This window comes from Nyctibius grandis, chromosome 7 (assembly GCF_013368605.1).
Source record: "Nyctibius grandis isolate bNycGra1 chromosome 7, bNycGra1.pri, whole genome shotgun sequence".
NCBI classification, from domain to species: Eukaryota; Metazoa; Chordata; class Aves; order Nyctibiiformes; family Nyctibiidae; genus Nyctibius; species Nyctibius grandis.
In genome coordinates, this window is record NC_090664.1 from 12,511,486 (window position 1) to 12,655,664 (window position 144,179).

General features: G+C 41.0%; 1 protein-coding gene across 1 annotated transcript; it reads right to left on the reverse strand.

The window, feature by feature from the left end:
• Positions 1-347: 347 nt before the first annotated feature.
• On the reverse strand, positions 348-61,638 carry TGFBR2 (transforming growth factor beta receptor 2). Its single transcript, XM_068405474.1, has 7 exons — positions 61,275-61,638; positions 33,657-33,828; positions 31,833-32,023; positions 18,587-19,386; positions 14,168-14,309; positions 6,299-6,426; positions 348-2,766 (listed from the first exon to the last, which is right to left on the reverse strand). Exons 1-7 carry the CDS (start codon positions 61,366-61,368, stop codon positions 2,587-2,589), a joined length of 1,707 nt encoding a protein of 568 aa, XP_068261575.1. The 5' UTR covers positions 61,369-61,638; the 3' UTR covers positions 348-2,586.
• Positions 61,639-144,179: the final 82,541 nt, after the last annotated feature.

Genomic DNA, 144,179 nt, shown 5'->3' on the forward strand with positions numbered 1-144,179 from the left:
AGCAACCTAGAAGTAGGAGAGCGTCAGCTATGAACCCTCTTCTCCTGCCCCTCCTCTGAGACTTGTGGAGGTTTTACACTTCAGGGGCTAATACGCCAGCATGTTTGGAGGTCTGCTAGTGCTGTTCTGCTGAACGGCAGGATGGGACCAGGGGAAGGAGTCATTAGCAAAGCAGGACCCATGCAAAAGCCACTGGACACACTGAGCGTTACACTCAGGCCCCTGGTGGGGAGGAATGGGCCTGAATCGTTTCAGGATAGGGTTCATTTTAGGAAGAGCCCTCTCCCTATTCTGGATGCACCAAAGACAAAAGACAAACGTGAGCTGGTGTTATTTTATTTACTCCAATAAACATTTGATTTATACAAAATAAAAACAGATCAAAAAAACCCCAAAACTGTTTACAAAGCAAGTTAAGTGTTTGAAACATTTGATATACAAGAGTATATATTGTTCACATTCCTATTTCATACATGATGTACAGGTGAAATATTCCTTAAAAGAATAAAAATTTTCCTTTACATGTAGTAGTAAAAAAAAACCACAACAAAAAAACACCCCATAAAAATGTCAGTATTGTCAGGAACTACCGGACGCCATTCCTTGACCTGCAGTGTGGATGGAGGAAGAGAAATGGCCCGTGACATTCCCTCTCCCCCTGCCCTGGGCAGCCGCGGTGGTGGGGCAGGAGGGCAGTGGGCCCCCCTGCCCGGCTCTCGCCCCCAGCTCCGCGCCTCTGCTGCCTTTCCTTTTATTTTTTTTTTTACAAAAACAAATTTCCCCCCTAGAAAATTTGACATAGTGTCCTCTGAATCCCACTGCAATTGTTGAGGTTTTTGCCCAGCTCTGTTTAAATATTTCTGAGTCATTTGGTTAAAATGAAAAAAAAAAAAACCCGATACAAACCCATTTCAAATAAAATATTTCTCATCAATAAATCTTAACTCCTATTTGAATAAGCATGATTCCTATTGACTTACATAGCAATGTCTTCTAGAGAAATATTGATGTTACTCTGTCAAAGGTGTTTAATAAATGGCACCAGATACATCTGTACAGGACTGGTTTGTCCTGGCTGAACTTCTGATTTCGAAGGCCTGCTTACATGCCATGGGGAAGAAAGAAGCGGGAAAATCACTGCAAAACTCCTGAAGACAAAATTGTTAGCACTTATTAAACACATTGCTGTCATTTATATAGGCCAAACGTGACGTCAACTGTCTTAAACATTTTGGAGAACCGAAAGAATGTCAGCAATGTCTGAAGGATCCTTTGGGAATAAATCATCTTTCTTGGGTTTTGGGGTTTTTTTTCTGTTAATTGCTGAATTGCTGAGGGCAGCTTTATATGCACGCAGTGCTGAGGGCAGGATATGCCATTAACCTAATGCTACGGAGCTTTCCCTCACCTCCAAGGTCCTTTTGCAAAAATAAAGGCACTGACTGTTGTCTCTTACTTTTCTCTAGAAAGCGTGGAACAGAGTCTGACTGTGGTGTGTCAGGCAATTAGATGTGCTGTACAGGGAAAAAAATGTTTGTTCTTACAGCAACACAATCAAGGTAAAAGGAAGGAAAAAGAAATAGTACTGCCTGCACTCAGAATGCACAGCAAATATAAAACATCTGCTTGGATTATTGCTGGCCCTGTCTTGTTTTGTATGGTTTGGGGGTGGGGATGGCAGGAGGGGAAAACTCAAGCTGCTGATATTTTGCAACCTGCTTGCAAGCAGCGTGAATTCAAAGCAATAAACACACAACATTACTGACCTCTGTATGGAAACACACATGTGGGAGGGACCAAACCTCCTCGCACTCCCGTTCTGGGACATTATGAAGACACTGGGGTTAAGATGAGAGGACAAAGGCATCCCTGAACCTTCCAAAATGTGCTGCAGGCAGGAATGTGTAGGTACAACTGCAAAGCCAAATTGGCCTGTCTGCTGTGACACTGCTCCTGCAACTGTGAACTGCAGGGCCACAGCCGGGTGTTCACAGCACGTGCTTTGAAAGCCACCTTCTTACCGCGTATGACGCCTATCTTTTTGGCAGAGTGCTTAGTGCACAGTTACTGGTGTCCAGCCTCCCCAGGCTCCTTCCCTAAGGGGGAGGGATCTCTAATGCACCGGTAATTTCCTGGAAGCACTTTTTTTCTTTTTTAAACTCTTTTTTTCAGAGCATGGCTGTTATATAGATAGATATATATATACATACACACACATTTTTCATCTATATATGTATATATATATATATATATATATAAAAATAGCAATTTCATAGTTATATACAGGCATTAATAAAGTGCATAATGTTATTGGCTATTTTCAAATCTCATTTCCTGAGGAAGTGCTAACATACATAGCTCCTCCTATGCCACGATGCCGGCAGCCAACGCTAGGGTCTGACACCTACTCCCTGGCTTTTAATTCCCACGAGTACATCTCCCTGTCCAGAGCCGGAGTCTAAAGGGAGTAGTGACAGCCTCAGTCTTCCAGGAAGCAAGTCAAGGCACTGATCGAGACTTCTTCCTTTGCCAAGGTGAACGTGTCTAGGAGCAACTTCCCTCCGTTACGGAGCTCTCCGGTGCGCGCTACTTGGCGGTGGTCACAGAGCCGTCTTCGGGGATCTTCTCCTCTGAACAGCTTCTTCCCGAGAGCTTGTCGTGGTGCTTGAACTCGCTGAAGCGCTCCGCAACGCACTGCGCCGTGAGCCGGGCCTCGGGGTCATGGTCCCAGCACTCAATAAGAGTTTCACACACCATCTGGATGCCCTGCAGAGAGCACAGAGAGAGCAGCCGTGATGTGGCCAGTCACCGCCAAAGCCTGTCCGTGTGTCAGAGTTGTTTTAGTGCCCTCTCAAGTTCAGGGGGTTATTCACGTCTGTCCTGGAGGGGCTTTATAGGCTCTGCTGTTACTGTCATGGGGGCATGCTTTGCCTTTTATTTAAAAGAAACCCTACTACCATATTTTCAGCACTTTAGTTAGTACTGTCATTTCTGGACTGATACTTTTATAACAAGAAAAATGATGCTTTGGACTAGTCCTATAGTATCAAGTAGGGGTTTTTTTAAATAAATATGATCAGAATTCTTGGATAACGTGACTTCCCGCTCAACCTGTGCCTTGGCATGCCTGAATTCTGTTTGGGTTTTTGGAACAGAATTCTGATTGCCAGCAGTATCAGGCCCTGCATCAGCCCTTTATGAATTCCTTGCAGACTAACTAAATCTATGTGCAAATATGGGCCACAGTCCCACAAACACTTAAACACATGTCACTCACAGATGTAACTATTTAACCTTCATTTCAATGCTGATGCACATGTTTACAGGAGCAAAAAAACAGTTGCATCTCTGTAATGCATTTTATAAACAAGAGGTATTTGCCAGGAAATTGTGTGCTTTGCTTTATGACACTAAAAGCTCATTAAGTAGGATTTATCTTAAAGTTCTTATTTAAAAAAATAACATTTCACAACACTGCATTAATTGCATAATTTACCTAATTGGTGATGTTGACTGATGTCAATGTTAATAGCAGAATGTTATTGTCTGTATACAAATAACATTAGTTTTCTGCTGGCATTGAAATTACAAGCAGTAAATTAAATTAAATATTAAACATTAACTTGAAATCAATAGTGCAGCAAATCTCATTGGGGAGGGGAATTGTAATATGTAAATCCATTCCAGAATTTTATCATGATGAATAATGAGTTCATTACAAAAACACGACTGCAGAGGAAGGAAATGAATATGGAAGAGCCATTACAGTAAGAGCAACTTCTATGGAGTTCAAAGCAGATCCTCAGCTCCTGCAAACTGTCACAGCCCCGTGGAAGCCGATGCGTCACTGCATTTTAGATAGCGCAATGTGAAACGCTGAAGGGATTCAGATGAAGGGAATTAAATCTGCCTTCATTAAGTGTCCTGTGAGTGTGTCATCAGGCATCCATTTCCTGCCTTAGACTCTTAGCTGAACCCTGCTGGAGCCAGCTATGCCTGTTCTGGTGACACCCAAGTGCAGATGCGTGGTCCTCCCAGTCAGTGGGGTGCCCTGTACTGGGGGCAGACTGTGGTCTGGGTTTTACACAGGGAACCTCTGAAGTCAAATGCAGGACACCGAGGTCCAAATCTGCAATCAGTTTACTTGCTATGTAAACCCAGAGGTGACGAAATTCACAGTATATCTTATAGCTCTACTCCAGTACCTGGAGCTGCAGCCCTCCACACATTCAGGCTTGCTGCCATGAGAGCAGCTGCGGGCCTGCCCCGTGCCTGAGCACCATGGGGATCCCGAGCCCAGTGCTTCCCTGCCCAGGTGCCCTGGGCACGCCGGCACACCTGTGCTCGCCGCTATGCCTGGCTGTGCATGAAATGAGCTCCTGGACACTTCTCTCCAAGGCTTAACCGGTGGTACTGCCCATGTCTACTGTCACATAATACAGTGCCTTGCTGCAGTGCCCACAAGAGTAGCCCTGTCCTGAACGCAGACAAGGCTCTGGGCCACTGAACACTGCCCCAGGCTGCTTTAAATGCCAATGACACTTGCTTTATAGGGGTTTTCATTACTTTCTGTTACATGTACATCATCTGACTCTTCCCAAATGCAGAACAGAAATATTTGCTGACAGTGTCTGCCTTTGCATTAGAATAAGCAGTATCTTTCTTTCATACCCAGCAACAGACTGGTACTAAGTTAGATTTCCTTTTGCTCTTGAGAAAACTGTGATTATCCTCAAGTTTGCTGACCACAGATTTTCCTGTTGTTCTTCTGTTTCCCTAATCAGTTCTCTGTCCTGCTTTACTTTAATTTTTTTCATGAGACCATGCCTTTTGAATATCCCCAGAAATGTTCTCACACTGTTCCTAATTTTAAGCATTTTCTACTATTTAATTTTTATCTCCCAACTGATCTGGCTCAGGATTCTTTTCTCCTTTGTTAATTGGGCTCTTCTAAAGTACCACATATGTCTGTCTTACCAGTTTGGACTTCATTTTGGCTTTGTGGAAAAACAAACAACTGCAGTCAACTCATGATCCCTTTTACCAGTTCATCCACAATTTTAATAAAATTTCTGCAACCACTTCTTTTCTATAAAGATGAGCATTAGTATAATCTCTCCTTCCCAATTCAACTTGTCATTTAGAAGTTGGTTGTATCTACGGCTCCTAGAAATGCCAAGGTCTTTTTAGTACTCGTAACATCAGATATCCAGGCGTCCCTCAAAATACAGCTCTCCTCCCCAGTTAAAGCACCGCTCCTCAATAACCCTACTCATCACAGATGACTACATAAGGAGCAAGTCCCCGTGGTTCAGGAAGGAGCTGCACTCTGCCATAGTCATCAGGCGGCAGATGCATTGTTCTGGGTTGGAAAGATGATTGATTTTGGCCACTAACTTGGCCTTTCCTAAGTAGGTGTTAGTCTGTGATTTTAACATCTCAACTGGAATGAAAAAGGGAGTGTTACATTGCTCCTGATGGAAATACTAGCTGATCTTGGTTGTCTGGGCTTTTATAAATTTCACAATGCTTTCCTTTTGTTTGTAAAGACCACTCAACATATTTCATTGACAAGTGGTATGACCAAGCCTCACTTCTCCTCTGAGACAATTCTCATTTTATCTCTTCTGATAAAACTGCTCAGAGCAAAGGTGAAGAAATGCATGCCTTTCGCTTGTTTCCTTTCAGTTTCACGTACTGAAAAATTGGGCTGCAACTATCGCCTAGGAAGTGCAACCATGGTGTCCGTGAATGGGGAAAGCTGACAGAGTGCTTCAGGACATGCAAGGGAAATGGACTGCTAATGCGCAACCTGAATAAAAACAGACTGGCTTGCTGAAGACTCATTTCCCATTTTCTTAAACCTGTCAACAGCTGGGATACAACTATGACTGCTCTCCATGATAAACTACTGCCATTTGTTTTCTCTGCTGAAGGGGCCCGTGTGGGAAGTTGTTCTCTCTGACCTTTCAGAGCCTGCACACAGTGTGCTTTAAGGCCCTAATTATTCTGTGGCTGGCTGGATGATTGTCGGGTTTCAGGTTTCCAATCTTTTTGTTTTGATCACTTTTAGATTACACTGTTGGGCAGCAGAAATCCCAGGGCTTTGGGGTAGGCATGGTGCAGAGCACTGTGGTATCTGAACCATGGCAGCACTGGTGTCACTGTGTGATGGAGCTCTAATCTGTGCAAAAGAGAGGTCTAGCCTGTTGGGCCCGACACTGAGTTAATGCTCAGTCTTCAGGCAGCAGCTAAATGTGTAGTGCAGCTCCCAGCTGCTCGCGTGTGGTGCTCTTACCTGATGGTTAAGCCAGGAGCTGGGGATCTCAGGTCGCCCTCTGTCTCTTAGGACATTGTCCTTCATGCTTTCCACACAGGGGTGTTCTCGCACTTTAGAGCCGAATGGGGGCTCGTACTCTTTCACTTCTGCCAAGAGAATAAGCAAACACAAGGGTATTCAGCTGTGCTGTACTGGTGCCAAGTGTGAAGGGAGCTGGCTGTTCTCTGGAGGAGTAGGAACTACTGATTAGCTGCTCAGTGCCACTGTTCTGCTTGACCAGCTCCAAACAAAGCAAAGCCAGTTGGCATTTTCAAAAATGTTTCAAATGTGTTTCTCCCACACGCTCCCTTGCTCCCTTTTTCTTTCCTAGCCAACTAAACAATTTTCATTTAAACTCTTAAGTACATAATCATATTAGTAACAGTCAGAGCAGCAGAGTAACCTATAATGGTTTATGAGCCTTTCAATCTGTGCTGAGACAAAACACACAGGAGCTTCAAGGTGAGATTTGCCTGAGCCAGGCTTGCATGAACTGGTTACTCTGGTCCCCCTTAGGTCCCCTGGAATCCACACACACTTACCAAGTGAAATATAAACTGAAATCTAGGTCATGATAGCTGTGAATATGCCAGATTGCTAGGAGGAAACAGTTGCTTGAAAAGGACAAAAATACAGTAAGGAGCAGTGCTGGAAGCTGCTATGCTAACCTTGTTTATTATTGAGCCATGTTCCCTTGTAGAAAGCAGTAGTCTGCTCTTATTTTAGGCCTCTTTCCCAAAATGGGTCAGTTTTGGCCCATGATGCAGGGGGCACAGCTTCCTGAAGGGATTGCTGCCATTCTAGTTTTTGTTTGCATGTTGCATATTTTCTTTGCTTTTCTTTGGAGAGAGAAAGGAAGAGGCAGACATATGGGATCTTTGGAGAAAACTCAAGAAATCTCTGAGAGCGGAAATATTATAGTAGATGCTGACACAGTGTAGAAAATGCTGTGGTTTCTTTGGGAACAGATGGAGACTTTACTCACAGCCCTAATGACTTGCTAGTATTAGATAAAGATTTACGAAGTTGGCCTGTTCTGCTGCCTCTTATTTCTTTCTAGGAATTAACTGAGGGCAAGAAAAACTGAAGTGTAATCTACAACGCAGTTGGAAGAATGCATGTGAGTGCCCAGGAGATGTGTGAAGAGACGAACGAGACACATTACTGTTGTGTAATGTTACAACCAAAGTTCAAATGCAGTGTCCAGTGCTGCTCGCTCCTCTCAAGGGGTAAAAGGAAGCTCTGAGAAGGGTGATAACAATGATTAAAGGCCCAGAAAAAAACGAGAAGAACCTCTAAAGCTTGGCTTTGTTTCCTCTGGAGAGAAAGGGAAGAGGTCATACAGTAAAATACTGAAAATAACTAATGATCAAGATAACACAGGTCAGATCCTTCTGATTGTCATGTCTCATGATAAAAGCAAGGTAGTATCGAACATAACTAAAAGGTGGACTTTTTTCCAAAACCTTAGAGTCAGGCCGTAGATCTCATTTCTACCTGATGACCACGAGATGAAGACGATAGGCTACAAAAGAAGAGAGGGAATATATAATGCTTAAAAAGAATAGCCAAGATATGATAACAAACATTTTGGAAGGGATATTAAACCTTGTGCTTCAAAGTCCAGTGTTTAAGAGATCCAGCTGCAAACAACTGTGTGTGCAGTGCAGCAGATCACCTCACAGATGCCTCCTGCAGAGCTCGCTCTCCTTCTCCCAAACCATCTGGTGCTGGCCACTGTCCACACAATGCTCTGGAGAGTGGCTATAGTCCCGAAACACCTATCTTCTCATACATAAATCACTTTCTTTAAGACTCAAGGGCCAAAGTCTGCTTTGCTTGCTTTCCTCTGCAAGAAGTCATACCAGTTTCACCCACATTAATCTGAGTTAGGGATTACTCAGCCAAAGTAAATTTATAAGACTTTAGCCCTAGAGGTTAATTGGGCAGTTGCCATCTTGATGGTCAGACCTAGATTCCTGTGTAGCCGATGCATAATGATTACAAAGCAGGTACCTCTACTTCCAAAGCAAATCAAAATACTGAAGTTTGCTGGGAAAATTTAAATAGCATGACCAAGACAGCCATTTCCTACACCATCTCCATCAGTCATGACCATGGTAGTGGTCATGGACACCAGCCAAGGCTCTGAGATCTTGCAGTCTGAGGAGTCAGAGAGGTCTGAATGTCCAACAGAGGGAAGCTGGCGCTGTGGTGCTGACCTGTTCCTTCTCACTGAGCTTAATCTGAAAGCCATTCATGTTCAAGTGGTTGGGGAAGGTCCAAGTGGGGGAAGGGAAAGCCTTCCCAGGGAATTGATAGGTTTGTAATACATTTTCCCTGTCTGAGAAATTCTTTCTATGCTATGAGCATTCCTCAGACCGAATAGGTTTTTCAGGTTTGGGTTTTTTTTTTAATGATAAAGAAAGAGAAATTGAAGTCAGATGCCAATTCACTGTAATAACTTTATAGTAATACAGTCATGCCTTCCCTCAATTTGAAAAGCATGCAACATCTTCTTGCTATTTATTATCTTGCTTCTCTTTGCCTTAGAAAGAAAAGCTCACTGAATCCTCTTGCAGTAAATCATCCCTATGCAGTGGAATCTCAGGTGTTGGGCACATTTTGCAGTAATAGCTGGGGTTATTCATGGATCATGTTGACGTGCTACAGTAGATGTAACAGATGTCAATTTGAGGTAGGTTAAGATGTTTGTGTCTAGCTGCTTGTGCACGGCTGTATACAGATGCTGAATCTATTTTTCATGCCTTATATGTTTCTTTTGTTTGTTTTTAGACCAGTCAGGCACTAAAAATGACAACTGGCTAAGTATCGTAAATACCTCAGGTACCATGAACTACAGCACCTTTAGCGTTCAGTAATGGCAGGGTTCCTTCAACTTTAACCTCCAGCATTTAATCTTTATGGTTGTGACCTACCTTGCACTAATAACCGCTGTACCTCTGGTTCCTTTTGACACTGGCCTGGCCATTACCCTCAGAAAGGCCCGGACTGGATTTTTAGCCCCAGAGACATTACTGAAAATCTATTTGTTGTTCCTGATGAATGCTTTGGAAAATTTGGCTGTGGGTTCATGAAAAATATGCCTCGCTCATGTGATCTTTTTCTACTCTAAGCTCTTTGCAGTGTGATTCTTTTCCTTTGGGTCAGAACAGCATACCCGCACACCCTGTCGACACTCCCTCATGTGATCTGCCTTGCTGATTTCTGTGGGACACTTCTCATGCTGGAAGATGAAGGCTCATTTGTAGAATCAAAGCAGGAGTGAGGCGAAAGCAAGCCAGCAAAAATCAACCGTGGAGCACAGTCCACAGCAGTGGGCTTGTGTTCAGGAACTTTTAGGTCCTTTTGAAACGCCTCTCCCTTTAGAGTTTACAAGGGAAGAGCCACAGAAGGGATAAATCCATTGATGGTGGAGCCTCTGTGACAGCTCACGCACACACACCTACTTGCATGTGTGTGCAGATTGTGTCTTTCATCACGCTAGAGGAATTTTGGTGGTGGATCTACTTAGCCATTGCACAAAGGGATTGTGCAGAGGCTCAAAAGCCATTTCATTGCCAAGTTTAAGGAGGTGTCAAATGCTTACTTCAGATTTACTCTAGGTTTCCCCGTTCTGCTCCTTCAGAATACAGATGCTAGCTGGGAAGGGTGAGGATGTGCTGGGATGGGTGAACTCACTGTCCAGTTTTCCTTGCACAGACATGTTTTAAGTGACTTCACATTTGATGATCAAAGACACAGCCACCCTTCCAAAGGTTTGGAAGTCCACGTGCTCTGCCATCAGTGTACAGTTACAGGCTGCTTAGTCACTGTGTGCTGGATTCTTGAGGTGGGAAAGTAGAGGAACGCAGAGCACGTGAGCATATCAGCATCCAATAAGAAGTGTAGTGCAGTGATCTTATCTACTGCTACCTGGGCTTGTTGAAGGAAAGCACTTGCTACCTTACACATAGTACTATGGTGACACACGGAGAATTTCTAGGACTCCGCTCCACAGAGGGAGAGGCTTAAATCAGGCCCCAGCTGCAGCCATCACAGGGGCCAATGCACAGGCACAGCCCCACTGTACAGGCTATCAAAATGCTCCCTGCCGCCAGAAAACTGTCACCTCCCCACGACACTATGGTGAAAGCTGACCATTTCACAAGGTAGAGGATGCATAAACGTTTAGTTACCAAACTGTGGCTCATGGCTGACTCTTTCCAAGTAAGCATAAGATTAATTAGTGATTTTATTCACATTAAACACAGCTCTGGTAAAGCAAGGCTGCCATTTCAAACAAAGCTCTGTTGCTATACCGAAGCCAGCCACCACTCCAGGCAGTATAATGCTGCATGTGCAACGCCACCATTTTCTGAGGGGTTTCTCTTCTCCCTCTTCATCAACCCTGTGTATCCAGAAGTTCCCTCTCCTCTCCTTCTCGCCTACCACCCCCAACAGTCCCCCACCCGTAGCAGCTCCGATACAAACCAGATGGTTTTCTTTTCTTTCTAGGACGCTTGCAGAGAAATTACACTTGCCTCAGTCGCCAAAGCTGTGTTGCTCTGAAAGCAAGTGGTTGAGATGAAAATTATATTTCTTGCAACGTGCAGCATCTGGTGCACAGCTGTTGCGCTGAATGAAATACCAAGTTAACAGCAGTGTGGAGCGGTTGAAGTTCTCCCCAAAGTAGTATTGCTGAGTTTCTAAATATGCCTCTTAAATTATACTCCGCTGAAAAATCAGTCAAACTCGATCTTTGCCTCTGTCTCCTTTCCCTTGTGCCCCATTTCTGCTTCTCCATATTTAGCACAACAAAGTAACAATGAACAGCATGGCCTTTCTCAAAAGCCGATCCCCACCTGCTTATTTACTACAGCAGCTTCACAGTATGGATTATGCTGCTGGGTATTTTTGTTTAAATGTCTGCTGACTGAAAACGCCAGGCATAGTGTGGAGACTGTGTTTGACAAAGCTGCTGCAGTGAAAGGACCTGCCTCCATTGCCTCCCACACTCACTGAACACCTGCACACTGACAAATGAATCCTTAGAGCTCCCTTTGTAAAAGAAATAAGTCACCGTACCTGTGTGTGGCTGAATGGCAATTAGCCCCCCACACGCTTCTCTCCCTAACGAAAGTTGCTAATGCCGCTGCCTCGGCTTAGACTGCCACTCCTGCCCTCTAAACTGCCATGGGCTTTCTCTAGCGACAGGGAGCTCAAACCACAGTCAAGCTTGCCCTGCAAAGATGGTGCCTACATCTTTTAGGTTCCTTTGGGAAGGCTGGCTGCAATCAGGTCAGCCTACTCTGGCTTATACGCGAGGTCATTTCTCTCAGTGCCTAACAGTTAGAAAGAAAAGAGGGGTTTGCGTGAGCGGAGGCAGCTCCTCGGGAAGGCTGCGAGGAGAGGAGGGAGTCTCACGAGTGACAGATGGAGAGAGAAAGTAGAGGGGGAGCTGTAGTCATGAATCACTGTAAGGGTATTTCACCAGCTGGTTGCAAAGATAGCCAGGCTGCACGAACCAGGGGAAAATCTAAGAAGGAAATGAGAAAAACGGGGCAATGCTGCTGCATGTCAGTATCAGTGACGAGCTAAGGGAGCTACATCCTGGGAGTTGTATTTAGCTGCTCTGGATGGAGACACTAAGCCCAAGTTCCACCCCCTACAGATCTGCTCAAGTACTCCTGTGGTTTTGCTGGGGACTTCACCCCTGGAAAGGTGACTGAAATAAGGAAATGAAATGCAAGAAATGTGTTTCTGGAGATGAGGATGACTGAGGGGTGAAATGAATATGGATAATCAGGACGTGGGTGGGGGTTAAGCTTGACCTTGAAAGCAAAGGGGATGATGGGCCAGAGAAATCTTTCCTTTTCCTGAAATGGCTTCAGCTCTTCTTCTCAAGGTTATAATGGGTCAGTCTCTTCTAGCTAAACATGCTGGTGATTTTCCTTCCTTATGAAACTCCCTTTATATCCTCTTTTAGGCAGTTGCCTTCTGAGAACAGCAGCAATAAGGTTTGCTTTTGCCACAATGTCCATTTCGCCATACTCAGCAAATACGAACAGGAAGGGACTCAGGCATCAGCAAAGATAAAAGACTCCACAGTGAACAGCTCGTACTTATATTAATAAGGTGACTTCCTAAATGCAAGAAACAGAGAGAGCCCAAGAGAAAGGGCAAAGATCCTTTTTCTCAGGTTTTAAATCTCCTCAGTCACATTTACAAAGTGCTAATGAAAAGCTGAGTTTGTGCCAATGCACTTAGAAACTAGCATGACCACGACAGTTAAATGTGGATAGGTTTGCCTTGGATTATGCCAGACTGAGGTTCAGTTCCTGAAGCATCAATGCTTTTTCTCTGAAATGTTTGACTAGGAAAGATTATTTTCACGCTTTTATGCTAGCGCTAGCTTTCTGCACACATACTTGCTTTGTAGCTTTCCCAGCAGGGTGTAAACAGGGGCAAAGCTGTTGCCCACAATCCAGCCCACCCAGCAAGACCAAATGCTGGTCAGACATAGGAGGAGATTGAGGTGGAGGCATTCCTCCCTCCTGCACGCGGACGTCATGATGTAGACACACAGCCACTGTGCAGAGTGGCTTCAGAGACCTCCATGGACACCCCTGTGGTATCACACGAATGTTAGTAGAGAAACAAGGAGCAGCTATGCACATCTTCCCATGGGACATTGGTTTCCCTTCTGTACACTATGTTGCTCATACTATAGTTCTCTAGCCTGCAAGATTGTCCTGTCTCTGTGGCAGCCCTTTGAGATGGAACCGTGCCAAGTCTGATGAAAAAAGAGCATCTGTGGCCTTGGAAGAAGAATAACAAACCAAATCATAGTTGCATATTTACTATAATATCCACATTAGTGTTACCTTTTACAGCCCCACTCCTTAGACTGCCTGTGAGAGCCCTGGACTGTGCAGCAGTTTTTGTTAGAATGAATGTTAGACAATGCCAGCAGACTGAAGAATTTTATATGTAACTTAGTCTCATTTTAGTCTCTACAGTAAGGTGAAAATCTTCAAACATGGCAATATGTAATGCAGATATATCAACAGCAACTTTTCTGATTTCTAGCACATACCAGTGCTGCACACTGGGAATTCTCGGGCAGCTTTAGGCAAAGCAGAAATGGAGATTTTGTCTCAGTAAACAAGTTCTGAATATGAACAAACATAGCAGCTCTTCCTGGAGCTGTTCTGATAGTCAGTTCCAATCATTTTTATTTTGTTAATGCACTTTATACAACAAACATCCCTTGATTTGTCATATGGATGATCTCTTGCAACATCACAAAACATGATGAGCAGCAGCTGGGGATTTTGGGAAAGAGGGAAGTTTTCTGTATCACTATGATGACTCTTACAGAAATGATCAATTAGTAAATGTGACACTTAACTGGACCTCATTAGGCTTCAGAATTAACATTCCATGAAAGTAAATGGGAGGCAGTTATCACTTCTTGGTCTTAGTATTTCAAATTGTCTTATGTTTCCAATCATTTTGGGTGAGGTCAACCAGACTGAGTCAATCCATGGCTACTCAAGATGTTACAGGAAAAAACAGACATTAATAAGCTTTAAAAGTGGTCTGCCTAACAACCGATTTATCCTTACACCAATCAAGGACAGATTTACTCGTGCACTCAGGTGCTTGCCCTTCAAGCCTGCTCATGCACATGTGCATCTCATACTACCGAAGGCCTGTTAAGTTACAGCATCCAGATACATTAGAAAAAATGGTGAGACTTAAAAAGAATCACCCCCTCCCCAATCATGAGAGCATCTCTGTTTAAACATACTTTTAAGAGAGAAGAAAACTGATGGCACTTACCTCCGACACCGTTACAGCGAGATGTCATTTCCCAGAGGACCAAAGCCATGGAATACACATCTGTTTGTTTGAAGGACTCCACATTCTCCAGGTTCATCCTGGACTCCAGAACCTCAGGGGCCATGTACCTTGCTGTGCCAACCTACAGGAGAAGAGATCAGGGAGAGCTCAGGAGCTGAAATTGTAATTCATGTTTTGGATTCTGTTGTGATTTAACTTCAGCTTTCACAGAAACAGTGCCATTTGACATGAATCCAAAAATTCAGGCCATACTTGGCACAGGTCATATTTTCTGCTGCCAGGGGAATCTGGCATTGTCCTAACTACCAACTTACTTGCACCTCCCTTGGTAAAGAAAAAAAAAAAAGAAGCCCTTTTTAGTTCCTTAAGCAAATAATTTTGACACTGACAAGCTTCTCACTCTTTGGCTATTCACAGATAAACTCTGCCCTTTGGGCCTGAAGCAATTGCCACTGATCGAGTGTCTTTCAGATAAGCAAGAAAAATGTCGTACTCTTTTGCACTGCATATTACAGTGTTAGCTGTTTCTTTCCATGGTAGGCTTAAAAGGAAAGTGGTAAATGCAGGCCTGGCCGAAGAAAGCAACTACACGAATACTGAATGCAGAAGAACACATTTCAATTGAAACCAAAAATCAGCCCCTTTGTTTGAAAAGCCGTTCCCATAAACTTTATTCATACTGAGCAATTTTCAGCAATGATTTTAGCAGCTTTGCTGAGATCTAGATTATGACCTTGCATTACAGCAGGCAAAGTTTAAATGTCTGTTTTTATCACAAGAAATGATTTAAGGAAGAATTTTTGGATTGCTCAACAGTTGCTCTCAAATGACAAACTCTTCAGAGGGTAGGTATAAAAAATTTATCCCCCTTGAAAAACTACAAACATACTAAGTCTTTCATCAGGCAAAGATAGCTTCAAATTGGAGACTGGTTAATCGCAGAGATGAACATGCACAAGTGCGTGATGCAGTAGGATCTGTGATTTAAATGAGTTATTTGCACTACAGCAATCACTCCAGGGCCCAGCAGTAAGCAGGTCTGCAAAAGATCATTTCAGTTACTGGGTCTGCAACTACAGGCAGCCACACAGTAAATGAACGGTCCTGAGAGCGCCCTATGACATCCATTTTACAAGCTTCTGTAAACACGTCTTATCACCCCAAGCTCAGGGCAAATAGGAAGATGTTCCAAAAAGTGCAATGCACCATAATAAGACAGCAGGAAAGATCAAGGACATAGCTTTGCCATCGGACCTGCAACAGCAGAGAATTTCTGTGTCAAAGCCTTTATAAATAGAGGACAGAAAAAACCCTGTGTGATCAGTCCCAAAGTTAAATTCCCTATTATGTGGACTCTGTGATGAATTTAAGGCCAAGCATGTGAGTAACAGCCATACACTGAATGAGTACTTTGGACAATCATGTCTCAACACCACTGAGGCGACCAGCATCTCCTTCCCCTACAGAACATGAACGTATGGCAACTCCACAGCAGAGGCTGTTCCTAACCCCCATTTGTTCCCCAACACACAACTTCTTCCCCAAGCAGATCCCATCCAAAGCTTAAGAAGGGTTACCTGCATACTATGGCCCACAGTCCCACAGCCCCAAACCCTGCTGATTTTAACAAGAGTTAATGGTGCCTAAATACCGATTCTTAACATTGTCACAAAGTGCTGTTCTAGTCTGGCATTTCACACCCTCTTTGCAGCAGTGAAAATGATTCTGCAGCTTTGCTGGACAATGGAGGATGAAGCCCTATAACTAAAAAGTACAGAGGGAAATGCAGGGAAAAATTAAAATGACTTGAAGAACACTATCAAGCCAATCCCATTTCCATCCTGCTTAGGATTTATCATGTGTTCCACTCTGCTTATGTCCTTTTATCTGCATTTAGATTATTAGGTCTTTGGGTCAAAGATACTTTTCCTGTATCTTGTGGAAACGTGACTCCTGAGTCTCAAAGGCATTTTAGGTACCTAAACTCCAGCAATTCAGACTTGGTTGCCCCTCTGGAGTCTGGATATGCTTTCTCTTTGCAAATACCACTCTGCTTTCATTTTTTGCTTCTCCAAAACTTCTAGTGAGGGACCATCTCTCTTCCTGCAGTACATTATAGTTTTTGTGACTTTTGAATCTTTTTTACTGGAGAGACCTTACATTTCTTTCAAGCTGTGGGGGATGTTTTGTGCCCTGAGGTGTGTCAGCCAGAGGGGCAGTAGGTACCCCTCTTTATCTGGTTAGGGAGGCCATCTGTTACAAGCTTGCTGATGCTGCTGAGGTGAGGAACTGCTGGCCTTGCAGGCACATACCAGTCCTTTGAACACAATGGGACAAAGGTCCAGATTTATGTGGTCATGTTAAGTAATGTCTGCAAATATTAACCATCATGGATGGCCAGACTGAAAAGACTGCAAAGGTTCTAATGGGGAAGAAGATGGTTTCCAGCTCGTTACTAAGGGCACTAGTATTGTACAGTCAATAATGGCTGTATTTGTATGATACGGAAGGTAGTTGGATAGATCGGAAAGAAGATGGCTTTGTAACCCCAACAACTTGCCTTGAATATTACTGTCTAAGGCTGATCAGAAAAATGGTAAAACACTTACACTCTTTTATTTATTTCATAGAAGGCTAGAGGTTTCCTTGAATTAAAATATGGGTCAGCTCCATTATATACTTTAAAAAATTGGACCTCCTGGTTGAAAGGGTTTGAGTCAAAGGGTGAAGTTTAGAAATTATGCATAAGGCAAATACTGGTGCAAGACCCCTTTAGCAAAAGCTACAGCACTAAAGTTGGCACATTGGGGAATTGGAAGTGGGTCGTGCTTGTATGCCCAGATGAAACAAGGTGGAGGTTGAAGTGGAGTCACTTCACACCATCATACTCCTGTCACAGAGAAGAATGACACTAGCTGGGTCACCCCCAAACAGATTCACTGGAGCTAAATAAAATAGAACAGTGGGCCTCAACACCAGTGCTCAAGGACACCAACTCCCAAGCAGTAACTTGCTCTGGGCAGCACTGTGCTTTGTTTTTAGTGTCGGTGTGGACTGTGGAAGTGGCAGTATCAATGCTATCCTCCTACTTCCAAGTGTCTGTGAGCAATGCCAGAGAAATCATCTTGAAAAAAGGCTTGGCTTTAAGCAATCAAAGTGTCTGTGGGGTTGAGTTTCAGAGCCCCTGCCTTACACTGCTGAATACTCTGTTTTTCACTTTATTCCAAATGGGACCAGTCTTACGACTGAATATGGTATGACTTCACTGAACTCCAAAAAGGTCTGACATGCTGAAAAGAAATGATATGTAACTGTGAGCGGTGTTTGTATTACTTTAAATACGGCTCCACTGGTTATCATTCACCCCCAGCTCTGGTTAATAAATCTTCTCAAAATGAGCTCAGGACAGTTGTCTCTCACAAAGGAGACTTTCAAAGACAGATCTTCCTTAGATAAACAACAGCAAAGCTCCCGTGAACTCAACAGAGCACTACTGACTGAAAAGCTGTCCCAGAAAACATTCTAAACCAAAATATTAGTTCCATGTTAAGTAAAAGTCAGTGTAAACAGACAGACTTTGGTGGGACCTATGTATAAAAATATAAATATAAAAAAAATGTATAAATATATGTATAATTAAATAATTAGGAATTAATTAACTTAACAAATGGTCTGAATTTATCCTATGGGAGTTTTCATTAGAAGAGCCAATATTTAGAGATGTACTTGAAAATTTTCATCTTCAAAGCATTCAAACACATCCTTCTGGCACCCCTGTGAAGTAGATGAGTATTATCCATGCTACTTAATTGAAAAAGCACAACAGGGCAATTATTTTTATTTGACATTCTTGCATTTGCCTGCATTTGGAGAATGTACCATAATCTTAAACAAGTTTATTTTTTGGCCTTTTAAAGTGATTATCTATCACTCTAGTTATCTGCTTTCACCTCTTAAGGACAAAAGACTGACTTCACATGTGCTGGGGAACACCAGGAGTGGGTCTACTCACACAAAACTGTAATGCCATCAGGCATGAAAACTGGTACAACCTCACAATCTGAAGCACATCCTTACCGTATGCGTGTGTGTGTGTGTGCACTGCAGCAGCACCACAGTTGCTAACAAGCTCATACCATGCTTAGTGTAAGTGTATAGAGAGGATGGTTGCAATGTATACATATGCAGCCCTCCAATTATAACGAAACCTACACTGCACTTCTCTCACTGTTGCTTAAATGTTAAGTTTAGAGCCTCTTTGTTTATAAACACTTTCACATTTAATTTTTAATGTTTTTAAGTAAATATGGCAGCATAAGGTTTTTTCCTCTTTTCACCCCAGGAACTGACAATCCAACTGGAACAACACACACCCCCCTCTTCAAACTTTTAACTTACCTGCCCGCTGTTAGCCAAGTCATCCACAGACAGAGAAGGGTCCAGCCTCAGGGATAACCCAAAGTCACAGAGACAGCAGGTTAAATCATTTTTCACCAGGATGTTGGAACTCTTTAGGTCTCTGTGCACTATAGGTGTTTTGGGGCGACCACAGGGTGTGTGATCACTATGCAGATGGGCAATCCCTCGGGCCAAGGAGCCACCCAGTTTCCAGAGGTCCTCCCAGCTGATAATATGTCGTGTGAGATATTCCTGCAAGTTTCCTCTAGCATGGAAGGCAGTGATCAACCAATACTGTTTACCAAGATCTGTCTTACGCTCCTCAGCTGTCAAGAATTGAAGGATGTTCTCGTGCTTGAGGTTTACATCTGAAAAAATGTCTTTCTCAGTTTTCCAGGAGGCATATTCTTCATAGGGGAAAATCTTGACTGCCACAGTTTCATACTGCTCCGATGTGTTTTGCTTCAATTTGGCTTTATACACTTCAGCAAACCTTCCTTTGCCAACAACAATGTCCAACTCAATAGGCAGCAATTCTGTGTTGTGGTTGATGTTGTTGGCACAGGTAGAGCTGATGTCTGAGCGGTCATCATCTAACATAATGGCACAAACATCACTGCAGTCCTTATGCTTCCTGGGCTTAACATTCTTCTCCCATGCCTTGTTGAGCTTCCTCTTCTTATGAGTGCGGTAGGCATAAAAGATAACAATCACGGCAACAGAAATCACCAGTAATGGGACAAGACTTATGATTGTGACTTTGGAAATTTCATCTTTCTCCTCTGGCTTATGAGGGTCATCTGCAGAGAAGAACAGAAGGAAACCATACATTAAATGATATCATAGCTTTATGTATACAGGAGACTGTCAATAATTATAATTTTTATCCAGAGTGCAATACGTGATCTCTTCCACTAACAGTAAATAATAAAAATTGTCACTGCTTTCTTACTTCAAAATGTTGTTTTGTATATAGGCCTCCACTTACCAGGACTTCCCTGTCTGCGTATTTTATAAAAAGCCAGAACTGAATGACAAGAACCTAATGTAATTTAATAGCTTTGTTCTTCTCTCAGGCTCTTAATACATTATGGATGAAACCTTCACTTTCCTGAATACAATAGCCTGCACTTACTCTGTCAATGTATTCTTGACAGATCTGCCCCCCTAACCAGTAATTACGAGAACACATTAATTTTTCTAAGATAAATAAATAGACAATGCAGCATGTGAATCCCACTTGCCCAGTTATCACAGAATCAAAGAATGGTTAGGGTTGGAAGGGACCTCTGGAGATCATCTAGTGCAACTCCCTGCCGAAGCAGGTTCCCCCTAGAGCATGTTGCACAGGGTTGTGTCCAGGGTCGTTTTGAATATCTCCAGAGAAGGAGACTCCACAACCTCCCTGCGCAGCCTGTTCCAGTGCTCTGTCACCCTCAAAGTAAATAAGTTTTTCCTCATATTTGGATGGAACTTTCCATGTTTCAGTTTGTGCCCATTGCCCCTTGTCCTGTCACTGGGCATCACTGAGAAGAGTCTGGCCCCATCCTCTTGACACCTGCCCCTAAGGTAAGCATTGATAAGATCCCCCCTCAGTCTTCTCTTCTCCAGGCTAAACAGACCCAGCTCTCTCAGCCTCTCCTCATAGGAGATCACTCCAGATCCAGTACATTTCAGTGGGATCCATGTAAAAACATCTTCAGGAAGCCTGTCCACACACAACTACTGCATGTTAATATTCAGGCACAATATGTATGCCTGCATACACATCTGAAAAACAAAACTCATTCTCATACTTTGATCTATGTGAAAGAGTGTTGCTAGAACAAATTCAAACACCTGCATGTACACAGGTGTTTGAATCTAGCAGGTGCAATCAGGCATGTATGACAACATCAGAATTGTGACCCTCTGTGTACTTTTTGTGTGGATTTATGTATCTGAAAACTTCCTCTGTGTGTCACTTGCTGGCTGTACACTGGTTGTCCTGTTGTAAAGCAGCAGATGGTTCACTCCAAACTCTGTAGCTGGTGCAGTCCACACACTAACACATTCTTAGGTGGAACATATACAGAACAGAAGAAGAACAGGGACATATTCTAGAAAAGGGAGATGTTCTGGGAATGGTACAGATCATCATTCTAGAGTTGAGAGCTGCCCTGTTACCTCTGGAAGTGACCTTCTAGTTCAGTATTTCTTAGGGAAGATAAACGGTTTAAAAGGCAACAGTTTTATTCTGAAAATAGATTAAAGAAGGAGGGTCAGAGTTTACCTGAGCCTGATTTGATTGGACATGTGGAAATGTACTCTCCCAGCCTGTTTCTTCCTTTGAGTCAGAGCAAATGTACTATATTATCTTTCCACGAGGGAGGGCATTGATTGGAAGAAGCCCTGGAAGTCTAACCTGAATGAACTAAAACAACTGAAGCTGCAACCAGAGTTAAGCAAGTGGCTTGTGTTGGCAGCACGACGCTCTGGCGGATGCTTACAGCAATGTCACTGACTCAGGTTCTGTTTATTGGGCCAAATAAGTCAGTATGAAAAGGAAAAGTTTAATAAGCTCTGAAGGGAAGTTGCCACTAACTACATTAGCCACAAGCCTTTGTTTCCCCTACTCCATGCCTCTCAAAATGAAGGTGAGCAATGCTGAAAGGGGCGGGGGAAGAGAGTTTACAATTAGAACAAGCGGTACCTCTGACCCTCCAATTTCACTTGTAATCACTTTTCCATTGGAAACACAGTTAGCTGGCAAGCAGCAGGAGCCATCGGCTATTCAAAGGTAGGCGACAGGACATCTGAAGGGTATATTCTTCTTTATTTGGAAGAAGGCCTGAATCCTGAACCAGGATGTGTTTCCTCTGTTTGAAAGGTTCATCAGCCAGATGTAGAGCAAGGAATTCAATTCTATCCTTTCTCACAGGGTTTCAAGGAAGAGGAAGTGTCTTCCAGTACTGACATTGCCGGCTAGCACAGGTCAGTGGCATTCACTAGCAGCACCTACAAATCATTTATGCAAACGAACGTTTTAAGCCAACCACTTCTTTCACACATATGCAAACTACAAATCCTTATTATTAAGTGATTTCCCTTGGCAACAAAATGTTAGTAAATTTTAAACTTTTAAAATTTTAAATTAAAAAAATACTTCAAAGTTCATCACAGATTACAGGCACCCCTTCTGCTTCTCAACATGTAGAAGATGGGGAAAAAACACCCCATTTTTTTATGGCCCTTACTGGAGGAATACATTTAGAATGTCCAATGTCACTGTCCATGACCAGAAGATTTGCATTGCTTATTCCCATGTGCATTCTTCGCTCTCAGAAAATTTGCTTTATAAAGAGCTTGGGAAACACCCCTGTGGAGGAGAACTGACTACATTGTGGGATGGCTGTTTCAGAGTTTTGGCTGCAAGCAGGCCACAATGGCATGAATGCAACTATGATCTGTAACAATCAGAAAAAATAGTATGATGAACGTTTGGGGTTCTGTTTTGTTTTCTTTTCCTGACCACAGAAAAGCAGGCTTTAAGTTTGGGCTCTGCTTTTGGAACTGAGTAGTATGTCATCTCTATCATACAGTATACTTTTTAACAAAGATGAACATGCCTCTTTAGGGCCCTTTAAGCCCCTTTTCTTTGCCACAGAGCTGCAATATATGGTCCAGATATTTGAAATACAGATGTCTTTCTAAATGAGAGAGAAAAACACCAAGATGTATTAGTTCTCTTTCAAATTTCTCTCCATGAGTCCAAGCAGTTGGAGGTAATTGGGTACATGTTCAGCTCTAACGGAGAAGAAACTCACCCGAAGCCGCCACTACTTGAGTGTTATGGCTACCTGTGTGAGGGTCTCTGATCATTCCTATGCCGCCCTAGAGTAGGCTGTATTATTTTGGCCTACAGCTGAGAAGCCTCCAGCAGACTTCACAGCCCCTTTGGCTCTTCCTCTTTTTGCACAAGAGAAAGCTCTGCTTCTGGTGCAGGGGGATTTCTGGGTGGAAGGGAGAAACTGTTGATGTTGCAAATGTCACTTGAAAAAGAATTAAAAAAAATTTTATCAAAGCAGAAGTGGAGCAGTTTGGCCACTTCCCCTGAGCACTGTATCATCCTGCACCCCTGCTGCAAAGTGACACATCCACTTTGGCACCGTCCCTTGGAGGAAGTAGGAAGGCAGGGGGTGAAAAGCATACAGCTACACATCCCCACCTAAAGCAGCAGGGATGACGGGTGTGCTCATTTTCAGTTTTTAAGACACTAGACAAGTCCCACTCAAGGCTTGGAAGTGCAAGAATGAGCACCCAACAGGAAGAACTGAGTGTCAGGACTGACCAGGCTGAACCCTGAGCTTAGGAGGGGACTGAGCTGCCTCCCAGCAGAATTGAAGGGGACAGCAGCAGCAAAGAGCTGGTGGCACTGAGGGCTGGTCCGAGCAAGGCACTTCTGGAACTGCCTTTGATTTTTACTGTTGATATGAGCAGAACAAAATCAGCCCTTCCAGCACAAGGGGTACTTCTCTGCTGAATCTGTGTACAAAGTCAGGGCAGGATCAAAATTCAGAGCATATCTGTATGTTTGCACAGTGGCTAGCCAACATTTTCTGGCTTGACTATAGGAATCTAAGAATAAGTATGTTCATTTGCTTATAAATAAATATCTATGACTCAAACCCCATAATTTCAAAAATGGGAGCACAACTTCCTCTTTCTGAGCACCGGAATGAGCAAAACCTGGCTGCACAGGCGGGCAAGGAAATGGTTAAATGAAACAGCCTTTCAGGTTTTGCAAACATGCTCCTAAATAACTTTCCCCACCCAGAACTATTATTTAGGCAGATCAGTCCTTTCTTTAGCTTCAAAAGAGCCTATTAATATAGCATAACAATAGAGAAGTTGAGCTAAAAGAAAGCTTCCTGTATGTGGTTTAAACTAAGCACAAACCATCTGCACAACCCTTAACACTACCTAAACCTTTAGGGAACAGGGCTCAGGTGCCAAGGAAAATGGAAACACTGTACAGCCCCTGTTCAGTCAGGAAGCTTCAAAGCACAACATCCCTTTGCCTGCAAATTCTTTAGGTTGGATTCAGTGCCTTTGATTGAACTTCAGTGTCACTGAACTTTGGAAACAAGAAATAGAACAATGGCAATAAAATTAGAACCTGTGCTTTAAAGCACAGGGCAGCAGAAACACACAGCCAGTACTGACAGAACTACTTCAGTGCTGTTTGCTGCTTGTGCAAGTTCTAAAATTGCTGCCTATTCAAAGCCACATGGCAGGGCAAGAATATATTGGATATTGGCAGAACTCAGGTTAAACATATCAACAATGATGTATTGAAAGCTTGTCTAGTGTCTTAAAAACCCCCAGAAACACAGTCATAAAATATGGGCCCAGACCCGGGACTGTGACCTAGTTATTTTGCAAGCTCCTGAGACACAAAGCATCCCTTTGAGCTGACTGGAGGACAACTCCATTTTGCAGCAATTCTGAGGTTTCCAAGTTTGGTTTCAATTCCACACTGGAATGAAAACTAACACTTTTTGAATGTTTTTGCATAAACAGAATTCTGTTCAAATGTTGCAATTTGGCAAGAGATGCGAGTGCTGAATCCCCACCAGTGAGAGGACTAGTCTGGGGTATGGGAGCTCCAAGTTCAAGTCCTGCTCTGTTTGATTCAAGAGCTTTTCATCTCTGATTATTCTGAATCAGGCAAAATGCGAGTTTGAACCTTACGTGTGTATCGATGTCTGGGCAAGACACTAGGAAATAAAACATAGAAAAGTCTGCCCATTTCTTTAGCGCTACTTTCTGGATGAAAACTAATTCCATAGTGTTTCATTTTCAGTGAAATGAAGTTTCACTCTGAGCAGCTGCTTCGGGTAGTTTAGTTTATCTCTATTGAAGAATCCTCAAATGACAATGAAATTCTGTAGTTCAGTGTCTCATGTACCTTCCTGATTTTGGTCTTTTTAGAATTAAAATGGCTTGGAAATCTTCAACAAAACATTTTTTGATGGGAAATGTTGATTTTCAAAACAGAAACTCTGCTTCTGACATTCCTGTACTTTTCCCTGAAACTTCTATCTTGAGGACAAAAGTAGTCTGAAAGTTGATCCAGATTTTGTGTTTGAAAACTTCTGCTAATTTTACAGGCATTGTTTTTTGGGCTTTGTGGATGGGAGTGGGGAGATTTTTCATTGTGGGGGGGTGTGTGTTTCTTCCTGAGGAAAATGGTTGATCCTGACACAAAATACTTGGAAATAATCGAAATCAAATGCTGCACCCCAAACTAACCTGCATTTTTTTATCTTGACAGTTTCTTGGAAACATTTTAATTTTCCATCCTCGCCGGAGAATTTTTTTTCAACTTAATAGTCTTGTGGGGCAGGAAATCAGTTCCACCCCTCCCTTAGCTCTATGCTGAACCATCTGATGGCAGAAGACAGAGATTACTAGATTTTAAAAGCAGAGTGGACTCTATCTTGCTATGCAGTGGAAAATAAACCCTGACATTTATTGTAGACTTTCCTGAAAGTTAAAATTCCTGCATCCAGTTCCTGAATTTGGCAAAAGTTTTTTTGGACTACGTAAACCAAGTCTGTCAAGGCCAGTAACTTGTGTTTGAGCTGTATGTCTTCATCTTTTAGTCTAAAGAGGATATTGCCAGGGTATCCAAAACATAGTATCTGTTGAAGCAGCCTCCTGGAGAGGCACTAGGCTCTGGTAGTCAGCAGGTCTGCCTGGCTTGCTACAGGGGCTCAAAGACTGTAGAAGTGACAAGGTAAAGCCATCTCTAGAGCCTGTTTCTAAAGCTTTCTAAAGCACTGCCATCTGCATGGCTCAGAGTTTGGGCCCTAAGGATGTTTGCTCAAAGGTACAGGAACTCATTCACTTGACCTTTTGGTTATTTGCCAACCTGAATGTTGCTCTGCAGTCAACATATGGCTGGCAAACCAGACCCAGCCCTCAGAGCACTTAATGCAGGCCATTGCCCAGTGCCACCGCTCACCTCTTTTCTGGAGAGGTGGCAAGGCAGAGCTATGAGCAGTTTTGGAAAGGTATGGCACACTCACTGCTGCTCTCCCCTGGGGGCCAGCAGCTTTGCCCTTGGCACATGACTACCTACGATCCAATGATCAGGACTCAAGACATTTCTGTTACGCCCGGGGAAAATCCCCAGTTACATGACTTAGTTATATGTGTTACATGTTGGAAGAGTCATGCATATACATCCATCACCTGATGGGAATGGCTGCATCTTAGTCATGGGGGTGGGAGGCAGGCAACTTGATTGCCTCTGGGTGGCTTACTTCAGTGAAAAGGCTGGGCAGCAATGATGTAATGGATATTTTATCTATTGTAAGCAGAATTTCATTTTTCAACTGATTGCCAAGTATGCTGTTCAGCACCCAAGAGGTTTAAGAAACTCTTAAGCTCTAAGACAGAACAAATAGCTTGTTGCTGTTTTATTCCCTCACTGTTGGCTAGAAAGTGTAATTCCTTGGTTTGCTGGCACAGCACCTATTAGTTTAAAATCTCCCACCCCTGGATGCATTCCCTTCTTATCTCTCCAATTCTAACAGGTCACTTCACTGTGTGTACATGGCATCTCTCACACATTTTGACTTTTGTAGCGGAGCTTTCCCACTCAGCTATATGAAAGCCGACATATTCTAACTTTACATTATGTGACTGTGTTTCTGTGATACATGTCTCAGTTATACAACTCAGTGTCTGCTGCTGTTTGCTGGTGGTTTTCTGGAACAAATCAATCTCTCCAGTTTCAATATGTTCCAACAGATGCCACACATTAACCACTATTTTTATTCTCAGCCTGAGTTTCACCCCTCCAACCTTTCCCAAAATATTATGTTGCCAGTGTTAGTTACAGTTTGTTTCTGTCTGTAATTATTAAAGTCTCTTCCATGACAACCTGATAAAAGGTTGGCCACATTCCCACACTTATTAAGCTCTCAAGTGATGCAAATTGTAACAAATATGCCAACCAGACTGGAAGGGCACTGCCTAGTTTGTTTTTACACAAATCTGTAACTGAGCTCTGCATGGTTATTTTCCTAGGAAGCAAACAATATCAATAATACAGAGCAAAACAAAATTTTGGCTTCTTTTGCCTCTTTCCATTCTATTTCCTTTCTATCCCACTAAGTGAATCAGACGTTCAGTATTAGACAGCCTCTCCTTTGGTTACACACAGCTGCAGGCATTGGGTGGGACTCTCTGGCTGCAAATACCCAAGAGGAAACATAGAGAACAAGGCCAATATACAAGCAGTGGGAGGCTCTGTGCAACGTTATGTAATGCTACTGACCTCTTTTATGGGGCAGCTGGAAGACAGTTACCTTCTGAACATGTTAGCTGGATAACAGAAAAACAGATTAATGAAAGTCTTTGTTATATTCCACTTGGAAGCACTCCAGCTGTAATCATCTCCCTTCTGCTGTTCCTTGAGCACTGGACAACTCATCACGTGAGTATCTATGGCCTGGTGGCTGTTTGTGCACAGATCTTAAGTTTGCTCTTAAGTCTGAGATCCTCCTATGTAGTCAAGTAAAATCACTAATGCTTTGACTCTAGTAAGGAGAGGAAGAGGAGAGAAAGAAAGGAAAAGACAGGGGCAACATGTTAGAGACAAGTGAGAGATACCAAGTTAAGGAAACACTAAAACATTATCCGTATCTCCTGCGATCTGGGCACAGGACAAGATATCACACACACAGGCTTGCGGTGGTTCAGGCAGCAGAACAATACCAGGTCTCCCAGGTAACAACTGTACACAGTGAGCAATCACAGCACTTGACACGCTGCAAATCCATAGGCTGTAATTCGTTCGGGCAAATGACTCGGCCACAATTGATTAGTCAAATACTTACATCTCTTACACTCTTGGTTAGCAAACTCAGTAAAACCATGATTAATGTGAAGATTGTTAGCAGCACAACATCCTCCCTCCCCCCCCTCCCCGACATACTTCCCCAATTAGCTTCATTATTCTCATAAACTCTTGTCAACCTGTCAGTCATCTCTATCACTGAAGTTTTGATATTTCAAGGCAACTGTTTGGATGATTCAGATAATCATTAAAATTCATATACTTTGTTGCTGCTAAAGGTTTCTCCCATATTACAACCAGGCATGAAGGGAATGCCCAAAATAATGATCTCATCTTGCAGTACACGAGGAATAAACACAGCCTACCAGAACAATCCCACAGACACCTCGGTTGCAAGCTGCATGGAGATCTGCATAGCATGGCAAGACAGGTGAGGATGAAAAATGATCACCATGTAAGTTATCAGAATGAAACAACTAAACCAAACAGAGCTGTGCTACAGGTCTGCAAATCCTATTTCTAAATTTTGAGATCTCTGCATTTTTGCTTGGTTTTGAACTTGATGCCCAGGATAACAACTGCATATATAACGACAACAGTGGTTAAAGGATTTGTTTTTCTGTCTGCAGTCTCCAGTGCTGGGGTCACCCTTTTGCAAGCCACAGAATGAATGTGTCTGAATGAGCCTGCACAACAGGAATAAATTGCATTGCATAGCAGGTAAGTCATGCACTAAGTAACATGCAGGTATCCCATTTTCTCAGTTACAATGAGTGCCTGGTCATCTCTGCACAGAGAGAATGGGTCAGATGTGAGGCTCGAAAGAGCACAGTCCTACTTGGTCACTTTGGGTAAACAAGGCTTGACCATAGCCAAATAGTTTAGGATGGTTAATAAACAAGAACTTTGTTAGACATTTGTCATACTCGCACTGGCTGATGAGTAGAGGCTGGGAGATGGTGTGTTGAAGGCAAGGCTGAGGAACAAAGCTGCTCAAACATCAAGAGAGGCCTGGAACTGTGCAAACAACTACAGACAGATATGGTTCATCATAACAGGTTAAAACATAAGAAGGCAAAGCAAGATGCAGAAGATCCACTAGACACAACTAGACATCAGGCAGGAAAAAATCCTGGTAGTCCAATCCTGCACTCATCTTTTCCATGACAGCAGGACCAGGCCCCTGTCTGCCACCTAGCCAACTTCTAGCCAGCCAGAGCCTTTTTTCCCCCCAATTTTGGCTAATCTTTTCCAGTGGTTTTACTCCCTGGCTTTACCTTCTGGTAACACTGACATTAGACATTTGAATAAATAATAATTAAAACAGACTGGCATTGAGTTTTGCCATGAGAAGCATTTTTCCACCACAAGGGTGTAAGCTGCTTGCCAGTCACCCACAATTTTGTTTGGCAAAAAGAGAGGGATTAAAAAATAAACACAGAGTAGTCAGATTTGCAATGCTGCCTATCTCCTGTATATTATTTCTCCAAAAACTACAGAACATTGGAGTGATTCCACACACAGTCCTTTCCACCAGCTGCCCATGGCCTGAAATGCCAGGGATCTGAATCAGGGTCAGAAGCACCCTGACACAGCAGAACTACAAGCATGTTTAGGCACATGTCTGACTGTGTCTTGCTTATTTTGCAGATTGGCAATTTAAACAAAAGTCCATACAAGAAACAAGCATTTGATTTGGATGTAACTACTTCAAACATTTCCAAAGCCACACTTGGGTGAGCCACAACACCTCCCACTACCCAAAACCTTTAGATGTTTGCATCTAAAAATAGTCAGGAGGTTTACCCTTCACAGTCAAGACTGATACAAGCCAACAGTGCTATAAACCAATTCTTCTATAAGCAGTAACAGCTCAGCTGTGAATCACTGGAACGTAGTGACTAACCTCTGGTGGAAATTAGAACTTGTTGCCTTACCCACAATTTTCTTTCTTACCTCAGAAACACCAGGAACAAACTATATCAGGTCTGCCTTAAGTGTGCACCCAGGAGGAGGAAGAGCTAGAACACTGATCATTCATAGCAATAGCTTGAACAGAAAGGTTGTGATTATCAGTTGAAAAATCACAATCATTTTTAGCATCTCAGTTTCTGCTAATAAATGAGTACAATCACTTTTTGATCAGGCTTTTTTAGACTAGCTTTTGTCCACTCTCTAAAACTACAGGATGTACAAAAACACTGCAAAAATTCTTGCTCTGGTGTACAAGAAATGCAGAGAGAAAAAAAAGCAAGAACAATGTACAGAATAGATCTGGATGACAGTCATTCCAAAGGCAAAATTATTACAGGCTATTATCTAGTTGTCTGGAGGAGCCGTGGACCAGCTGGCTGTGATGTTCTGCTCAAAGTTAAACACAGACAGGAAACCGCATGTCTGATACTGTAAAAATCGTTTGTCTTCCTGCCATGGCTAACCAGGCAAGCAACCCAAAGGGGCTGTTTTCATTTAAAAGAAACACTAATCCACAACAATAAAAAAGGAATGACAAAGCCTCAATTCTCTCCCCTCCCAACTGGAGTTAATGCTTATGTTTGTGAATGAACTGGAAATGTTACAAACTGAAGTTTTACATTAGTTTAATTTTTATCTGTAGTTATTCACTTACTACATATGAATGCAGGGGACAGTTTTCATGAGTCGCCTAGAGTGCTTACAGCATATGACCTAGAAGGAAAAGCTCCACTTTGAAGAGTGAAAGGAATTAGGGTAAAAGGCTGGGTTTTAATTTATACTACAGCTCCTTTTAGGCTGCTCTGGAAGTGTGAGGGGGGCTGCAGAGTTGATGGGAATGAAGGCACTTGGTGTTCAATTTATAGTACGGTTTTCATAAATCTACACACAAAAGACACACAATAGTCAGAGCGATTGTATTCAGCTACATAGCTCCAGAAGAAACAGCTACAATGTGACTAATTTATAACAAATTAGCCAAAATCCACAAGGGTGTGGTTCACTTTGTGTAAAAACTCTAGGCAGCCAACACACAGTAAGATCTTTCACTGGGAACACATTCTCTTCAATAAAATCAAGGCAATCTGTTAGAATTAGGTCCTGGGTCTACCACTTGTACTCACATCAATACCAGTATTTACTCCAACTCCTTTAAAGCCCACCCAAGTAAGGGTTGGTCATACAACCATGGATCAGCAGTCAGGTTGTCTGGTCTCAAATCAAGCTTGGGGAGGGGATGAGGAAGAGGGAAGGAGGTGGCATCGGACATGGACAGCCTGGACCAAGGGAGGCAAAGACTTTCTAGCTTTCTTTTGGCTAATCTAGTGTGGTTTTGCAACCTACACTAGTTAGCCTTCTTGTAGGGCTGGGAAGAGAGAGCTAGAAGCCACTCACTTAGTTGTCCACCTCAGTGCAGTCACGCACCGTGTTTCCCAGGAGTGGAAACAGTGTGCCAACCCTTCATTATCTCAGACAATGACAATTTGATTATATCTTCTTCTGAGGAATTTACAGGTGATAAGGATGGGTGCTGTGTGCCATACTCATTTAGAAGTGTGCACACAAAGTTCTCCACAGGAGACCTCACGCTTGCCTGCAAGAGACCTGACTTAGTCTCAGTAAAAGAATCATTGTGGGATCCAGCAGGTAAGAGAAAATAAAGTGAGCTGTGTGCATACACACAGGCACATCTGTGTATGCAGCATGAGGTCCACCAGCACTGTACACACCTGCACTGCCTTTACTGTATTTGCAGTGGTTGATATAAGCATTCATGAAGCAGAATGGGGACAGGTTATGCACTTGTGATTTGGTCTATACTCAGATTTCACTGGTTTAACTGAACTCACATACACATCCTTGTGCTGTAGTAAGCATGAGGTAGCATATCCACCAGTGAAGGAAACTTCTAGCTACTTCATGCCCACCACAGAAGTGCAGATGGACAGTTACAACAGAGAAGCTGACTTTAAAGTCACATCCTATCAAGTTACTCAGTAGTATCTGTATATACAGATGCCACACTATGGCAATAGAGCCTTTTAGAAGAGGCAAGAATTTAATATGGCATTTGCCTCTTGTTCATGTTTTAGAATGTAATTAGCATATGTTGCATTTTGGTGTCTCAACAGAACAACTCTAAACATCTTGCTTTCATCTTTCTTTTCATCAACTTTTAAGTGTAGTGTCTTGAGGTGAGTATCAGACTTACTTCAACAGGAGGACAGCCTGGCAGGAAGAAATATCCTCTGAATGCAGAAAAGAAAGGTTGAGATTTTGCAAGACTCGGAAGAGACCAAAATATCTCCTGCCCCAGAAGTTTTGCTCCACAAAATGTGATTCCAAAGTCCATTGGTATGACACAGTTCATATTACTTGCAAGGTATAGCCTAGGAATGCAGGATAAATTATTAAACCTACCTGATGGAAAAATGAGCATATCATTGCATTCTTCACCTGTACAGGAACACATGAACATCAATCCCCCATCGTCCTTCTTTTCCCTCATCAAACACTGCTCTGAGCTGGAGTCATCCAACATGTGACCATAGAGTATTTTCTGGGGATCATGGCATATTGTTTCTAACGTCACATTTTCATCATTTTGTCTCCTAAAAATGAAAAGGAGAAAACTGAAATCAAAGAAGGAATATTTTACGAAGGGAGCAGACAGGACTGCGGCTGCCCTAAATTTGCTTCTTTCGAGAATGGGATTTAAAGAATATCATATGTTCTTCTCCGGCTTTCCTGAATGGGGAAAATTTGGCTGTGCCTGTGCTCCTCACACTGGGACATTTGTACAATGGCATGGCTTTCCTGTATCATATTACCACCAAGCTCCAATGAGTGTCTTTGAAAATCTCACCCGGAATTATTCAGGCTAATGCTCAATGAACTGCTGTGAACTTCAGAACATACTTTTGGTTTTCGTGGTCACTGTGCAGACAGTAAAAATCTGTGGGAAATTATGATAAAAACTGAATTGTTTCCTCAAAATCTGAGGAATTTCTAGTGAACTGGCCTTTTATTTTGCTTTTGAACCCTACAATCAGCACAATTTCTGCAGTGAAGGAGTTATCCTTGTAATTAAAAAAAAATAAAACCAAAACCAACCATAGAACTGGTGCAAGCCAGAGTTGCCTCGCTGCCAGGGAAATATTTACAGCTGATAATCTGGACCATATTCCTGTGTTTTGTCCTAGGCCATAGATTTCATTTCATTGACACAAGACTCAGAGGCAAAGAGCACTTTAAATACAGTTCTCAACTCATTTGCCTTTTAGATAAATTGGCATGAAAAATCCAGAATGTATCTTAAATTGCACTACAGCACTTTGTATGGCAATAATAGACACTGGCCACTTACTAAAGGAGCACAGGACAAATATGGATCAGCACACTGAGCTGATCCTGCATTTCAAGTGTCTACTTTCAATTATGCCGAACATCTCTTGAAGTCAATGGACAAAACTAATCCCTCAATAAATTCATTAATTATGTCTTTTTGTAAGTGATTCCAATTATGTTCTTAAATCAGCAGCAATGTTGCAAATACTCGGGTCTTATGAACTCATTAAGAGTGTTTTTGGTTTTCTTTGGTAGGATTGACTTACCATTTATGGAAGGGCAAACCCCAGTTTTTAGACTGGAATGCTAGTTTAAAGTCCACAAATCCTAAAAAAGCGTTACAACTTGTTTTCATATACTCTTGATTTCTTTGAACGTAGACACACACTATATAAAAAGCACCATACATCAGAGTCACTACACACACAGAAGATTCTTTTTACCATTAAGGGAAAGTATTTCTACCTATACATGGTAAATAAGCCTCCTGTGATAGATCTACATAACCTGGTTTACTTTGAAACCTAAGAAAGAATTGTCTTTCTTTAGCAAATGCCACCACAATCCTCTCTGAGTCTCAAATCTGTTTCTACTCTGAGTGCTGTGGATGGATGCAGCTTAATGGTTTGAGCAAAAACATGCCTCTTTTCCAATAACAGCATAAGCTGGAACAGAACTGCTTTAAAGGAAAAAAACCCCCAGAACATTTCATATCAGAATTGTTGTTAACCTCAAGCAACTCGCGGTATGCTGAGCACAGATATGAGTTGGAAGCGAGAGAGAAAAGCCTGGTGAGGTAACAGGAACATTCTGAATATCAGAGCAATCAAGGAAAGTACTAAGAAATGATGAATGAGGGTACACTCCCCTCCCCACCTGTATGAAGAAATAACTTACCATATAGCGACACAGACTTCATTATTCTTCTCACAGATAGCAGTGATGTTGCAGTTGCTCTTGCACGGATGTTGGTTTGAGCAGGTTGTTACTTTAATGTCACAAAATTTGCATAGGTTTGGCATTTGCAGTCCGCTTTCCTTATTTCTGTCTACAGGTGACATAATTTCAGCTTAACAAAAAAAAAAAAAAAAAAAAAAAAAAGAGAAGGAAACTCAGTAATGGTAGATTATCAGATTGCATTATTGCATTATTGATCATTATGAAGATAAGGTTTTCAGCAGCAGCAAACATACCCTCCCACCTTAAATTAGAAAATCTTTCATATTTCACAGCTACCAATTTTCTTTACAACAGGGCAAGTGCCACACTGTCAAGACCAGGTTAATCAATGTGAATTTGAAAAGTGAAATCAACTTCTATTGACTTCAGAAGGAGCAAGAGGAGCAAAAGTTGCTTTGTAATTTGCAGAGTCAAGTTTATTCTGAGTCCCGTGTGCATTGAAATAACTACTCTGCAGTCAGCCATTTGCATTATTCACAGGCAGCATATCCGTCCCCCATGTACAATATACTGCATCATGGTCTATGTGCCAGAGTAACTGTGGATACCATAGTGGGAATGCACGTTAGGTGGGTGACATCATTATGACCTGGATCATGATGAATTTTGCAAGTTTGTCTTTACTAACCTGAGGCATAACCTGGGTGTCAGCCCTAATCTGATTACTGTTCACACGGAAAAATAGAGAGCTAGAACTGACTTTCAACTTAGAGTAGATGGTCTCCCAGAGGTTGTAGATGAAACTCAAGCTGGAAGTGCAATAGGGCATCTGTGCAGCTCACGTAATCTGCTACTGGAGTCTTCCTGGCCTAACTCAAGAGGACTTGAACTCAAACTAATTTGCAATGACAGTCTGTCTTATAAAAGTCTACTTTGACCAAACAGCTGCATTTCTGCACCCATGCATTGAAGAATTACTTGCTTACTGGTTCTGAGTCTTAGCACTCACCATCTGCTTCAGTGTGGTAACAGTAAGGGAAGAGATATTTTTTGTCCCAGTGTATGAATTTCAGGAAACATATTTTTAGTTCAAAAGCTATTTTGAAAAGCCAGCATGACTAAAAGGAACAGAAAATGCCAACATAAACTTTTTTCTAAAGCTAAAATGAATATGCAACTATCTGAAGTGGAGCAGACTATCTATAACAGTTTCAGTCTGACTCATTTTGTAATATATTTGGAAAAGTAGGTTGACCCACTTCAAGGAGATACTGGGCTTCATATAGCACAGCCCTTCTCTTGTAGCCACCTGCGTGCTAAAACTATGTTCATATTGCTCTCTGTGGCCAAATGTTGCTAGTCAACCGATAACAGGCAACCAGGGATTTGTAATTTCCCCCTTCTCCATTAGCTGAGAAATCAATTTTTTCCTTCTAGAACTTCACTATTTACTACCATTAGAATATTTTACTACAGGAATTAAATACACATGCTTTTTCCAGAAGGAAATAAAAAGGCCTCTTGCTAACATTTTCAATGTATTTCTGAGCCATTGTGAGGGACTGAGAGAAAAGTCTTCCCTCTTCATCCAAATCACACATCCTTCTCATCACTAGCATGCTCTGGTACTGACCTAAGGTCTCTGATCTTACTGCCATTGTAATCAGTGGCAAAACTCCCAACAATTTTAATGGTATAGAAGCAGCTCCTACACAGAGGAGAGGGTTATGATGAGCTCACTGGGAGCACTTACTTGGGTGGAGAATGCTGGTAGTATGTTACGGGCTGGCTGAATTTTAAGCCCCAGGTAAACATTTCTTGTTCTTAATTATTTGTGATGTAACAACTCCCAGAAGCCATGCAGAAGAACAAAGCCTCATTGAAGTAGGTGTGGTAGGAACTCAAAAGGTCTTGACTCTAGTGTTCTATAAAATACGTGTTAATATAATCATCATTATGGCAAATTGCTCCTCTCTTCTGGATGGTACCTCTTCTTTACCATGTGTTGAAGAGAAACTAATAGCTGTATTGATTTATCTAGGTTCCAGTAATGATCAACCTGATAATGAGGGACTGTCCCTCTACCCAGGAAGAGGGATAGATACAATCTATGGTCCTAAAAGCCTGGATGAACAATACAGACAAATATCAAGGGAGAGATGAAGTTACTCACACAAGTTCACACAGGAAACCTGTGGCAGGGTGCCAAGCGGCTCACAACTGAGCATAGGGGAAAGACATCTGCTGCTCAAACTGCAAAGACTTTAGCTGCATCTGCACTCCTTTCAGCTCTGAACTCGCATGGCTCCGTGTTTCACTGGGCAGCTGTGTCGCAATGGATGCCTCTGCCACAGACATGGCCCAGTCGTCTCTAGTGCCCGCAGCACTGGAGCTAAAAGCCACGTGAAGGCAGGTCCTTAGGTAAACTGGTTCAAGCACATTATGTTCCTGTGCCGTCCCCAGCCATGCCAGCTTCTGCCAAGACTCACCCACTGGAACAAACATATGCAAATATGTTTGGACCTCATCCAAGGAGGGATCTCCAAATCAAGCAACTTGATAAAAAGAAAAAAAACCCCACAAACAACTATCTGGAATGCAGCAATCCACTGCAAGATCACAAGCCTTATGTTTCTAAGTTAGAGTGGTAGGCCTTAATTCAATTACTAGCAAAAGGTTGGGTAATTCTGGTAATAATACCAGCTGGTAATAATACCAGCTAATTTCTGAACAGATTGAATTAATGGCAAAAGCTAATGGGGTTTTAGAACTTCCAGAACTGACTACACTTGAATTTTCTTCCAAAAATTCTTGTAATAGAGGCTGATAGTGCAATTCCTCTCTATTCATTCCCCTGGCAGTTCAAGGTACTGGATAAACTGCCCAGGTAGACAAACTTTCTTCCATGCTTCAGCATCTGATTTAAAGTGAGACTGCAGTTTACTTTTCCCAATACTGTCACTTTGCTCTAGCAGGTGTTGGTATGTTAATTAATACAGCTCAGCCTTGCCCACTGTGATAACCCAAGTTCCAAACTAAAGCCAGGTTTGACTTTCCCCTATCAGACTGATGCTGAAATTCCCCTAGCAGACTGATACTGAAATTCCCCTATCAGACTGATACTGAAATCAACCTCTGCAAAGGGTCTGAGATGAAATCTGGAGTTGGATGTGAACCTCAACATCACTCTCTTCTGATCACAAGCTGCTGCTAGATTCTGAGGACTTTGAAATCCAGGAAAGATTGGTCTCCTTCCAAGTCACATGAACTCAGACCTATCTCTAATCCACAAAATCCTGCCTGGAGAATGACAAGTTGGTAGGGTTCTTCCCTAGGGAAGTGTATTCACTCATTCCCTGAAGGGCCCACAAGCAATGAGTGGTTCATAATCAGCAAGATTGCTCCTCTCTCTTCTTGTAGTCACTTTAATGTCCATCTCTAAAAATTCTTGACTATCCTGCTGAGCACTTTATACCCCATGAGCCAACTCCTCAAGGTTTTCTCCCATTCAGACCACCAAAGTCACTTGAACACTGTGGACAGAAGCAACCTTTCATTTTGCATGGAAAAAAAAAAGTGGATATAATGGGAAAGTCAACGGAGAAAACACAGATTTGCACATCTGAAGGAAGCCATCCTAAAATGTGTGCTTGTCTCCTAAAATTTGAGTTTTGCCGTCTACTCTCTAATGTTAGTTTCCTTATTTTGACTTCAATAGGAAACCTAATTCTAGATTTCCTTGCTTCCTTGTCCATGGAGAGGGCTCCAAATAAAAGACTGTGGTTTCTTGGCTATGAAGCTTTCAACCAATCAGTTCAGCATAGATCAGGCACTGTGGTTAAAATGCAGGGAACATGCAAGCCAACACGTGGGCTGGATATTATGGAAGAGACACCAGAGCAGCCACATAAGAAATACCAACTCCATGGGTTCTGGTGGAGCCAGGCTTGCAGGGCAACACTGCAGGACACTTTTACTCTATGGTTCGTGTCTTTTTTATGATTTGTCAGGACCTTACAAACAGTATGCCTCACCCAAAGTCTATTGACTGTCTTGAAGTTGTTTGCTTTGTGTCTGTTGTCTGTAGATGTGTAACTTTCATTGAGGCCTCAGGCTACAGTTTACATTCCTCTTATTTTTTAGTATCATTACAGAACTCTCAAAAGCAACATCATTTAAATAAAGTCCAAACCAACATGTTGTCTTTTGGGGAATATCTACACTGGAAAACTTTATTTATGTCTTAGGATGCATTTCAGAAACAGCAGCCAATTTCTCTTACTCTTATCTTACAAAATACAGTTACTGCATTTCTCCTCTCATCCCATGCCTCTGGCACATGTATACATATAAAACAGCATTGCTGAGCAGACAGATCCCATCCCTTTAAAAAAAAATTGCTGAGGGAGACGTCGGGATGGGAACTCAACAACCCAGCTGCTGTAAAATAATTTCACCTAATGGGAGCGAGTTAAATTCAAGACTTCACTCCACTACATCAAGGAAATCTGCAAGAAGGAGGATGCCTTTATCAGAAAGCCTTGAAGGGGATTTTCCTTATTCTCCCAAAGAGCGCAGCTCCACGACATCATGTCTCAGCGGCTGGAAAGCACAGTAGCAGCTATGAAGAACATCCAAGCTGTATTACCTTCTCACCCAACAGAAAGACATAAGGTTTTGCCAGGAACAGTACTAAACACAGCATTTTTTCTGTTTTGCCTACCAACCCCCAGTACAAGATCTACAACCTCAACAGAACTTTGATAGTGATGTGGACACTGCCAGCATCATGAAAGTGGAGAGGTGATGATGCAAAAGCACATTCTTTGACATACAATAATTGATGAATTAACTGCAGGAGGGAAAGAGTCAATGAAAATGCATGATCCAAGCTTTGCTTTTATGACCTGGATATATCCTGATGGTTATTTTTAATTACACTGATTATGTTCATTGCAGTAATACCAGAAAGAAAAGAGAGAACCATAATCAACCCCAAAGATTAAAAAACCATGAGTTACAAAATCACAAGACTAGCCAAAGAGATAATGGAAATAAAGGAAAGAAAAAAAAAAAACCCAACCAAAAAATAATTGCTCGGTTCTCCTTTATTTGCCATTGCTGCCTGGACTGTTACAGTATTGAAACTTTAGCCATAAGCAGGAGGGTTAGAATTACTGTCTAACTTATAAAATGAAAAGATAAAAAGAAAATAAATTACTGGAATGCAGAAGCTTGATCTTCAAGAAAAATGTCAGCTATCATATGACTCATCACAAAATCACAGGAGTTGGCAACAAGGCAACACTGCAAATCACCTAGTAACTCCCATGGCAAAACCTTCAGGGGTAACCCTATAAAATATGTATTTTCATTTTTCAGTTACAGCTGCCAATTCTGAGCTTAATGCCATCATGAATTGAAATGGAGTGTCTGTGACACACTCCCATACTCACCATGTGAGTATGAACACACGTAATTGATACTGTCTTGGACCCTGCTTTGGGCTGCAGTCCTTTATCTCAACTGTGATTTACCCCAGTAGGATTACCATGGGCACAGGACTTTTGCGACTGTTTCTATTAGGATTAACAACAATGATTATCAAGAGTGCCAAGAGAGCCTCTGTAAAGCCAAATATGAGCTTTTACGTACAACTAAGATATGTCAGAGGAAAACAGGTTCCATAAATGTTTAGCTCACCAGATATTTAACTGTTCCTGTGGCAGGACTCCAGAAAACAACATTCCAACAGATTCTTTTGCAGAATCTCTCTGCCTCGACCTGTATCATATATAGTCACAGATCACTGACATCACCCTGGTCTGCCCCTAGCGACTTACTCCCTTTTTTCCCCCCTCGGAAGGTGTTTCACCTCTTTGGTTTCCTTTTGATCTTCAGCCTTCTGGCCTTGCACAACAGCTGCCTTTGTGCTTAAAGACATGCCTTTAAGTTTACGAACTGCACTTTTGTTTGCAAAGTGGTGGTTGGGACCTTTGTGCTGCTTTCCTGCCTGATCAAACCTCGTCGGGGCTCTGCAAAGGATAAAGACCAAAATAACTTCCTTTTTATGAACACACTTCTTCGTGAAGTACTTGAAGGAGATGCATGTCATGGCTTCTCCCTATCACTTAATTGCTCTTGCCCGTCATATGAAAAAAACGCAATTCACGCCTATCAGATGGCAACACTACAACTGTTAATGCAACGAAACACACATAGAGCCCCGTAACCCATCCTATCACAAAGCAGCCACTATGAGATGGGGGGAAAGAATGGTCTGGCGGGGCCCACAGGCCTTGGAACGGTTTGCGTGAGCTACGACCTGCTCTTCAGCCACGACTGAGAAGTCTGCTAGGAAAGAAGACGGCAGACTAGGTAAGCCGTTCTGACAAGCTAGACCTAGCCAGAAGGAGTTTGGCCGCCCGCAGCTGAAGGAAGGCCAGAGCAGAAGAACTGGTTCGCAGTGGAAGGTCACCGATGAACTGCACCGAAATCTGTGAAGCCCCTATTTCCTGCCCACCGGCAGGCAAGGTACGTGCACAGGGAGAGACAAAAGGAAAAGGAGCAGGAGTTAGAAAACTTCAGTTTAACTCATCTCTGCAGTGGAAGCGCCTGGCTTTTAACAGCAAGTGGAACTGGCAAAACTTTGCTTTAGGGCTTGCTGCAGGCACTGACACAGAAACAGAATCAAATCTGGCAGGAGCTGGGCGGAGGGACACAACCAGAGAAAATAAGGCAGGGAACAGCATACTAAGCTGGAGATCCTGAAGATAAAAAGCGTTCTCGCATTTAAAGCATTAAAATAACACTATTTTTATCCACTACTTCCAAAAAGAGCTAACATTGGCAGTTTTAATCATGGGCTGGGCTCCTCTCACTGGTACAGGGCATGGCAGTGAACTGCCTCAAACATGCCTGAGAACGGTGCTTGCTGCCGTGACTCCTGACTGACATTAATGCAGGTGTGAGGAGACTCCAGCTCAGCACTTACTATATAAGTGTGAAAACAGGGAATAAAAATAACATTATTGTGATGCTTCAAATAATGAGATGGATTTTTACCTGTGGATTTTTAACTTGCTGCTCTCGTCCACATTTTCTGGCCACTGCTTAGCACTCCATGGTAGGCAGAACAAAAAGAATACTGTCTCCAAGCAAAAACACTGAAAAAAATTCTAAATGATGGCTTCCATAGGGCACTCAAAGGGACATTTCATCTTCTCCTGACTTTAACCCGCAGCCTCCTTAACACAGCTGGTAAACAGCACACAGCACTGGAGAACTGTGATACAACACGAAGATCAATTTATTCAACTATGACTACAGGGTCTATTTTTTTTCTGCAAAATGCATTAAGTTTGGAATTTACTGGAAGCTGTCTTTGGTGGTTAACTCCTTCCGTGACTTCAGATAAACAGTGAGTATCGAGTACAGCAGTGCTCATCTGGTTCACAAGATTAGGAAAAACAGCTTTCCTGGGTTTGTTGGAATAAGCATGATTCATGGTTCAGGACTGACATTTGCATAGCTAATTCTGACCTGTCCATTAAAAAGCATATACTGCAACTTCACCTCCTTTTGTATTCTTGCCTGCCCAGTGAAAGCTGCCATTGCTTCACTTGAAACAGAGCTGAAAGAATATAAACACTTCAGCTTTGTACAATTATTGTTTTCCCAACTTATATGCTCTGAAAACAGACAGCATAAATTCAAGCATTAGACAGATATTTCTGTGATATAGAAGGAAGCAAAGATTTTTTTCATGAGAGAAGAGTCTCTGTGGCAAAACCCCCAACATTTAAAACATACACAATTAGGAACAATTCTCACTCAGAAAAAAAAACAAACGTGCCTCCACTCTCAGCTACAGAGCCTCACTGGAACAAAACCATGCAATTGAATCTTCTAAGTAGGTTGAATGGAGTTTCTGAACACATCATACCTCTCCCTTCAGCCAGTTAAGAAAGCCTGTTTATAGAAACCTGCTTCTCTCCACTCCTGCCCCCTCAACAGTCACACCACCACCACCAACCTACTTCAAAATACGATAGGGCTCTTCATTCTTCATAATGGCATTGGGGAAGGTGAATAATTTGTCCTGAAAGAGGCATATAAACTAAGATTTTGGAAGGAATATATTTCTTCCCTTTATCTCTCTTACTATAAGAGAAATGAGCAATGTCTACCTTAACGAGTCATTCAACCATATTTTCAAGGGTCTATTTATTAAACTTCCAGTTTCCAACAGCGAAATTCAGGAGTCCATCCTGTACAAGTGGAACAGTACTTTAGGACATTTTCTAATAAAGTTCTGGCCGAGCTATTTCTATTAGCCGTGAAGTATTCCATAGAGACACATCCTGGCTCTTCAGTTTATCTGCAAGGCTACTGAATGTGCTCAGTGCCACATACAAACTGAAAAATCCATGAGATTATAAAAAAATGAATCATATTCCTAAGGTAACAGCACTGCTTACCTAAAGGCATCCTTTTATTACTTACTAGCAGTCCCAAGCGACTGTCTCGTAATATCTGCTTAACGCAAAGACAAATCTTGTCTGTTTTTCGGGAGCATCCTCACTGGACAGGCTACAGGTAGGGGGAAGGCAGAGAGGTTTTGAAGTCTATGTCACAGGGCAAGTGACTGCATCTTCTGCTAAACTTCTGGGCAGCAGAACACATTAGGATCTACGGTAGGGGCAAAGAGGCTAACTTCAAAAGTGCTATAAGCTTCCTGCTATACTGTATTACCAAACCCTGCCATCCTTCCCATGGGGAATTGCAGTTGTGGTACCTGTGATGGACAGAGTAGATGGGCACATGGGTACAGTTCCTACTTTTCCCTTACTCAGACAACTGTCATGCTGGCACATCACTGCAACACCAGAGCAGGCAGCCACACGGCATGCTGTGCAGATGGACTCCTGCCCTCAGCTCCCACAGACCACTGCCCAATCAAAGCCACACAGAAATAAAAAATAGTAACATACTTGCTTGGCCAAACACTCACAAATGACACTCCTACAGGGCTTTACTCATATTTAATATATGGTCTTGTCTTGCTTAACTTTCTGAATGGCTTCAAGTAACTAAGTGCTGGCCTGGCACACACACATCACCACATGAGTTTAACGGATTAAATTACAGGAGTGAAGGTTTAACAGTTTTGCATGTAGATCTTCAAATCCTTTTAAAGCTGATTTAACTCAGTATAGGTTATATTAGGAACAAGTCTAGCCAGTGTCAGAATTGAGAATTACCACACATAAAGTTGCTGTGGCTTACTCAATTACTTTTAAATCAACTATAAGTTCAAGAGGTGTGAATTCTGTATGTGGAAAATGCTTTCGTAATGTTACTTGACTATCTAGCTGCAGCACTTTCAGCAGGGATAAGGAAGGTTAGATATCTCTAACCTTCCTTCTCTAACCTATCTATTTTCTCTCTCAGAAATTCATCTCTTCCAAATGCAAAATAGTAATGAGTTAAAGACTGATCTCTACGCTGGCAGCATGCAGCAACTCAGGTGGCAAAAAGCCAAATCTTTCTCCTGAAACTACAGTTAACTCTTGCTAAAGTTAACTCTTGCTACAGTTAAACTCTTGCTAAATGTATGTCCACTGGACTCTAGTGTATTCAAAAGAGCAGACTAAGATAATGTAGAGGAAATTGTGTAAATAATACCTAAAAGCAGCTGCTGTACCTTATGAAGAGTTAATACAGACAAGCAGATGTTTATTAACACTGTTGGTTCACTCAGGAGAGTGGCAGGCACTTGCAAACCCTCTCTGGTCTCAGAGAAGAACCTCCAGGAAAGGTCATGAAATAGTTTGGGGGGAGATTTTTGTTTGCTTTTTAAAGCAGTGAAAATGAAGCACAGACATTAACTGTGACAAATCACACAAAACAGGAAATTCAAAGTTACGTCTGACTCCCCCAGGTTCCCTTTGATGCAGCTAGGTTGCTTAGTGAATCAGAAAAAGTATCACTCCTGTATTTGCCATTTCATGCTTTTATTTTTCATTTTATTTGCTTTTAGTAATACCCCCTTAAAACTACTGACACACTTTCCAGACAGGTTTTGGAAGGCAGGCGGCCATACCCATCTTCCCTTTTGAAAGGCTCCTGCCACATGCAGCTTTCCAGAGCCCTCAGTGGATCACTCCTTTGCAGATGCCACTGCAGAGCCTTCTTCACACACCTTTTCTGACATCTTATTTTTAGTGTCGTTCCTTTTTGGTGCAAGAAAATGCATATTTTGAGAACAACAATTGCCTGCCTCATGGAGAAGTCCTCAGACCATTTTAAGAAAAATAACTAATTTGTTTCTTAAGCATCGTGAACACAAAAGATCTTACCTTTGCCTTTTCTCTCGAGTGAGGCCATATAGAAAATAAACTGCACAAACAGTTTCAGTTTGCAAAAAAACAGCAGTGCTGCTCCCCTGCTCTGGTTATTTGTTCACATCCCTCACTGCACTTTCTCCTCCCTCACCAAGGAATCAGACCGCACCTTACCACACCTTCCTCACCCTCCAAAAGGCCAATTTGACCCAGAACAGTTCTCCAGTCTAAACAACTACCTGACTACACAAACACAATAAAGAATGTGGTATGAGGAGTGGGAACCCATGGCTAGGGTAATGCAAAACTGCATATTTCAACAGCAGCACTGCTGAGGGCAAAGGAAAGTCTCTGTGGATCTATGGCTGCAGTTACTTCTGGGGCAAGGTCAGGCCGCCCACTGCGCCAGGGACAGGGGGGACCTGCTGGCTGCTGCTATCTCCAACCTGAGCGCAGTCTGCATTCAAATGCCACTTGCCCTGAGATGGGAGATGTCACAGCCCTTCCAGGAGAGGAAAGAAGGGCTCTGGAGTTATTCCTTTCTGCCAGGCATTGTCATTGCAAGGGCAGATGCCTATGGCTCATCCGCATGGGTTGTGACACTTTGGGGAGCACTCCAAGGATTGATGTTTCTTCACAGAAATATTTGCAGACGCCCCTCAGGATGCACCTCATAGCTATTTAAATCCACTATGAAAGTAGATGGGAGGTTATTTTGACTTTGAAGCGTAGAAAAAGTAGTTTTCGTGTCTCAAGTCAGTTAACAACATTTATGGGAGACATCTGAGCAGATGGGTATTACTCTCTGTGACTGTTTCCTTAGCAGTACACAGACCCAGCACATGTCTCCTCTTCACAGGATGCTGAAGGAGTCAGAGCAGCCTTGCTTTTAGAATACACTTTTTTCAAGAGAAAGGACTATATAAAAGGGACAGATAGTACTGTGAAACACAGACATCCTCTGTCTGAAGTGAAACATCTGATTTTGCTGCAGATCTGTAATGTGAACACAAAAATAAAATTCAGCCAGTCACCCCAATTCTGCTTTGTTTCAGGGGAAAAGTCTGATGAACATTTACCTGAAACTACCACTAGTCTGGGAAAATGCTCTGTAAACCCAGATAAAAGTATTGTCCGAGTTTCACCTTTTGGTCTGAAACGTTTGCTGGACTTGAATTCCCATCTCTGATTTCAAAGAGCCTGATTCTGACTGCATTTCCTTTCTGTAAACTGTAAGCAAGATTCTGTGGACCAAGGAACAAAACTTCAGTCAAACAAAGCCAAATCTAAATAATGGATTTGGGATTAAAAAAAAAAAAAAAAAAAATCAAAAGCAGTCTCAAAATATAACACAGTAATCAAAATGAGCTGCATCTGTTCAAATATTGGTTTAAGTGTCACATTCACAAGTAGGAAATACTTCATGATTATGAAGCACAAGGGGCACAAATAGCATAAGTAAGATATAAAAAGATTTTAGGTACAATGGCATGGTTTGGAGTACATAAATTGCAGCCCTGCTGTTCAGTGTTTTATTTTTAACTAGGTGGAGGAATTCAAAGTAGAGTTCCTCAATCTTTTTCCATGCACAACTCCATATTGTGCCCCTGTACTGCCCCTTCACAAGTGCACCTTTTGTGTCAACTGCTGGAGCATGTTCAAGTCATGAGTTAGGGGGTGCTTTGTGCCTTTGACCAGGACCAGCACATTCTTTAAGCATGATCTCAGCAACCTATACAGCCAGGATTGGAAGTGATCAAGCAAACTGGTTTCAGACACAGCTCTTAAGTCCACCTTAAGCAAGGATGTGCTCTGCATGGGGAGAGTCTCTATCTTGTACAATAGAAAACTATATGTGTGTACGTCGGTTGCTACTGAACCAGACCAGAATTTCTATGGTATTTTCTAACACACCAGTAAGTATGGGGAGAAGCTGTGTGCACACAAAGACACACAGCTGCCCATTCAAAATAAGCATTTAAACGGATTAACCAGACAACTGTGCATTCAAACTGGCAATCGTTACACAGTTACGTGATTCAGAGGCATTTATAAATATTTGTTTTTCCAGATAAAAGGAGGGTATTAGTGGGATTTTTTAAGTGCATTCACTGCCACTATCCCTCCCTCCCAGCCATAAACAAACAAACAAGGAAACAAAACAAAAACAAGGATGTGTTTAGGGTGCAAAATTTGTAGTCACAGTTTAAGACTTGGGGATTTTAGTTTAAGCTTAATATAAAAAGACAACTTACTAACGTAAAGAGCATAAAAGACCTCATTTTGCTTAGCTTTTTGAAGACTCCTGTACTTGAGGAACATTTCAGAGATCTGGAATTTAAGTTAAGGCACATGCCCTGACCAAAGGATGCTCCTACTATGGTATAAGTTTACAATATCATCTATAGATTCTAGTAAAACAGTATCCTGTGCGATTTCTTTCTCTAGATCTGAATATAACCCATCCTTCCTAGCCTATTTGAAAATCTATTTCTGAATAAGAAGTCTCATTTGACAAGTCCACATCTTTTACACACACAGAGGCTTCTCTGTCAGTCTCTGACGGGCAAACGTGTTTATGCGGAAGCTCTGTTCAGAGCTCCTTTTTACTCTAAGGAGCCATTTTCCTCCAGGAAAATAATGTTTATGAACCATTCTGTCCCCGCACAGCAAGTTTTGAATGACAGATTCAGAAAAACAGTATGAAAAAGAAATTACTCTCTTTCATAATCCATCAGCTCAGCTAAAAGAGTAAAACAGAGGAAAGTTAGATTCAAATTTAATCCCTTGGGAGTAGAATCACTTTGAATGGATTTGGGGAAAAATACACATCCTTCTCAAATTCAGTAGCTTGGATGGTTATATTTGTCTCTGTCAAGTTACATGCAAAGAAGCAGAGTAACAGAATTTAATACCCTGGGGATATGTTCTCTTGATAGATGCATCTAACTTCCACAACCGTTAATGGGAGTTATATACTGAGTATTGAGAAAAGGGCACATGCATGAAAATATACACTTCTAATGATATTCAACCTTCAGAAAACTTTCTTTTGCTGACTTCTCTTGCAGAAATCCTACTGGTGTGGCACGCTGCTACAGAGTTATCAGATTTCTTGGTAAAGCAACATCTCCTCTATCTACCAAGGGTAAATTTGCTAACGCGTCCCCCCCAGGTATTAGATGCTCCTTTTAATGCATTTGCAAATGACTCCCTCCAGTTACTTTTCAGAGTGTGAATCAGTAGCTGGCAATACCATCCTGCTGAAATAAGGGAGAGAGTAATCAGCTCCTTCATTTCTGTTTGAGGCTGAAATTTTACTGGGCTTAAAGGAAAATAAAAGCCATGGCTGAAACCTGCCCATTCTAAAATAAATAGGTTTTTCACCCATAAATACATCCCTTGAAAGTTCACTGAAAGGTCCTTATCTTTGCTATTATTTCTAAACCACATGTGCAAAAAATTCATTCACTATACTACAAAATTGAGTATTTTAAGGACAGTCTGTTTTGGATGTGTGCATGGTCCAGCAGGTAAGCCCCCACATTAAAAAAATTAGCCCTGTGACACTAAAAAATCTGCATGTAGGAATACAACAATTCTCACTCCATACAACAATACAACATCACTCACTGCTTGCAGGAGCCAGCCCCCAGCAGGGCTGGCATTACAGTGTAAGGTGAGGACATTCCTACATTAGACGCAGCTCAGTGGGAAGGAACTTGCCAGTCTAAAATGTTTAGTCTACCTCCCTGAAGAGGTGTGAGGGACTGCAGACTCTTCCACTTTGTTTATAATGAACCAGAATAAAACTGTAAATAAACTCAGAATGTGAAATGTACACATGGAGTTGGATTTCTAAGGTTTTCCCCTCCCAATTGCTCTTGATATGGTCATTGTTTCTGTAAACCCACTATTTCAGGTTCTCAAGCTATACCTTAAGTCATTCTCAAGACCATATCTCAAGACCAATCTTTCAGCAGCACTCCAAGACAGCATATACACTAACTTGTTTAGAAAAAATATTGCAAAAAAGAAACTAATTTAAGTGTCTACAAAACAATTACTTCTATTGAAGGAGTTGTTTCAGAGAGAAAGCTGGGAAGAAATAAGACAGAAACACAAGACCAAGCACATCAAGCAGCAGCCCAGAAGCAAACCTTCCGTTGCCTCTTAATTTTCATCTGAATATCTCAAATTTCATGCAATTACTTCAACAATTCTTTTCTAACAACTGAGAACTATGAAAAGCAAAGTATGATGACACTTCATAAACTTTTAAATAGTGCAGTTAATTTCTGGCAACCGCATAACATTCCTCATCCTGCTGCCACAGGACAGAAGATGTTTACCATCACATGTATTAGTTAAATTTAATAGGATAAGATCTTCAGCAGATGCTAATCTGTGATTTCTGAGTGCTGCTATGTCAAATTATACTAGATGATGTTTAACAGTTTGGAGTCACTGAATGTTTCTGGATATTGGTCATAGCACATCATCATCCTTCATCTGGAGTGCACTTACTCAACTGTAGAAATCAGTTAATAATCTGCAGGATGTCCAAGGGCTTCTATGAAATGCCTTGATCATTTTAATCAAATGCCAAGTGGATTAATAATTATGTCATGAAAATACTATTTCAACAACTGTCATTGAGGAGGTTGTGCATAACATGGCCATAGTAGCTGAACCACGCAGCATCCCTTTAAACATCAGGAGCCAGTTGCATGCTTTGTTACGGTTTCTGGTGTAACTGTTCAGTGACATGCACAGCTCATTCTGTAAAGCTGTCACTTCGGCATTTTTCACAAATACTGCACTCATGTAAAAACACAGTATGTTTTAAAAAGTGTTCTGACAAAACACAACAATTCCAAGCTTTCCAAATGCAGTAATAGCTTAGGTTATACCAGAGGAAAGTGCTCTGTAGGAATGGAGACATTTTTTTAATTCCTTGGATGCAAACTTTTATAACTCATGCATATTTGAAATATCCTTCCACTGGGTTAGTTAGCAGAGGAGCTTAACTGTTTGTTACTTCTGGAGATGCTAGTTCTAACTCGGAGAGGGACATGAGTGATACCAGCCTGGTGGTGGCAACCTGCTGTATCACAGATTTCTAGGTTACAGGACATCTCTGTCAGGAGGAGCTGGGATGGTATTCCCAGAGTGGCCTTCTGCAAGTGAAATCATTCCACTTCGCTAGTTTTGCAAAGCCCTAACTTCTCTGGGTATATGTTTAGCAAGCAAAACTCTTGGTTTAGAGATTCACATTGGGAAGTGCATCACATCCCTTGGCAGGGCTCTAATAATTAATTTACCGTGTCTGTTAAAAATGCATACCTTGTTTCTGGAGTCATTTAGTTCACCTACAGCTTTCATTTGTTGGAATGGATGCTTGTTCACCTTTCATAATCTCATCCCCTGCAGAGTCTGAAATATCATGTTAGCACTACTTAACACCTTATTCTCTATCAACTAACTGTGGTGAACTTCCATGTGAGCTTTCCTACCCACAGTTTAGCACTCCAGCAGAGCAGCTTTAGCTAGGTTGCACTACCTTACATTTGCCCTGAGGCAAATGCTCCCGGTTACTGGTGTTTATGCGACGCATGGTATCTTATTAAGGCATGGCAAACTGCCTGCATATCTGACCAAATCTGTATCCAGCTAGGGAATAGCAGCTGTAGGTACTATTCCTAATTCTTTTGTTCTTCATATGTTCAAAACCACAACAGTCCATCATTTTCAAAAGGCAGGCAATCATTAACATTAAACCCTTATCTGAAAACGCTAAAAAGGCAGCATGGTTCCCTAAACAAACAGTACCACCTCCTTCCTAACCCACTACAGGCCTAAGGACAATCAAGTGGAAACTACTGGTCAAAGCTATCTACACCTCCCTTTCAAAAGCACAAAATGGAAACTTAAAACAAAATCCGTCTCAGAGGGAAGTGTGATGATTGTACGGGTAGTGTAACTACTCATGCTAAGCAACAGCTTGGAAAGGCAGGTGTCAGTGTTTTCTGTTTCTAGGTATGTGGTTACGATAGTGGTAAATGTGCCTTGTCATCAACTTTCAAGGGTAAGATACTTCAAATAATTAGTGGTTTGCTTCTAGCATTTGCTACCCACCTTCATCCATGAGAAGGCCAACATGTTTCTGACTTCAAACCATGGGTAGGTATGTGCCTGACAATCATACTACAAGTTACCAGAACAAAAAAGCCAAGTTAGGGGAAGTGCAAGCTGTCTGAACTGTGAATAATATATACGTAGAGAACTGAGAGAAGAGTTAGGCCTTAAATGGTCAAACTGAAGCAAGCTACCAAAGCTTCCTTGTGCCTCACCATTCCCTGGCAGCTCCTATCACACAGCCTCTTAGCCTGAGAAAAATAGGTAAGAAAAAAGTGCTAATTGTATTTTATTGAACTTGGGAGGGTATTTGAGGCTGATGAGAGTTTCTGGATGCTCTGAGGGCTTTAATCCAGAATTCCTGTTGAGAAATAACAGTAGTTATTACCCTCTTTGAACCTCAATTTCCCAATCACAATAGACCAGTGTTGAAACAATCTCTGTTCATTTCCCATAAGTTCTATAATTGTCTATAGAAACTGTAATGAACATATCAATGCATTAGTTTTTTTTACACATCTTAAGCAGAACTAGTTGAAACTGTGGAAATTCTAATACAAATAACTGTACTGAAGTTTAACAGTGACATCAAAGACACAATGGATGAAATTGTGGGAAGCTGGAGATCTGGGTTTGGGTCTCCAGAGACTAAGAGACTGACCCCAGGCTTCTCATTTCCCAGTTCACTGCTTTAACCATGGGTCAAGATGCAAAAGCTGTTCTCAGTTACAAGTCACCAACAAGTCTTGCCTCCTCCTCTCATGTAGAAGAATGAGCCTGTGAACTCCTTCCAACATATATAGAAGGAGTCTTCATGCCTAATACAGGTATTTTGAAATCTTCCTTCTAGGGTCAAATGCCTAGTTTTTAAACAACTCAAAATCTACATAGGATATGCCTGGGTCCTCATTCTGAATCCCATGTTCCTGAATTTTGGTGAATTAATTTGAATCACATTTTTTTCTTCCTTTATACACATTAAAGGCAGGTAGCATGTACATATAGGAGGCTGTAGGCTGTTTCTTGTTGCGCTAATATTCATGGTACCAGTGTGGCCTCAGGGAAGAGCGGGAACAGCAAAGCTCCCAGCCAGGCAGAAACTTCCAGGCAAAAGTATAAAATGCGAGAAGTAAGGAGTGTGTGAGAAAGGAGTTGAAGGAGAAAGAAAAACAATGCTGAAGAAACACTTTCTAGTTGTATTCTCTTTTCCAGAATAGTTCACCCATCTTTTCCCGCTGAACATCTTCCTGTTTCTATTATCTAGAGGCAAAGAGAGCAGATATGGCTTTAGTTACAACCAGACAATGTGGTATTGCTGTTTACACGCAAACTTGTGCTACGCCAGCTTTGCAAGCCTGATGGTCTGGCACTGTACATACCAGATGAGAATACTACAAACACAATAAAAGGATCAGCTTCCCAGATTTTTGACTTAAGGCATTCCCTTGTGGTAAAGTTGGGTGAGGAAATGGAAGAACAGACCGAGGGGAAGAGGGAAAATTCAATAGCCCAGAAGCACGTATCACTGACCTAGTTACTTTGTGAAAGCTTCAATAAAGAGGCTTACGAAGTCATGACTATTACATGGTCCTCTCTGATCTTTTCATGAGGATGAGAAACGGTTGTTTTCAATTCAAAAAAGAGAAAAAGATTCTGTATGTAAAGTCTCTCTTTGTTATGCTGTGAACTCCCTGGAGAGAGTATCAGTCACCCTGCAGGGGCTGGAATAATGAATGAATCTACCAGGGAACAGGCTTTCTTCTCCTCTGACATGCTTCGGGAGACCACCCGCACGCATGTCAACCCTTTCTCTGCAGAGTGCTGCCTCTACAGCCCTGCCCAGTCTCAGCCAGCAAGGATCCTTCCTCTCAGAGCCCACCGCTGATGGAGCTGAGATGCTCTCAGGCTGAGGAGTGGCATGACCATGGGCCTCCCACTTTCTGGGAAAAGGCTCTAACCACTGTAGGAAAAGGAGGCAATACAACCGTGAAAATCAGTAATGGGAACTGTGGGGAGGTAGAAGGTACGCAGCAGGGCAGCTGGCCAACTGCCACAACACAGTCACTGCAGAATCACAGATCTCCTTGTATGCAGGAGACAAATGAGAAGGGTAATTGCTGCATGCTTGCAGGCAGAACCAGCCAAAGGAAATAAAGGATCAACCACCGCCTGCATACAACAGCTCTTCTCTTGAAATCTTCATAGGTTCCTGATCAGATTGACAAATCTGTGCTGTTCAAAACCTCATTAAATTCTTCCCATTAGTGAACCACACAAAGATTTACTACTTCATTCCTGCACTCTTTCTTTGAGTTTCTCAAGAAGAATGAGACATCCTGGAGTCACTACCCAGTCATGTTACAGGAAAGCTTAAGATAGCTACGGAGCTGAGCAGGGAGCATCCTCAGAGCAAGAAGTGACCACTTATCACGTGAACTGCGGAAGCAACTCAGTGCTGGTCAGATGCTGAATTCCCGCATGTGATTTTATTGTCTTTCCATCTTATCACTATTGATAACATAATAAGATACATCATTAATTATGTATATTTTTACAATGCAGCTCATTTTAGGGTAAAAGGTAAAAAAAAAAGCAGCCTATGTAATGTCTTGCTCAGCATAACAGAGAAGTGCTACTCCATGATAATTAGTGGCTTTACAGTGAGATGAAGCAAAATAAACTAACACGAAGCTACAGTCCTCCCTTTAGCACTGTCCTGAAATTGCACAGTGGATACTGGCTACCTCATGAAGGAATATTTTGTGAGACTAGACAGCTGGAGAAAAAAAACTGGAAAGAGAAAAAGTGTAGTTACATCTACCTTATTTCCCCAAGCATGTACTTTAATGGATGGAAGTTATTCACACACACTACTCTCCTGGAGCACTCTAAGTGCACAAGATATGGTAAGTCCTAATGTAACTACGACTTCAGACTTGCTCCAGCCACAGAGCTCCCAAACAAGCATATGGAAGTTGGTCAGGACAGCTAGGTAACACTAAAAACAGGGGAGCAGTCAAAATGATAAGAAGTTTCAGCTCCCTTCGAGCACTACGACTTTTCTTAAACTGTCGCCTAAGTATTACAGCCATGTTATCAAAACCACTGCTGTTCTACAGCTTTGCATAGTGAGTTGTCAACAGTACCTGAGCTACTAATTAGATCTCAAGGATCAGACAAGATCAGCATCTCAAGACACAAAGGAATCCTGGACAGCTGCTTCTGCTGCCTTCCCCGAAAATAACCACAAGCGATAATCCATTAGTAATCATCTGTGGTCTGTTTCAAAGTTCACCCTTTTGTACAGCAACATAAAAAAATGTACTTATATTAGTTAGTGAGATGAAATCTACAAAATTACCACACTATCATCCAAAAGCCCCAGGCACCACCTAACTGTGCCAACGGGTGATGCATACATGTGATGCGCTTACTCCCATTCCGGGCTGCAGAATCCACAGCAGGATTAAAACTGAAGGGAGGTGGCTCACCTGCATCTCACGTCTAAAATATCTAGACTCAGGAGAACTACAGGTTAACTCCTGGAAAATCTAACTGAACCCCCCTTTTCTTTCTAAGTCAATAAACGAATACCAGCCCACTTATGATCCTGCAGTGTGAAACCTTAAACAAAATTAAAAACCACATCCACATTCTGAGGAGTTTGCCCCTTTGTCCTCATTCCTCATTCTCCACTTTGCTTCCTTATTAATTACACCAGCACTAGCAACTTATCAGTGATGAGGGAGCTTTAGTTTTCATACAGCTTGGGAAATGTACAGGAGTGCTTCCGAAGGAAAGGCCAGGTCTTGATGAGAAATCATCCCTCTTACACATTTCTCTTTTTTTTTGGGACTACCTATCCCAAATCAATTAATCTCCATCCTCCCAAATTCTCCTTCCATGATTCTTCCTGGGCAAAAATCCTTAATGATAAATTACAAGAAATTTGGAAGAATCTTCTTTCCCTCGGCTGCCTGAAATCTCTCCTTCCTAAAGTTCTGAGGACTTCAAAATACTGCAGTCAAATTACTCTGTTGCTCCAAGAAAGAGAACTGGATCATTCTGGCTCCTCTAAGACTGATATCACAAAAGCCCCCTCAAGGGAATTACAGCCTCATAACATACAGTTGCCTATTATTTATTCCGTGGCTAGATTCTCAGCTGGTATAAATCAGGGCAGGTTCCTTGCCTTCAACAGAGGAAAGCTGATTTATGCCAGCTGACAGTCTGGCCCTGCATGTGTTCCATTTGCACAATGCTAGTTTTTAAAGAGGCCCACTAAAGTGCCCCAGGCACATAAGAACCACACTTGGGTCTTTACTTGGAAAATGTTGCTCTGAGGAGTAAGACTGTGAAACCTTCCCACTGCTCTCTGACTAGGTACTTTTCAAATTCACTTACTTTTCTAACAGAAGGAAGTCTCTATGCCCTGACAGCCACCATGACCTTGGGAACACAAGGTGGATTTTCTAGTGTCTTCTGCATAGACTAGTTTTTTTAACTGAGTTTAAATGCTGCATTAAATGAAGCCCACAGGTATACCAATGCAATGTTTTGGAGGAACCTATCAACTGCACAGAGGGCAGAGGCTATCTTTCAAGACTTGTATTACTGGTGACTATAAACAAGCCAGAAAGAATGTGGTGTGACTTTCAAATCACTGGCTGAGCTTATGTCTTTGGCTGCGTGATAAGCCTTTCTTTTTTACCTTAAAACCTCAGATGTCTACCTACAAAGCACAGCAACAGCTCTTTTGAGGGAATGGGGCTGAAGTACTTGGGTACAGACAGAAGGTATGTAGGAAACAGAAGACAGCTTTCTAATACCTCTGGTTCCAGATTACCATTTCAAAGGCACAATGTTAACCCTAGGTATCATTGTAGTGATGTATCTGCTGGGTTGTAAACTGAAGGATGCTTTAAGTGTGAGGAAGCAGACTCCTCTATCTGTTCCTGAAACCTCTTAATTTCAGTCGAATTTTTGACAAAATACTACCCTGGCTGAGTGGAGAACTGGAATCAGACTATCAAGACTTAGTAATAAAAATTGTGGTTCCTTTGCATGACAGAAATTTCTGAGTACAGCTTGTTATTATGATATGAAACAAAGACCAGAAGACACCAGTCATTCAGAGCACTGCCATTACCATCCAATGAGGAGAAAATGAACACATGGCTACAGGTCAACCTAAAAAGCACTGTCAGGAAAGTGCTCGCTAAGTACTGTAACATTTCATTCATTTTCATATTCACCACCAGAGTGAAACCAAAATAATTTGAAGTGGTGGGTGTGGGGGTGTTTGTGCATGCATGCCCAATGAGAGAGTGACAGCCCTCCAATATCCTGGGGAGACTGGGTAGGGGGAGCTCCAGATTCAAATGTGCAGTCTATGAGCCAGACCAGGCGCTTGAGCCTGCCTTTCTTTCATCCTCTACCAGTGATTATTCTAAGTATTAATTAATGATGATTTCTCTCTCTGTCTCTTTTTATACCAGAAATTCCATCATGGACTAGGGGGAAAAGAAAAAAAAAAAAGTTTCCTGATGAAAGTTTAATGGAAACTGGTACATTTCCACAAATTGTTTCAGTTTTGACAAATCAGCATTTTCCCATGAAAAGCAGTGTCAAAAACTCTCAACCAGCTCTAATTCTAACCAGATTAACTCAGGGATGAATGCCAGCAGGAAGTTCTTGCTAAATACCAGTTGTTTGAGCAAAGAAAAACTACTCCTTCCCCAGATGATCTTCCCAGAGGTGAAAAGGCTTTAAAACCCATACAAAAAAAAAAGGACCGGTAGTTCCAGCTGTAACAACCACAATGGCATTCAGAGCAAGAGAAAGAGCAAGGAAATGGCATATAAAAAAAATGCACAAACATGGACAAATCGGCAACTAGTATTTCTCCTACCACTGCTAATGTTATTGTTTCTTAAAATCTGAAACAGTTGCTAAACTTCACAGCAATGCAAACAAATGGACATTAGTCCCTGACTTAGGAATCCATATGGACTGCGGGGAAAACCCCTTAATACATGCTCCAATTTAAATTCTGCTTAAATCCCTAGAAGTTAATGGACGCAAAAAATGACAGCATGCTGTCACGAACAGAAATAGAATTCAGCAACTCCTGGTGAGAGTTGTTAGTTCTAACTACTAATTTGGATGAGTTTTTCATCACTGGATGGTGTTTGAAGTGGTTTGCTCTCTCTATGTATCTTACCCTAAACATCTGTATGCTAACTAAATCGGTGTTCTTTCAGGCAATATGATATAAATGGTTGTACTCAACCAATGCCAGTGCTGCTGCTCTGTCTTTATGGCAGAATGAAGACATACTATGAAAAATAACATTGAAGACTTAGCTGGGTCACCAAGAACCCAGTCTTGCAAATATTTAGTATCAACTCCTTGCTTACAGTGGCATACAGATGAGCGGCATTTGCCTTAACCACAAGGCCCTGCCCCAGTGTGTATGCCCACTCCTTGCTGTAAAAGCAATCTATCCCCTGCAGTAAGAAGTTTCTCCACTGTTTCTTAATACAACTCTTTATCACTTCCACCTGCCAGTGAAGTTAAACTTCAAAAGGACTTATAACTAGTCTGTTGAAAACAAGGCATATTCTTTCTGATTTATTTTGGTCTATTTTAACCTTCCAGAATTACAGTTCATAAAAAAGCACAAGTATTTTGTCATGACCTTTTATTTTATTCTTGATTATAAGAGTTTAAAAAGCAGTTCCCATTATCCTATAGGAAAAAAGAAACAAAACCCCCTCTAACTCCAACAAAATTTAAGGCTAAAAACCTATTAAGCAAACCAAAATCTCTGCACTAAATCTCTTAGACTAGGACTCAGCCAACTTTCTTTTTCATAACAGGACTGGCTCTCTACTACTCCATGCTGGAAATCCCTTGTACTCTCCAACATCTGCACAGAACTGGTTGATACCTTAGTCCTTTTTACTGAGTTTGCAATGCTCTGGCAACACAAACTAGCAGATGTCCTTGGCATGTGCCTACCTGGTAATTTCTCCTGAGTCAAAGGGCTCCTGTGTCAATGGAGAGACACTACACCGCTGGTCTCCCACCTGCCTCAGGACGTCCCTTTGTTCCTCTGCTCACCAGGTGCCAGAGGGGCCATGGGGACCATGGGCAGACCAGGACTGTAACAACTCACCTCGCTCCTGCTGAGCCCAGAACCATGGGGCCAACAAAGGTGGCTGGAAGCCCTGACTTTCACTGTGTCACCAACACTCAACTGTAGCCATGTCAGCCAGTGTGGAGACTGCACAGACCACTTTCAGATCACTATCTGTCATTGCACTAGTGATAATATTTCATACTTAGCTGATACAAATGCACCTGGTTATGCAAAATCCAAGAAAGTAACAAACTGGGCCCAACCAGTTGGTTTTGCTCATTATTGCTATACTGTAAGTAAGGCACAGCTCTTCTGAAGTCAGAGGAGTGTCAGTGACACAAAGTGAATGCTAGCGAAGTGCATATAGCACAGACATACGTTATTGAGGAAAAAAAAAAGCTCCTATGCCACAAATGCAAAAATATAATCTTAAAAATACCCTGCAGAGGAAATATAAGCATGGGAATCTCCAACAGCTGGTGCTACTACACTCTTTTTTTCCTCCCCCTCAAAAGAGCAACTCCTTTCTAAAAGCCTAGTCCTGAAAAAAAGAACCCACAAAAACCAAACCATGAAGAATTTTCCTTCTGGTAAGAGCCTGACACCATCTTTGCTCCTAAGTTCAGAAATAAGTTTGTCACAATTGCAACTTTTATCAGCCACTATTATATGAAACTGTAACAATTCATCCCAGAAAGGAATATTTCATTTTGAAGCAATGCTGTTTGGCTAAATGTAGGTCATATAAGACTCAGTGTTTATAAAATATAAGTGAAAAAATATTATGAATATGAAAAAATCTGAATTATTCCATTGCCCTTTTTTTTTGAAATTACTTTTGAAACTATTTCAGGAAACTTAACATGCTATAACCCTGTGTAACTCTACTGATGCTAATGAAACTATATTCATTTGCAGCAGCTTAAGATCTGGCTCATCATTGTTTAATAGAAACCATTCTTATAGGAAATTCACCACATGAATATTATAGAAGTATGTTAAAGCCAAGGAGCTCAAAATAGCAATTAAATAAAAGTGATTTTCAAAGTCTCAGGTATAAAACTCTTAGAAATCAAGGATACCCCATAAACAGAAAAAAATGGAATAATATCTCTGTTCTATTCCTACTTCCCTCCTGAAATAACTGGAAATTTGCCAGTTTTAATGGGGGGCAGGAACACATTTTAGATTTGATCATGTTACAAACAAGTTCCACCATGTTACGAAGATGTTTGTTCTCGTACTTCCCTCTTGCAAATATCTGAAGCTTTAAATTTGATTTTGTTTCTGTAAAATTAACTGGCTGCGATATGGCGTTTAAAAAATAAGGAGAGAATAATGCAAGTAGAGTTTGGCTGAATGGAGAAATTAAGTTCCTGATGTTCACAAATGAACGATTATTACACAGATTATTCCAAAGAACAAATTTCTGGTTTTGATAGCCAAAGATAAATTACAGATTCATATTCACTTGGACACAGCAGCATGGATTTCTTACGTGGGCAACTGCTGGTTTGCACTGCCATTTATTGATTAAACGCTCAATATGGCATTCACAATAATTTAAAAAAAAAAAATAAAAAAAATCACACCTTGTCCCTTTAGTCTATGGAAAAAAATTCAATTACTTGTGTGTAGTACAGGACATGATAGCATCTTTTTCAAAGTAGATAGTTCTTATTGGACCTGCTCATGAATTTGTGGTTTTGTCCAGAAACTTCATGGGAATGTGTCATTCCTGTCTAATATTTTGCTGTGAAGAATGTTAAAACGAAATTTTAGCTGGCTATTTATTAACCTCTTCAAAAACAAGAGCCAGCTGGTTAGTAGGCATACCTGGGAAGTGAACTCTCCTGAGACTGGTATCTTTCCTGCCTCAGTCCTCAGTGAACTGCTGAGCTATTGATTATTACAAAGTAAGTAGCTCTTTTTTCTGTTTTGTTTACCCTCAAACATTTGGCAGCTCTATTTTTTATTTTGATGCCAAATAACAACCCATATCCAAACCTCACACTTTCTGCCCCCACAGAACTATTGTTTTCTGACCAACTCTTTCTGTTACACACGCAATAAAATCCAACGGTGATCATTAAAACAACTTTTGGAGCTATAGGATAGATTATCTGACAACAGATCTACTCAGTTTTAGTTATTGTAAGGTGTAGATGAAGATCAGTATGAAAAATGCTGAATTGTAACCAATCTATATACATTTTTTCCTCATTGGACCTACAACAAGACAGAAGAACAAATTCTTAAGCTATGTCCATTTTTAAAATCTACCTGTAGTTTGAGACTGTGTATACTGGTTGAGTGAAAAAAAGCATAATAATAAATAACACAAGATTAACAAATGTGGAGCTTTTTCATTTAAAGCTTTCTGTGATGGGAATCTGCAAAAAATTTGGGGCTGGGGTCAAAATAAAAGCACCACTAGCTGAGTATGGCTTATATTAATCAGAAATAAAAATATATATAAAAATCCACAAGAAGCTACACACCTCACATTTAAAATACTATCATTTTCAGCCCTGGGACACCATAGTGTCTTACTCTTAAACTGTTTTTTTCATCTACCCTAAGCTTCCATGAGTAACTTTGCAGGTATGTAAAACCTGTTGACTTTTGACAGGATTATTAATGAAGCATGAAGTTTTTCACACTGTCCATAGCTATTGGGAATAGCTATACAAGAGCTATCTACTTTATGCTATTATGTTTTAGTAACAATTTTGAGATCATTATTGACCATGAGTGGACCATGAGGGAGAATCAGAGGGCAGAGAGCAAAGTTTGTAGAAGCTCAGGTGTCTGCACATCTTACCTGAAGACTAAAACTAGTCGTGATATTACAAGACATCTCAGAAATCTACTTAGTTCTTCAAAACTGTTTCAGATGTAGTTGTGCTGCAACCTGATGTTCTCTTTTTAGGTTCACCAGTTGCACTGCAACATGATCTAGAGCCTAACTTTGCAGTTAAAGATGTTAGTTCACATATGTGGGTTAGTACTGGTAGGACTGAGATCGAAAGCTCCTCAGGGCAGGGACCTTGTTTTTGCAGCAGCACTTTAAGCTCTTGGTACATTCCAAATTATCCTATGAAGAACACTGCAAGCCACAGCCTCAAAAACCTATCTCAGGATGTCTTCGTAAAAACAGAATAAGGGGTGTAAAGTGTCATTAAAAGTGAATCAAACAACACTAGCCCTAAGTGCTACGGGAATGATTGCTACTCCCAGGCCAACTGCTCACAATCACGGCTTAATTCTGCTGTGGGCAGAAACTCACAGGTGAAATAACTTTCTGGTGAGCAACTGCTGATCCACACCGCATAGGCCCTCAGCTCAGAGCCATCGCGCACCGGCTCAGGCCATGGAGCACCCGGGGCACCTTCCAGCCCCTCTCCCCAAGGGTGTGCGGGGCGAGATGCCCTCCATCCCGCAGGGCATCGCAATAGCTGTGCCGGGGGCTGGATCCTGCACCCGCCAGCGCGCACCGAAGGGGGCTGGAGGCGCGGGCCGCGGCCGGCTGGTTCCCCCCGGGCCTGGCGCCCCCTGGGCACACGGTGCGGGCCGCCACCAGGTGCGGGAGCTGCCGCAGCAGCTGTGAGGCCGGGCGGCCGCTCCCCCCGGGGACAGCAGTCACCTCCCAGGCTGCCCTCTCCGGGCTCCTCCGGCCGGACCAGACCCTGCTGCATTTCCTGCCAAAATCTTCTGTTTTCTCCCCCTCTTCCCTCCACGGACGGACCCTACTTTTTACCGCGAAACCCCCAGATTCCCAGTCCTTTCTTCCCCGCTTACTTTCCAGCAAGGCAATAAAACAAACACGCTCACCCCTCCCAAAATGTTTCCAGCCTCAAAACTTTCTTAGCAACCGCATCCCCTCCTCCCGCGGCGGACTCCTGCCCCGCTCCTGCCCACTGCCCCACTCCTGCCTCCGGCCCCAGCAACTGTCAAGCGAGGAGCGCCGGGCCGGCGCACACTTACCCCGAAGCAGAGCGGGGACCGAGCTGCCTATGAGGACCCAGAGGCAAACGCGGAGAAGCAGTCGCCGGAGGCTCCTCGGCACAGGGGGAGTCATCGCGGAGCCGGCTCGGCATAGACGGCGGGGCGCGGGGGGCGGCCGGGCCGGCCGGGCAGCGGGGGAGGCCGCGGCGGCGGGGCTGGCAGGGCGGCGGGGGACCGGGCTGCGCGCTCCGCTGCTCGGGACCGCGGGTGACTCACTGAAAACTTCACTTCGGCGCTGCAGGGGAAACAGGAAATCTTAAACTTCGCAAACAGCTGGGCAGGACTTTCGTACTCTCACAGTAGTTCCTTCTCCCCCTTCCCACAGTCACCCCCTCCCCTGCGCTCGCCCTTTTTCTTTCTTTCTTTTTTTCTTTTTTTTTTAAACACGAAACCTCACCCAGTTTGGTGTCAATCATCTGCCAGAGGCCAGCCCCTCTCAGGTCTGGCTCTCCCACCACAAGCGCGCCGGGGCCAGCCCCGACGCGCAGCCCGGGTCCCTGCGCCTGCCTCCCTCCCGAGGCGGGGAGCGGGCACAGCCGCCCGCCCGCCCGCGCTGCTGGGCCCCGGGGCGGCGCCGTGGCTGGTGAGGGGGCTCAAGGTCGACGGGAACCCTCCTGCTCGAACGGGCCCTTCTCCCCACGAGCTGACAGTTCAGTCATTTGGGGCATGGGGGCTTCGCAAAGCTCCTCCTTGGATCCGTATCCCTGACCTTATCGCTGCTGCTGCAGCCCGTTTCCCCCTCTGCAGAACTGATATCTGAAAGACGGACGTAACCCCCAGATGAACTAAAGCAGTGGAGGTTGAAGGCAGGGTAATAACAGGAAACGTTCACACAGACTAGCTGGGCACTCAGCTTGCAGATGTTGAAGCTGGCTGCGACAACTTGCCACCTGCCTCTTTTTTTTTGCATTTTGGGCTGGATGCACACCACTTGCTCCCAAATGCTGCCTGTGTGACACAGATGAAGTTCATCTCCATTCCCTTCAGAAGCAGGTTTAGCTTATACCAGAGATGTTGCCTTCTCCAGAAGGGAGAAATTGCACATAGGATTCAGGGAGTAGGACCACACTGGTGATACCAGCTTTGCATGGCCCAGAGAGAGACTATAAGAACCATTAGACTCTCAACCTGAATAAGGCCTGAGCCTTCTGCCCGTATAAATCCTGCCATTGCATAGCCAGCGGTTGTCTTGAGACCCATTTTTGGTTCACAGAGTCTTCCTTCCTCTCTGAGTTAAATAGCTGGGCATTGATTGAAAGGTAAACTGATGCACATGAGGATAATTTGAAGGTGTCTGTTCAAATTTTGGTGATTCCCTTTTGTCTCGGTTATAGCACTCATTAGCAGTACAGATCTGGGTACTTCAGAAAAAGGGCTAAGCCCTCAGGGGGAATATATGTAACCATACTCCAAATGTCCCAGATCAATTCTGTATTAATTTGGAAATGTTTGCATAATGCATTTAATTGGCCCGTAACAGACATAAAAAATCTCATTGTGATTTTATGTAAATTTAGTTTTAAAAACTCCCTAAATACGTATTTTCACAGTGCAGCCGCAGTTTATGGTGCAAATTCTCATAAACCTCTCCAAGAGCTTTTCCCTTTCCCCCACTCCCTTTAAATACAGTCAAGATTCACTTAAACACAGTCACCACCTTGTAGAGGTAAGAGAAATGTTGGACTCCCCTTTGAGCACAGGCTGGAGTGTTCTTATCAGTTCCTGTGCACCAGCTCTGTGCTAGAAGCTGTCTGCGTTTTCAGTAATCCACTTAAACGAAAGCATTTCTCAACCCCCATCGGTATATACGCTTCTCTTTCCTTGTAGCTGTCAAGCTGCAGATGCCAAAGAGTTGCTGTTTGCTTAGAAAGTTGGCTGTGTATACTGAACTCTCCTGTTAGTTTCTGGTGACTGATTTGCAATATGAAAAGAAGCTTAAAAGCCATTAAAAACAGATTTAATGTTACTATTCAAACCTGTCACAATCCAGGTGTGACTTGGCAAGCTGGCTTCTGCCTTGCTTGCATCTCTCTCCCTCACATGAGTGTCATGGCTCTTCTCCCACACAGGCACCTTCTGATCAGTCTGTCTCATCTGGGATCTGGGAGTAGGAGAGGGGCTTGAAGGAAATGAAGGCCTTGGGGAGGGCTGTACTCAGGTCCCAAATAATCTCACATCCCTGACTGCAGCCTGGCATCACAGGCCTTCTCTCTCACTTGAGGTGATATGGTGCCTGTTACCCAACAAGTGAGCAGTCTACTAAAAGTGGAGTTCAGAAGTCCGATATTTCCATATAAGCATTGTTTTTATTTCCACAGACACATCATGCAGTGAGGATTGTGCTACACCTGCACTTTGGATGTTCAGATAGCCCTTGAGGGTGGTAGGTGTTACTGGAAAGTTTTTGAGTGGAAGGAATATATCTTACCTGGATATCCTTGGTGGATGAATAACTTTTTCACCAGAATCCTCATGGAAGTTGAAGTAAACCCCAATTTGGTTCTCAGGTTTGTCCCAGACAGGCTTCTTAACAAAAGGTGACATCCTGCCTTTTTGAATACTATAAGCTTCCCTGTTAGGGCCCAAGTGCAGCTTTACCAGGATTTCCTGGACAACAAAAATGCATAAAACAAGACGAAGCTGATCATTTCTTTCCATTTCCTTGTTCATAGTTCCCAGTTCCCTATTTGCAGATAGCAGTTTATTACTTACTTCTAGACTGAAACTGTGAATATTTAACCCAGCCTCACTGAGGCAAGAAAGAGCCAGCTTCGAAGAGCCACAGATTAAAGCTGTAAATAATTAACTCCAGCCTGACAGGGCAAGGAAGGGTCAGCTAATATCAGTTTGCTACTCAGGCAACATACTGAAGCACTGAATATTGTGTGTTTCTGAGCCTTAAAAAGAGATACCCAGAACACCAACAAGCTAGTACCTCTTGTATCTCAGGGCCTCCTAGTGAAGACAACCCAAATGCTTCTTGCTGCAGTTTTAAGTACAGCTTTTTAAAAGAGTCCACAAAAACTACTGAGTACAAATGATCTCTCTTTAGTATTCCAACCATTTCTCAGCTTGCAGTATCATATTTCTGTCAAAATCCCATATGAACTACAGCATTATTCTCATACGAAGAACACTTTCAAGCTTCCCCAAAACTTGCATTGTTGCTAAAAACTGTAGTTTCACTGTATGCAGCATACACTTTTAACCCAAAATCATTCTTCCCACAGCCAAGAACTGCTGGTGTGTCCAGTAAAGCCATTATTTTGATTAGTTTATTAGCTCCAGTGTTGCTTTGTTTAAGAATGCTACAACAAGCTACTTCCCAGATCCACTGACTCTGAAGTAACTAAGGCCTATACAGCTGCACTAACACAATGTAGTGTTCATGCCTGCATAAAGCTGACATATGTGGCTTAGGGTGAAGACATCTCATCTTACTTCAGTTATCTAAAGTTAGCCTCGGAGTGAGGTTCTAGGAGATAGCTGAGACAACCTAGCACCTTTCCTGTCATCTAAAGGAGCAGTCTCATTTGTTTGACTATAGTGGGTTAGTCCCAAATCAGGTTCAAGGACCAAAGGACTGAGAACAAAGGCTGGATGAGCAGAACTACCATTATGGTGGCAGCAAGCCATTAGGTCACCTAGAGTCCCTCTGTCATTAAAGGATGGAGAGGAGTCTAGGTCTTTTAAAAACATCTAGCCACATGAGCTGACAACAGAGAGCATAGTTAGCCCAGACACCTACTTTTTAGGTATCTGATGTTAGATGACATGAATTCTAAAGAAAATGTTCTTTGAATTGTATACATCATATAAGGTAAGCTACAGGATGCTTTACTGACTGGCAAACACTGGAATTCCTGCCTGTGATTTTTGTTTGGAATGAAACAAGGCAGTCAGGAACATTGTATGCTGATATTGCCTTGACAAAACTATTAATGACATAACTTTGACTGAAATCAAAACATTGATGACTGAATAAGTTTTGTCATAACTACTTTCAAAAGAAAAATGGGAAATCTGTTTTGAAAGGTTGACATGTCCCATTTTGACGTTTTTGGTATGATACAGATCAGTTTTTGTTTTGAAGCAGCCAATTAGTTTTGATTTTTTTTTTGTTGTTCTCTCCATGTTACATATAAAAACAAAACATGGGAGCAATATACAACACTTTGATTTCACTTCAGTGAAGGAAGAGGTTTATTTTTAGGGAAATTTTGGCATTTCAATTCAAAATCAAAATCAAATTTTGTAACCCTGCATTATTTGCAACCCAAACCTTCTATTCCCTGCAGTGTTCTGTTCACAAAGCTGACGTTTGCCTGCTAATTTTCAAATTGAGGGTGATGGCATGGAGTATTGGCCTTTCAGCATTCTTGATAAAAACTGTCCGTCTTGTGCATCATTCGATGAAGAAGACATAGTCCTCTTTGGAGTAGTATTAAACTATTGTGCCTTGTATCCCTGCTTGCCTCATATTTCTCTCTTAATTTAGGTTATTATAGAGCACAAAATTACACCTACTGTTAAATGCAGTTTTCTTCTTTTGCATAATCACTGGTTTCTACTTGTTACTAATAATTCACACCATTATGAGGACACACGCAGCCTCAAGCAAGGACATTTACAAAAGGTTACATTCATTGCAAAATGTTTTGAAAGACTGGTAAAAAGTGTTTGGACTTAACACAGAGTTATGCTTATCCCACAGATATAATCAAATTAAAACATCTGTTGTGTGTAATCATCCGTCAGAAGGAGGCAATCAGCTTGTTATCAACTCCTGCATACATCAGAGGCAACGAGAATAATGTTATCTTCAGGATTTATCTTAGTAGTGCTTTCTACAAATCTCCCGAATGACACTTTGCAAAATAAAGTTTAGAAATATTGTTCAGATTAGCACTAAACTCTCAGGGCACTGCTGTTCACATGTTCTCTGACTTTTAGCTATAATGCAAATCAACCATTTTTTAAGCTTCACTGAATTGGCTTGTTCTGTGTTTACTGTGTATGTATAAATACCCCCAATAGTGAAAGCAGAATTATATGTGTTAGAAGAGATGTCACTCCTGCAGTGCTTCTGGCACTGCCAGATAGCGGGAAGCACCATTAATCTCACCACACAACTTTTACATGAAGAATTCCATTAGAATTTTCCAAAAGCAAAAGATATTTGGAGAATTTTATACTGTTTTCTTCAGTCTCTTGTACTTCTCACAATGGGTATCTGAGCTGGGGAAAAACCTTGCACATTTCTGTAAGCATGTTCTATCTTTTGCCTTAACTCTTTTACAGGTACAAAGAACTAGTAAAACTAAGTCTACATGAAATGGCATTTTTAAAAGGCATGGAACAAAATTATTACAGATATACTTGGGAGATAATTTCAGTTGCTCAAAAATATGGTTACCCGTAGAACTTGTCTCCATTACCACCTAATTTGTAGTATTATTAACATCAAAGCTTGTTATTTTAGGCTCTTCCTTAGAAAGAATTTGAACATCGGATGCCAAGCCTCAGAAGATATCTGAAGCGATCAAGGAACCTAAGTAACATAACATAGAGGCCCTTCTGTTTCATTTTTCCCACTGGAACAAAAGGGAGTTGTGAATCTATGATAGAGTGTATCCCTAAATCTAATCTGAAAGAATCCCAATACTTCAACCACAAAGCCCCAGAACTGAGGAAAGTATCCTCCCACCCCACCAAGGAGATCATGTCTGTGTTATTCAGGAATGCAGTACACTGATGATGTTAAACTGACTCATTTGACCAGGATCTTTAAACAAATTTATTTGAGATGGCACAGCTGTTCCTCTCAGGAAGGAAATGCATGGTTCCATAATTTTTATCTGCAAGGCAACTTTATGATCTGTGGTCACAGGAGGTGGCTACTGTGCTTTAGAGGTCAGAAGCTGTACTGCTGTGCAGGAGAATACAGAATGCCTTGGGAGTTGGATATTGTTCCAACAGAGCTGACCCTGGAACAAATGGGCTAACTGTGGCTTGCAAATAACTCAGGTAAAATAATTCACTTTTGCTATTTTCCTTTTCTTGTGACTGAGACCACCACCAAATTAGCCTGTGAGCCCTGTTCTCAGGCTGTGCACACACAGTCTCCCACATCTTCCACCTAGTATGACATCTCCCCAGTTGGAAGCTGCTCTCTGGGCAGTCCTACCAGCCCTGAATGTTAGGCAGGCATTTCCCTTCACAACTCAGGCAAGACTAGCTGGCGTACCACCAATAGTTTCAATTCTTGGCTGGAGCTGTCTAGTACTGGGCAGTGAAAATTATACAGTGCTCACTTGAAACTCTCAATAGATGTGAAGGATACCAACTCTATCTGGTAGATGGGAACAAGCCTTGAGGGCATTAAGGACTTTTGCAAGGATCAAGGAGAGGTTGTTAATCCATAGCCGCCATGCTATTCAAGGCGCTCTGCTCTCTCTGCATCACTATAACAATATAGGGGCTATTAGAGAAAGCTTTAGTACAATTTACACCCATTTTATTACCCTTTTACAATATTAAAGTGTTACAAATAGTCCTTAATGTAACTGAGAATTAGATGCTTTGCAGTTAATAAAGGATGCATGATTGACTCCACTGTCTATGGAGAAATAACACTGTGCATTTTCTGTCAATTTGGCATTTCTGGAGTGTCAGTTCCCCAGGTTCTACATCCAGATATTGACTGCAGTGAGGGAACAAATGAGCATTGCAGGTTTGAAGGCAGTCTTCCCTTCTGTACAAAGGTGCATAACATTTCTTCCTCACACTTCACCCTGTCTGTAAGAACTTTTTCGTGTCTCTGATGACCTACAGCTGGAGAAAGTGATTTGGCAATTCTCCTGCCTACTATAAATTGAGGTGCAATTGAGACTGATGAGGGACGAGTGTGAGTGAGTATTTGTTGTATCTTCACATGCTTTGAAGTATAGATAAGAACACATCTTGTCCAGTGCTGCCACAGTTTGGTCTCTGAATCATGCAGCAGTTGGAGCACTCCTGTCCTGAGGGATTGCTGCCCATCTAATACAAAAACTGCTTAGAAATGGAGGCGTTTGTAGGCTTTACGGTGAGGCAAACAAGGCAGCCAGGCAATGGGGTGGGATTTCTACTGAAAAGTGTAGTTGTGCTCATTAGTGAGTGAGGAGATCCTGTTGAAGTCAGACTGAGTTTTCTGAAGAGCTTTTCTAGCACTTGCTATTTGATGCATATATTTGCTTGCCATAAATACTAGCCTGGTTTTCATCTCTACCTTTCTTTGATGATTTTTTACTGTGACTCAAAAATAAGAAAAGATTGAAATATCAACTTCAGTAATCTCCATCACAAATGAAAAGTAATTTACAGCTGTCTGCATGATATTACTCTTGTATGACTTCAATGTTTTTCCTTTAAAGGGCATGCTGTTCTGAATTGGCATGTCTTTTTCTTCATTTTGTTGCCTTTTTTGCCTCCTTTCCTTGGGTTCCTTTCCCTTACTTCTCCTATTCTCTAATATCTCTTTCCTTCTTTTCTTTTGGTTTGTTTGTTCTGTGGGTTTTATTCTATCCCCATTGACTTTTCCTCTGGATGTCAATTACAGACTGCTATTTTAAAAATAAATAATTTTTTTTAACATGCTATTTCAAACTATGGTACTGTTAGACTTAACAAGCTGCTTCTTCAAAAGTATATCTGCTTGTGTGGTTGTGTGTGCACATTAACATCTCATTCAGAAGAAATTCCTGACTATTAGTTTCACAACTAGCAACAACCACACTCAGTTAATTTATCGGTGGTAAAACTTTTGGGTCTCCTATAGTGTCTTTTAGTCAAAGCCCAGAATAAAGGGCATTGTGAAATAGGAGTGGCATTAGTATACTTTACAGCTCTTTTATTTGCCCTGTTAACCACAATGAAGAGTCCCAGCCCATGCTGGTCACCATTCCATTTCTGCCCTCAACAGTTTCTTGTAGTTATTCTCAGATGTCCTGATAAGCTGATACATAAAGCCCTGCAAAAAGCCATGCACTGAGGTCCACTTTTCTACCAGTGCAATCATATATGTGTGTGGTGCTTGCAGGGTGTAACTGAACTGAGGTTGGCATTGAAGAATGTGCTTGGCCTCCTGTGCAGAACCTGTTTCCACTCCTCTCTGACCTGCTCATGAAGCTTAGTGGCATATCGGGGAGCATAGATCCTATTTTCACTGCAAAATGTGCTTAATTTGCAGCAAGGACTCATGAGAGCACTGAGCACCTTCTGGTGCTGTCCCACAGTTTGCCCTGGCTGTGAGCTCTTCCACCCTTCCCAAGGACTGAATCATTAGCTGAGATGAATGCTGCACTGAAACCCACTCCCAGACTTGCCTGACACACTCTCCTGGGAGACCCAGAGGGGACAAAGGCGGATTAGGCTAATTTACACACTCAGATCCAGGTTACCAGAGCCTATGCTGACTGCAGTGAAGAGCTATCTTCCATGTAATTAAACTAGATACTAAAACACCAGCAGACTTTACCATAACCCAGAGCAGTAGCAGGATTGTTTCAGTCTCAGAGCATCTTCTCTGTCTTGCCTTCCCCCCTGCCATCAGTGCATTCTCTCACCTGCTTCTTCCAGTTCCTGAGTCCTCTCTCTCTGTCTCCCTGCTATTTCTAGCCTCTCTGATTTCCTGCCAGCTGCCACTGCCTGCTCAGCCCACTCAGCCCACTGCCCGGCTTGCTGGGCAGCAGCCCAGGCTGGCAGGGTTTGACATACTTGCTCTGGGTTGCTGTGCCCCTCGAAGGAATGCTGGGGTATGTGTCCCTGCCCATCCTGTATGGGTCACCCTCCATAGCTCTTATGGAAGCTTCCACATGCTATTTCATGTAAAGTTCCTTAAAATGAATAAAGATTCAAGGAAAAAAGCAATCTGAAACACCTCTTAGGTCATTGCTTAATTTCTTTCCTTACTTAGCTGCAGTGTGCAAGAGAATTGAAAAGGTAAACATGATTTGTAGCACTGAATTGCCTTTAATACTGTGATTTTGCTGGTGCCACAGTCATATAATCATTGACAAGAGGCTTTTCATCACTGACTTTCTACACAGAAAAATGTGGAGTAAGTGCTGTCTTGGACTCTTTAACAACTAGGATATCTAGCTGCTGCTTACTGATTAATTTTGATGTTGTTCATCCTCTTGGGTGTCGGTGAGAACAGTAAGAATCTGGCAAAGAATGAATTTACACAGACAGCTCAAGTATGGTTCCTTCCCTTCCCCGTACCATGGCAGACATGGCTGTCAGCCCAATCATTTAGTACACAGGCTCCAAAAGTCTTCAGTCATGCAGAACATCCCCTGAAAGTCACAATTCCTTCCACGTGCCATGACAAATGGTGCCATCTGTGGTTTTATTGCATGATACAGCTGGAGCATAGAGCCAAGCTCCATTGCCTTCCTGTTTTCTGCTTGCTGTCCACCCAATTCATGGCAAGGAAGCCATGCCTTTGAAGGGGCTTCACTGGCAATCAGAAGGCAGGCAGGTCATGGAGGTGATGAAGGAAGCAAGGTACCATTTTGCCTGTTCTGCATAGACATGTAGACCTTCACCTCACTGAACTGCAAGTCAAGTAGCCATAGGTATAACCCATCTTACTATCTTCCACTGGACACAATGGCTGGAGGTAACCACTAGAGGGACCCGACCCTTTTCTCCTTCTGCTAATTTTTGCAAAACACTATGTTTTTTGCATTGGAATAAACCATTCAAGCTACAAATTATCACAGTTGCACCGTTTGTGCCAACAGCCTGCTCCTCTCTGTAGGAATGAGGCCTGAGGCCCTGAGGTATGTGGTGAGGGGATTAACGAGGTGTGGTAGTTGCAACATGCTGAGGGCGTTAATACGATGCTCATAGAGGTGATAGGCTATCCGGAAGAGGCCAGATGGACGTAAGTGCTGTATCAGCCGGATGGAAGAGGGAGTGATATCAGGGTTCAGTTCTGCCCTTGCCCAAGACCCACAGCCTGACTGAAGGTAATCGACACTCTTGTTATCCCTTATTTACATATGAAAAAATACACCAAAATGAGAAAGTGGCTGCCCACCCCCCCCACTATGACATCATCAACAGGTAATTTGACTATAGTCTCACCTCTACTTCTCCCAAAGGTATAAATTTGGCATTTGAAATCCTCCATTGCAGAGGGTGAGAATATGACCTCACTTTGTGGACAAGTTAATGGGCTTGCTCCTCTCTGCTCACCAAAGCAGGGACACCTCTTTGGTAAGATTTGTGCCTCTGACTACGTCGGATGATACCTGTGTAGAAGTAAGACATTTAGCACTAATACAGTAAGTGCATTTATCAATGGCAACTCTGAATCTTTATTTCTGTTGCTTTAATAAACTGCACTGTGAATCTGTAATTGTGAATGTTCTTACTGAACGCTATCAGACTTATGGTGTCGAGTTAGTTATAACTAAGCCTAGCTGCACGCAGACCCTCTGATCTCTGAGAACTAGCTGGAATGCAAGGGGGTTTATTCTCTGCCAAATTTCTAAACTCTTAACGCAACACTCTCTCTAGGGAGCCATACGAGCTTTCTAAGAATCAGAGTAAACCCAATGATCCTCACAGACTAAGAGACACACTACTCCCTGTGAAGCGCTCAAAGATCCTCAGCTGGAATGCGTGGTGGAGAAAGAGACCCCTGGGAAGTACAGGTAAATATCTTCTCTCATGAGTGATCATTATGACCTAAAAAAATAGTCCCTTTGCTTACAGCACTGAGCAGATTATTAGACGAGGATGTATATCTATTCTTATTTCTGTGGTTGACTTTTGTGTGTGGCACGTGAAGGGACAAGACAGGGGATAACTACTACTTCTGTGGACATGTTTTCTTATGTGCAACACGGAAGTAATAATTACTACCCCATAGAGTGGATGAGACCTATCTATTAGGGTATGTAAGGCAGACTTTACATCCCAGGTGGAAAGCACCATAAAGGATATATGTACTTCATAACTCTAGTATGTTTTCTTCTACATGGCCTTTCAGGTGCAAACATCATTCTCTTTGCAGTGTTCATGTTGATGACTCTTAAGAAGACATCTGCAGTATCAAATCTGGTTCATCTGGGGCATGCTAACATCACCACTTACTACTTGTAACTTGGTGCCAATCATAGACTGGCAACGTGAACTTCCAGGTGTGAAAGAAGTTGTGACAACTGAGAACTGGCAGGTGCTGATAGAGCGTGTAAGCCAATATGCGATAAGAGGAACCAGTGTGAACTTTGGTTTCAAAGCCTAACGCATATTTTGCAAAGGCTGCACTTGCAGCCCTAGACAGGAATTAGAGGTTGTTTTGCAGCAGCCACAGAACCTTCTTCTATTGTGCTACAAAGGACTCACACCGCTTTCAGCTTTTGCAAACCAGTTTACCACAGAGACTTCCTTGTGGGCTTACCCCTGCCATGTTGATACTATTGTACACAGGCAGCTAGGCTGCTCAGAGTATGCAGCTGGCGGGGGGCTTTCTGTCTCCTTTTAGAGCAGGCAGCCGTTTCTGGCCTTCATCTACACCATTTTAGGAGATGGGCTCCAAGTTGTAACATCTGAATCTGGATCCAAACAGAATTTTCTTCAGCATTCACGGGAGGTCTCATCCTAGGTTTGGGCTTGCTCCATTCAGATCGAAGCCCAGCTGCAAAGTTTGTCTTCCAATCAAAACTTCCTCAAAGCTTTGGGGTCTGGGCTTGTAGTTCTGGTTGAGCTCCATTTCTAGATACTTCTAAAAACTCTATATGTAGAAAATTTAAGGTCACACCTTTGTCCCGTTTTAGTCAGTAGTGTCTTGCTTCTTGACACTGATTTAAAAAAGGCATTTAGGTGATATAGGTAAGATCAATGCCAACTGGAATTTTCAGAAATTTTCCTATATGCCTAACATTTTGTTGCCAATCAAACACCTTAGGTCTGTAGAAATCTCTGTTTTGTGATCATATTTTATCTCATTAGACACGTGGCCTTCTCTATTTAGTATTAACTCAAGAAACATGTCAAAAAGAAAGTCCGTGTTTGGTTTGACCTCATACATTCTAATAGTTACTTCTGGGGTGGTGAGTTGTTTCCTCTAACAGATTTAGTGTTGAGGTAGGATAAGAGTGGACTGCCAAGCCATTCCAAGGCAACGATTTTTATGTTTCTGCCATTGTGTAAAACCAAGATCCAACCCAAGCAGATGAGAGCTGACAGTGTGCTGAATGGCTCAGAACACCGGTTGTCCAAAGGAGAGGACAGCAATGTACAGAGAGCACAGCATTCCTCAGGCTCACACAGGAGTTTTTAGAACAGTTTTTGCTCTTAGCTCTATGTTGGAAAGGGTTTTGGAAAACATCTTTAGAAAGAGTCTTTCTAAAGCGTATGTTATTAGTTATCTTTGTTTGTTTGTAACAAAATTAAAATTGAATGGGTTGTGCTCACTGAGCAGCACAGAAACAGCAGTTGGCTTGAAATGAAATGAGCTCAACTTGAACACGCTTAGACTCAGATACGTGTTAAGGAACTTCCTGGTAAAAGTGTGATAAAGATTATTTGTGTAAACAGTCGCTTCTCCAGCCGTGTAGGAAGGAACACTACCAGTAGCAGGGGGTAGCTGTGGTCACTGTTAAGCAGTCTCAGCGACCTCTGATTACTAACCTAGCACACCTCCACAATGCTGTATGGTGTTCCTGGGCTGTTGTCAGCCTCTGAAACACACCAGTGGTTTCTGTTCAGAGTCTGTGTGAAACTTCATTGTGTTGGATGAAGGAAGTCTTCATATGTCTGAACTTCATTTCAGAAGCCTGATAATGACAGCTGTTTTTTTAAGTGCGTAGAAAAGCAGCAAGAGCAAAAAGACTCTATCAGACTTTAGAAATCAGAACAGACCCCTGGGAAAACCTGCAGTGGCAGCAGCACCTGTCACATCAAGCTACTATTCATGTACGTTAGGCTGCGTAAGGAAGGAAAGAGGAATAAATTCATGTGGTTACTTATGGTCATGTCTCAGTTCTGTTACTGCTCTTACCATGTGAGTATAGGCAAGAGATTTAAGATTTCAACACACACAAAAAAAGGTTCTGCAAGGCACAAGCTACTAAGTGTCCATGTTGCTGGAAATTATGACACTTAGAATACTTTCACATTTATGAAAGGGGCAGGCTGCATTTTTGAAGGGGTCAGCCTCACAATACAACAGTGCTGTGAGGCTCACATAACTATGCAGGATCCTTTCCAGCAATCAGGAAGTAGGGAGAGAAGTACCTGGATAAAGTGAAGTCCTTTGTTACCAAGGTCATGTTTTTAACTCTTTCCACATAACAGCTTTTCTATAAGCAGAAGTTCCCTAGCACTGTGCCATAGTGAAATGCCTCAGGCTTTTATCTAGAAAACAGCTTCATTACAGCACATGCACAAGTGATGTGAGTGACCTAAGGACTCTCTTTGACATTCAAGGGTCTAGAATCATAGAATTGCTTTGGCTGGAAAAGACCTTTAAGATCATCAAGTCCAATGTTAACCTAACATTGCCAAGTTCACCACTAAACTATGTCCCTAAGCACCACATCTGCATGTCTTTTAAATACCTCCAGGGATGGTGACTCCACCACTTCCCTGGGCAGCCTGTTCTCCAACGTTTGATAACCCTTGTGGTGAAGAGATTTTTCCTAATATCCAATCTAAACCTCCCCTGGTGCAACTTGAGGCAGTTTCCTCTTGTCCTATTGCTTATTACTTGGGAGAAGAGACTGACATCCACCTCCCTACAACCTCCTTTCAGGTAGTTGTAGAGAGCGATAAGGTCTCCCCTCAGCCTCCTTTTCTCCAGGCTAAACAACCCCAGTTCCCTCAGCTACTTCTCATAAGACCTGTTCTCTAGACCCTTCACCAGCTTCGTTGCCCTTCTTTGGACTTGTTCCAGCACCTCAATGTCTTTCTTGTAGTGAGGGGCCCCAAAACTCAACACAATATTTGAGGTTCAGCCTCACCAGTGCTGAGTACAGGGGGATGATCACTTCCCTAGTCCTGCTGGCCACACTATTTCTGATACAAGCCAGGATGCTGTTGGCCCTCTTGGCCACCTGGGCACACTGCTGGCTCATATTCAGCCAGCCGTCGATCAACATGCCCAGGTCCTTTTCTGCCAAGGAGCTTTCGAGCCACTCTTCCCCAGGCCTGTAGTGTTGCATGGGGTTGTTGTGCCCCAAGTGCAGGATCCAGCACTTGGCCTTGTTGAACCTCATACAGTTAGCCTCAGCCCATTGATGCAGCCTGTCAAGATCCCTCTGCAGAGCCTTCCTACCCTCAAGCAGATCAACACTCCTGCTCAACTTGGTGTTGTCTGCAAACTCACTGAGGGTGCACTTGATCCCCTGGTCCGGATCACTGATAAAGATACTACACAGAACTGTCCCCAGTACTGAGCCCTGGGGAGCACCACTTGTGTCTAGCCGCCAACCGGATTTAACTCCATACACAACAACTCTTTGGGCCTGGCCATCCAGCCATTTTTTTTACCCAGCGAAGAATACACCCATTCAAGCCATGAGCTGTCAGTTTCTCCAGGAGAATGCTGTAAGAAATGGTGTCAAAGACTTTACTAAAGTCTAGGTAGACAACATCCACAGCCTTTCCCTCATCCACTAAGCGGGTCACCTTGTCATAGAAGGAGATCAGGTTAGTCAAGCAGGACCTGCCTTTCATAAACTCATGCTATAGTATATTATATATAGACTAGTGTATTTACTGTCTAGATGAAGTAGTCCTTAAATGAGGGAAGAATTGAATTATGTACAAAACCGTGATGGTGAATTGTTCCCTCAAGTGAAACAGCCTCGCACCCCTGTGCACTGCTTCCAGAGCCATCAGAACAGCCCTCTGGGCAACTTCTGCAGAACAACCCCCAGCACCACAGGGCAGAGGAAGAGGTGAGCCCCTTCCAGTCAGTTAAGATTTTCCTTCAGTTGTACATTGCCTTTTGTAGGAGAGTTATTGTCTCTACATCTTCTACCACAAAAAGACTGTTCAAGGTGATGGAAATACTTCAGTATGCGTATACATACGATTAATGGAAAAATCTTAAAATTTTAAGCATCTTAAAATTGAAAGCAAAAAAAAAGGCAGATTTTAAAGTTCTGTGAGCTGCTGGGTATTTGGGAACAAGCTGATATTAACTCGTTTTCTCTTTCACAAACCACACCTTGTCCTGCCTTTTACATCATATGTCTTTTCTTTCCTGTACAGTACCTTCCAAATGTGCTTTAAAACTCTTAGTATGTATCATTTCTTTCAGTAAAGTAAGTTCAGGCAAAATAATCTGCAATGGAATTGTTTTAATTAGGGAGAGAGTTGTTGGAGAGGCTGCCAAGGGAAATGAGAGAAAAAGTCCCACCCCTTTTTAACTGGGTGGAAAGATGTTCTTGGAGAGTTATGTGCTGAGAATTCACTCATAGCATAATGTCTTGGCACTGTACAATATTTTGTTTGATTGCTGTGGCAGCAGACTTACCTACAATGGTTTCATGGAGAGATTAAAGCCAGGAAAGCAATTTTTACTGGTAAGAACTAGAAAGAATGGCTCACCAGTGACAATAAGCAGTTCTTCAAGGACTACCAGTTTACACACGCAGATTAGTAGAGTTACCAAGAGTTTTTGCAACAGTGCCATCTGGCCTTCCTTTAGAGGAGAAGAGTGCTGTATACGTATGACTTGTTCAGATGGAGCACTGCACAAATGCATTGTTTAAAAATGACTGATATTTGTAATGAGGTTAGTGTTCAAGCTCAAGCACTTTTGCAACTTGATTAGCATAGTTAATTCCACACGTGATGGAGTCTCTTTCTGAGCTGTGCCAAAGAATAAAATAGGGGCAGTCAAATTCAAAGGTGTTCAACTTCCTTCTCTGAACAAACATTTCAGACATTCTTGAATTGTAATCAGAACCAAATAGATCAAATCAGTGTCTTAAGAGAGAGATCCGTGGATTTATTTATCTTTGCTAATGTCAATCTACATTGGACAATCAGCATTCAGTGTGAATCTTTCTGGACATGGTGAAGGCATTAGTGCTCCTTTAGCTCAACTAGGAAGGTGCTGTTTTTAATACTAAAGCAAAATACTAAACCTTTTCCCAGGAACTGTGACTATTTTACTGTTATTTACTCGGGGTGATTTTATAATTTCTAATGTCAGCAATCCTAAACTACTGAAATCTTACTGGGTAGCAAGAACTCTCATGCTGGGAACATAAGCAATTCATATTGCTCAGCTGATCAGGAATGCTGTTTTCCTTCACTGTGAGCTACGGCCACTGGATCCATGCATTCATTTGTTGTGAAACCCCTGAGAAATTACTCCTCTGTGTTGACGTTCCAGAAAGAAAGGAAAACAGGGAAGCAGCAAATATAGCAGGTTTCCCTGATCTGAGGAAGTTGCAGAAGAAACGTTCTTTATGATTTCCCTAAGAGGATCTGCTGGATCAACCAGCTTAGTCTCGTATTCCCCAGGAGTTCCTCTTATCCATGACATTAGAAAGGACTGAGATTTGGTGAAGACTTCTTAGGAAATTTAAAGAAATACACATTCTGTATGCTTTGAAAGGGAACAGTATTTCATTCCCTACGCATCTTGCATTAAAATATTTTAAAAGTATTTAGAATTTTCTCAAGTGTTTATCTTTGTTTTTACAGCCACTTCTCTTCCCCCTACACACTCCATTTTGCCCCTAAACCAATGGAATGGAGTAATAACCAGAAAAACACTAAAGCTCAATTTCAGACTGCCCTGAAGAATCTCCAGATTTGAATAATAATTTTAAAAAATTAAAAATAATGCAACTTTCTCATGAATGAAAACATGCAATTTATTTTTTCGTTAACTTCTTGGGTTTTAGAAGCACTGGCAACAACTATGGTGACTGTTATTACTATCCTGCTATAAAGAACACAGCAGCTTTTGTGGCAGGGTTCAAAAGATTACTCGGAAGAGCTGGAGATGGGAAGAATGACATGGGTAACTGTAAACAACTTGCCACATTAGCTTGTTTTCTTAAGTTATTTTTCATGTTGATGTTTTCCACATCCAATAAAAGTGATCATATGTAAATGAAAAGTATGGCCAGTGGCTGGATTTGAAGAGCTTACAAAGCATTGGAACTGCTGTATATTCCCACTTGCAGAGACTGAAGAACCGTGGCATTTCCTTGTTCTCGTCAGAGCTTTCTAGTCAATTATTAGTGTTCACTGTTACAAAGACATACAAATGAGATCAGGACATTGGCGCTAGCTATTGCACAAAAAGAAATGTAAGTACAACGTAAGTACAGCTATCATCCCAAAGGGTTATAGTCTTATAAGGCTGGATGAATGGTGGGGGATGGAATGACATGTCCATGGTCATACATTAGCTGTATTGTAGCAGTGTCCAAGGTCTCTACAGGAGGATGGTAATGGGGGAGACTCTTCTGCACTAAGCAAAGTACAAAACTATAACGAATTATTTGAGTTAAACCAATGCTGCATTCTCCATGGACACAGTTAGATAGCTTTATTCCTGGCTTATGTTGTTACGGATTAATTCAGAGTGGGAAGTCCCCTTCACAAGTAGCAGAGGGCCACCTAAAATACAACTGAGAAGTTTTCATTAATTACCCTCTTCTGGAGAAAATACCAGGAAAAAATAATACATAACCAATGACCAGAAGCTTAAAAGAGATGCCTTTGAAATTAGATACTTTATTTTAAAAATTGTGAGGATGACTGATCATTGGACAAACTGTTGCAGGCAGTGGTGAATTCTGTATTTCTTCATGTCTTCAGATTGAGAAGATATAAGTTGCAACTAAACACGAGTTACTGGAGTGAGTCAGAACAAAAAAAGTGGGTCAGACTAAATCAATTAATAGTTCTTTCTGGCCATAAATTCCAGGAATCTCTGAAAGAGTGTGAGAATAGTAGGAAAAGCATGGGCAGCAGCTCTATCTGTCTAGCTCCAGCTGCTTCTTCTCACTGGCTGTGGTCTCAGGGCAGAGCACTTCTCTAATCCATGGCTACTAGGAAAGAAAGGTTCTTTAGCATTCTTGTTTTGGACTAATCTTTCCTCCTCTCTGAGCTTCTCTGCCATTTGTATTAGGCCCTTTTTACTTGTGTAAATCTGGATTTCGTGTAGAAATTCTTCCATGTTTGGCAAAAAGGAAGAGCCACGGCTTCAGCCCCGTGGGATCTGCCTTGGAACAAAACTTCAGTCTGGCAGGGATATAGAATATTATGCTGATGTATTTGTGTGGATTTTATTAATTAGCTTCACACCAAATGCCTTGTCTAAATTCTTTGGTCTGCCCATACTCCCCAACAATAATCCTTATGAATGGGAATATGGCTCTTTCCATGAATGGCTCCCACAAATAACGTCTGTGCTGGATGTGCCTGCCTACCTACCCAGTTTTTCTACAACAATGTCAGTTTGGAATGATTATTTATCTTTTCTTGCAGTTGTGACGTACATGAAATAGAGCAAATCATTCATTTAATCGTAGAATCACAGAATAGCCCAGGTTGCAAGGGACCTCGAAAGATCATCTGGTCCAACCTTTGAATTGCTACGGTGAGTGTCCACTGTGGTAACAAGGAAATGCAATTGTCAATTGTCATCCGATTGTATAAATCACTGAATGCACAGCACCAAAAACCAGGCCCTACTCCCAAAACACTGACAGTCATACATAAATATATATTTTCTACAAGCCTTTACTTGGTCTACTTGGTGAACTAATTACATGCATCAGATGTTAAGTTTAGGCTTTGAGGTTGTCCCAAAGCATAACAAGGCTTTGTTTTGCCAGTGTATGTCCCTTAGCCAGAAATGAATGCAGCCAGAATGGCGATGGAAAGGGAAACTGGGGGAGAGCTTTACAGAGACACAACTGCTCTCTTGCTATATAAACAACCAAGGTAACAATCCCTGACTGGTGTGAAGGAGCTTTTAGTCCTTCCCTCCATAGAAATCTGTGTTATCCACAAATTTACAGGTGGCTTTATGTCATATGAGTTCCAGTCAGGTCTATTGCTTGGTTTAACTCAAAGCAGCTCCTTGTTTCCCAAGTGACGCTTCACAACTTAGGCTCAAGCAACCTCCAAAACCTGAGTCTGGTCCATACAGCCAGGTGAAACTTTTGGCCATGGGCCTGACAGATCTACAAGATATTCTAAAATAAAAAAAAAGATAGAGGCAAGCCTGTTTGCCCATGAATTTTTCTTGTGACGGGAATACTCACTCAAGGGTGATTTATACTTTGAAGACCAAAGGCATTTTTGCTATGCAATTTACATACTCTTGCGTGCATTTTGAAGTCTTGGCCTCAGTGAAATAACAGTCTGCGTATCCTCACTTCCATCTAAGCCTTCTGTGTCAACCCTTACTGTCCCGCTCTTCCAAAGAAAAACACACATTTTGATGGAGTATTCCTTTCAGTTTAGTTTACTTTTATTCACATTCTTTACTATCATATGAAAACCACCCTCTCTACAGTGGTTTGACCTGTACTCCCTTGGATTTAGTCACTTGTCAAAATAACCCTAAATATGAAACTATTTCACTGTTTTAGAAGCAAGATCTAAATACTACCTCCTTCCACCCTCCTGTGTTTTCATTCTAAATGAAACAGTTGCCTTTACTTGACTAATTCCAACATTTTTGTTATTACATCAGAAACACAATATCTTAACAACCTCAAATCAAGTTTGAAGCAGCAGAGAACATCTCAATATTTAGGCATTTTGAAACAAATTGTATTCCACAGATAGCCAAGTGAATAAACCACATGAACTGACTTTTGCCCTCAGGAGGTCTCACTTGTGGAACTCCAGAATTCAAATTGTTTTAAAACTCAGAGTACTTGAAAACCTTTATGGCCTCCCTTGAAATGAAAGTAACAGAAGCTGGAAAGAGCCTGAAGGTGAAAAAATGTACTACTAAAACTTAAATCCTAAACAGAACAAGGTACTATCTGAATACCTTCCACAGAACATCAAAAGCAATAGTGAAAACCTTGGTTGCCTGGATGGGATTCTTTGCATATACTCTGTGGGATTAACATTTGTTAAGTGTTTTTTTTGGTGGGAGAAAGCTGGGAGAAGGAGGAGAAAGGGATTATGGAATAAAAACAGCTGTTGAATTGTGTCATATATGGTAATAAGCCCTTCCCCCCACCCAATCACATAGGGAAAACTGCAATATTTCATGAAGATGATGAGAATCCAGCAGAGCATTCCACAGCAGGATTACCTGTGTGGAATTACCTGTGATTCTGTGATACCTTGGCAAGAGGTGCAGACATAGCAAAGCAAAACCAGATTCATATTGTGCGTTCTCACACATTTTTTTTCCTGAACGTCCTGATCTAAAGCACATCAGAGCTATGCAGTTGTCCCTGACATTTCTTCAGTTGCTTTGAAAATGATGGCCAAGGCTGTAAACAGGTACTGAGAGAAAGTGTAAGCCTACTGAGGGACTCGAGTTCAGACATACTGTGCTAAAAGCACCTTATACTATGGAAAAAATCAGCAGTCACCTTCTGGAACCATTTACAGGTTTCAGATTTCACTCCCATTACAGGAGTTCAGGCTGGAGGTGACAACTGCATGAATCACTGGAGCGACATGCCCATCTACAAGGAAATGACAGAGGTTCCTAGTGAGCTGAAGGTGAGAGAAAGCATTTCTGAAAATTGCTGCAAATTTGACCATCCAGGTCTAGCAGGGAGCTAGCTATAACTTTGATGAATAAGAGCTGCATAGCTTCGACGAAGGGTGGTGACAATATTTTGGCCAGCCTTTCAAAGTGTTTCCCCCTTCAGCCAGACACACTTCAATCTTGCCGGGATTCAGCCTGAGCTGACTGTTCTAGATCGTTACTGGTAGGCATTTTGACATGGTAGAAGTGATGGTGGTTGCATTGCTTGACAGTGGGTATACAGGAAGACAAACAAGATGAGGTAACCTTGGGTGGACACACTTTGCAGTAACAGCGAGGTAACTTATATTAAGGCAGAATTCCCTTCTAGGTATTTCACTAACACCCTAGCAAAATCTATAGCCATGCCATGTACTCTGAACACTTAGCAAAACGTGCCAACACTCATCTCCTCATAGGAGCTCACCTGCAAGTCTGAACTGAACAAGAGGAGGTGGACTAAGGGGGATTAATTGGCAGAGCCTCCTAGTGGAGACCTTCTGTATGACTCCTCATGACACAAAATACATCAGAAGTCACCCTTTTCGTTAGCATAGCTATGCTCACCCACGGTTGTTGTTAGATTTTTAACAGGCTGTGCTGGCTAACAGATTTTTTCCCACAGTTCTGTCCTGCATGAATATGCATGCAAAACACTGCAGTACAAGCTTGCCTTTCAGAACGGCTGAGCATCTCATATAAACAAACAGATTTTCAAAAGCCCCAGCATCCATGCAGGAACCAAAAAGAAACTTTCAGAACTGAATAAAACAAAATCTACTTTGGTGCCCATGAGATCAATGGGAATCTTGGACAGCATGTGACTGAAATGGCCCAAAGGAATTGAGCTCCAAGAATCTGTCCCTGCACAGGCCTGCTAAGTCCTTCCAGAATACTCCTTCATTGCTGCAGCCCCATACTTAGGTATGATAAAATCACCACTAGACACGTTTAGCTATTTATATGATATTGATGAAACCAGTGGATTCTCAGATTGTAAATCTGAGACTGCCATCTGCTCAGTGTTCCTGCTTTCTGAGTGCTTGCTTGCTGTTCTTTGATTCTGCCTAACACACTTTCTTGCTGCCACTGAGGTCAAGAGGAGTTTATTGTTACAGGTGGCCACAGAGTGGTGTACCTACAGAAGATGGTAAGTTGAGCACCCATAGTGCAAAGCTGCTTCATAATGAATCAAACAAATAAAAACAAGGTTTAAGAACAACAAAATATAGTATTTCTCTGCATTATGCTATTGCTGAGAGCATGTACATGGAATATATATAACAGCATTCAAGAGTGCTAAATAAACTCTTCTTTTGCTTTAGCTGAAGATTTGCAAACTGAAAATAGTGTCTCTCTTGTGTGAGAAAAAATGCTCTAGATTGGAATGGTTCAAGAAAATCTGCATAAACGCAAACTATTCCCAAACAGAGAGACCAAGTCCCTGAAAGATTTTCCCCTAAAATCACTATGCTGATTGCACTTGCCTACTACTTCATTTTCTCTTCCTGAAGTTCATCCATAGTCTTTAAACTTGCAGTCCCAGGATAATCAGTGTTTGCTGCTCAAAAAAATTGCTCATTCCACAGAGCACATAAGCAGTATTCTCTGTGAGACTTAGGAGTATGTCAAAAAAGGCAAGCTGTATGTTCAGCTGTTTGGCGGGCTGAAAGTTAGTCAATGGCTACTATGCGCTTCCAGTTCTGGCGGTTTCCTTTCTGTCTTTGTTTCACAACACAGCCTGGAATTACTGAATTCAAATGGATATCCATACTTTATGGGTTCTTAAAAAACAATTTAATACTTAAAGCTGAGACAACCAACCCCTAAGACAGAGCTCTACTTTTATTTACGGATAGATTTTTTGCAAATATCAGATAATATAAATTGGAAACCAGAACTATACCATATCAGTAATTTCTTTTACTTGGTGTTCAAGATGTATGCAGGCAAGAAAGAGAGAGAGAGATGGGGTGGATTGGACAGATGATGGGGACTTTAAAATGTCTGTTACATTTCCAGAATTCCTTTCCTGGTAAGACTTTGAAATCTCACAGCGGCTGCTCTTTTGCTTGTGTGATTATTTCTCCAGCTGTGTGGAAATGCTGCAAAACCATTTTGTGACCTGTCATAGAAAATATTTTGACTCAATGGTCAATGACATAGAAGTTCCTGCTGGATGGTATTGCCTAACACTGGTGTTACAGTGGATAAAAAATTATTGTTGATTCTTAATCATTGTATTTGTAACTGAGGTATCTAGGATGCGTTTTCTCAGCAAAGTTGCATTCTTTATCCTTTTAAGAGTTTTGAACCTGGTTCCTTGTGCCTCCTTTATGCTTTAAAGCCCTAGTTAAGCAAAAGGTTAAAAGGCAGTTAAGGGGGAGTCTTTCTCCTTCAGTGGAGACTGATTTCTGGCCCTGTACTATGTGCAGGGATAAAAACCCTGCAAATCAGAAAGAATTTTTTTGTACAATACACTTTAGGGTGGCTACCCAAGTACCTGAGAAAATGAAGATGGAGGAGAGGGAAAAGTGATCTAGGAGAGCTGTGAGGCAGGAAAAGTCTGGGAAAGTACTAGAGAGAAGTGATTCCAGTTGCTTTATAAATGCTTCCACTGATGGTTCTGCGTTCTTTTGCAAAATGTCCCAGTTATCTAACCCCTCAAAGAGACACAGTTCAGACATTCCTCAGACAGGGCTGACTGACTGCTGACCACCTGGCAAAGTGGGGAGATGCTCAGTGATGGCGAGTGGCTGCTGAGCTGCCAAGTAAGGCCAGTGGTCTGTAGCATAGTGGGGGACAGAGGGAAGCTCACTTCAGCTCCCCATGTTGCCATGAGAGGACACCAGAAGACTTGCTAACTGTTTTCGTTCAAACCTTTCCTTTTTTTTTTTGCTTAAACACTTCTTGCTTCGTAACCAGTAGGCTGTTATGTTAAAAAAAAATTTTCTACTTTTTCATGCTTGCCCTGTGTTAGCACAAGTTAAAAGAGCCAAGCTCCCAGACTCTCTAGCATAAATGTGTATCATAGACCTTGACAATGCTTGACAAAACAGTGATTAATCCTTCACAATTATGCAAAAAAGGAAAGAAAATAGAAGCCTAGAAGGAAGCCTGACTACTTGTCTCCACAGCCAAGTGTTTGTTTTCTACCATCTTGTGATACTGTCTCACAAGAGCAGGCTATGACCTAAAAATGTTTCTTCTCTTCATAGTCAGTCTTCAGGACATAAGTTAACGGTTGGAGAGATCAAGAGGGAATCTTGTCGCACACACAAGTACAAGAACAACACTATATACCTGGCTAAGTGCACAGCCATGTTCATTATCTTAACTTATATCTCAAAATGTTGTCTGTGTCTGAAGGCAGGAAACTAGGCTAAAATTGATGAATTTTTTGGACATCAGGAAATTAGGCAAAAATACTGCTGGCAACAACTGCCCACAGATTTCCCAGCCTGCCTTTACAAGATATTTGAAGAGAAGATCCAAAATTTGGCAAAGGAAATTATTTTCAGACAGATGTTTTCCCACCTTGTCATGGTTTAAAGCTGGGCCGGCTATTAAACCTGTGGCAGATGCTCTCTGTTATCCCCCCCCCACCCCCAAAGAGAAAGGGAAAGGGAAAAGGGAGAGAGACTTCCGGGCTGGAAAGTTAAAACAGTTTTAATAAACTATAATAATGAAAAAGAGTATAATAATAATAATAAAAATAATCAAATATATACAAATATATATACAAAACCAAGATTGAGCTCCCCTGAAGTCAGCCACGTCACCACCGGCACTGCAGGGCAGGCTCCGGGAAGGCCCAGGCTGGGCCTAGTGACGGTCGAGAGCTGGATTCAGGGATGCATGGATAGGGATCGGGGGCAGCAGGAAAACAGACGGAGTCCTCCTTGGACACCGGCCATAGCAGAAAGAGAGCGAGACCCTCGTGATCCCCCCGCTTTATACTGAGAATGACGTGTATGGGATGGAATACCCTCGTTGGTCAATTTTTGGTCACCTGCCCTGTCTGCTCCCCCCTGCAGCTGCGACCCCCCTTCGGCTCTTCACTCGTAAGCAGTGAGGAATTCAGAAATGACCTTGGTTTCTCTAAGACTAAATACAGCAAGAGCCTTACTGCACAACATCCCTACCGGTGCCTCAGTGATAACTACAAACTTCGAGCGTTATCAGTTCTGGAAGCAGACACTGTCTGCAAAACATGCAGTTAGTTTCAGAAAGTGCAGTTACTTAGAGGAGACTTAGCTGAAAGTAAAAATCACTGAAAGGAAAATCGGCCTGGTTTAGGCCTCACTTAAGACTGTCTTTAAGAAGTACCATTCAACCTTCTTACAAAAATGGTGTTGCCTGGCTTTTGCTTCCCATAAGAAAGGGTTCTCAAGGGTCACTTCTTTTCACTTCTTCCAGTAATACTTGCACATATAAGAAAATCCCGGGGTGATGGAGTCCACACTGACAAGGTACGTTCTATGGTTACACTGGATTCATTTCTTAGAAAAACATCACATTTTCTGTAATTTGTTTCATAATCTGGCATTTAAGGTCAACTATTTACCCTGAAAAGAAAAGAAAAAGGGCAGCCAAATTCGTGGATGAATTATGCTGAATTCATTGGGGTTTCTCAAGATATTCGTGAGTGCAGAATTGGGCTGTTGTGACTGTTTTCAAAGACCTATTTGTCTGAAGTAGTGCTGTGCTTCACAGTTACTCTAGAGGCTCTATATGGAGTTAGGGTCTAGGACACTATAAAAGGTATCAGAATCTGACCTGGTGGTGGTCTTGTTCAGTCTTTCAGACTTGCACCCAAAACTCCTGACTGGGCTGCATTTTCACTGGAAATCATGTGAGAAAAGTGATGACAAACAGGGTTATCAGAGACTAGGAGGTGAAAATCACGAACTGGAAAATGAGGATTTAGTGCTAGAAGTCAGATAGAATTCTAAATGCGTTTCCTTCTGTCATGCCTCATATGAAAAGGTATGGTGAGGTAAGCCAGGATGTGGACTCAAGTGTGGGTGATAATTTGCCTCTCTTTATTTCATTATCCTGGTGGTAAATATAGTATATTAAGGGATAAACCTTGATGTGGTACAGTGACTTACTCGTCTTTCTGTGACTCTTCAGTATCAGAAGTTGATACTGTGCAAAAAATTCACAAGGGGCACAATGGCTGGATCTTCCCAAGGAGTCTATATGCCAGAGTGGAGCCATTTGATAGGCTGGCTTGTGCCTGCAGGCTGTGTATTTGTCAGTGAGAGAATAAGTTGTTTTGCCAGAGAAGAGGAAGAGGGGCTGAAAGGAAACAATTCAGTTACCTAAACACAGTGAATAAGTTCAGTTAGATGTCCTATGTTATCTAAGACATCCTCAGATGACACAGACCCTATGAGAGATTTCAAGACAGACAACTGAAGGCCAGCTGGAATACTGCACGGCATTGAAATGTCTCTGGACACCTATGTTTAGAAGAGTGAATCCCATCCTCACAGTCAAATGAAGCAGTGGAAGGGATCTGGTGAGCAGAGAAAGATCTGAGATGGAAGGACAAGCCCTACAGAAGATGGCCAGAGAATACCCACAACAGTCTCTGCTAGAAAACCCATAGGATTAAACAGCTTATTATAGGAAAGGAAAGACAAGATAACAGTGGAGAAGATGAAGAGGGGAAAAAGATAAGAACTTTGTTCAGAATATGGACAGTCTAGCAAAGGGCAAAAACAGGCACTAGAGAAACGTGTCCTAGAAAGGGGATGTAAAGGATGAGGAGCAAAGGGAGAGGGCAGATCTAATTCAGAGACACATGTACAATCCACCAAATTCAAAACAGATGAGTAATACACCCCACTCCATAAAACTAGTTTCAATGACTTTCCAAACAATTTCCCTTGAAAATGATAAATCACTAGTTTCTACAGTGATATAGAGCATAAGATTTCAGATTTTCAGTTTCTCTTTGTGAGTTCCATGCCACAGCTAACATGTTCCCAGACAATGAAATTAAAACAACATGAACCCGACAGCCTTCATAATAAAGGAAGAAACCACACAAGAGAGAAATGGACAAAAAATACAGGTTTTTCATTTTTTCCCTAAAACAATCCAGTGGGCAGAATAGTCCCAGAGTTCTCTCTCTGAAGTAAGGACAATTGAAGTGCTGTAATTAGGACAGAAAGATTACCGGTTGCCTCTAATTACATTTTGATTTCTACCATTTTTTATGGTTCATTTTTCTTTGAAAGCTATTATTCACGGGAATGAGCCCGAACAGCTGTGAGCCTTTCTTGGTGGTGTGGGTTAGCAAATACTATCATTTAACTGATTAAGTGTGCACATTCCACTCGTCTTTATCACATTCAATTGCAACACAGAATACACTGTACACACTAGAAAACACACAGATAACATGCGTACTTGTAGGAGACTAGCACTTGATAACTAGAGACACCAGGCTTGCCTTGTGGTCACCTGGGATTAATTCCCACGCTGCACAATACATATCAGTTTCATAGACCTCATAAAACTGGGACTAAGATTTCAACCTTATATAAAGGTACATGACATATTTTCAGCTGTTTTAAAAATGAAAGAGAGAGCAAAGAAAATTTTCTTAGGAGAAAATGTGGGGCCCAATTTACATTACAAAAACCTCCTTATCTAGGCAATATGGTATTTTGCCCAGTGCTCTATGTCAGGAGGCAGCAACCTATCCAAAAGGGTTGCATCAGGATGTAATTTTCTTCCCCCAAAATAGAGATTAAAACCTGCATAGTAAAAATACACCAGAATCCAGGACATGTTGCACCTCCAAGAGAGAAAGTTTTACGGATGGTATCTCAATTCCTTGTGAGACAATGGTTTTCAGATCAATTTATATTTAAACAGAAGCAGGGAGGTGTTGCCTTTTACAGGTCTCTCTTTTACGATGTTGCTCCTAGCTCTAGACCACATAGCATGAAAAATACCTGTGTGCCATCTTTGGCTTTCCCACCTTTCTTGCTGATCTCTGTTGTGGACTATTGCAGCTCTTAGATCTATTCTTGGTAAATGCAATAACTCAGAATAAAGTTTTATTATGCACTGTATGTTTCCTACATTCTGTATCCCTTATGCCATTCCTATGCTTGGTTTGCTGAAGTGATAGGGACTAGTCAAATTTTAACAATCTTTATAGCCTTTGCAAATGCCAAGACTGTTTTGCCTCAGGCCAGAAATTATACAAAAACATTTTCTTAACGAAAAAATAATACTTTAAAAGGCTGATTGAGTGCCACATATAGGGAGGTCAGATTATTCTCCAGTGAACTGCACTAAAAAGCTCAAAGCCTCATTTAGTAATGCCCAGCCTGCCTCTCTTAGCCTGGGTCAGTTGCCATGGCATCTGCACAGCTCTCTAAAAAGAAGCAAAAGCCAATGCAAGCTACATCTGAGTCAGCTCAGTGCCTGACCTAACAAAAATACTGTTACCTAAAACTGAGCGCTGCTGGTTGCTTTTACATGAAGCGTACTAGCTTAAGCCAGATGATAACACTACCGAGGCAAGATGGTGCATGTAACAGTTATGAGCAATAAAATACTTCATTTGGGCACTGGGCTTGTCAAAGAATTAGAAGGTGCCTCTGTGTCATAACACCAAGTGTCAGAGAAGCTGGCAACTAAAGACAAAATAATTCACCAACGCTCAAACGAGCACATAGTACCCAGAGTAAAAGGACTCCACAGTTTTTTTGTATTGGGCAAGGGTTAAAACTTCAGTTTTGTCTTTGCTCTGATGTTTCCAAAAGTACACAGATAGGAAGCATAGGTTTGCTAGGAAGGAAGGAGGTGACAGAGACTGTGGTCACATGATTAGTGCTGATGTGGCACATTTAACTCCAGTCAAGTGATGGAGAGATGCCTATCCAGGAGAGGACCATGTTCACCTCCAAAGGGACGTCTGAAGTCTCTTTCTGTCAGCTGTTCATTTCTCAGCATGTGCGGAATCTCATTCAATGCCCAGGCTTGTTATAGATTTTGTGAGGGCAGGAAAAACAGCATGAGAAAGAGATGCCAACAGTTTTGTTTCTCAAGCCTCTGATCAGCCTGTCAAACGAATTTTCCTGCCAATAACAGCAAAAGACTGTAGTGCTTGAGTGTGTAATAGTGGGAGCCAGAATTCCTAAGCACATGGAGAAATTCCACCTAAGCTTTTAGGAGATACTAAACCACCTTACACTGACAACCTTATACTTCCATGCAGAATACTGGACATCTCCTATTTTAGTGCAACATATTGTCTCTTCCTAAAGCAATCACCGTTAAACCTTCTTTGCTGCACACAAAAGAGAAAGGGAGTTTTGTCTTGTACATTGTCATTTTTTACAGTATCATGAGTGGTTTTTTTTAAAATCTACCTGAACTAACACCTGTTTCTTCAGTCATTCATAACTATTATGAAAATAATAAAAAGTGTACGTGGTTACTAAATGGAAGTGGTAGGGAGTATCCCTGGGTCATTTGCCCATGCTCCAGACTCCATTTTTAAAAAACAGGGACTGGCCTTATCCTGCTGCTAATTCTGCGTCTGTTACCATTTGGGTCTAGAGAGCTAGAGGTGAGTGACTGCATCTGATAAAGAACCTTCTTTTGCCCTCCAAACCCTTGAAACCACAGAAAATGCTCCTAGCCTTACAGCTAGGGCTCAAGAAGGAAAAATATCTCAGATGCAACCTAACAGGTTCGTAATCTAGGATGAAGATACACACATTATGTGAACTAAACACTGCCCATTTGGCCCTGTGACACTCAAGACGTCTGCACGCCTGCTAATGGAAAGAGCATACAGGCAGATGCACGCAGGTTCCTTTGGAACATTCTGCCCACTGGAAGAAATCTGCCTTTCACATGAAGTCACTTTGCCAGTGTTTTGAATAGTATTTTCCGCATGTTTTTTCTATGAGATCAGCAGTCATGCCCTGCTGTTCCACATTATCAGCCTTTTTTTTCCACCCTGTGTTTTACATTAGCAAATCAGCCAGCTCTGAGATCATATTACATAAGTTTCTTGTTTTCTTTTTTACAATTTCTGTGTTTCTCTAATAATAGGAAGTGGCTCTCCATTATGGCCTAGAGATGATAAATGGCTTCCTTTCCTCATTTGCACGGGGCTCAGCTGTGAGCCCATTGTTCCTTGAGCCGCTCTTTCCCAGTGCCGCCAGCCCCAGGGCTGTTGTGCTTTGCAGAGCAAGAACCACTCCAGGGACAGGGCAACCACGTCACAAACATGTTTGGCCCTCACCAGCCACAGGCCCTTGCGACAAAGAACTGTTTGCATAATATAAACGCAATTACTGCACACAATAAACTTTGACCCATAAGTTTGGCTCTGACTGGAAGCTAGGCCCTCCTGTAAGGAGGATTTGTCTTACCTAACATTAACCTACTGAAAGATAGTTGTCTGAGCTATTGAGCTGGTTACTGAGGCTTCCTCTGTAATCAGTGTGGAGGAGTATTCAACCCTTCTGAAGTGGATGACTTTTCTCAGGAGGCACCTACTTGCCACTGGCTATAGAGCGAACTGCGGCTGCTACTAAATTAAACATCTACTTTCCAGATGACTGAAGTGATATGATACGAATTCCATCTTACATGGTTTGCTGCACCAGTTGAAGCCTGATCTGTGTGCACAAATATCTTCCCTACACCATAACCTTAGACATTCAATGCTATTTCCATTCTCTATTTTGAAGCTGTTGTACGACATTCCTTTTCTTCTCTCTCTCTCTCATTAGTGGAACTGGTAAATAATTTGCAACAAATCACATACTTCAATGAAATAAAAATTTTGGAAAAAAATCCGTGAGCACCTTCCAATTTTCCTCCAATGCATATGCTTTTCAAATTTCAGTGACTGTATCATTTGCAAACAGTGGGTAAGGATATTCAATACTTAAAATTCAAAGACTGTGGGTTAGTCTGGTTTGGATACATTGACCACAGAGTATTTTTTCGTTCCGTGGCAGAATAACAACCAGTGGTTATTTGCAATAACTCATTTGACTCTTGCTCAGCACTGGTTTAAAAGCATGGCGATGGTCTGTTACAATGACTCAGTTGGATGGCAATAATTTTGAGCTGAGATGGAATTATTTAAGCTGCTGAAACATGATTGCTTGAGATTATCTTGTCTAAAAATTAGGTTTCATGACTCAAAATTTTATTTTCTGCAGATGAACCCTAATATACACTTAAAATTCATAGTTTCTAAGAATACTATTGGTGAATTTATTTGCTACAATTTCCTGAAAAAAAATATGTACAGGAGAAGGATATATTGGAAATACATTCACTACTTTTGTTCAGCAAGTTAGAAGCTGAGAATTAACACTGAACTAGTAACAGGTTTTACAAAACAAAAGGAAACGTTGAATTGTTATTGCCTTATAATCATTAAATTTCTTCACAAGGAAAATGTATCTGTCTCTGGTATCTAAGATGTTACTAGGGAGCGGTCGTTTCAATCCTAGCAATTCTTGCTTGCCTATAGAAGTCTGAAGATAATTTCAGATTTTGGCTTGGGAAACAAATTATTTGGTCCTGCAGTTATTTTTAAAACAAGGCTGGAATAGTTAGAACTAGATGGTGTCAAAGAACAGAACAGAATTGTAACAACTGTTAAAATGAGATGCCTTATTGACGAAGCTCAGGAGACAACAGCCTGTAAGAAAACAGTCTACATTACGTACATGTTCTTCTCTTAATGTCTTCACCGAGAATCGTTTCCTGAGAGACCTGACCACAGCACCCTTCCAAAGAATCTGGAATCTCTTTTGCCTTCCTAGCCTTGTCCTCATGTCTTGCTAGAAAGTGAGTGGCCTTCCAATAGGCAGTTCTAACACATTACTTCCTTCTTGTCCTTCCTATGTTTAAATTTTGTTATTCCGTATTTCTGTCCTGCCTGGGCTAGGATTTCCATGTCTGTGTTTCTTGTATGGAACAGACTACTCAGACAGCTGATACTCTTTATCCCATATATTAATTGGTCACAAAATCCAAAGGCTAGAGCTCTGGACATATTTCAGTTAGTGAGATGAGTAAAGGAAATGGGATGTGTCAGAACTGATACTTGGGTCCCTGGCAGCTGAATGCTATGGCAGCACATGCTGATGAGAGATACTAGACAGAGGATCTCTTCCATAGAGATGTGCTGGTAAGCTGATTTAGAAGCCATGCCTAGACATAGCTCCCATCAAAGAGGGATCTCAAAACTGGCTCCAACTCAGCAACCTGGTGACCATTCAGCTAGGCTTAGAAAACATTTTGTTCTAAAGCTTTTAGTGATTTCTATTTTCTACAGGAAAATGTCCACTGAATTATTATTATGCACCTTGCACTCAACAGAGGAAAAGATGTGGTGATTTCTTTGCAGTCTGAACAGTTGATTTAATCCTGAATCCTTGTTGGTAATTTGGCAGTGCTACTGATAAACTTCCAAAAATTTCAGAAGTTACTGTTCAAAGAAGATGACAGGCATTATCATGCTTGGCAAAAAAAACCCCCACACTGGTTGCTCAGCACATTCCTCTCTGTTTTCCTTGTCAGGTTCTCTGGAGGAAGCATGTTTTAACCACGCTCAGAGAAATTCCGTTTTGGCTGCAAGACCTTTGCTCACTCCAGAGAAAGCTACACCAGCACTGGAGTAAAGTTACATCCAGAACTGTAAGGGAAGTTAAATATCCAGGAACATTCCTCTTTCAAAAAGTACCTGTAAGAATGGCAGTCAGTGTACCTTAAGGTTTGGAAAACCTCTGAAATGCCTTCTTCCAAAATTTCTATTGCAGTTTTTAAAGCTCCATCTCTAAGGCCCTGACTGATGCAAATCTGTGAGATCACATATGTTTAAAGATTTTCCTTAAGAATAACTACACCATTAATGCACCCTCCCCAAAAGGAGCACTTACTAGCTAAAAGAAACTTCTTCAAAAGTAATAGTTTTCAGGAAACCCTAGAAGTGAAAGGCAAGTTGTTTGAAAATATATGCCTAGTCCAAATTGTTAGGGAACCAAAAATTCCTTATTCCCTTGAACAGGAACTTTCATCAGCCTGACCACTGGTCAGATGCAGCAGGTCCCCCTTATGGTTGAGGAATCCAGAGATTTACAGGATTAATAAAGTAATTTCGAGGGTTTTAGGTCACTAGCCTTTATCTGTCCTACTTTGGTAATGACTAGAAGGCATTATCATCACTGATAGTGATTGTATTCATATTGATGTCCATGATGGGTTTATGCAACTTGAATGGATTAAGTTTTTTTTAATGGAAAATGGTGATGGTCTTACTCCATTATGTGGAGAAGGCAGACAGCTCCAGCATAAAGCAATCCAGCCAAACAAGAAATATGATCATAGGTCAGAGTGGACAAGCTCAAACATCAGGAGTGTACGTGATCTGTGGCAAGACAAATGAGTATTCTCTAGGCTTGTCAGTCTAGTATCCTTCACAAGTGTAGAAGAAGTCAAAACAAAAAGGAAAATGAGGCTGGGAAAATTTCCATCCTTACTATTGTAAACCATGCACAACACCTGGAAATGCTTAGTATTCCAATAATGACTCAGAATATGGCTTTTTTTACAATCAGTACTAGCACTAGTATTCTTCACTCTGTTGTTAATCTGAGCAACACAGATTGGCAAATACTATAAACGTTTCTGGAGATATTCACTCAAATTTTGCTTCACCCAGACTTAAAGCATTTATATTTACTTTCTTGGGTTACTTTCTTCCCTAGGGACAGAGCCAGCATCAGAGTGAATGATTGACAACTAGATTATGTCTACAAAACAAGAGAAAAAATGCTTAGCTAACGCAGCTATAATGCCCCAGTAATACTCAAGTATCTATGTGTACCACTGAGAAGTGGTTTTTGTAAGTCAAACACCAAAACCAGGAATTGAATATCTGATTCCGCTGGATGCGTTGCACATTTTTTTTGTTTAATATTTCTTTGTTTCATTCTTTGAAACAGTTATTACACAAAGTAATATAAAACAAGTTATTAAAGACCTATTAGAAAAAAACATACTGTAGACTCTCCCCCACAATAATAGTATTTATGTATCTTATCATGGACTTCACTGAAGTCATGACTCGTGCTTTGTTTTGAGCTGTTGGTTTTTCTTTTAAAGCATGCTGAAAACTTTTGTTTGCTGCAACGCTCATAATGGCACAGCCTAATAAGAGCAGTGCTGCTCAGACCTACCATGCCACTCCCTAGTGTTTAGCTGTGTCCTGTTGCTCTCCTGCTCATTCACCCCTTACACCTGGACAAGGAGGTGTCTGATGCTGGGCTACCTGTGTTTGTGTTGTGTTCATACAGTGCCTAGTCCCACAGCGTCCCTGTCCATATGCGTACGCCTAGGCTCTCTAACTTATTTAACATACAATAATAAAAACAATCTCCCCCTTCTACTTACACATGAAAGGCAAAGAAAAGTAATGGAAATAGTCACCTATAAAATATTCACAGCAGGAGAGCTTCAAAGTTAGTTTTGAAGACAGAGTCACAACTCCCTAGGGAAGCCTAGCCCCTAGAGAAGACCTGCCTCTAGCTCAGGACGAGGTGAATTTTGGGTGGGAAACAGGACAGGCTTGGTGAAACAGGAAGGTTGGCAGTTACAAAGGACAAGGGATGGTCCTTGTCAGTCCACACATTTTGTAGCCAGGCCAGCTGGATTTGATGGCAGCCTGCTCCAGCAACCTGAAAATTCTGTGCCAGACAATTTCAATAGAGAAATGGAGATTTTTTTACAAAAATGAAACAGACAGAAGTTACCACCCACACTGCTTGTCTTTCTGCAGTATTTACCACACGATATTGTCATTTGCAGCTTGCAGACTACTACAGGTTTCTGCACCTATGCCAACTTGCAGAAGTTACAAATGAGAGAGGTGAAGGTATTGGTAGCTCACTATATAGCTGGTAGAGCAAGTGAGTAAGGGAGTAGTATGGAGTTGTGTCACATGCACAGTAACAGCTCAAGTGAAATAACTGGCAGTGTGGATGTTTGCATAGTTGCTTCAATGGTCAAAGGTTCTGAAGTGACTGGAGTAGGTCACATCTGAAACTTGTGTTCACCTGTCTACACACCCAGGAAAATGCAAATGCTTCGGTTTGACCCAGGTCTTTTTCTTTATAACCAAGAATTGGATTTGAGATGAAAGCCCTTATTTTGGAAACCAGTTTTATGCCATAGAGCACTCTCCATAACCTGTGCCAAGGCTGCATGAGTGCAGGTCACCTGCAGCTGCAGCTCTGGTATTAGACTACTAAGTACTCGTTTAACAACTAAACATGCTGCGACCATGTCTTTGAACAGGGCTTATTTCAGCATAGCATTAAAGTTTAAATTTCAAAACAGCATATCCCTCAGTTAATGTTTCCTTTAGCCTTTGATGTCTGTTTACTGTTCCACATACCTGTTTCTATTTTAGGTCAGAGAGTGTTTGTATGTATCTAAGAGTATAAATATCTAAAAGACTATTTCTGTATGGATAATACAGAGGGTAATTTTAGGTCTAGAACACATAGTGAGAAGTGGACAGGCTGCCAGAAAGATTATAAAACCAATCATGTGTTTTTCAAATCTAAAGGACAGGTTTCAATTAAGCAAAGCTACGTTCAGCTGTAACAGAAATCAGTGCCAGGTAGACAAGGCTTCTCCGATCCCTCTCCTGCCTCACCCACCCTTCCCATTTTGTTCTTTTGGCCAGCTATGAAATGAACATTTGTTCAGAGCTTGCAGAAACCCTTGCAGCACGACAGTCTGTGGTGAGGAGTTCTAAGGTAAAGGGTTTCCATATAGCTGAAAGACTAGATTGGTGCAAGAGGCATGTCAGAGGCTGGCCCGTTGCCAGGAAGATAACCTACCAGTTGGTATTCTGGAGATCACTTGTGTTAAACAGGCAGGAAGATGCTGTGTATTTTACCATTGTATAGGCTCTGACCCTGTGCCAAAATAAGCTCCTGAAATGGATGCACAGCACAGCATCTAAAACACTGCACTGTCCCAACTGCGGTAAAAGGAAAACACTTCTTTCCCTGTTGCTATGTACTTTGGCAGATATCCCATCCAAAGAATTGTGCTCAAAGTACTCTGGAAACACCTGCCAGGAGACTACTTGGGAATGTTGTTTAAACAAGCGTACCTGCCAACTTTCCAGCACCGTTGACTTTGCAGTACCAAAAACGCGTCCTATTTTAAAACAAACTTGATGGATAACAGGAATTGGGCCATAAGGACGAAGCACAGAATGTACTTAAAAATTTGCTTGTAATTTTTGAAGCTGCTCAAAGTAAGTAACTGTCTAATGTACAGACATTTCAATATGTAGCAGTACACGTGGTTGGACTCGAGACAGGAACACATACGTAATGGTATGTGTTGATGTTGTGTGAGGAGAGGAAGGATATGTTTTTCCTGCAGTAATTTACTCTAAAGGGGCTTCCACATTATTTTCTGCTGATAAGACATTTTTTTAAGTGTGTGTACAATATTTTTAGTAAAGCTGTAAAAATTTGCAGGGGAAAGCTTTCACATACAGTGTTTGTTCTCAGGAGAGGTCGTGCAGAAGCAGAGGTAAAGGCAGTAACCACCTGCCAGCTTTCTCCACTGAAGGGAAGAGAAGGTGAAGAAAAATAGGGAAAAATGTCCTTTTTACACGCACAGACTTAGCATGCACAAATACACCAGCAGAGCCAGAGTTACCAGGCAATGATGAAAATATAGTCTGTTTCATTAACATCATTCAATACATGACACATGCCAGATCTTCTAATGGGGAAACTAGATTTCCTGCCATCCCTACCATGCACATACTTTTTCTGTTCCCCTATATAGGGTGCTTATTTCCAGACGTGGGTAGCTCCGTGTCTATTTACTTAAAACCCATATGGTCCCTTCGAGGATTTCAGAGATCTGTTCATGCCTTTTTTCTTGGCAAACTCCTGACTTGTCCTTGTGATGGAGAACTTGAATACCATAGCAATTTTCTGTCTGTGAAGATCTGTGAGGTTCTCCCACCCCCCCTCCACTAGTTCTCACTTCACATATTTAATCTCTTCAGGAAACTTGAGCAAACACAGAAAATGGCTCTCTAAAGGATCCTTTCAGGCACAGGGAGAAGGCTCAGCCTCTCTGAATCAATCATTCACACTACACAAGTCCAGTCATGCAATAAGTCCACAAAAGGCTGTGTTAGAGTTCTGCTGACCCATGGATGTGTCAAAATGCTCAAATCCAAAGTTGCAGTTAATCCCCAAGAACATGCAGCCATTTAGTGAATGTCCATCACATGGCACATGGCAAGTTCTCTCAAGTTATTTCACTTTTCCACTGAGTGTTTCATGTTGACCCACAGTAGTAAGGAATACATCTGCCACTTGTAGTGCAGTATTTTGTGAATTTTAAAAATCTGCTCTAACCAGCTAAAATCCAGAAGTTTATGTCCAGATAAAAAGAAACTGTCTGCTGTGTCAGCAGAAGTATATAACTCCACCCTGACATATTTACAGCCTTTTTGGGCTGCTTTCTCTCCAGCTGAAGCCAAAGGAGTTCTGCCTGAAGACTACTGACTTCGTAGGTCTATCTATATCCAGCTTCTCTTGAATGTCAATGGAAAGACTCTTGTCAACTTCAGTAGGAGCTGGATCAAACCCAAAGTCATAATTCATGAGACAAAAAGCTCACAAGAATTAGCTGCATCTATTCCTCAGCTAATCAAGTATTGTTTTGGGTAACATTTATTGCTGATCTTTCCACTGCAAAGGCACCTGTGTCATCAGAACAGAGAGTCTCAGCTGATATTCAAGGACAATTTAGAAAACATTCACAAATATTAGACATCTTTTCTTCACGTAAGGTGCTATGGCTCTATGACTCCATCTTCCTTGTTGTACAGGCACAGATATCACTAATTATCAGAGCAGGGTGAATAGTATACAACCAGCTCCATGGGCAACACTGAAATGCAGAGCTCTAAGCTTGGCTTGAGGACATTTGGCATTTCTTTTCATAAGCATCCATCGTTCATATGCAGTATACTGTCAAGGAGAGAGTTTATATCCTCAAGAAAGCAGAAGACTCATGAAAATGTAAAAACATCCCAAATCTTTAATCAGACAATAAAATACATACAAGTGTGGCAGGGACAAATAAAGTCAACAGAATGCCTGTCTATGTTTAGGTTATTTTTTTTATTCGATGTAGTGGGATTGACTTAGCTTTAAATCTGGTTTCCTTTTCCTAATCTGGCATCTGTGATTCCCTTCACTGCCATTACAGTCTCACCCTGGATAGTGCAGTACATCTTCCCCCATAGCGTTTGGTTTTTTTTGTTTGCTTACTTTTCTACAGGAACACTACAGCATTTGCTCTGTTTTCTGGCTTCTGCTTCATCAGATTTTCTTTTCTTCTTTTGAACAATATAGAAATCAAAACCACAACTGTTTTTCTTAAAAATATTTTTAGGAGGAATAGTGCTCTAAGTAAGGTATTTATTTTTAAAAGCCTCTATGGTATTTTAAAATATTTAGTTTAGTGCACAGAAAATATATGCAGTACTTTGATATTCCTGCAAAGTTCAGATCTCTGACTTAATGGGAGGAAATTTTGGTTTAGTTATTATGAGCTCTTTTATCCATTGTCTAATTCTTGTTTCCTGTATTTTTAAGTATAGGAGATTGAAGAATTAAGCCGATTAAAATCGGAAAAAAATTATTTTAAAAAGCTAAACATAATTTCTGAGGTGAACTGTCCTATACATAACATTTTTAAGCAGGAGATTTTTGCAGCACAACTGAAATGCTTTCTATTGTAAGATATTGTGCTTACAAACTCTGAAAGATGCCTGAGATACTTGGCTCAGATTTGTCTTCTATGTGTAATGAAACCATTTAGGCAACATGATAACAGATACTTAATTACTTCAGCAAATATGACTGAGAGGTGAAGGCTGTATTCAGTGCTGTTTGCAATGAAGATCAGAAACTCACTGTTCATATTGTGCCTATCAAGAACTCAGACAGCTATTATGTTTCTCATATTAAATTTTGCATTTAAAATTCTCTTATCTATGTCTGAACCTACAGTGTAGCTGTCATATGCAAAGCTCTTTCCTTAAAAATGGTGTCATTTTTTTTTCCTAAGAGGAACAATATTTTCCAAGCAGTCACTGAAGGCAGTTGTAATCTTTCTTGATAATTTAAGTCAGAAAAACTTTAATCTTTCACATAACAGCACAATGAATTTTCTGAGTGGACTCTTGAAGAAACAGGAGTTTGGGAACTAAAGGCATCTAACAAAAAAGCCTCTCTAACCTTACCAGAGCTTGGTGAGACCAGTTTAAGAATTATGAAAGGTTCTTCCACTTTATTTCTGGGGTGACAGTTTTGCTCCGTCACAAATGCTTTTATTTCCCTCCCCTCTTCTTTATCTCTCCACCTTTAATAGTTGAGATGGGGCTACTAGAGATCCAGTCACTTTATTCAAGCAGCAACTAGATCCTAGTGTTCCTTTCAGAATTGACTGTACTTGACTTTAGCCATAAACCCTAAGTCTGAAATGCTGGCTGAGCTTAGCGACTTAAAAACCCTCATAATAAGAAAAAACAGATTCAGCTAGGAGTTACAGAGCAAGCGGCTGGAACTTCACCAAAAAATAGTGTCAGACCTGTCTGTGCTGGGCAACTGTCACTGCAAGAGACTGTAGAGCCCTTTGGGGTAAATGGGTCAGAGCAGGGTTGCTGCCAGTCTAGTGAGAACAGATCACTCTACGACAACTTGCTCAGCATGGCAAGAAGGAAAGAAGAGAGTTGTGTGAGGAAATGTGACATATTGCTGATACACAGGCTTTTCTAATCCTAAAACAAAAACTTATCGGGGTTACTTCAACGTACACTATTCATTGGTGTCTAATGTTCACTCTATATCATTTGAGAAATCTTTGAAGGACAGGAAAAATCCGCACTGGACTTCATATCTCCATAGCAAAGAATTAAGATGAGTGGGTATAAAAACCAGATACCTTGGTCTTATGCCATCTGAGGACTTCTGGATATTATACACAATTTTGGCTGGACAGCTTGAGCCAATTCCAGCCCCTTCAGTAGTAAAAAAAGAAAAAGAGCAGTGGAAAAGAACCTGTTAGTGTTTTTCACTAGAAATGTTAATAATGAAAAAATGGTATGCAATATATCCCATAGAAATACAGCGATAAACAGCAGGGAACTGTATGTACACAGTAAAAGTAACTCTCTCATATGCTATTACTGACCTAGTGTTTTTCTACCGATGCCAAGAAGCAAAGGAGCAGAGCATCAGGCCCAAATCCAAGCAGACATCTAAGGAGCATTCTGGGACTAGTGCAATATCCCCAGCCAGCCAGATCAGGTGAGAAGACCATACACGTAGAAGGCCCAGCTCTCACCCCCCTACATGTACTGTGCTCCTCCTCATCACCTGCCTTTGCTACTGGTTGTGCTCATGGCAGGGTGGCTGTGGCATCTCCAAATAGCAGGAGGAGAGATGGAAGGAGGGAGAAGAGAAGGAGAAGAGGAGCACACAGCAGTACCAGCAGGAGATGTCCTGTGGGTCCAGGACTCCCTGGATGGTATCGAGACAGGGCATTCCTTTTCTCTGATTGTGGCATATAGCCCAGGTGACATTTCGGTGACTCCTTACACACCTGATAGCGTTAAGGAGTGTTGTTGAAGTCACAACAGTTTGTTCTTCTAGCGAAAAGTGCTAATCAGGTTCTTTTCCAGCAACTAGCTCCAACAACATCGACAATCACGTTTTCATTTATGGTCACTAACCTGCTTTCTTAAAGTACATCTTATTTAGCAATTTTTTTAATGCTGTTTTTTAATGGCATCTATTCGATTCTGATACAAGTGCAGATGCAAAATTTAACAGTTTTATTTATTCACAGATTTTACATCTTTAGCACTTCCCCTATTTGCTGCACTCTGACAGGCAACATTATCATAGTTTACTGGGCATAAAATGCCAGTCTTGAAACAATGCTGCGTTTTTCTTAATGAAGGTACTAATGAATGTGGAAAATGTCTTAAGTTAATTGGTTCTTCTCAGAGGGACTGGAATGGGAAAAGGAAATGACAAGGGAAATATGTATAAAAATAAACCATTCTTGTGCTCTAAATTTCCTGATCTCCCGGAATTTTTCATAAGCTGAAGTAAAGGAAAAACCTCACAGCTGGTGCATTTATCTAATTTAGATGCATATGAACAGGAATATTTATGCTTTAAAATACCGACATAATTTTAAAACACCATTTTCTAATTGCAGCTCATATATGCTTCATGTGTTTCTTGGCGGCTTCATTTGGCAAAGACACAAGGACCTCAAAAAGTGTAGGATTTCATTAGAAAAAAACATGCAGCACAGACTGCTGTATATATTGAGGAGCTTGCCAAGGCTACGGGAAATCAGAGGAACAGATAGGCCAGCCTCCTTCCCCCAAGCTCCACCTCTATGAACTGAAACCAGGAACATTGTTGCCTGGGACAGGACTACTTTATTGAAGCAAGCCGTATGTGCCTAGGTAAAAAAAGAACAGTATGTGCTTAGGCTAAGCCAATCCCCAAACTCATTTTCCATAAACAAAGCTCTGCTACGGAGACATAAGTCTGTTTAATCCTGTCTGGGTGACTTCATTTGCTAAGCACTCCAGAGCTTGCCATAGACCATGTGATTCACCCAGCTCCATTCACTCTGGAAAGCGTCTCTCCCTTTGACTCTGAAGCAGCAAAAAAGGTCATTTATCAAAGCAGTAGAAGTAGTATTTGTCCCACTGGATCATGAATACCCTAAAAGGTATATCTCTCTTCCAGGAAAAGTCTTTCCAAACCATTGTATTTTACTGATTTTTATTCTTTTCCCTTTGTTTTAAAATAACCTCAAACCACTTCCAATATGGATTCACAGTTATTTAGTGATTCCAGCTACTGGATACTGTAGTGAAGAGTTTCATTCTGAATATAAAAGAAATCCATGTTTTGATTTCTTAACAATGTTATATTTTAGGCGCATATTACATAACTGCTTCATGCAGCAAATAATTTTTAATTAGCTTTTAGGCATTTCTTTTTTTTTTTTTTTTTTTTTCCCCTTTTCTGCACCTCCTTACTCACAGCATAAAATCTTTCTTCTCTTCCTCAAAAATTTTTTTTAAACACTTTTGGAGTGACTGTAATGCTTGCTGGCTTGAAGCAGAACTATAGACCAAAGGCCTTTTTCTGTAGCAAACATTTTCTGGCAGCACTGCAGCAAGTTTTCCCAACACTATTCCTCAAGCTCTGTTGGACTGCAGTGGGTTGAAGATGAGGCTAGAAAGCAGTGGCTTCTCCATCCTACCTCCCAGGTGACTGCTCTTAGGTCCCCAACTACATGTCCAGTAGCAAAGCAGAACAAGATGGATTCTGAGTGCGTTCATGCCTTATATCCTAACTCTCTGTGAGCTAGCTCTAGCATACAGACAACATATCATCTGAGAGGCCAGGACTGACTCCAGGACAGTGAAGATTTTGGCCTCAAAGATGAAGGGTGCCACATGGGTTTCTTGGGCTGAACTTCTTTCCACCATGTCCTTGAGCTAGAAAAGCAGACCAGGGAATAACAGTCCCTTGAGTCTAGTTAAAAGATCCCAGCTTGTGGTGTGGGAAATGCCTCAGTACTGTTCCATCATGAATAACACTTCACTACACTGAACAATTTGTTCTTAAAATACAAAATGGATGTGCTGATTGTAAATTGTGGATCTGTTTTTGTTTTATTTTTGTTGAACTAAGGAGTTTGGCTACATGGTTATGAATAGGGACTGGGCAAATCACTAGAACTGTTCAAGAGTGGGCTCCAGCAGTAATCAGAGGGCAGTGACTATTAATGTGAAAAGAAACCTGATCTGGAACATAATTGATGTGAAACTCTGCAAAATCTTCAAAGCCCGAATTTGACATATCTTTGCTGTACAACGGAGTGCGGTGCAGGGGTCCCAGGGCTGGAACAGAATAAGGTAGCTCAGAAATATCCACCATGGTGCTGCACCAAACATTGCTTTGGATGGCTTGACTGCATTTTGCTGACATAAATTCATTCACGTTCACTGTTTACACCAAGAGGCCTAGAGCAAAATTTCTGTTAGTCCTAATCCATCATCAGATTCTTTTAGCAAATCAGGAAACCAAAACAGGTACCACGCCTCAAATCTGAAAAAACCTGTGATCTCTTCCAAACAGGAGATACTAAAACCTAGACTGAAACAGTTTGTTACTCTCACACTTGGACCACAAATTCCTGGAACTGAAAAACATTTTCCAATTGAAATTTTGTTATAAGTGATACATTATCCTCCAGAATTTTAGTTTCAGTATTTTTTTTGACCAAAAAAAAAAAAAAAAGAGAAAAAAAATCAGTGGAAGATTCCAAACCACTTTCCAAGAGCTGACTAGAGTGTGTGGAATTGGGATTCGAGTTTCTTAGGAAGGGATGAAGATGGAGAGCAGATACAGAGAAACAAGGCCTAGCATGTAAGGTGTTTTGCAGAATACCAAGATATGGTCATCCAGTGCTAAGGAGGTCTTGTAACATAATGTATGTTCATGTTAGATGTTGGGGGGAAAGCAATTTTCTTATGAGGTGCAGTATACTGTAGCTTACTCAAAAGATTTGTTGTTTCTCCTGTTGGCTTTGTGTTAATATGGATTTCAGAATGGTTTTAAGTTTTTATGATCCCAACTATTGTAAGCTTTGTGGGTTTTTGTTTGTTTATTGCTGCTCCATTGAGCGGATCACAAATTCTGGGACAGTGTCTCTTGCAGAGAGACCAGTATCTCATTTCTGCATTGCCTCCTCTTGTAGCCTTGGCTTTTATTCCATTTGCTAATCTCACTGAGATTGCCTGTAAATCATTCCCATTGGGGCTATTTTTCCCATTTTCTTCCTTTGTTTTGAGGGTATTTTGCTGGCTGCTTTCCTCTAAGGAACAATTCCTGCAGCCAGGCCAAAGAGCTTCTTCAAAAGGGACTTATTTAAATGCCTCTAAAAATTGAAAGGAAGAAGACAAAATATTCAAACTTGAAACTGCCTTACTCAACACAGAAATAAGGAAAGGGAATGAGAGGTAAAGATGCCTTAGGAACTGCACCGCACCACCACAGGGTCTTACTCAGCCTCACAGCGCACCAGCCCTGCTGCCCTTGTACAGGCTGTCATGCAAGGAAGTACTTAAATTATTCAGCTGCCAGCTCTCCCTCGGTGTCACAATAGTTAACTTACTTTTTTTTCAGATTTTACAATGCAGACTTCAGTACCTTCAGATAGCATATATAGTCTAGTAACTCCATAAAGCACCATGCTCTCTCACACACTAGAATTACATGCATATACATATATGTCTCTCTCTGTAAACATGTACTGCATACTTTTGATGACAAATGCTGTCACAAAAATTATTAGAAAAGGCTACAGCTTGGAAAGAAAAATATATTACATACTAAAATGTGAATTATTTACTAAATCTATCTCCTATTACATGAGGATTCAGAAGAGTTCCCGACCCACAGTACCAAAGCCTGAGTGTATTCTGTGCAGAAAGATGTTTTTTAATCAGGTTCTGCAGGTGAAAAAAAACAATAAAAATCTGTTTGTCTTTTTCACACCTCAGAAATGAAATCTGTTAAAAAAAAATTAGTAACAGATGGAAAAATAAAAAAGACTAGATTTCTGAAGCTAATAAAAAATAGTTACGGTTCCCAGTTAACCCTGCATTTCTGTGACAAGAAGTATCAGACTTGCCTAGTTATTTTGAAACTCCCAACCAAAAATACTACAAACAAAATATGGGCTACAATCAAGTCATCATCACAAAACAGATATTAGGAAGAGAGAAGAGAGAAATAGGTTTTTTGTTATTCAGATGAAGTGTTCAGATATAATGCATGAGTCAATCACACTCCTCACTGGATACTCAGACAAGGACTCTCTGGTCATGACAAGTTGTTCTTCAGAACAACTTAATTGGAGTTACTGGGCTGGACCTTGAAGGACTTGCATGAAAAAACTCTAATGGTTTGTACCCCAATTAACACTGCCAAATATGTTGTCCCAAATCCAAATTTTAAGAACTTGGCGTACTTTATAACTTAGCTCTTTTCTCCCATTCAGCTGCTCTTAAGCAAAAGTCACTCTTTGGGCTAATGATATGTCTTTAGGACAAAGAAGGAAAGAGAGACCTGCATCTTGATTATAATTTACTTGTCACTGGGGTTGTCTCTCTGCAACACTTGTGAGTCTACCACGAACTGGCCCAGTTAAAATATCACGCTATACATCTTGCTTCTTGCTGCTACCATGACATTTTGGTTTTAGGAAGGATAATGTCAGCCCATGTCAGCTGGGTTTGCTTGGTAATTTCTTTTTTCCTTTTTGGTCTGCGTGTCTCTCACTTTCCCAGTTCTTGCTGATGGAAACTCTTGTCCTTTCGCCTTTTCCCCTAGTATTTCCTGTAAGTCTCATTAAAAAGACACTTGATGTTGCCAAATAAATGAGAAAACGATATACTGTGAATACCACATTTCAGTTAAAATCATGTGCCTGGGAAGAGCTAAGACCATATAACATGGAAAGTAAAACTGTCCCAGTCCCACAGCTGGACTGAACATTGATGAGACACAGAGATCTTAGCAATTGCTGGGGTAAGATGAGGTGTGGTCCCTAGACATTTTCCTAGATAACTAGAATGGACAGTATTGTAAGTCAGAGACCCCCCCATCCTTACCTCTCCAGTTTACTTCATCTAACTAATCTGTATTGCCCACAGCATGGGGCTTTTATCAAAAGAATTGAGCAGAGACTGGGTGGGGATCCTGTTATGGCCGGGTGTGGTTTTTCTGTAGTTGAAAAGACTCATCCCTCCATTGTATTTACAGGAAAAGAAAATCAATCTTTTGAACATGTCCTCATCCTAACCCACTTGCTGCACATGCAGATAAGAATGAAATCCAAACTCCCCACCTCCTCTAGGCTTCATCTAATTGACTGTAAACCTCTAGATCTGCCATGTACTCTAACACTGAGATATTACTTCTAGTTTGGGAAGAGACTCCTCAAGGAAGAAAAATCTTTATAAAATCATGGATAAATCTGGATCAAAGTGTTATAACAAATTTTAAAACAGGCATCTGAAATAGGTAATAGTAGAAATCTATTTAGCTCCTATACACTACTGAAGGCAAGTAAGCTAAAAAACAAATCAAAACCCTACAGTAAGTTTTATTCTAAATCTAAATAATCCTTATTAGGAACATGGAAAGCCATATAATCTCCAGGGCTGCTCCTCTCTCTCAGGTTTGACACAGGACCCATGCCCAGACCTTTCTGTTCCTGACTTTTGCTTGGCTTCCTGCTATAGGTGTAGAGGAAGAGACTCGAGCCGCACAGCAGAAGGGAGGGGGGCAAGGAGCATGCACTGGGGCTAAGCTGCAAGCGGGTGTTAAAGCTGCAGTCCAGGTTCATCCTCTGGCAAAGGGAGATACCTAATGAATGAACTGGATGTATGAGAGCTTTGGGGAAGTGAAGTACTGCCCCCAGTCCCAGCCCCCAAGAAAATTTTTCAATTTTTTACTGCTAGCCATAATTTACAAACTGATCCCAGTTTGTCCATGGACTACACCTCCAAAGCTTCTTTTTCCAGCTCCACCAGACTTCCTTCTCCTCACATGTCACCCCAGATGACCCAAGGGAAGGAATCACATTCTCTGTGCCCGCTGGGGCAAGGAGGGCCTTGTCTTCCACAAGCAACAGGGCTTTCTGCTGTGCCCCCACAGCATGGGCTCTTCTGAAGGGTTGGCGCACACTGAGAGATCCGCATGGCTCAGCAGCCACAGCACCAGGCTGTGTCCCTGAAGTGCTGCTTAGATGTGAAAAGGCAGCTTTGATTTCTAGACTCCCATGGGACTTGCCCCACAGAAAACCTTTTCTGTCATGGGGTCCCAAATTGCACAGACTTAGAGAGAAACAGAAACCAGATAAATATGGGAAGAGCAGAACGATTCTTACTCTACAGATCCTGTAAAAAAGAATACAGTTCTTCTGGTCTGTCATACAGCCACCACAACACAAGGGTTAACAGAGCTTCTTGTTCACAAATTTTGCTGTCTTTAGGCTTGTTATTTTAGGGTACTAAAAATAGTTTCAATCTTAAAAATAAGTTTTAAAGTGTTCTTAGCTTATCCTTAATACTTAAAAAATTATTTCAGCAATTTTTTTTTAACAGATGAGGAAACCAAAGAGAGTGATACAGTCCAGGTATTTTTCTTAAAATGGAGGAAGAATTATGGGGAAAGCTCTTATATGTACTATGTAATGGTAGGTGTATCAACACAGCTATGGAATAAAGCAGACAGATATGACCATTTTTGACAGGATGTTTTGTAGAAAAAAAGTTGTATCATGATTTTCCTCCTATTTTTATTTTTTTTTAGAAATTAAAATGATGCCTGTTTTGTATGCTCCCGCTCCTTTTTCCTTTCCAAAATGAATGATTTTTATCACAATATGCTTTTCCCATGAAAAAAATTCCTTTGGTCAAAAAGGCATTTTTGCCTCTGTTGAAAAAATGTTTCACAAACACCCACAGAATAGCTCCAGTCAAGAATTTGGTTTCACTTTTACAGTTAATGCTACCACATTATTTCCCCTCACACGTAGTGAGTACAACCATTAACAGTGTCGTTATGGTATATGGAAGATACAGTTTCATGCTGTTTCATAAAGCAGAAACTTTGCTACCCAGAATATTAAAAATTAAGGCAAGATAATGTAGAAACAGCCAGGTAAATGCTACAGAGCCAGAGAACAAAGCTGGGAGGACTTTTTTGCCTGAGGCACTGTGCAGATGGAGGACAGGCAATGTGCTTGGCAGAAATCAAGCGGTCACATTTTTTGAAGTGTGGGAGGAAGCTTATGAGAAGGTACAGAGCCAAAAGGGGGATGAGAAGACGGAGGGAGTTGTTCTGGGGAACAAACACACCTGAAAGCTTTTAGCAGTGCCGCCTGACTTGCAAACTCAGCAGCCCACTGTATAGCCCATCTATAGTGCATCTGGTGTATACATTACTGACAGCCCCTGGAATACAGCCCTTTTTCTGCGGTGCTATCATGTTAAGCCACCGGATGGACATGTTTGCATAAAAACATTAAAATACATCATTGAACACATGCAGTATTTACCAAGAACTGTCAGCTATCTCCTACAGCCATTTTGCTTCCTCACATATACATATATTTACATCATTTTCAAAATGCGTATTATTAAGCTGACTGTTATGGCTTCTCCAGAGTGGTTACCGTCTGTTATGTAAACATATCACTGCTACAATTTATAACACTCCTGTTATTTACCCAATAGAATGTGTAACTGTTCCAAGTGAGCCATTACCGTCTGCCACACAAAGTAAATCCATCTTCAGCTGCTTTTGCAAGCTTGAGTTATAACGACACTTAACATTTCAATAGTGCCATACACGTTGGAAGATCTCAGTGCGCCTTATAAACATTAATGAATGAATTTAGATTTAAAAGCAGTCCCATGTGGCAAAGAATTAGAACTAAGCCAATAATTCACAACCAGGTCCCGATTCAGGAAGAGGCTTAATTGTGGGCACCGACTTCAATGTGGCTGCTTATGCGTCGGAAGCTTCACACATGCCCAAGTTCCCAGGTGACTACGAATCTGCAGGGTCCATGGCATTCATTTTTCATCTCTTTCTGTTTGCAGAACATGATCAGCTTACAATCTTAATACAGGAGGTCTCCCTGCACACCAGTCTTAATCCTGCAAGACATTTGGTTTGAATTTCGTGCACGCACACACACATACCCCCCACGCACACAGTGAGCTCATTCTTTTCAGGTTCCTTGTATTTTGTCCTAACTCTTCCCAGAAGAGCATTTCACCTGTTAGTCACCCCCCTGCACGGTGTTCTTAGAAGCACTGGGGGGAGGCAGACGGTAAAGTCAAGCAGAGCTTTCCCTGGCTGGGCACCAAGGGCACAGCTCTGCAATCAAACCTTTCTGCTTGCTGGAGGTTTGGAGTCTCTGTTCATAGAGAGAGAAGCTGCACATGTCCAGACCAGAATGTTAAAAATCCACATGTGTCCTCTGCAGGACAGTGACATGGTAGGGAATAGTAAATAAAAACCACCTCTGGTAACTGATTTTTTTCATTTGAAATCCAACCTTTTGGACTTCTTAGATATACCATGACCCAATAGTATTACCCTGAACTTATTTTCTCATGACAGCTCATCTGGGAATAAGGGAAATGGAAATGAAATTTCATACTAACTTCATTATGAACATAAATAAAAAAAGTAAAATTGTCCTCTGAATTGCACTGGCTGCTGGAACACTAAAAGCAATGGAGTTACAGCAGCACAAATAAGAAAATCCTATCTTTTTTTTTTTTTTGATTTAACTAAAAAGTCCAAAACTTCTGACAAAATGTCTTAATGAATACAGTCCCTATAATAAACAGTAATAAATTCATTTAAAAGGGCTCATAAAAGACATCAATTTTTAAAAGGTACTGTTGATGCATATCTATGCATGCTCCTGTAACTGTGAGCTGAGGTAGTATGACCTATGCGTGATAGCATTTCTCCATGAGAGAAGGCATAGTGAAGTAAGTCAAGTCTTTGCACTTCCGGAAATGGAAGAAGTATTTAAGCTCTAAAAATTATCCAGGTTGCTAGTGATGAGTTATACTGGATTATATTTTTTTCTGATGATCTGTTTCTAAACAGCATCAAAAGCAGGTAAATGTTGTACAGAGCTTATATGCTGCACAACTGTTCTTAAGTAGCAGACACTGTACAAGCTTACTTCTGATCACAGACAAATTTTAGAACTGAAACTCTGGTACCAAAAGTGTTTTCAGGAGCAAATTCCAACACAATTTGGTATACAGATATCAGACAATTTACTCTGTTTCCAAAGGTGCCAGACCACTGAAAGTCTCCATGAACAAGATTTCAGGTTCATGTACATATCTTAGATGGCACATGGAAGCCAAGTTGCACGTATACAGTGCATCAAGGAAACACTGGTTGGAGAACTGACAGATGTGCTAAAACAGTGTGTCCTGCAACAGCTTGACATTCTTTGGGCTGGCAAACCAGCTGCAGGGGAAAGCAATGCATAGAAGGAAAACAGCTCACAGGAAGGTTACAGTTATCCTCCCCCCGCTATTTTATCACATCCTCTTCTGTTATTTACTGCTGCTTATAGCTTCCCGTTCACCCTGCAATGATATGGGAAAATGCAACGTCTGGGAAATTGGTGGAAGTCACTCCCTTAGCACTTAATGAAGCTGGTTCTTGTCTGGCAGCTGATCGACCTTGCTGCACCTCCATTTAAATCCATGGAGCTTATTTTTGATTAACACTTGTGTAACTGAGGTGAGCATCATTTCCATAGTCTCTCACATCTGATACTTAATTTTCTGCAGTGACTGAGCAGAGACTTCCACACAAGTAGCACTCCTTGCATTAAAAGCTGAATCTGGGCTCTGTGAAGTTGATGACAGAATGCTTACTGCTTCTGATTTTTTTCTGGCTTTTCAAGGATATTTAAGCAATTTAGAATGGATAAGACAAGTGCACAGTCTTACGGTACAGAGAGACACTGACGTGACAGATGAAGATGAATGATACACTCATAAAAATAGAGAACTTCGAATATCCCTTCTTTTGTAGAATTAATTTAAGTCAGATCCTTCAATATTGTATGGATGTGGTTTATATTAAATAGTTTGAGAACAATCCCTAAGCAGTGAATTGAACACTTTATCATTCAAAAATGTAATACGAAAATGAGTTAAAAAATACAAGATATGAAAGACCTGGGAAAAAAATTAATGGTCATGCTCTCATAGCTCTTTATGATAAATGATGTCTCACATGCAGATTGAAAATCGCTTGCCTTTTGCTTATGATGAGTTTTTCCATTTTAGATTACTGAAATAGAAAAAGAGGACTTGAAATATTTCTAATTACAGGGAAATTCTGAACTGGAAAATAGATCTCATTTCTTTACATGCCTTTTATTGGTTTTCTGAGAGATACATAAAGTGCCAATTTGAGATCCAGCAGATGTGGATGGATTCCAACTCTCTCCAGTTAGCACAGGTTTGTATGCAGCTGGGCCCTGTGTATTAGCAAACATGGTTATTTGAAACCTAAATGTATAGGTCCTTTGTACCTATACATCTCTAAGTACAGCAAAATACATAGGAAAGGTTTACATTTGATCTTTCAGCATGAAAGGTACTGTGGGACTGGGTGAACGAGCCTCCCCCATCAGCAGAGATTGTGGGAATGACCCTGTTCCAGCTCTTCTCTCAGCTCCCACTGGAATGGCACTCCTCTAAAATGGGAACAAAAGACACAGGCAGAGAAGGGAATGGTAGAACTGTATTTTCTTTCCCATAGCCCATTAGCAAAACATACTTTAGAGAGGTCTCAATTTACAGTGGGAGACAGGCAGACCCAAGAGCACAAAAATACAGGAAAATCAAAGAGATGGTTTTAAATCTCTCTCTCTTTCCCCAGTCCCTACACCAACCACAGTGATTGAAATCAAAGAACACAGCTTATGCCACTGCCAGCAAAGATTTTGAAGTTAGAAATTCTGAACTTTTTCATTAGCCTTCTTTGAGCAGTAGTTTAATCAGTTGACTTGCAAGGGTCCCTTCCCAATTAATTTTTTTCTATTTTCCTATGATGATTATGTAACAATAGATCTACCAGTACAAAGAATCAAGTGACATCAGCTTTATGGAGCTTTTAATCCACCTTCTAGTTAGGAAACTAACTTCATGCATTTCAGAAAGCAAAAGGGGAAGTAAAGTTCAAATGAGAAGATGCAGATCAGAATGACTTTCAAATGACCAGCTTCCAAAAAACTGACCTCCTCTTACATGTGTTCCCATCATAGTGAAGAGTTTTACAGAGTCTATTTTCCTTTGTTTTGCAGTCGTAAAACTTTAAACTTAACACTAAGGCATCCCTGAGTGGTGCCTTCCTATTTCATTCTTTGCCTTCCTATTTCATTCTTTCCCAAATGCCTTCCAGGCCACACAGCAGTTTAACTGCTTCTTTTAGCCATGTAGTTTTGCAGCCTTGCTTCTCAGCACTTTTCACCTCTTCAGAAAGGTGAAAATGTTTCTGGATGAGAAATTTCAAGGGCATGTCACGTACAGTGATGATATCTCATCGTGCTTTCCACACCTATTATTTTGGGCACCAAGAGATTTGACTCTTGACTACATGTAACTGGCTTTTGATATCCTCCTGAAAAGACTATGGTTGGCATCATTTCCATTCAAATCCAGGCATTTAAGTGAGGGTGTGGAATTAGGAGCATATTCAACATCTGTACTCAGTCAATGGCCTTCTGGAAGTCCTCAACCACCTCTGCGGACAGAGGCACACAGAACCTTAGTTAGGTGCAAAGTGTCACCAGTAAAGAAGCTGCAGGTTTAGACTTAATTATCCATTTGAAGAAAATGCAATGGAGCTAATAAGTCCATGTGACTACTCAGATGCTTGCAACTAGGTTTATTTGCATGTTTCATGGGATTAGTGCATCTCAGGGGATAGCACTTTTCTTCCATTTCTGTTGCTGCACAGCTACTGGGTGTAACAAAAATTAGTGTTTATTTACCAAAATTTGGATTTCTTATTCCTATTAATCATACTTCGCCGGTATAAGATGCAATTGTTTGTACTGAACCATGCACACATCAGCCTACTAGTCTTGCTACTTAAGCACACTACTGAATTTTTCTGCCAAGACATCAGCTTTATCAGTATATGATATAAATCAACGTGTTTTGGATTTGTTGCCTGTAGTCTTGGCTTGAAAGCATAGGTTGAGCTTCTATCAGCTCCATCTCTTTTCACATCAAATCCATTAGAGTGAATAGAGTGGCATGAGGTAATCACTGAAGATGAGATGTGGCCCAAAACTCATAAATGGTCCAGTCACTCCATCCAGTTGCATAGTATTTCTATATGACAGTTTTCGTTTTGGCTGAATGGAGATGACTGTAGGGAGAAGTGTCTTCCTGGCAAAATCTGAAGCAAAGGCCAAAGTCTAATGACTTCATATTTATAGAAGTGGCTCTGAGTAAATTTGTTCTTAAAAGCATCAGTTTAATTATTGCAGTTACAGGCTTTTCTAAGGAAAAGAGAAATGCAAAGGTAGAGTAGAATAACCAATGAGAAATGGCACCTTTATTTTGGGGAAAAACATCTGTTTCAAAATACCCAGACTAAGGTTTACCCAGAAATTACTTCTGTGGGTTTTGAGGCTCCTAGAAAATGGTTAGATGCCTGTGAGATGCAGAGTAGGCTCTGCTTCAGTACTGAAATGAGTCATTCCCCAGTTCTGATAAAGGCTGAAGGAAAGGGTCTTTTGATGGGATCTGCAAGGCTGCATCTTTCTCCAATAAAGCTTGTTACTGTGTATTGACTGGAAACATTTTTGCAAAATCCCATGGTTAGGTGGCAAGGTGATCTGCAATGGAGAGCGCACCCCAATACAGGAACTTTACACAGGGGGTCTCCACACAGTCTGAAGAGCCACTGCTCCCCAGCTTGCTTTAGGATCAGGTCACACCATGGTAAATATTTTTGTGAATTTAAAGATCCCCCTCAAAGTGGACTGTTCTGGTCATATTTCACTGGCCTTAAAAAGGAAGTTTATTTCATGCCATTTTCTTTATAAACCAGAACTATAAATAAGGGACTGATTCTGCAAAACACAAGCTCCCCTGTGCCACACTGGTTCCATCAGCACGGAGAATGCTCTTCTAGGCTTTAAAACAAACATAAGTCGCACCAGCCATATTGCCTGTACCAGTAGGATTCCCAGGTTAAACTATCCAAACCTCCTTGTGGAACAGTGATACCCACTTTCCCCTCGTTATCAAAGTTACCACAGACATGGGATTGTATAACCACTGAGTCTGGCCACGCTTTACAGCATGTCTCCTAGAACATCACTTTGGCTGTATGAAGTGTTGATTACTGCAGCTCTAGGGCCCTTAGCAATATAGGGGTAAATGCTTTGCATTTTATTTCTCTGCCAAATGTAGAGAACTCTTCATAGATTTTACAATATCACTGCAGCTTTTTTTTTTACTTTTTTTTTTTTAAACATATATATGATAAGGAGAGAGGCATCATCCTGCAGGGATCCTGCCAACTGATTCTATATCCACTTTTTTTCCTTTAATGCTTCTGACAAAAACAGATAAATTAATAGGAAGTGGGGGACAGGGAAAAATCTAGGGTTTCACTTTGGGAAAGAGGGCACATCTCACCCAGCTTCAGCTATCTTGAAGGAAGGCAATCCAAGACAGTCACACAGGACTATTAATCCTTTTTTAAGAGAGGTGGATTGAATTACTTTCAGGAGCTGCCTGCCTCTGTTCCTTTGTCTCCAGACAGAACTAACATAATTCCTATAGATTAAGGGGCAAGCCTTAAAATGGCTGAAGGTAAGATGTAATTAATATGACACATGTATTGAAGCCCACTTCTTGCATGAGAGAAAAAAATGTAAATTCCAGTGAGTAAATGGCAGGCTCTATTTTCCTTTTAATGCAGAATACGGTCTCAAGCAGCTTTTTATACCCACTATTTCTAATCTGGGATTTAAATGACGAATTCTTGCTTCGTTGCTTGCCTTATTTAGATTTTGCTCTTATACACAAAGTGATTTTGCTCTTGTTTACAAACTGAGAAGTCTCATGCTTGGTCCTAATATTTTGTAAACATAGAGACATTATTATGGATATGAGTGGATACCAGAGAATCAGCCTTCAGGCTGGAAGGAAAATGAAGCTCTGCAGGGCTGAGGGAATATGGCTTGGCAACTGAAACAAGGCAAAAGAGAGGAAGGCAATCTTGAAGATGCCTGCTGATAAATACTTTTGTAACCCTGTTAAGTGATCATATTCACTCTGGAGTCAGAATTGTGCAAGTATAAACCTAGGAAAAATGCCAAACAACATTATTTCAGTTTGGGGAACCGTTTCTTGTGCAGAATACTAAAAATTTAAAGTATCCCTCTTCAGCTTTCTATTTCCTATTTCTCTGGCATTTTTACAGAAAGCATTACAATAGTAGTAGTGGGGTTTTTGTAGCCATGATGGCTGAGCAATATTAGTGAGAGCCTGCCTGCTGCTTCTCCCTCAGACCAGAAGAAAGGTTTGCGTGTGTGAAGACTTTTCTCCAAGTGTTTCAGCTGATCTAATGAAAACTATGGCCTCTCCCTTCAAGCTTGTAGTTGCTTCAAAGAGAAAATGCAGACACCTTTAGTGTCAGAGGTTACTGAACAAGACCAGGATCAATGCTTCCCTGCAACAAGGCCTAGAAGGAACTGAATGTGTGTTTCAATCTAGCAAGCAAAAAGGCAGAAGCAGTGCTGGGGGAACAGAACAGCAAGCACAGAATGTGAAGAGGACTTTGGGAATAATACCCGACACCTGCAGCCTCACTGGCAAACAGACATTCAGCTCTCTGCAAAAATGACTCATACTAATTTGAAAGTGTAGAGGAAAAGCTTTGGCAGCACAGTGAAAGAGGCAACTTTCCTTCCGTGGAACCAAAAGGCTGTTCTTTAGAAAACAGCATATTGAATGTCATTTTGATCTCACCAGGATCATTTCCCAAGATCGAGAAAGGAAAGAAACTATGGGTGATCAGCTAATCAACATCCCCCTGCTATTGAAGAGCCATAGCGTCACTCACTGACAAACAGATAATTTCAGATTTGTTAAAAAGCTCTAATTATTTCAAGTCATTTATGGAAGGAAAAGGTGACAATGGGATGTTGGGGAGGGTGTGGCAGAGATGAGATTTCAAAAATGCTCTGCTTTTTTCCCAAATTTTTTTTCTATAATTTCTGAGAGTGATGCTATTTCTTAATAGAAGTAACAGCTGAAAAATCCCAGTGTGAGAACAGCACATGTGGGCAAGGTTAGGCAGTACAGATGACTGCATCCAAAACTCACACTTATGATTTGCAGGCAAGTCTGCATTCTTACGTTCATTACAGCTAGAACTTATTGTGACTTTGGCTGTCAAGGCATTAGCACTCTGCTCTTCCCGCATAAAAATAAAATGACATCACGGAAAACGGACACTTCAGATTGCCTCCTGCTATTCTATCCAGCTCCCTTCGTTCCTAAGGCTGCAATGCTGTGGCCTCTAGCAAGGATACTCCAGAGAACAGCACATTAAAATTTGACATTTCTTCTCTGCAGGAAATTCTAGACTTTTTCCTTCCTTCTTTGGGATTAAAAGAATAGAAATTTCAAGAGTTTCCCATGAAAGTGAAAAGTTCCCAAGTATTTTGTTTCCAAATAGCTAAAATGACCAATTTTTAAAAACATTGAAGAAACTGAAACTGGAGAACATCACAGATTCTTGGTTAATGCCCAGCTCCTAGGGTAACAACAGGGAGTCAGAAACTGCAAAGCCCAGAGGGTCCATGGGTGAGGCAGCAGACTGGGAGGGGGAGAATCAGCATTACAGCTCACTGGCAAAGTTGTCTAGAGCAGGGTTTTTACACAGAGCAGGCTTTTTAGTTGGCATATTGAAGTCCTGCTTTCCACAGGAGCCACCATCAAAAGACAGAAAACAACCTCTCAACCATTCTTTCTCCCAAATACGGAGGGAAGACTGTTCTGGGCAGAATGAAATGTTGAAGTTTGAGAATTTGTGGTGTTTTTCTTTTTTTTTTTTTTTTAAACTTTAAATTTAGGTCAATTTAAGAAAGAATTGTGTTGACTCTCTTTTTCACTCAGAGTATCTGTAAATTACTTGCATGGATATAAATAGCTATTTATTCAGAAAAAAAAAAAAAAAGCAGTTTATATCTGGAAAATTTAAACAGCGTCTACATGAAAGCCCTGAGAATGGCTCCCAGCATGAGCTCTCAGCTGCACAACAGTGGGCCAAACTCCAAGTGGACCAAAGGCTCCTTGGGCTTCTAGCCTCCAAATGTCTGTGAGAGATCCTGGCAGCTATAAAAACCCATAGAAGTCCCATGGTGCTGAAGAAGTGACTGTTGCTGGGGTCTACAACCTCCTGCCAGGCAAACAAGCGTGAAATGATGAAAACCTCCTTACAGTTTACTGTCAGTTTGCTAAAACTGACGGAGTTCCACAAATCATTCCAGATGTGATGAGTCACCATTTTCTGACAAAAAAAAAAAGGTTTGACTGGAGAACATCCAACCCATTCTATTCTTGGGATGGCTAGAAATTCTATCCTACTAGACTTCCTCTTGTTCTTTGACCTATGACAAAACACAGCCACAGCTAATGGACCCCAGAGCAGCATGCTTCAGTCGGTCCTATGTTATTAGGAGATTTAATTTTTTTCCAACTTTTAGCGGACCAGTCTTGGTCATCTGCTGCTTCTTTAGTACAAGGATTAATGGAATTAGAAGTTTGCCAGTTTTGGGTAGTTACAGACTTAGAGTCAATCTGGCTGTGATTGTGTGAGACAAGGTGAAAACAGCTTGCATGGGCAAAAACTTGGCTATCTTTTAACAACTCTACCAGTCAGTCTAACAAGATATCTAACACCTCCATACAGAGAATGCTTCATCAGTCATTACAGAGGCATAGCTTGCAGTGATTTTGAAGGAAGGTTTGTAAAAACAATAGATAGCAGAATAACTGTAGGATTTTGCATGAACAGCAATATTGTCACCTGTGTTGACTCTAATTTTGGCAAAACAAAAAATTATCTGAAAACCAAGCATTTTGTCATTTTTGAAAGACTGTTGGCACAAAGTCCCCTCAATATTTTAGATTAAGTGACGGACATACTCATACATTGCACAAAGGAGAAATAGAGAAACCTGGAGCCTCCTGCAGCAAGTGAGAAGAGGCCCAGAGAGGATATTGAAAAGACCATTATGATTTAAATAATTTTATCTAATTTGAAGAGCAGAATGTTTGAATTGCTAAATGTTAAGAAAGAAAGCAAACCATTCCAAGATCCTTAAGTGAATTATTGACACACAGTGTAAAATCTGCAAGGACTCAGCAGCCATGTAAATTTGCATTTCCATAGTCATCCCTGCTGAGATGATCTCAGATGAAACAGTGGGATCCACATATGTAATTTAGTGCAGGAATTATTCAAGCCTGCTCTAGTGAAATGTATAGTATTACGTTTATGCATCCTTATTTGCCAAATGCTGATGTTCCTTAAAAAAATTCTAACCAATTTAGCTTCATTCCTGTCAAGAAATTAGTATGAAATGACAACTGGCTTTTCTTAAGAAGTGTTGTCTTGACTGTTCTGATGTGCTTAGCAGGATGATGAAGTGCAGCAGATGTCAGGGCCAAAGCAAAGGGAAAAAAGTAACAAAATAGGGACTCTGACCTTCTGCTCTTGTTTAAATCCATCCTTCTTTAGCACAACATTTAAACACCTGCCTTACTGACTCAAGAGCTGATGGGTATCCACTGTGTATCTAGTACTTGCTTACACAACTCTCTTTGATAACATCCATGTGCCTCTGAATTATTCCCTTGACGACACACTTGATAGTGAAATATTAATTCTATTACTGGGGAACTGAAGTATATAAGTTTCTCTTTTTTGTGGTTTTCACCTATGGGTGGGCCCATTGCCTTGGCTAAGGGGTCCATAGTAGCTCATGTTGTCACTGTTCTTGCCTAGCCATACCTAGCACCGGCCAGTCAATTCCACACTGCACATCACTTAGTGCAAACTGTAGCTCCACAGCTATTCAATACACCCTCATTTTTCCTCTGTCAAAGGCATTTCTAGCACATGGCTCATGCCATGCACAATGCTTGTCTGCCCTGTGCTTGATATTGCAGTTCCCTCCTTGGACCTCAGTATAGGTCACATTTAGTTTCAATGCTGTTTTTAAACTCCTCTAGATGAAGCCAATCCACACCCCTGTGGGTAACCAGTGTCACAGTCATGAACCCTCCTATCTCATGTGGTGTAGCTTGAGGAACACTGGTATAAAAGTCCCATCTCTCCTCCAAGTCCCTCATGGTCCCTCTTTTGTGTTGAGGCATCTTAAAAACCTTTGAAAGGTTCTCTATGCATTAATCTCTCTATATTATTGCAGTGCTGCTGTGATGCTTTCTGGAATGGCAGTGAATGACCAGACTGGTTGGAGGACCAATACCAGAGGACTATCCTGCCCAGTGGAATGACCTTTGTTCAAATGCCATGTAACTGCTAATTTTGTCCACGAAGAGATCTAGTTATTCCATTCCAGGTTAAATCTTAGAGTTGGTCTAGCAAGCAGATGGCATGTACAGTCAAGGAAATGTATGCTGAAACACAGCCAGGAGTCAATCACACTAGTAAGCACAGTGAAATAAAAGCAGATCAAGCAGTTGGTACTGAGGATCCTGTGCAAGTCATTTTGTGTGTTTTACTTCAGATTTGAGTTAGCCTGATACTCTGGATTGAATGTTCCCACATTTTAAGGTGGGTCTCTCTAGATAAGGTGTCCCACAAGCCCAACTAGGCCCGGTAAGTCTGCACAAGCCAGACACCACCAGAAAAGACCTAAACATTGCAGCATTTACTGCCTTCTGTTTGCATATGGCAATAAAGGATTTGTGGCAGGTCACCAGATATAGGTCCATGACAAAGCTGCTCATCAAATTCAAATTTCAGTTTAACCACTGGATTATCCTTTTACCTGGAGAAGGGGGCTTAAAGCTTTATCAGTGTGTAGTGGCAAATGGAACAAGTGGTTATCTACACACACACAGAGCAAAGGTAGAACATATGGTTAGCAATGACATTTTAAGCTTTTCTGTGAAATGATCCATTACTAAATGCACCTTTTCTTTTACATACCATATCTGAAAGGGGGATTATGATCAAAATGTCATTTTTTTATTGTATTTTCTATCCTTGACTTTGTAACATTTAGAATAAACTCCAACTCTTTTCCTCTGAAAAAAGAGAGATTGTACTCTTCCCAGGTGTATAACATAAAATGAATTATTTACCGCTCCAGGAGAGAGATTTCTTTTTAATTAGTGGTATAATTAGTGAATCCTCTGTGTCTGTTTTTACAAATGGTTAGTACTTTGTAAATTCTTAGAAAACTGATTTTTACATGATGGTTTGAATAGTAGCCATGTAAACCTGAGCAAAAATGAACTGTTTTACAAGAGAGACAGAAAGGCAGGAGGAAAATGTACACAAAATTTGCCATTACTTCATTTAGGATTTGGTTTAAATGGTCCCACATGTAGTTCAGTACACAAATAAAAAGCTGTTTAAGATACTACTTTTACCAACGCACATGTGAACCACAAAGAGCATGAACAGGAAGAGATGTATACACTGTGTGGCAGACAGTGTGAACAGAAGGTGAATTCCAGAAAAACCTTTTAAAGGAAATGTGTCACTTTCTGCCATTCAAGTATGTTTATTTTGACTCTAGGAAACTTATAGCTGATGTAATTTTACCAGATCTTTTTTTAAGTAACCTGAAAACCAGAATCCCTAATTTCAGCACTAATTTTACTGTAACTGAACAGAATTAGTCACAAAGAGCAGAATATTTTTATCTTGTGACATAAGGACAGAAGCTGCAGCTGTTTCAAAGGTACTAAAGCTTTCGCATTTCTAATCAAGGGCAATGGTATAAGAGATTAAGAACTCAAAAACTGAAGCAACCATCAGCTGCATTTGGACTGCTTATATGGGAAAGGGATTCTGTTGTGCTCATTTACATTTTGAACTTCTTGAATAAGAAAATTTTAGGGCAGACTCCTGGCCTCCTTGAAGTCACGCACAGCTGCTTGGATCCATCCTGTATCAGAACTGCCGGCACAGTACAGTCTGGTAGCACCAGATTTTATATTAGGGAGTAAAAGCAGGGAAGGGAACTATAGTCATGACTTGTGCTCCTAAATACATCAGAAGTTAGGAACTTTTGCAAATATCCTTCATAATAATTTATAATGTGCAAAGCAATCAAATAATTTCCGTTAGCACTGAGACTGATTTGAGAGGGAACTGGCAATCTTGTAAAGCTGTTTATATTGAGACTTATGTGATTTTCTTTGGATTTGCTGTAAAAGCCTGACTGGAAAGACCACTAAGGTTACTGACACTGTCTTCCCTCCTTTGCTAGTGGCAGAAAGTCTGGGGCAATGAAGCATTTCACATTTTAAATCTTAACGTTTTCATGAACAGAGAACATGCCAAGACATTAGGGAGAAAGCAGTTTGTACATCAGCAAAAGTAGTCTTTGAGGCAGAGCAGCAACTATTCTATATCTGAAGTTAACCATTTCAAGACGCACAACTATCTCCTCCAATCACAGAGTGGATTTCTTCATTTTATGCCATCCTAAATGTCTAAAGAACAAGCACAGCAAAGCAAGCATGGCCTGCAATAAAGAACCAGAAGGAAAAAAGTTTGCAGAAAAGAGAAGAAGTAGCAAATTGAAAAGGATACAATAGTTTAGACTCCTAAGGCTTGAGGATGTGTTGAATTACCAATTTTTTTCTAATTTACCCAACATGGACAGATGTTTGAAGCCACCCTCCAAGTCAGCAGGAGTTTTGCTATTCACTTCCATAGAATAAGGAACTCAGAACCTCATCACATTAATTCTTCTGGTTCTTTAGATGCAAATGTCTGTTTTGATGCCTTGATATTGCATTTCAAGGCAAATTCTGTTTCAAGTCCAGACAGTATTGTCAAGGTAGTGCAAAAGCAATATTGCTACACTAAGGTTATATATTTTTAAAATTTCCAGATGGAGCTGACAGCCCAACCTACCGATTCCAAACATGACACAAAACAAAACCAGCTTTTATTTGTATAATTATTGTTAGTAGTGGCTTGGGAATCTGGAGGGATGGGGATCTATTTATAATTTTACATAGTGTCAAATATTAATAAGGAAATACTAATACTTGCTGCTTTGCACTTGCAAAAGTCTCTATTTTGAAAACAGACTTTATTCTTCTGTTCTTTTACCAGCCTGAAAGTTCATTGGTAAAATTACCATTTACGTGACCATAAAACCAGAATCAGGATCCAATTCATAAATTCCTTTGAGGTAGGTAAATATTTCTTCCATTACACAGAAAGGGTAATGAGTTGTGCAAGCTGAGCAATTTCCCCTTAAAGGCACATCATTAGGACTGGAGAATTCTCGTATTTAATTTTGTTCATTTCTCTACCATGTTTTATTTCAAACTGAAATTCTTTGAGTATTTACACTAGGTCATGTGTGGACAATATGACCATTTGAGGGTGAATTTTTTTATATCATGTCTTGATTTTTCCTCTGTCTCAATTCATATACTGAATGGCTTTTATAGCTTTCTAATAAGGAAGACCAAGCAATTGCTTGATGGCTATGAAAAAAAGTACAAATGATGATTTCAACGTTAATTGAAATTGAATTTTATCTTGTCTTCAGTGTGTTAATTTTCTTTAGAAATATACATGCTGTTGCCTTCTTCTTTCTTGTTCCCTCTCAGTCTATTCTCTTCCTTTCAGATTTTTGGAATTTATGTGACAGGGAAATAAAAGAACACACGGATGCTTAAGGTCATCTTCGTAATCTTGTACTTTGACAACATCTCCATCTGCTTTCTCCTTGTATCCTCTACAGAACAGACCAAGAACAACTCACTTGGCTGTGACCAACATGAACAGGGACATGTCATGTTCGGGATCACACCAACATGGTCTGTGGTGAAAGCCAGTTTTCTTCCCTACCACAACACTGAATCCACCTAATCCTTTTACTGACTGCAGAGCTGAGGTAACTACACAGTTTTGGCAAACCAAAGTGAATAATCGGTTCACTAGGCTTGCTAGGTTCTTCCAACTAACCTCACCACCATCAGATGAAACTTTCTGAAGCTGGCCTATATTCATTTCAACAGTCTCATTTATTTCCCCCATCCTAGTAATAAGAGCATCTAAAAAGCTTTTCCCTTATAAAGTAGTCATTAATGGGAGACTGCTCTTTGTCTTAAGGTGTCTTTGTATTCTACCCTCCCCTTGGCCACACAAATGCAGCTTTGGGTGCCTGGCCATTCACTTGTCTCTTTCATCTGAAGAAACATATCTGTTCCAACATCCCTCTTTAAGATATTCTTGCCCTTTGCCGGTCATCTTACTCCATTTGGAAATGGAGGAATGTGGCAAATAACATTTACATCAGTAAGTTGTTCTTTGGATACTCCACAGCTGACAGAGTTTTATTTTCTTAGTGCTTAAAAAGTTTTATCTGTGGAAGCTAGAGCCTATTAGAACATGTTAAGCACCTGGTTATTTCCACTGACAAGATAAATCTGGTACCAAACTAGAAACCGTCTAACCTTCGGTAGTTTGAATAAAATGCATGTTAAAGAGACAGAGCCTGTATTTGTTGAACTCAAAGTGAAAAAACTTCTAAACTCCAAGTAACATTCCTGAGCTCACTTATACTCAGATTACCATCAAACATTATGGGTCAGATTTTGAACTTGTTCAACAATGTAAGAGAGTAGCCTCTTAGAGAATTTTCCATAATGCAAGATTGATGCTAAACTTGTATGTGAAACCTCAAGCTGCTCCCTTAGAAGACTCCAACACAGAAGTGAGGAAAAAGAAGCCATAAGACTTCAAGCATTCTGGGTCTCAGGGTTGTTTCTAAACACCAAGTGAAAAATAGCAGAAGTTAGTGTCCCCAGTGGGCTGCTCTAACTTCCAGTGCTGGTAATGCTGTCACTAGGCCAGGCAAGGAACTCAGTGTGTTCCAAGTCAAAACGTCAGAAGAAAGCAAAAGCAAAGACAAAAAGTAAATTTTTAATTAACCAGGAATGTTTGCAAAATGGGGCGGGGGGGGGGGGGGGGGACGGGGGGTGGAATCTACTTTTTGTGGAGCATGGCTCTTTCTCTTAAAAGTTTTCTTAAAACATTTCTTCTTTTAGATAATGAACTCTCTCCTCCTCCTTTCAAGAATATTCTGGACAAGAAACTCCAATATTTTTGTGCTCAAGTCAACAGTTATAAAAAAGGAATTTTTACCAGTTGTACATACAGTATAGCTCTGTTCCTAAGAGGTCAAGTGAGATAAGCATCTTATAGTGATTTTTAGCCAGTGCACATTCTATATCTTTCAGCACAATCAAGCAAGCACAAGTCATGTTTTTTATCGATATGATTTGGCTGAATGTTTCTGGAGCAATGCTGTAAGAATGTGCCCACATCCTTGAGAACCTGGGTTTTAACATAATTTGATTTCTGAGGAGGTATGGCTGAGAGTGATGTAAACTGCACCACTGTGCTTGCTGAGGGATTTCTGCAAAGTATCTTTTCTCATGCATTCTGACTTCACCCTGAATTATCCTTCAGGAAGGGGCCTTGTTCAGAGGTGCTGAGAATCCTCAGTTCCTCTGAAAGTTAGTGAGCTAGTCAGTTTTTTGCATATCGCTACAGGATGCTAAAATTTTGAATGTTGCTTCAAACCATACCTGTCTCAGCTGACTGTTTTCTGCTCTAATTTGGGATTTGGCCAAAGCACAACATTCACATCAGTCCTACCTTGACATCAACAGTTACTTATGTTTCTTCATTATTCCACTTTTACCAGCTGGCCTATTATAACATGTCACAAGGGACTATATCAATTGTATGAGGTTATGCTACATCTGTGAACATAATGTAAAACTGGGGTTGGGAGAATGGGGGTTTCTCACAACTATGGGTTAGCAAAATGGCAACTTTACAAGAATGGGTGCTAAACAGTAAATCAGAAACTTAGAGATCTTCTGATTTCTGAATTACTCTTATGTGAAAGAGTTATGTTACCACAAACATATACCAAGCAAATATGCAGCTAAACTGCTTAAGCAAGTCAAGGACTCTCTTTGCTTATCTATCCCGAGACCCTCTGGAAGCTTAGGCTTAATGTTTGAAGTTGGAAAAAAAAAAAAAAAAAATCCTTAAAAGCACTTCAAATGCTCTATTGTGTAAACTGCAGTGAAAACAAGTCTACTTCTAAACGAGACCACCCTTATGGGGTGGGGGAAAAAGCACTCAGCTTCTGCATTGACCTCATATCACTGAAGAAGCTGTCAAACTCTCCAGGTAGATGGATGCTCAGCCAGGATAAAACAACTGCGCCAAAATGTTTCCCTTAAACCATATGGTGGCATATGAGAAGAGAAAGACTTCAACAGATCTGTTAATTGATACCAGCTGGGAGTTTGCTCCAAAAATCACTGTTTTCCTTCTATTTTACAAATTATGAAGTTCTATTCACATTTTGCAAAGGTGTATTTCATGCAGTAATACTTTTACGCCCATGGATATTATGAAACAATATACATTTGGTGAGAGAAACCGACACCTGCATCTTCTATGTCCATGGGTGCAGAAGAAAACGGTACAACACATAGGACTGTGGCATTTAGTCTGCTACTATTCAATTGCTGCTGTGAAGAGAGCTTTTGAGAAACTAAAACAATAATGTTATTATTGTCACCAAACAATACTGCTCAAAGAATCAGTGCTATATATAAACTCCTAAGAATGTTTTCACCAGGTTGGGAAGCCAAGTCTTTGGGAGGCTGAAAAGAGGTTTTAGTAACTGAACAAGTGTCCATTCTGCACTGCATTCCCCAAGGGTTAGAAAAATGGCAGAAGGCTACATAGTTTATGACATATCAGCATTTTTTTCATATGCAGAACTAGAAAAATTAAAATATATCTTTGTTTTATATGGATTTTCTTTAGCCCTCAGACTACTGAGCTATTCTTCAAATGTCTTTCACTAACAAAGACTTAACATTTACCAGAGGATCGGGCAAATTCCTCAGGCATTAGAAGCACAGTTGATTAAAAAAGCCTGCATTTAGTAATTAAAACAATGCAACTAATCCACAACTCGAAATATTTTGGAAGCCTATCATAGGGTGAATAACGCAGCTGTCAAGTAAAGAAGAGCTTTTCTCATAAAGGATTGCTTCACAATATGAGCCTCTCCAGATCCCCTCCAGCTATAGTGCACTTTTGCATAGTTGGAGATTTTTAATATTTCTTAATAGCCAAAATAAATCACAAAATTTCATAACAGTGCAAGATTTCCTAGGGTTGGTTTAACACTTACAGAGAGCAGAAGTTTGCTGTATTATCCAGCTTATGCTTACATGCAAGTGATTTTGATTCAAGATGGGTTTTATGTATCGCTGGTCATTTGTAAAGCTCTTTTGTAAGAGCTTTGCCATTCCATATTGTCAGTGTCTTAAAACTTTGGCTTATGCAATTAGTCATGACAGACACATCAGGAGGACTGTGGAACCCCCAAATTTATATGAAACAAGCCTCAAGGAACCAAACATTGTGAACTTAGGAGTGAGAAGGCTCCCTTTCCTTTTCTGTCATCTTGCTGATGGACCTGATCTGCTTTCCTCACATCTGTACTGCTTTATCAGAACATGCAAGTCTCACAGAACATTTGTGGCAGCCTCAGTAAGAGCACCTGCTATTTTTCAAGCCTGAACAAAGTCAAGGTATTTTCTTATGCAGATTTTCAGTCAAAAAAGTAATAAGGGAATGTTAGTCACAACATTTTTTTTCCCCAAATTTCTGTTATTTCAGTCAATAAATATGTTAATTACTCTCAGTTATGTTCCTCTCTATGAGTTATGGAGGAAAAAAGGTCTTGTTTGTCTTGTTTGCTGTAGAGGAAAATAAGGAGGATACTTATTTTGTGTCAGGTGTTTCAGAAGCCATGACTGGTGCCAAATCACCAGGAAAGCCACTTTACTTGTTGCTACCATCAACCATAGCTCTCTCTCTTCAATCTCATTCACTCACTCTCCACCACAGGAAGCCAAACTTGCCACACTGGAGGTATTGAAACCTGAGGAGCAGCCATTACTCCCAATCGCAACAAAAGGGGAATCACAAGCAAAGGGAATTCCTGGGTGTAACACTGATGTCTGAGACAGAGATTGCTCAGCAGCACCCTACCAAGCTACCAGCAGGTACTACATTGCCAGTTCTCTTCAATTTGTGTCACTCTTTGTAGACCCTCAGTCATAAGAAGAAAAAGACAAGAGGGTCTTAAAGCTCACATTGAATTCAGTCCAAGAGATAAATAACACATAACTAGGTAGCTTGTCTAGGCCTGGCTGGGAGGAGAGCAAATTACTCAGCTGTGAACTGGAAAAAGGTTACAATGCATTTTTGAGGGGTTTTACTTTCAATATCTTTAGGCATTAAGACTAAAGAAAGAAAAATATGGGCGATTTCATTTTTATTATCTCTGTACTATACATATTTATGTAATATACTACAACTGACAGGTAATATCTGCTAGGACCTTCCTATTTAAACTAATCGTACTGAAACTGATCCATGTGAATTACCCAGCCTCTTAACAAAGGGCGCATTACTGCTTACCTTTAACTCCTACAAAACCATCTCTGCAGGTATTCTCAAATCACACAAGAATACAAATGCACGTAATCAAATTGGATCACACTACGATGATAATTTGTGCATTGATTGAAAAGCGTTATTAAATCCCTCCAACATTCCTACAACCCTCCAAAAGAGGTGAACAGTTTCTCTGAGAAATTTTCCCTTCACTCCCAGTTCTCCTCTTGGTACTGAAGATTACAAAAATGGAAATGTAAAATATAGAGCTGATGGGATATGGAACTATAACACAGTAGTTATTTCTGAAGAAATAATACAGATGAATCACCAGGCTCTTAATTGCTATTAAATTTAACCTGGAGTTTTACCAATAAAAAAAAATAACAACCTTTTCCTGAAGATTACTTTTAGCCAGTTCAAAGCCTTAACTCTGTTACAATATCACAAGAGAAACACAAATTGCATTGCTATATGTCGGTAGAAAGGTTAGCATGGGAAGTCCTAGCTAGTATTAGACAGCGGAAAACCTTAATTGGTATTTATAACTGCAGTAGAAGATGATTGTTGATCTTGGATATTACAGAGTACAAAATTAACATTTCCTTCCTCAGCATATAGTAAATCATGCGCATGCATGTTTCTGCATATATTATGTTGGTGACATTAAATAAGAAATCCTTGTTTCAGAAAAAAAAGCATGAATACATAGACATATCTGGGAGACAATCTCAAGAGGTTGGTGGTTGTGGGTCTTCTTAGTTTATATACGTTCTCTCACAGCCGAACAAACTGTATCATGATGTGCCTGCTTTCACTTCACCATGGAGGCTACAGAGCTGAACACTGAGATCCACATTTCCTTTTCCTTATTCCCTTCCATTTCCTTCTCATGGGAGAAGGCTGTGTTGGCTTTAACCCAGGTAAGAACTGCTTTACCGCCAGGCAAACTGTTGGCTGGCTGGCCAAGGTCAGAGGGTGACTCTCTATTCTTAGTGACTTGATTCAGGACTTGGCTATTACACAGCGCTTATATTCTCTCTCTTGTCTTTTCATTATATTTGTTTCGGAAGCTGGGACTGAATCCTTCACGTATATGAAGTCACAGCAAGCTTTGCTTTTGGCTTTGGTGGGAGCAGTATCCTGTGTGAGAACACTGTGAGCTCTATCTCCCTTCAACTTCCAACATGTCAACACATTTTTGCAGCTCTATAGAAAGTACTGTAATCTTAAAAGCGATGCTTGTTGTAGATAAGCAGGGAATGACATACTCTGTGTTGATTCTAAATCAAAACAGTGCTATATCTGTGAGCTATTAAAACCACTTTGGTCTTCTTCACCAGCCAGCAGCAGTGTAAGTGATACTGCTGCTAGCTTGGAAAACTGTCAGCCATTTGTCTCCTAGAGGTAATATTACCTGCAATTCTCATATAACAGTGTTCACAATACCTAGGAAGGAGGAATGGAAAACTGAGACTTCTCCAAACATTTCCACTGTGTGCTCATTTTAATCCCTGGTAACTATCAAATAAAGAGAGGATTTTATTTTTCACTCTGATTCCCAACTTGCTTTGTTTTTAAATCAAAAAAAGTGTCACTACCTCTTCACTCTGTGTTCAAATCTAGTGACAGCTTTCAATGCATTACTTTAATTAGGCTTCCAAATTTGTTCATAAGCTGTCCAGGTCACACAGAGAATTGAAAACAAACACTGCATTACTTCTACGGGCAGCTATATTTGACTTGTATCCAGAAGCAAAGCTAGCAGGATCCACATGACTGGAAAGGGCACCAGTGAAGTTTGACATTGTTTAAACTTCTGGAAGCTCTGCTCTGAACTCTGCAGTGCCTCTGTTACTTTGGGATTTGTATGAGAGATACAGGCTTAGTAACTCTCAAACAACAGCCAGGTATTGGAAATGAAAAGCTCACCACTAAATTGCATAAATTATTTATGCAATGATAGCAAGCAGTTGTGTTTTCAATACACGTAATAGATTCCTCATTCATATATATTCCTGGAGACCATACATTAATAATGCCTCATCTACAGTTTTCATGGTTATCAGTAATTTTGCCCTCATTCTAAAATTCGCCTCCCTACTCCCCCACACCCCCCAAGTCAAGTTTCAAAGCAAGAGGTAAGACATATTTTCCCCTAGGCTTGTGGTTATGTAGAAAAGAGTTATATAATTATTACAATATTCTGTGCCTTCCAGGAATTCAAAGACAGGCAGTTTTTCAGCATTTATGAGACAAAGCAGAAAACCCACATTCCTTCCTCAGTTTTCACTATCTCACAGCAAAAACATGACAAAAAAGCAAGATACATCATGATTCAATGGATATATCAGTCAGAGCGAAATGCACAGAACCAGAGTTTATTAGCGATTAGTTCCCAGCAACCCATCCTGACATTCTAATTTTAGCTCATCAGCAGCTCAGGGACAGAGAAGAGCCAGCCAAAAATACAAACACACACACACACACACACACACACTTGCTTTGAGCCCTTCCTGGATTTTTCTGTGGAAGTACAAGTGCAACATTTTTTTCAAATTTACTGACTTCTTGAAGTATTTAAAAAATGCTTGATCAAAAAATACCATTTAATACAACGCAGATAAAAAAGAATTTGGGGAGGCTGCTATCATCCATGGGAGCGAGCCAAGTAAATTTGTGGACCTTAACTATGAATTTTCAAACTTTCAAGTGTTCAATGGCTTGTGAATTTAATCTTAACTCTGAATTCCCTGGGCTTTAAAAGTCCGTGTATATATACCTTTCTGCTAACTACAACATTCTTGTAGGAGTCTTGTGCTGTAATTTACTACTGTTCACACTGAAGCCAAAGTGCTTTCAGTTAAAAACCAGGTTTGTTAAGATATGTATCACTTCTGGTACCTTTTGCTTTAGTGCTTTGCTCCCCTTTTATGCACACCAAAGATTTTTACTCAATGGCGACTATTAATACCTTTAATTCCAGTGATGCTACAGGCAGAGAAATGAGATTCTTCCTCCTGCTCCCCCAGGCAGTTCTGTAGGGTGGTGGTTCTGATGTGTAGAGACCTTGCACCAGCTGCTGCAAATTTTCTGTGGACCCATTAGCAGAAGACTTCACTGTACAGAGCTGTCAATCAAGATCTTTTCACAAGTGCTACAATAAACTTCTGAAAATGACTATGCAAGCCAAGCTATTATAATGCCAAATATTGCATGAAGTCCTATAATTCTAGTAGAGTAGCAGACTACGTTTCAGATGCTGGCTAGGGGTTCTGAGGAGAGACTGAAGGGCAATCATTTGCCTTTTTTTCCTCTCTCAATTTCTCTATTGACCTAAATGCAGAAGAAACTGAACACACAACTGTACTCCACTGGAAATTACAGCTGTGGTTTTTTTTTTAGTTTGCAATCAGTCTGCACATCATGAACAGGCAAACAAGTTGTACTACATTTGTTAATCACCGTAAAATCAATTTTGTTATTCAAGTTGCCATGATAACATTGTATGTAACCAAGGAAAAGCCCATTCCTTTAGGAGACACCTGAAAAATATTTTTTCATGTTTTCAAGCCTGCAAAATAAGTGGTGAATGCTTGCATTTCCAAATTATATACAGATACACTCCATACAACCTTTTCTGTGGTATTAACTGTGAAACAGTAACCACAATATTCAATTTAAAAAAAGGAAAATATTTCAAAGTGTATTCAGCCTCATCATTCCATTACACTGAAGCATTCCTGCATTGACTTATCATTTGACTGCATGATTTCTCATTTTCTACAGTGGTATTTCCTTTTTAGATAAAATAATATTGCTATTATTTTTTAACTGTAACCTACAGATCCGCATTTTACATATAGCCCATTGAAACAATTCTGGTCTTTGTATTCCCTTGTTAATGAACATTCAGGATCATCAAATTCACCCAAATAATTCTCTGTATTTCTGTAATATTATGTACAAAGTAGTCTTTGTGAAGAACTTGGAAACATCTTTTTTTTTTTTTTTAATAATGAATTTATCAAAGAAAAATAATGATGAGGCAGCCGAAAGTATTCTACTAGTCACAAAGTTTGGCAAATACTTTTGACTAAAAACTTGCAGAAGTGTCAAAAATATTTAAAAGTTCTATTTAAAACGTTTAGTTAAAAAATTAGAGAAAAAAGCAAAGTAGAAAGGCTAAAAAGGGATTAAGAAACATCAAAAACACTTAAAGACCTACCCTATAAGCATAGGAAACACATAAGAATGCATCCTGAGGAAAAGTCCATAAAAGGAAGTAGTAGTCAGAGTGTTATTTAAATACAATTGTTAAGTATAAAATAAATACCATTGTTAAATATCATAAATTGTTTAAATAAATTGTGGGTTTTTTTTAAGGTAAAAATGTATATCTGACAACTCACAGCTGGTAAGAAATACATAGTGCAATTTGTTTTGCTGGATTACCAGAGGCATTTAGTTATTCATCTTCTAAAAACGTTTCTTATTTTTTTATTATTTTAGTTTGAGGCACAGAAATGACTAAGCATCACTGTAGCTGAAGGAGCTACAGGATTTTCATGTTTTATTAAACAAAGATTCATAAGAAATAACACAGATTTGGAAATTCAGGGAAAGGAATTAGAAATATAATGTTAATTTTTAACTTTAGTACTATCAGGAAGAAATAAAAATTTAATTTTCATAAAGCTACATACTGCCTTTCAATTTTGAGATCTCATTCATCTTTTAATCTTCCCAATCTTGGAAAAAATAGTATAATAGCAGGAATAGAAACAGAACATTTTGAGCAGCAGGAGGTTTGAGAGTCATACCTTTTTACTATATTCAGTTGCAATCAGAGTATCTTAAATGAAGATTAGCCTTGAGCAGCCAATACACCAGCTGTTCCTGGGATACTCAGGGTCTGATGGTCTGATCATGTATTTAGATGCATACTAACTTACAAGGGCCACTAAGAGTTCCACATCTGCAGTAAGAAATGTCTTAAAAAATCACCCTTGTCCTTTCTACTTTCATGTTAGGTGGCATAGTGATGAAAAGAATGACATGAAAAAGGTACCTTTTAGGGCAGAAATCTATTGTGAGATAGTTGCATATATTATATCTCTCAGCAGGCAGCCAACTCATTAAGTCTGCATAGAGCTCTTTGCTGCTGGAAATTGGTGCAGAGAAATCTATTCTGTTTGCATTTTGACTCAATTCTTAGTATAAGACAGAGTAGCCTAAAGGTTTGCCTGTACCCTTGTTTCCCTCCAAGACAGCAAGTCCTACTGCGATAGCACCTTCTGGGGCGACTGGGTGAAAATGCTGTGGATTGTTTTGGACAGGGACTGTCCTTCAGTCAAGGCAGGTCTCAGTATTGCAACAGAACTGTGTAATGCAGCCTAAAGAACCAGCAAATTAGGCTAAAACTTGCTCCTCTGGTGCTGTATGTTGTTGGGCAGACATGCTCAACAACAGAAAGGAGGAAACACTATCTAGAAATACAGGGAAAACAGCCATACATACAGAACCACCTCACCTGCGAACAGTCAAAGCTATCATTCTACCAATATACCAAGGCAGTTAAACCTAGGGGCTGCAGCTGCCTCTGGAAGGTGCTGAGAAAGGCAAAACAGAGCTTCTCTTTGCAGCAGCTGTGCACAGGGTAAGTAAAGTTTAATATCAAGAACTCCAACCAACTTTCCCACAGTGCCATTATCTGCAGACTGGTTTGGAGGTGCAGCTTGATGGAACAAATAGAACAAGAACCTTGAGCAAGATGGCAGTTTGGCTGTGGACGAGATAGACTCCAGCCTAGAGGTCTTCTACCCTTTTCCCCAATAGTGGCAGAAAATAGCAGCAGGCATAATTATTGGTAAGGAATCTGAATTATTTTAATTTCAGAGTTTCACTTCCTTGGGCTCAGTAAGTTGACAAATGTCAGCAGCAATATTTAAAAAGAGATTACAGACACAGCAAGAATGTCAGATTACATAGAAGTAGTTAATATTTAGTCCCAGAAAAATCTCCTTCCTCCACACTAAATTAAATCAATGAGACTGAAAATTAATGTAAATTCATTTTCCTTATTTTAAACAAACAAATTCACACTGACCTGTGAAACACAAAGTGTAACAGGCAAAGGTCTGGTTTAAGTGCTACTATGCAAGTAAAGATGAATACATAAGTCTCCCATAGATGATCACAGAAAACATGCTATCTTAACTTTGCAATGTGCCTGGCTATATGAACTCTGACTTAATTGCTAGCAATCATTTTCACATGCTGCTAATTAGTTTCAATTTGTATTAAAAGCAAAGCATGCACTGTTTGAACAGCTGACCTGAGAAGTATTTTTCAGGAAGAAGGACTAGCTATCTGTGATATCTGAAGTGTGCAGACAGTGTGTTTTCTGTAGGTGCTTCATATAAGAATCAACAGGTGAACAATGAAGATACCTGGCTAGTCCTAAGGCCTGAGCATTTGGGTCAAGAAGAAAGTTCTGTTTTCAAACTCTACTCATAAAGGTCCTGAACTGCAACTTACTCTTATCCTAGAGCTGTTGGTGACTCAAAATCAACTTCTTCTGAATGACTGACTCTGTGTAATATTAAAGCAGGGGTTCTAACAGTCTCAGGAATAAATAAACTAGCACTTTCACTTCTGTGGAAGTTTGAGTGCTTTGTGCCTGTTGCCAGAACTCCATGCTGCGTAGATAAGCTTCGTTGACCCTTCCTGATTTCTGTCCATGTCACATAGCAGAGCAGCATTCTTTTCACAGAAAAAAAAAGGAAAAGGTAGGTATTCTCTGGACTATTCTGTTTACTTTTGATAGCTATTATGATATTTTACTCTATCAAAGCCTGGAATCTCTACCACCAGCCATTAAAGTCCTACTTTGAGAAATCCTGTTTCCTCTAACTTCACTACACATCCTGCATGGTGACTTGAGGGCACTTTCTGTGTAAATACAGAAATGACGACTCATGTGAGGATTTTATGCTCTTGTTTCCAGACAGGATTCTAACCTGTCCCCCTGCAGCTAAGCAAAACAATTGAGGAAAAATTTAGTGCAGACCTATAGGTTCTCCCAAGGTTGTAGAAAACCTCCCATGGCTTTTCTATCTGACTTTGCAGTTGATTTATAGGCTGTCACCAAATCAGCAGTCAGAAGCTGACACAAAATGTCTTCTGCGAGCTTTGATTCCTTATTCATTATAATGTCTTCTTCATTTATATTCTATTGAACCGAACAACCCAGGATTTCCTCTCCCTTTGTTGGATAGCTTCCTGTCCCTGCAGCTGCTTTCTGCGATGTCAAAACATGAGAGTTATATGTTGCCCGAGGATTGTGTTGCCCAAGTCCACCAAAATAAATCAGATTTGAGTATTTAATCCTTTTAGCATCTCTCAATATCTGAGTTAAAACAAAAAACCCTCCTGTAATGAGGCAGCTCCTCCCCGTCCCCAGACAACTTCTTGACAAGTAAAGATTCGGTATGACTTGCCTTGAATCTTACACATTGCAATATACTGAAAGTTTCCTGTTATCTTTTCTCCTTTACTGCAGCAGGAAAAGACTTTCACTTCATCAAAGTCTTATACAAGCAGGTTTCACTGTATGTATAATTACATATCATTCTTGCCTTCCCATCTGAGCTAAATCAGTCCTTCTGGTGGCAGAGTCTGTACTCTGACTCTGGATTTGAATAAAGCATCAGTTGTATTGAATGTGCTGGAACTGGCAGACGGTTGGTCAGTCATTCAGTTTGATATTAATTGCTTCTTTGAGATGCCTTGCAGAGAAATGAGGACAAAATGCATAGTGTCTTATTACATTAAGAAAAAAATCACATCTGAAGTGCTTTGATGGAGGATTCATCTGCCTGGCAGACAATGCACTTTCTCCTTAAGAGTTAAAAAATGATTTAAAAATTCCATGATTTAAAGATTATCTTGCTTCCTTCCAGTGAGAAAAAAAAATCAGACATAATTTTGTTTGGAAGAAAAAATAATTTTTTTTAATTACTATTTGTTCAATACTCGTAACTGATAAACTTTATCTTTTTATAAACTGATAAAGGGGTTGTTTTTTTGCAGGAAGAAGGTCATGTGATTTGTTCATTATTATTATTATTTTTTCTTTTTTTAAAATTCCTCACCACTCATCTAGGAACATGTTCAGCTGTGTTCATGTGTGCCTTGTAATGGCTCATGTTGAAGACCATAGTAGCCATCAGTGGCAGAATTAAGTAAAATCAAGAATATTTAGCACTTGTTTTTAATGACTGCATGTCTAGAAGATGAACTAAACATCTGGGATGAGGGCTATAGGTCTGCTCTTCATGTATTATGACGGGTCCACTGCTGGAAATTTTCTTCAGGTTTAAAAGGTACTCCCAGGAATTTTCCAACATACTTATAATCATATTCATACTACACATGAAAACTGATTTTTGCCTCAGTATATTAAATGTGTCTAGCACCTGAAAATCATTATGTATGATTTAATTTCAAATTCATTACTTCACAGATATGGAAAATGTATGTCGCATCATTTATTCATTGGCCATTAGAAATACATAAAATAGCTGTAAGCTTTTTAAAAGTGTGGCACCCTTTCTTCTGATAGTTATGTATTGCTATTTCGATCATAGCAATTACAGCAGATGCCAAATGGCACCTATTTCTTTTTAATAAATGATATCTTATGCAGTATTTAAGTAAGTAGTGTGACTGCTCACCCTAAATATTTTTTAAGAAGAGATAATCAGTTAAAACTGGAGGCTGCCGCCTTCTGCCACTGTAACATTGTACTAGATAAGCGAGCTAAACGCCTTGTTTCAAAGGTAAGTCTCTCTCACATCAATGGACACAAAATTCCTACGCCATTTATGTGTTCTTCCTTCTGCACTTTTCCCTGAGTCCTCTCCACATTAATATTTTCTTTTTCCATAAGCACAGTGGACACTCCAGTTTTCTCCTCCTATCCTACTTTCGAAGTCACAGCAGATAGTATCTGGAGCTCACACGCAGACACTGTAAATCATGAACGTTTTAATGTCTGCAGCCTATTTACAAACAACTTGGAGGTACAACAGTAAGACGCGTGGTGTTTCTAATTGGAGTAAAACCCTCAGCTGAGTCTCGGAGCTAGATCCTGAGCAAGCAGGAATCACATTACCACCATTAATTTTAAATGGACAATGTAAATTTACACCAATCAACTCTTTGACTTCAGAAAGTTACAAGGCCTCTTGGCACCTCACATGCTTCATCTGGAAATGTGAATAAACTTGGGACCAAATTTAAAAAAAGAAGAGATTTTGCCTCTAAACTGAGCTTTCTTAGGTAAACAATAAAAACGGCTTAGTAGTATATTGCTGCATTTTGCTCTACAACTGCAAAAATACGCATTAGCCAGATATTATTGACATTGGCTAAGGCTCTTCACTTAGTGTTTTACTTCAGTAAAATATTAAGTCCACATGGAAGAACCATCGGAAGAGCACTGACAGCAACTTGGATACTGTGGTCTCACATGGCTGCACAGGAGACAGGCCAGTCGGATTCCGAGCAGAGCAGAGCAGAGCAAACCTCTTGGACCCTGTCTGAATGCTGCGACCTGGAGCTACCTCTGCCCTGGTGGATATCACCATCACTGGTCCTTTTTCCTCTCATCTGCTCACCCTCAAATTAATTCTGCCCACAGTTGTTTTATCAGAAGAAAGCAGCTGACACAAAAAAAAAAAATCATTGACAGTCTTCAAAGCACCAAAACAAAGGCAGCGATATCAGGCATCTTTGCAGCTGGCTTTTAAAAGTTTTCTGGGCTCAGCCATCATTATTATGCTTGCAGACAGAGTGTACAAGCTGAAAAACTTGCAATGATGACATCTTCAAATATATCCTGTGTCATTGTCATGCGGTATTGCATCAAGTCTCTTCAGGAAAGGTAGTTTTGCTACTCTATGTGTAGTAGCTCACTCTGTGAAAGGTGTCATACTTTTCCCATTCAGCTCTACAGATAACAGAGCCATTCTTGTCATGCTTTTGACAGTGGCTTCAGCATGTCTCTCTCCTGCTACCTAAGTTTGTACACACTGACTCCAATAACAAGCCAGGTGCCAGAAGCAAAGAGGCTTTAAGAATGGAAGTCTTTATTAGTAATAAAGGTCAGGAAGATGTTCCCTAGTTACAATTAATGGGGGCACACCCGAGTGATACTCAAGAGTGCTGCTCAGACATCAAGCAGCCATATCACACATTTAGAGGAGGAAAAACAAGGTGTGGCCTACGCTGAAAAGGTTTAGGTAATGCAGTGAGTTTCTCATGGGGGCTAGTTAGCCTGGGCTTAGTGCTGGGCTGATGCAGCTCTGCTGCTTCCATTTCTGAAGCTAGTGTCTGCTGGGAACTGAGTTGTGTTATGTGTACACACCAAGTCATTCAGGGTAGCCAGGTATCTCTAACACAGCACTTTATCCCATGGTATACAAGCCCAGAGAGCTGCACTGAAGCTGACAGACACTCAAGTGGGAATAGTAGGACACAATCACAAAATTCTGCCTGAAGCTATTAGAAAAGGAAAAACTATCATATCAGCTAATCTGTTAATCATGCAGGTAAGATGGCAAATGCAAAACTACGGAGGAGTTAAGAGGAAGGATTCTTTTCTTCACAAGCTTACCTGTCCCAGCCTTTCAGCAAAATCAAGCCAACAAATGAACAAGAACTTATTGTCAGAGAGAAGATCTGCAAGGAATATTCCTAAAACAGAAGAAAACATGTTTGGCCACAGTAGCAAAAGAGGAGGTTGACACACTCAGCAGAATTTCTGAGCTTATGAATAAAGACGACAACTGAGTGAGAACAGAGCCAAAACTCAGAGAAAAAATCACATAGCAATATTCACACCTCTAACGAAGGCAGGGAATTTCTGGCTCTGCGTCTTTTGTGCTTTAAATATGACATTTTTGGCATTTTGCCTCTTTGTGTGTGTCTTAGTAGTGAAAAGAAATCCTACCTTTAAAGAATGTTTCATTTTGCTTTTTCCAATGAAATACCCTGCTAAGAAACTCTGAGGTCAGGGCCACAAGAGCATCAGAGAGTTGGGCTCAAAGATAAGCAAAATTAAAATTAAACCAGAGTGAGTTTTAGCTCCCTGAACAGTGTCCTGCCATGCACATAGGTTATCCTTTTCACTATATAGGTCTCCAATTCAGTTTGGGGCACGCTGGCACTCCTATATATTTGTTTCTAGAGGTACCTTGGAGCTAAGCCATAACTGAAGTCTAAGTCACTTTTTACCAGGCCCATAAATTTGTTAGATAGGAAAATGCTAAAATAACATGAAAAATTACTCCATCAATTCCTGCTGCCTTACAAAATATCTTGGCAGCCTAATTTTATTTTCTTTAGACCATCTTGCAACAAGTTTGCTGGAAACATCATGTTTGGACAGATTTACTGTTAACATTTTTTCTAGTACAGCACTTGCAACAATTTCATCTTTTAATAAAGGATGGAAAAAAGTTACACACAAATGTTTGTAAATGGTTACAAGTGGAGCTCCTCAGGGACCTGTCCTCGGTCTGGAGAAGGAGACAGATTTACCCTCATCAAGTTTGCAATGTCCTGAAATGGAGGTGGATGACGGTGTGTGCAGCTGATATGCTCTAGGGCAGGGCTGCCATTCAGGAGGACCTAGACAGGAGAAATGAGCTTACAAGAAACTCATGAAATTCAGCCAGGAAAAATGCCCTGACCTGTGTCTGGGACAGATTAACAGCCAACAGGAAACAGACTGGGACTGCCTGGCTGGGGAGCCGCGCTGCAGAGGAGGGCCTGGGGGACACCTGGGTGAGCCCAAGCCAGCGATGAAGGCTAGCAGCACCCTGGGCTGTGTCAGCAGAAGCACAGCCAGGAGATGGAGGAAAGCAGTTATTCCTTTTTGCTCAGCATTTGCTTGACCATATCTGGGACACTGGGTTCAGTTCTGGGCCCTTCAGTACATGAAGGTTGTCAATAAACTGCAGTGAGTTCAGCAGCGAGGTCCTGAGGCAGCCAAGGCTGGAGCACTTGCCTTGTGAGGAGAGGCTGAGAGAGTGGGGCTGGTTCAACCTGAAGAAAGGATGGCTTCAGGGGACCTGCTGCCCCCAGTACCTACAGAGTTCATTGAGAGCAGAGAGTCAGGCTCTTTGCTGAGATGAACAGCAGCAAAATGAGAGACAGTGATCATAAATCGATGAGGTGATTTTTCCTGGATGTAATGAAAGTAATTTTACTGTAAAGATAATTAAGCAGTAGAGCAGGGGCAGACCTGGTGGGACAGACCCCTGAGCAACCTGAGTCTGTCAATACAGGCATCTTGTTGGTTGCAATGTATTCTCTTCCTCTAGCACTATTGCTTGTCCTACTACCTCAGCTACTCCGGTTCCGCATTACTTCCTTTGGAGGGGATGTGGCTGATGAAATACATTAGTTTAAAACAGAATTTGTAAGTAGCAAGAACAAAAGAAGGAATTTTGGGGAGGAGGCATAAAAACTATGCTACAGCGCTGAGGCAGCAGAAAATAAGCCCTGTGTGCCTATACAGTTAACACCTGAAATGATTTGTACACTGTGATTAGATTGATGGACATCAACTTTGATGTATTTCATCTTTAAAAATGAATTTTCATGAGAGAATATGTCTGCCTACTCTATATTCATCAGTGATGATGATTTTGCTCATTTCCTTCAAAAGGCTTTATTCTTTATAGACAATCCTCCCATTGACAAGCGAAGAGGAAGTTGATCCACATCCTTTAGTTTGATTCTGATGTCTAAACTGCTGGTGTGGAGTAGGCTGTAATAATTTCTGCTTTAAGAAGAAGTCATGAAGTTACAAATATACATGCCTTCTTACCAGCATGCATCACTAAAGACTATCACCCAGATACCTTCTGAATTCTCTAAGGAGATTAGATTTGAGTGTTAAAGGAGAAGGAGACACTGAAAGCATTTGGAAACTCATGAATTACAGAGTGGTCAGAATGGAAAGGTAGAGATCTCACTGTGGCAATGAAGAAGTTTTCACATTATCAGTTTAAAATTCTTTTTCTTCTGCAGTCCACATCTGGAAAATGTCTGTATATATGTTTGATATTCTAAAAAAATATTGCTGTGCCATACTATCCCATAAGTCCATTTCACCCACTGATTTTACAGATGCTTTCCCTGTGGCAATTTAAGCCTGAACTGCTGAATGTGCTCTGCCACCTCGCTAAGACCTTCTCTCTCCTTAAGCCGAGGATAGCTTTGGGATTTTCCCACCTTGTGGTGGTACAGTGTGCATAGGCTCCTGGGCTGCAAGTGGGATGTGTGGTGCCCATAGCGAACACGCTGGCTGCAGAGCTGTCGTTGCAGCACACGCTGCTGAAGAGAATTTCCTGTCTGAGTCAGCCAGAGCTCTCTCCGGGGCTTTTCCTGTGGTACAGCTCCTCGGCAAGCTCAGACCTCAGAGTCACAGCCGGGCCCTATCGGGTGCTATTCTTATCACTGGTGTAGGCTAGGAGATAAGGCAAAAATATGCAAATGGAAAATCCTTTTGGTAGCTACCAATACTTTCCAGACTAAAACTTGAACCGCTAACATTCAAAACATAAAGGACCAATTTCAGTCTCTGAGTAGCTCAGTTAACTTCTAGGGAATTATGCCGACCTACCCAGAGAAAAGTTCTCCCCTAATCCTGAAAGCAGCCAACACAAATCAGCCACACTGATTTTTTTAGCTTATTTACATGTAGACTGACTTCGCCTACTGGATTTAATGAGTGTTGATTCAATTTTACAGACTGTTATTTCTTCAGTGGCCCCAAATCACATGAAAATCTTATAAGGAAAGAGTTCTCTGATTCCAGGTGGTAAAAATTAGCTGTATCTTCCTTCTCCACCTGCTTTTCTTTTTGTTAGGATCATGTACTTTATTGTGGTTTTGTCAAAAAAGTGAAATACTATTTGATAGTTATGATTTAAGTAACAAAAGAGCTTGAGGGTTTGGATGTAGTAAGCAGGACTGTCTGTAAAAGTAGAGGTTTGTGGAAACTGATTTAGAATATTCAGTGAGGCTGAGCATTCTAGTTCTCATAGTTATTTTGACTAACTTGGAAAATCCAAGCCTTTTTTTCCTAATTGGAATTTCATTTTTTGGTCTAAAACACACATAACAAGTGGTTGTTGGCGGCTGTTAGCTACCAGTCTCTGCACTCTCCAAACTCTCTGATAGCAAAATATTTTTTTCTTAATTATGTTGAAATTAAACAAGATTCTGAAACACCTGCACTTGTGCAAGTTTTAAACTAATGCAAGCTGTGCATTCCCGAAGTTATGTTAAGATGCATTTATTTCTGTCTGTCTCTGCCCGTGGTAAGGTAGCAGAACCTGTGTCTTTTGATTGTCTTGGTACTGCAACCTCTCGTGTTAGTCACCTTGCTGAACAGCAAAGGTAGACTTTCAGATAGTGTGGTGATCAGCACGCTACATAAAACCACCTTATCCACAACCACGTTCTCCTAATATCTATGCCCAAGCACTGGTAGAAGCAACAAAGCATTTCATATGGGTAACAGCAAGAAAGATGTGGTCTGTAAGTACCATTCAAAGTAAATCACAGTCAGAGGTCTGACAGTTTAGAAAAAGAAGTTGTTTTAGTAAACTGTTCCTTTTCTCTGGAGTTAGCTTGTGCCATTCTTGCCTTTGTTGGAGTCAAAGAAAAATAAATATGTAGTATTTCCTCACTAGCTGTGAAGTACTTGCAATAAATGACAGTTTTGCTGAAAGACAATAAATAACAATTTTAAGATTTCTCCAGATACAAAAATTAAAAAAGTTCTGCCCTTTACTTCTTTTCCTGAAACATTTGGCATTCCACAAATTTAACATCTACCCTCCATTTTATTGCTGATGGGAATTACGTCTCCTCTGAGCCATCCATCTCCTCTTTCTGTGGGCTGGCGTAGGTGGCTGACCATATAAATAGACCTATCCTCAGGTATGTCCTCAGGTAGCATAAAAGTAATTTATGTAGACTGTTTGTTTCCTTCTTTGGGTTTGCTAAGGAACAAGGTAAGTTATAAAAGTAACTGGATGAAGTAGGTTTGAGTTTTCCTTTGAATACAAATGAAAGTTATTATTTGCGCAGCATTGGTTCTTAAGTTATGTTAAAAAGCTGAGTCATCTGACTGAGGACAAAATTCTGGTGAGGAAGATTAATTGCTTTTCAATGAACATCCCATACTTAGTAGGAGCTGTGTTCATTACAGATGGGGTGCTTGACTATACGGTCATTACCACTGACATCAGTGAAACTACTTAAAGTTTCATGGGCTGGGCTGAGGACTGACTGAAGAGTTGGATTGGTATTTATTCTCATTCTCAGGTAAGGCCTGATTCTGGTTTACAGGAGCACCATGACTTTTCTGATTGACCCGGGGAGGAGCAGACTGGAGCCGCAAATTGACAGTGTGATTAATATTAGCATCGCAATAGGGCTCCAGCCTGTTTCATTAAAACGGATCCTGAAATTATAGCTATAGTG

What these genes read in the sequence shown, in the direction of transcription:
- TGFBR2 (XM_068405474.1), bottom strand. Translation starts at nt 61,368, where the DNA reads ATGACTCCCCCTGTGCCGAGGAGCCTCCGGCGACTGCTTCTCCGCGTT. An exon ending in GGTCCCCGCTCTGCTTCGGG is followed by an intron (nt 33,829 to 61,274) that starts GTAAGTGTGCGC and finishes TTTTTTGTTAAG; the next exon opens with CTGAAATTATGTCACCTGTA. An exon ending in TCGCTGTAACGGTGTCGGAG is followed by an intron (nt 6,427 to 14,167) that starts GTAAGTGCCATC and finishes TTCTCTTGGCAG; the next exon opens with AAGTGAAAGAGTACGAGCCC.